This window comes from Peromyscus eremicus, chromosome 19, assembly GCF_949786415.1.
Source record: "Peromyscus eremicus chromosome 19, PerEre_H2_v1, whole genome shotgun sequence".
NCBI classification, from domain to species: Eukaryota; Metazoa; Chordata; class Mammalia; order Rodentia; family Cricetidae; genus Peromyscus; species Peromyscus eremicus.
This window is the reverse complement of record NC_081435.1, coordinates 67,994,279-68,137,368: the sequence shown is the minus strand read 5'-3', so window position 1 is coordinate 68,137,368 and position 143,090 is coordinate 67,994,279. Positions and strand designations below refer to the sequence as shown.

At 48.6% G+C, this 143,090-nt stretch overlaps 2 protein-coding genes across 2 annotated transcripts in view; both read left to right on the top strand.

Moving 5' to 3' along the window:
* The window catches only part of Atp9b (ATPase phospholipid transporting 9B (putative)), a 220,255-nt gene extending 168,327 nt beyond the window's left edge, over window positions 1-51,928 (top strand). The window contains 17 exon segments of the mRNA XM_059246365.1: window positions 7,122-7,370; window positions 20,888-21,049; window positions 21,742-21,834; window positions 23,833-23,916; window positions 24,532-24,702; window positions 28,683-28,781; window positions 30,485-30,574; window positions 32,704-32,848; window positions 33,081-33,145; window positions 34,002-34,157; window positions 34,317-34,381; window positions 37,551-37,659; window positions 46,437-46,494; window positions 47,406-47,609; window positions 49,233-49,265; window positions 50,003-50,156; window positions 51,782-51,928. Coding sequence (XP_059102348.1) covers window positions 7,122-7,370; window positions 20,888-21,049; window positions 21,742-21,834; window positions 23,833-23,916; window positions 24,532-24,702; window positions 28,683-28,781; window positions 30,485-30,574; window positions 32,704-32,848; window positions 33,081-33,145; window positions 34,002-34,157; window positions 34,317-34,381; window positions 37,551-37,659; window positions 46,437-46,494; window positions 47,406-47,609; window positions 49,233-49,265; window positions 50,003-50,139 — 1,920 coding nt within the window. The 3' untranslated portion in view covers window positions 50,140-50,156; window positions 51,782-51,928.
* A 23,033-nt stretch (window positions 51,929-74,961) lies between these two features.
* On the top strand, window positions 74,962-134,809 carry Nfatc1 (nuclear factor of activated T cells 1). The gene is made up of 8 exons (XM_059246526.1): window positions 74,962-75,063; window positions 84,474-85,575; window positions 101,744-101,903; window positions 116,466-116,668; window positions 118,421-118,593; window positions 120,359-120,499; window positions 130,263-130,318; window positions 134,066-134,809. The coding sequence occupies exons 1-8, from the start codon at window positions 74,979-74,981 to the stop codon at window positions 134,255-134,257; spliced, it is 2,112 nt and encodes a 703-aa protein (XP_059102509.1). The 5' UTR covers window positions 74,962-74,978; the 3' UTR covers window positions 134,258-134,809.
* The last annotated feature ends 8,281 nt before the right edge of the window (window positions 134,810-143,090 follow it).

Sequence of the window (143,090 nt, the reverse complement as noted above, 5' to 3'; positions counted from 1 at the left end):
GCTTTGCGCCTTTCCTGGAACTCGCTTTGGAGACCAGGCTGGCCTTGAACTCACAGAGATCCGCCTGCTTCTACCTCCCGAGTGCTGGGATTAAAGACATGCGACACCACTGCCCTGCTGTTTTTTTAACTCCTTATTGTTACCTTGCTATCAATTCTAGTATCTCAATAAGAAAATTATGACTAGCATTTCTATATCAGCAGAATCATGGCAAATACAACGAGCTCAAATCATTTACTTATATTATTTTTTTACTGAATTTTTCTTTTCTTTTCAAGATAGGGTTTCTCTGTATAACAGCCTTGATTGTCCTGGATCTTACTATGTAGACCAGACTGGCTTTGAACTCAGAGATCTGCCTGCCTCTGGAATTATGGCATGTGCCACCTCCACCTAGCTAGTGAATTATTTCTAAAAATAAACGCTTTAGTAAAACAGTGTTTTAAAGGGTAATTAATAGAATACTGGTATTATTATGTTTCCTAATAATCCCTTCGTTTTTCTTCATAATTAATAAAACTTTCTCAGGTTTTAAAAAATCTGTTTTTCGTCTTTTCCAATAACTAAGGTAGATAACTCAACATATGCCTTTCAGTGAACTCTAGCAGCATGAGGATTTGCTGTGTCAGCAGGAATTCTATCTCAACAGAACATTTTGAAATGAATTTCAAAAGTCCTGTTATTTTATCCAAGTAATTATCATATGACATTAAAAAAAGCTATTACTGGCCGGGCGGTGGTGGCGCACGCCTTTAATCCCAGCACTCAGGAGGCAGAGCCAGGCGGATCTCTGTGAGTTCGAGGCCAGCCTGGGCTTCCAAGTGAGTTCCAGGAGAGGCGCAAAGCTGCACAGAAAAACCCTGTCTCAAAAAACCAAAAAAAAAAAAAAGCTATTACTACTTCCTAAGAGCTGAGGTACAAGAATGGGAGTTGTCTGATTTCTCATGAGTTTAGAAGCCATGTCATCTACAGAAGCTTGCAGACAAGTGTGCCATGTAGAGTCCTCCCAGACCCTTCTAATTATCCATGTTCCTGACTTTAGAAATATCAGAAACCTTTTGTGTATAGAGAATATTCAGATCAAATAGAGGGCTTATGACCCTGGGTTCAAGGAGTTTTTATGTGTCAATGATTTTTACTTTTTTTTAAAAATCTAATGTAATTTCTCTATTGAATCTTTGGAAATTTTATATCATGTACCCTAATTCCACCCACCTCCCAGTCCTTCCAGATCCTCCCCTCACCCCTGCAGCACCCCTCAAAAGAAAATTTTTTAAAAATGAAAACTAAACAAAACAAAAAATCTGTCCTAAATTGAAGTTACCAATTCAGGACTATTAAGCTCGGCAGTTCCTGGAAATGTAAAATATCAGGTTCATGATGACACTCGATGCTAGGAGGAGTCTCACTTCTCAGGCTGCAGCTCTGCCTCTTGGTTGGTTTACTTAGACCATAATAATGTTTGTATTTCACACTCAGACTCAGACATCAGTGGATGGCTGTGTTAGATCTTGGAGCACCATACCTGTGACATCAGCTAAAAAACTGAGTGTTTTATGTACAGTAATTTGCTTCAAACGTGATTTCGCAGACAAAATTGGACTTTCTTTCCATAGAATTCAGTTGTCAACAGTGCATTCAAATTTTAGAAAACCTTGTTCTGTAATTACCACCAGCCTGACATACACCATGTTCTTGAAATGTTGCCAAATAGCAAAAGAATCTTACTTGTACAATATGCATTTATTTTATATGCTATATCTGCACAGATGCCAATGAGCATCTCACACATGCGGATGTAATTTGTTTAGATACAATTTATATGTGTACTATGTTTAAAAGTGTTTTGTGATTCAGAATATTTTATTATTATTTTTAAAGTTTCTATGAAAAGTTTAGTTTTAAAGGCTCTAAAATACAATTTTTAAAATTAGTTCTTTGTTTGAATTGCATCATTTATTTTCCTTTTCTCCGTCCAAACCCTTCTGTATACCCCTCCTTGCTCTCAAATTCATGGCCTCTTTCTTAGTTGGTGTCACATACATATTTGTATATATGTGTCTGTTTGTGTGTGTGTGTACACTCCTAAATACACAAATATAGCCTGCTCAGTCTATGATGTTATTTGCATATATATGTTTTCAGGGCTGACCATTTGGCATTAGATAACCTCTTGGTGTCCTCTTCCCTAGGGAATATTGTTTCTCCTCTCCACCTTCCTTAGTTACCTGCAGTTCTTTGTGTAGGCTGAGGCCTCCTGATCTTTCCCCATCTACTTTGGCCTGTCTATTACTGTTATCCTTCTTCAGCTGATACGGAAGCAGTCATGTTTGGTGAGCCTTTTGGGTGTAGCTTCTGACATTTCTAGGTGATACAGTCTCACAGCAAATTGTCTAATCCTCTGGCTCTTACAGTCTTTCCACCCCCTCTTCCACAGTGTTCCCTGAGCCTTACATGTTTAAGTTGTTTTTTGATGTATCCCTTTGATCGGGCTCCACAATTCTGCATTATGTTGGTTGTGGTTTTCTGTAATGGTCTCCCTCCATTGAAAAGAGAAGTTTCCTTCATGAGAGGTAAGGACTACACTTATCTGTGGGTCCAAAGACAAGTATTTAGAATGCAGTTAGGAATTATGCTGGTTTAGTAAAGTGATGTGCTGGCTAGTCCTGTGTCAACTTGACACACAAACTAGCATTATCTCATAGGAGGGAACGTCACTTGAGAGAATGCCTCCATAAAATTCAGCTGTAAGGTATTTTCTTAATTAAGAGTTGTTGGTTACATCAAGGTATGCATACCCCTAACTGTACCCTTAGAGTTATCTTGCTATGCTGGTCATTATTGTGGTTCATTGGCATCAACACTGGATAAGACTGTTGGTTTTTCCCTCCATTGGTGCCTTCTCATACCATGGAAGCTAGCCCTCCAAGAGGGGGCTTCTAAATCAGTTCCAGCCCAGGAGCTTGTAGGCCCTGTGTCTGAAATGCATAGTGTCTTCAGCAATAGGGACTTACCTTCTACACCAGTGGTGACCAAGTGCAATAGTAGTAATTGGTGGTATTTGGAAGTCTTTTGAACAACCCTGACCAACAACTCAAAAGAGGACTTCTCTTGCTGGGTGTTTGGTGTTTTGTTAGATGCCCTTTGATTCTTGGAGGGAGCACTGTCAGCCAAGATAAAAATTTCATTTAAACAATATGTATACCCTAACTTATATGTAGTTTAGGTATTTCCAAGTAGATATTTAATAGTGTGATCCCTTATGACTGGCTTGGATATTAGAGTGAAACTGGCTTGTAGGAGGAGTTGGGGAGTGTGTCTTCTGCTTCTTTCTTTCTTCCTTTCTTCCTTCCTTTCTTCCTCCCTCCCTCCCTCCATCCCTCCCCCCCCCTCTCTCTTTCAGAAGTTTAAAAAGGGCTGGCTGTAGATCTGTGAGAGTCTGATAGGACTTATTTTAGTTGGAAGGGTATTTATAACTCTTTCAATCTCCTCATTAGTTATGATTCTGTTTAGGTTGTTGGTTTCTTTTGATTTAATTTTGGTGGTTTGGCTGAATCTAGAAAGTTTAGATTTTAGATTTTTCAACTTAATGGAGTACAGATTTTAAAGTATTCTATTATCATTTTCTGAATTTCACTGGTGTCCACTGTAGTGTTTCTCTCTTCATTTCTGCTTCTGTTAATGTAGGTCCTCTGTTTGTCTCTTTGGTTAGGTAGGCCAGAGGTCTGTCAGTCTTGCTTATCAGCTCAAGGAACCAGCTCTTAGATTTGTTGAGTCTTTGTATTGTTTTCTTTGTTCCTCTTTCATTTCTGCACTGAGTTTTGTTACTTCTTGCCTTCCACTCTGTTTGGATTTGGTTTCTTCTTGTTTGTCCAGATTTTTGAGTTGCATCATCAAGTCCTTTATTTGTGCTCTTTCTGATTTGTTCAATGCAGGCACTTAGAGCTGTACATCTCCCTCACACGGCTGCTTTTAGTGTGTCCTAAGGGGCTTGGGTTTTCATCTTAATCTAGGTCCAGTACATTTTTTGAAATTTATTTCTTGATCTTTTTCTTTGCTGCATTAATCATTCAGTAATAAGGTTTTTTTTATTTCTGTGAGTTTGTGTATTTTTACTAGAAATGTGTTTTCTGCAAGTTTTTGCACTGAGGTCAAAGAGGATATGTGGCAGTGTTTCTACCTTTTTGAATTTGTAAAGATTTGTTTTATGTCCCAAAACATGGTCTGTTTTAGAGAAGCCTCTGTATGCTGCTGATAGAGTGTATATTCTTTGGTGTTTGGGTGGAATGTTCTATAGGTATCTGTTAAATCCATTTGAATATATTATGTCATTTAATTCTGGTTTATATATGCATACATATACTATGTATGCAAAGTATTTTGTATTCCAGAATATTTTATTTTAATATTTTGTGAAAGATTTTATTTTATTGTTTTAAATTTTTAAAAATACATTTTAATTAAAATATAATTATGTTACTTGTCACTTTCCAAGATTCCCCTACATACACTCTTAACTTTTCTTATTATTTTTACATATATGTGGGCCTGCGAGTATGTGTTTGTGTGTGTATGTACATAAATATATGCACAAATGTGTAAATATATTATGCTGGGTTCATTTTTGTTGTTTCTGTGTATATAGTTTTAAGGCTAACCTTTGTGTTGGATAAACACACTTATTAGTTGCAAGTAGTTCTTTGTCTAGGTGTGGGAACCTGGTGAGAGTTTTTTCCTTTCTTCATTAGCATGTCTGTTGATATTATCATTGTTTAGGTCTTGTTTATGCAGCATTTCTAAGAGAGACAGTCTCACAGCGGACCTTCGGTTTTCCGCCTCATGCAGTCTTTCAGCTCCCTTTATGTGATGTTCCTTGAGCCTTAGATGTAGGAGCTGTGCTGACAGTGTGTCCACTGGGGCTGGGTTCCCCACAATCCATCAGTCACTCCATTGTGTCCAGCTGTGGTTTTCTGTAGCGTCTCTGCTTGCTCTCGAGAGAAGCTCCTCTTACCAGGGTAGCTTCACTGGTTTGTGAGTGTAAGGCTAAGGTTGGAATGTAGTTCAGGAGTTACCCTGGTCTAGCAAACTGGAGGCTGCAGATTCTCTTCTAGAGAAGCCGGCACCTCACTAGCCCCAGGTAGCTGGCTGGGTTTCTAGTGGTCAGCATGGTTTCCTCGCTGTGGAGTGAGCCTTGAGTCTAATAGCACAATGGTTAGTTATCCCCAGCATGGGAAGGCCATGTCTGTTGTGCCTTTACTGTCATTCTTGTGATCCATAGGTGTCACAGCGGGGTAGGACTGTTAATTGTTCCCCTCCTTAGTAGCTCACAAAGTACTTTCTAGTACTGTGGAAGCTAGACTGTAGGAAGGAAGCTTTCAGATGAAATCCAGCTCAGAAAATACAAGTCTTGTCCTAAGTATGCAGTGTCCTCAGCAATAGGGATCTACCTTCAACCTCTGAGAGGCATCCAGGGGCAACAGCAATAGCTGTATTCTTAAGGAGCCATTTGAGCTACCCTGTATCCGTGTGTGTGTGTGTGTGTGTGTGTGTGTGTGTGTGTGTGTGTCCCCGCATGTGCACACGTGCACATGTGTGTGTGTTTGGCAAAAACTCATACTGCTAAGCTTTATACAACCTAAAGGAAAGAAGAGCTCAAGCTTCCTTTTTCCTAGGAGTCTTTGTTCTGAGTGAGATGGTACCAAGTAACCACGGCTTGTTAAAATGTTCATTTATCTGGGTTTTGTGGTACACACCTGTAATCCCAGCACCCAAGAGGCTGAAGCAAGAGGGTTGAAAGTTCCAGTCCAGCCTAGGATACATAGGGAGACCCTAAAACAAAATAAAGTTAACTTACATTACCCATTAATGTGAATATTATGGATTATGTATGATTATTATTATAATTATTTTACCAGAAACACATTAAAAGCAGAAGAATGAAGAGTCATTATATAACAGATATTTAATGTTTACTTACTGTATGTAGGAGCATTTGAAGATCTTTCACTAAAGGCCATGGGCTTTGCCAGTAAGACTCTGGAACTTGTTAGTTCCTGTTGACGTTCTGTTGTCTCTAGCCCACTCCAGCATAGCATAGATCTTCTTCAACTTGACTGTCTTTGCCCACTGGAAGCACTGGGTGGCTGAGAGCTTACTCTTCAGTGGAATTTGTGTGAAATTAAATTCGCACAAGCGTCAGTGAGCATTGCATAATTCAGAAGAGGGACTGAACTCCTCTTGCTGGAGCAGCTCAGTGTAGGATGGTGCAGATGGGGGCAGCTGTGGGGAGCACAACTGAGCACTGAGCAGATACCTGGGCAGAATGAACGGATACATACCCCTTGTGTAGCTTATGCCTGGTGGGAAGGGGCTCATACTCAGTGCCTCTCAGTTGCTCTGATCCCTAGTCCCTTCTCAGTACTGTCCTGAGTCTGAAGTTGACAGGAGAACGTGTGTCTGTCCTCTGGGATAGCAAGTGTCCTCTGTCACCCACCCTGGTAGGAGGTGAGTAACCAAAGTCCATCACCGGGTGGTGACAGCTCCCTGACTCATAGCCAGACGTGATGGGAGTGAGGCAGATACACACTTCTCAGTGGGCAGTTGCTTCGCATGAACAACAGGAGATCTGACAGGCTTGGTTTTCTTGACACACCCCATGACTGTATCTAATCCTCGTTAGCTACAGAGTAGACCACCAAAGTTCAGAGACCGGTGCACAGCCAGTTTACTTACGACATTCAAGGAAGTCTTAGAGTTCTGGCTGCTTTGGTTTGCTATTGTTGAATGCGCATGTGTGAGCACACCATTCTGCTTTGGTCTTTATCTTGCTGTTTTAAGAAGGAAAGTAACAGTTGATTGAACTTAGGAATGGGAAAGTGCCGGGCTTCAAGAATCATCGCAAATACTGTGGTGTGTTTGACAACCTTGAAATAGCCAAGCGTTTTGCACTGCTGAGACAAAAAGTGATTTATATTCATAGGTACAGTGTAAGAGAAAGTATCAAATCGCTGTTCTTATCTCAAGCAGCTAATTTTACCTCATAAAACATTCTAGCAATTTCTGGTCCACATGTGGACCACTTCATTCTGACTGCCCTCATTACATAGCATCCTGTTTTAAAGGTACACCCCCAAGCAAGTGGGCACAACCCAAGTGCTGCTCCACTGAGAAGAAGCCAGTCTTCAACCCCTAAAGTTAAAAAAAGCGTCAGCAGCAGAATCCACGAAGCAGTGAAAGCCATCGCCCTTTGTCACAACGTCACTCCTGTGTACGAAGCTCGCACTGGAGTCACTGGGGAGACGGAGTTTGCTGAAGCAGACCAAGACTTCAGTGACGAGAACCGCACCTACCAGGCATCCAGCCCTGATGAGGTCAGTCGCTTCCATAGAGCATCTTGTCTGGGGAGGGTGTCCTTCACCAGGCATGCCTGTGTGGCCAGTTTTACCTGGACTCTGCAGGCTTGAAGGTTGCTTCTCTGGAGCAAGGATGCAGGACTGTATCCTAGATTCGGAAATTAACCTTAGCTGAAGTACATGCAACCCTCTGGGCATAATTCAGGCCTTTCAGGGCTCACCTTTGACCCTAACATGTCAATACCTAAGAGTTAGTCCTTTCCATCCTTGTTAGCTACAAATAGACCTCTGTAGTTCAGACTGTTTCAGGCTGGATTGACTTAGGGTATTAGGGGAAGATCCTTAAAGATTCTGGTCTTTTAGCTTTATACCATTACATTCAACAGTGTTTACCCGGAATAACATGAGAAAATTCAGCTGGCTTTATCACAAGTTAGTTCCCTAAATAAACTTATTCCTGTGGCTGTACTTCATTGTCCAGTTGTTGTTCATGTTGCAGTGAGTCACTGGATCTGTATATCACATTTCCAGTCGTTCTGTAGAATTTAGAGACATCTGTTCTTTAAAAAGATTTGGAATATAAATAATTGAGAAACCTACAGAAATGATTAAGAAAAATCTTGGGTGTGTTAACTTAGTCACTTCTAACTTTACTCCATTGAGATTTTGTAAAAATCCATTATTATAATTTCCACTTTTTATGTAATCATTCTGAGTATGTTTATACAGTTTTATGTAGTCTGTCCTCTTGGAATACTTTAAACAATTATGTAAAAATAATCAAACCAATTCTGGAATCAGTGTTAACAAATTAGATCTTTCAAATACCCTGCAAAATTGGATCATATAAGTATATAATCAATATGTTTAGAGAAGCTGCTGAATTCTGGTTCTGAAAATAATAGAAAGGTAGACATAGAACCCCCAATGTTATTGATGAGCAGAGAACAGACCATCGGGGGGGGGGGGCGGTCAAGAAAACAGTAAGAGCAAGGATGGAGAGGGAGGTTAAGAGAGTGTGGTTCTCTGGCCGTACACTTGCCCAGAGTACAAAGCCCTGCCTGCGCCGGCAGGTTATCAAGTGGGGAGCACAGGAAGCAGCAGCAGGAAGAGGTGGCAGCCGGGGCTGTTAGAGCATGCACTGTGCAGTCCGGAGCACTGTACCCACTTTTATGTCAATCTTGCTGATTAAGGAGCCAGGAGTTGTGAGTTCGAGGCCAGCCTGGTCTACAGAGCAAGATCCAGGAAAGGCACAAAGCTACACAGAGAAACCGTGTCTCAAAAAAACCTAAAAAAAAAAGAAGAAGAAGCCAGGAGATAGATGCCTTGTAAGTTTTACATGTGAGGAAGGGAGCCTTGTAAGTCATTGCTAGAACCACTGTGTAGCCTTCAGGATGCAGAAAGTGGTAGAGAGTTGCATGCTGAGAGGAAAGAAGGACTCTGTTGTCTGCAGCTGCATGGAGGCCCCACCAAGAGTTGGAGGAAGCTTCTTCTTTCCAGCAGCTCTAGAGCAGGAGTCTCTTGGTATGTTGTATATGTTTGTCAAAGCAGAATATCGATACTTCTTGGTCACTAGGGAAACCCAGGACTGTGTTTCTTCCTCTTCATAGAAGTTCACTGTGGTGGTATTCTAACAGCCCAGGTGCAGTGATGAACAGTTGTGTCTTATGGGGATACTGGAACCACTTTCCTGGTGAAGGGTAGGTTTCCATGTCAGTGCTGGTCTTGACCCTATCATGCATCAGGTAGACTGTCCAGGGCTTTGAGGGTTTTTTTTGTTTTTGTTTTTGTTTTAAACTTTGATGTATACATGTCAGCCCCATGAATATTGAACTGCACATTACCATTGGGTTGGGTCTCCTGTATGCTGGCAGTTTTTCACTCTGAAAATCCAGAGCATTGCACTCTGGTGGAGAATCCCCAGGTCCATAAGTCTTTCCTTTAATTTCCCTTCAAGATTGAAGACTACTTAGCCAGGCTGGGTGTCAGAATGTGTTGAGTTGTCTACCTTTCTTCCAACCACTGTGAAAGGCACTCACTCTTTGTAGAGATTGGAGACACAGGACCCTAGTGACCTTTTTTCAACGTCATAATCATGAGCCATGAAAGGGAACTCCTAGTGCTCATGAAGATTTGTGTCCTTTCACAAGTGTAACTTGTGGCTATTTTTTTTTTTTTAAGTTTTGGATATAAACATTATTATGTTCAGTGAAAATATTAGCTTATTGTAGCCAGAATAAAATAGTTCAGACATCATGACGTCATTTAACACATTAGAACTTAAAAGCAGTGCAAAAACAGGACAAAATGAAAGTGTTTAATGTGGAAAGCTGGGGACATTTGGTTATTCACCCACCGTACAAGCACCACCACCTGGACTATTATAAATCAGCATCTTGTCTTTACCCAAGCTCACTGCCTTCTTGTTCTCCATGTATTACTGGATGGTCTCTCCGCCTCATCCAGGAACCTGCCTGCTTGCTTTTTCCTTCATCCTGACCAGCTGAGTTCCTGCAGCACTGATGCTCACTCTGGTACATGCCACACTCTGGGGCTGCTGGGACCTTCTCATTGCTAGAAACCTGCCTGTTCAGCTCAAATGCCTGCAGCTTCATTTCCGAGATTCCCAAATAAGCTCTGTTTTGATCTATCTGCCCTATCCAGCATGTTCTCCCTGACTCATAAGCATCCAGTAACAGTGGATGTGACTGCATTGTATGGTACTCCTGTGGACTGAAGCAACGCTGCTTTCATTTTTGTCTAGATCTTTTTATATTCCTCTCAGAATTCTCAGTAGTTTTACTGCTGTTGTAATTCACCTGAGGTAGTTTATCCCTAAAGGCTGAACAAAGCTGAGTTCAGGCAGTTGTAGTTCTGTGCCCCTTTAGTACTAACCTGCTCCGCAGGTCGTACTATGTTGCTATGTTCTAGGACAGTTCTGAACTTGTTACTGGCTCTGCATAGCTCTCCAGTTGAGTCTTCTGTGTGAGCCTCTCTCTCCACTCAGAAAAAGAGTGTTCTAGTTTGAGTATGGCATGTTTCCCACAAGCACTCGTATTGAACTCTTGGGCCATAGCTGTTGGTGGTAGTTTGAGCTATCTGAAGAGGAAGTAGGCTACTGGGAGTAAGTCCACTCAGGTGTCTTCTCCCTGTCTCTTTCCTGTCTACCATGGTAAAGAAGATCGTCTGGGACATGGTGCCATTGTCATTTTCTGCCCAAACTCATTGAGACCAAGCAGCCCATGGACTGAACCCTCAGAAACCCTGAGCTGAAATAAATCTTGGCTTTTAAGTTATCTGTCATGTTTTGTAGTTGTTATTGTCATTACAGCTACTCTAATAGAAAAGTGGTGCTAGAGAAGTAGGGCCATGTCTATAACTACCAGGTCATGTGGTTCCCAAGCCTTCCAGACTAGTTTAAAGAGGAGTATATATAATATACTGAGCGAGTATATATAATATATATAATCCAGCGAGTATATATAATAATTTTCTTTTTTATTGATAGGAGTTCATAGCTGAGGTTATCTTGAGTATTATTAGAGTTTCTGAAGTTGAACTTTTGAAAAATGTTGGAACTATTAAGATTTTGTGAACTCTTTGATACGGACTAAATGGATATAAGAGATGGCCGTGAGCTTTTGGGGTTAGGGGAAGAATGTTATGGTTTTAATTTAAAATGTTCCCCACAGCCTTGTGTATTAAATGCCTGGTCTTAGCTGATGGTATATTTTGAGAAGTTCTGGGAACTTTAGGGGGTAAGATCTTGGTGAAGGAACTAGGTTGTTGTGAGTAGCTTGTCCCTGTCATCTCCTTGCAGTCTCCTTCTCTTCCTGTCCCACCATGAAGTGAAACTACACACTCTCCCTCCACCATGATGTCCAGGCCAAGCTCGTGAGGTCAAACACCCATGGAGTAAACCTTCTGACACTGTGAGACAAATCTTCCATTTAAATAGTTCCTGTTACATATTTTGGCCATAGATACACAAACGTAACTAACACAGTTGGCCATGTCTACATCCAGCCAGTATGGTGACCTTATGGACTCAAGGCTGGATGAGAAACAGTTACTGGGTCTGGTGGAGGGAAGGAGGAAACTGTGTGGTTGTCTACAAGTGGGCATGTAGGACAGTTGGGCTGAAAACCCTTGAAGTTCAAGCAGACTCTTACTTCCTATGGATTGGCAAGGCTACATTCAGCATTCAGATACTTGCCTATTGGTACATAAAACTACAACAGGAAACTGAAGATTCTTCCTGGAAGTTATACCACATCTCTGATTTAGAAAATGCTGAAGTGTCCAGGCCAGTGGTACACACTTTTAATCCAGCACTCAAGAGACAGTGGCAGGGAGTTTGAGGCTAGCCTGGTCTACATAGTGAGTTCCAAGCCAGGGCTATGAAGTGAGACCCTATCTTCCCACAAAAAAAGAAAGTAAGTAGAAAATATTGACATGGTCTGTGAAGATCAGGATTAGTTGAACTGTTGGTGATATTCAAGAAGCTCCAGAATAGAATTCCATGTTGGTAAAGGGAGAAGCTAGAGAAATGTGCTCCACCCTTTGTCTCCCTGGCCTGCAGTATACATGTCAATGTCCCCTCGCCACTGTCCCACTGTGTCTTAGAGGCCATGCTGGCCAGCATTGAACTGAGTATCCTAGGAAACCAATACAGTGTGTCAAAGTAGGATTTGTGTGTGTGCACATGCCGTGAGTGTGCACGTGCATGCGTGTGTGTTGATAGGGAGTCTAGTCAGCACAGTTCAACAGTCCTAAGTCATTTGGAGATCTTGGGGTGACACAGTATGTAGTTAAGATCTGTGTGACTTATAAATTGCTGTCTTCTTAGCCCTCAAGAAGATTTTGAGACAGAAAGAGGGCACACATAACTGCTTTATGAAAGGAAAAAGGCTACTGTTCTTTTTCCCAGAAAGAGCTAACGCTGTTTTTGCTATTGCAGCATTCCGGAGCTCCTCCCCAATTCCATATGATCACATGTTGAGAAGGAATTTCCTGGTCATAAACATTGGAAGCCTAGACCAGAGGTTTCCAAAGCAATTCTCATTTGTAGTTCAAAAATATACTATTTTACATATTCACTTTATTGCCTTCCAAAAGAAATGTAAGTTTTGTTGAAGTACATAGAAAACTTTAAAATATTAGGAATTCACCATCAAAAGACATTTTATTGATTTGAAGACTTTTAAGAGCTTAAAGAAATTATAACAAAGAAACTGCTAACCTTATCCTTAACTCTTTTGACTTGTATGGAAATCTGACAGTGATTAAAGGTGGAATGTTAAGTAATATGTAAAAAGATATGTAACACATATTTTAAATCTGAACATGAAAACAATGAGCTTCATCGTGATTTTTAAAGTGTAGTATTGATGTGGAGTGCAGATCCCAGAGCCTCAGGAAAGGCATCCAAATAGCCTGTTGTTTGGCATATTGAACTTCGCTGCTGTTAGCTTGACAGATGATAGCGATGTTTCCCAGTCACCACGGCACTATTGTAAAAGCATTTCTTATTGGATAAAGTGCTCAGAATATTGCACCCCGGAGCTTTATTTAGGGAAATGATTCAATTGATGTTTTCTGTTTAACCCCAGTGTTGACCTACCACAACATTCATGTTAATAAGCAGTGTTAGCATTTAAGAGACTAGTTTTATACAGTCCTATCAACACTATATTCTTATAATCCTATTTATTCATGGCTCTCACAGTTATTCTACCTGATAACTTGTAAGACAGAGGGCCCTACATTTTGGGCATCACACTGTCATATGATAATCCCCATCAGTTCATGGAACTGTTTCATCTTATTCTGAGGACGAATGTGGTTGGAGTGACCCGTTTTGAGTTTGTAAGCCAGTTGCTGTTCTTTGTAATATAAGCCGCCATGGTTTTCATTTTCCTGAATGAAAGGAGGATCTTTTCTATACCAGCACTTTTACATAGATGAGCTTTTAATCTACACATCATGGAGTTCTTGAGGATTAATTTTGAATTCATAAAGGTCCTAATAGACACAATAAGTACTTGCAGTGATGTGTCATTGGTCTCATGCTTATGTCTACTTGAAGGCCTAAAAGTGATAGTGATGTCAGAGAATAAACAACTGACTTGTATGTATGAGGTAGGATCTATTTATGCCCTGGTCATTGTTTCCTGTGATAAGTGATCAATATTTCATTTTCTCTGAGAAGGAAGTTCTCCTTACCTGTCATTTGTGTCTACAGGCTCAGCATAGCAAACTAAAGCTGAACAAATGTTAAATATGTCATAGAAGTTCCTTTACAGAATGAAAATCTAGCTTTTTCATTGTTTAACTGCATGTCCACTGCAGTGCAGGAAGCCAGCACTGAACTCAAGTCACAGGAATCACAAGAGAACATAAGCTTGGGCTCAGTGCAGAAGTCATCAACAGAAGTGATCAAGGCATAGCATGACCTCTGCTGATTATGGACCAAAAGATTGATTGGCTGTGATTTTTAATGACTGCTTATTCCTGTAAACTAGCTGTTTATTAGTAGCATCCTTTCCATTATATAGTTACATCTCTCAATCAGTGAGCCCTATGTTTAATTATTATCTCAAGATACAGCTATCTTTGCCTTGCTCAACTATTTATGTGTAAGAATCAGCTAGAATTAATGACAAATCACAAGTAGAATATTTTAAAATAAGGAACAATATGTCCTTAATAGCATTGCATTTGGATTTACAGAAGAGCTAATGTATGTGGAGTGTTGGATTTTTTAATTCATTTTATTGTGTGTGCCTATTGAAGCAAGACTAATTGTGGTGTTTTGTCGATATATTTGTGAGGAGCAAATCATTGTCAGTGACACAAAGCCTTCACTCTGTGACCTTCAAGACCAATAGAGAATAAATACTGCATAGCCTGTCTGTGAATATTGATTAGCACTTTTTCTAGATGATCAAATTGCATTTTAAGTTAATAATTCTATTAAATTATAACAATGATTGTAATAATCACAATCAAAAATGATGAGATGTCAGTGATTAAATTATGATTTATAAAGTACATGGTAAAATATGTACTCTAAGGGTACAGCTGGCAGCTGTGTATGCATAATTGCTAATAGGATAGAGGAAATTTCTGTCAAGCGTTTCAAGAATAGCAGCACAGAAATTTCTGGATAATGGAATTATAGAGAAAGGGATTGATAAAATCTTGCCCTGTGTTTTATTTTCTTCCGTATGGTGTTTGTCTGGGACATACTCGCCTCTACTGGTTACTTTGCTTGGGAAATGTGACTGTGCAGATGAGGTGCCTGTGACAGCTGTTCAGTAGTTGCTAAGTGGCCTGTAGAGAAAATTCCACTCAGACTCTCACTGGTGGTGTTTTGTTTTGTTTTTTAACATTCTCATTTTAATTATTCTTGCCTCTGAGTTATTATCAATAGTCACATTATGTATTAGAAATTTCAGAAAGCTCAGTAGTCATAAAAATAGTCATTCGAAATATACGAAGCCTTTTTACTTCTAGATTATCATTTTACATCTCAGAGAAAAATATCCCAGAGGTTATTTCTTGTTATAATGCCAAGCAGCAATTAATTCCATTTAATATAGATACACACAAGGAGTATTTGATAACCTACCCCTAAGTTTTTATTTCATTACCTACAAAATTGCCTTATAAAATAGACTCAAATGATAGCATTGGATACATGGTATCATTAGAAAGTGCTGGTTGAGGAATGCATTCTTTGGTTGCCACTGCATCCATGACAACATCTAAAAGAAACAGGGAAAGAGGCTGCAGTTGCCACTCAATAGGAAAGCATTTGCCTAGCACAGACATGGTCTTCTGTTCCTTCCCAGCTAGGAGAGCAGTCGGTAGGAAGACATCCACCTTCCACTCCTCCCCTGAACCCAACAGGCTCACAAAGTAAGCAACCTTAGAGTAACGCTTCTCTGGTTTCTTGAGCAGCCTTCTCTTTTAATTCACATTTGGGTTAGCCATATAGATAAAGATATTCTAAATTTCTGTACATCTCTAAAAAGAGACATCAACACCACAGTGCTAAGGTTGGTCCTTTACTTTCTGGTCTCTGTGATAGATCACCAGCTCTTCTGCAAAGCAACCAGAAGGATTTCTTGCTTTCTTGTAGAGCTGTGAAGAGCATTCCAGGAAGCAGCTGGCCAGGCCTGGCAAAACAGGAGCTTAGGGCCTTAGCTCTTACCCCAGTACCTACAGCTACTCATGGTGAAACCTGCATCTCCAATGCACCTTTATTCCCCATTTCAGCCACACCTCAGTATCAAAGGGACTGAGTATTTGAGGACCATGCTCTCTGGGGCTTTCACCTAGTTCTGCAGGAAAGTATTATGGAAAAACCCACATGGAGGTCTAAATGTTGGTGATGGGCAGTGACCCTGGTGTCCTTTACATAGGAGAATTAGAAGTCAAACACCAGATATCAAATACTATGGAGAAGAGAGCCCCTTAAACCACTACTGTAAAGTGATTATAGAAAGGGACAAGGCACTTTGGAAACAGTCTGAACAGTCACTTGGTAGTTTGCACAAGTGGGCACACAGTGTGACTTCAAGTCACACTCAGGCAAATATGAGCAAACGACACACTACAGCCAGGCTTTTCCAGATGCCCTTTGTTTTTTACCTAAAGTCTTCTTCTTGTTTAATCTGAGCATCATTTTCTCTTAGACTCTTGTTGGTTGGGGCAGTTTCTCACTTCCCTTGTTTTAGTGACGCTTTTGGAGGTGATTGGCTGGGTGATTTGACTGTCTCTCAGTTTGGGTCTGTTGGTATTATTCTCCAGAGTAGATGGAGTTAGGAGCTTGGAAGGGAGAGCATGTTGCATCACATCACATCACATCACATCACATCACATCACATCACATCACATCACAGTCCACAGAAGCAGCACTTCTGACGCTGACTCTGATCACTTGGCCCAGGTGTGTTTCTCAGGTATCTCCACTGAGGGTTACCCTTTCGTTTCTTCATTTAACACTGTATTCTTGGTCAGCCAGGTGTGGTAGCATTCAGGAGGCAGAGGCAGGGGGATCTCTGTGAGTTTGAGGCCAGCTTAGTGAGCTCCAGGACAGTCAGGGTTATGTAGAGAGACACGGTCTCTAAAAATCACAACAAAAACTATTCTTGGTCAGGAAGCTCCCATGCACAACCTATATCAAAAGGGGTATTATATTCCCCTCCTTGAGGATGAAGTCCTGTATAAATTACACTTTTGCATGCCATTTACTTCTCACAATGAATTCATGCATACTTGTTTTATACTTGGGGTTTTAATCCCCTCTAGTATGCCTTTTTGTATTTAAGCATTGCCTTGTTTTCTGTGCATACAGAGATGCTACAGGCACATCTTATATATACTTCTGCATATATTTTTGCTCCATTCTTAGAAGCAGTCATTTCTCCAAGGATCCAAGTTGAAACCGGAAAAGGACAACAGCTCCTGAAACTTACATACGTAGCAATGCTACGTCATTATGATAATGTTATCTGTTAATGCTATGTTATTATGAGCATGCTGTTTTTTCAGAGCATGCTGACATGCTCTCTTAAAGCATCCTTTTCTGAAGGATGTGTATTTTGTTTTGTTTCATTTTATTTTGTTGGTGTGGGGCATATATTCTTTTACTGCGACTCATCCTCAGTCCCCAAAGTACATATCTTTAATTGTTTGAAGCTGTAGGAAGAAGAGAGACTCTAACTGCCAATGCCACTGAAAGTTTCTTTGCTTTTATTTCTATATGTAATGCCATCAGATACAAGTCCTAGAAAGAATACCTCAGATCTATTTCGAATGCACAGAGAGAATTCACCGAAGATCTCCTTCACAGTGCAGTTCTTCAGTAACTGTTCGTGGCTTCAAAGCTCAGGCTGGAGCTGGAGAGCTGCTGAGGGTGAGGTAGCTGCCCTGGGAGTTGGCACCTGAATTTACCCATTAGGAGTGACAGAGAACACCACAGTCTGAATTCACAGCAGTTCTCCTGCAAGGCTATTTCCCCCGTCACTTGTTTACCTTTGTGTTCTCAAGAGAATCTTGCCCAATACCAAGCAGGTTGCACTGGACAAGAATTGAAAGTATCTGTCTTGTGGAAAACTTAACTCTGATTTGCTTGGCTGGATGTAGGTATGTGATCCTCAGGGTGATTAAACCTTTTGCATAGAATGCTGGGCTAGGTAAACTGATTTTTGTTATAAGCTGCTAACTCAAAAGGAGCTGTGAAGCCAAGCATAAACTAAATAATAAACAGATGTGAGTCACCAAATATAGAAAGCCTGGTCCTGACTGCAGTGGGGCACTGTGAGATGATAGGGTATTCACGGAAAGATGCAATTTACGGGTCACAGTGTAATAGTAACCTTTCACAGTAAATTGAAAATTAACCTTGGCATATAAGATCATTTGCAACTTATGGAGTCATTGTCTTGGATAGGAAGAGGCACTGTGGTCAGGTGCCAGGCTCTCCTCTTAACATCTCCATGTCTTCTTCAGTACTATAGTTTGAGCAAGCTGCTGATGCTCAATTATAGTACTAGATCACTGGGAGCTGTTCTTCATTCCCTTCTCATAACCTGGAGACTTGGAGTAAGAGTTTTGATCCCAGCTTTCCTGTGACACACCATTGAACATTTTGTGCACCATCTTAACCAGTCAAGAACAGCCGATACTAAAAGGATGGGTACATGTTGCTGTTGCTTTATGGCAAACAGCCAAGACTAGGCATAGAAAGCCATTTGATTTTCATAGACACATCTTTCTGCAACCATGCAGGTCTTCATGCAGTGTTCTAACCCTTGTGTCCCTGCCCACAATAAAGATGACAAGGCTGCAAAGATACAGTGACTTGGTGGCCTTGTCAGAGGCACCTTTAGAAGATAAATCCTTTGCTGATTCGTCACAAACAGGGAATCACAAAGCAAAAGAATTTCTCAGTGGCGATTTCTCATAGTACTTGACAAGCACAGGTGTTCCGTTACAGTATGTATGATTTATCTTAAGGGCGAGGCACAGAGAGCTTACTAAGACTAGCAACGTCAACTGATCAGAGTGTACTGATCAGTTCCATGTTGAGAAGGGGACAGGAGGACTCGAGTCAATGAAGAAAATCTCAGCGTGTATCCAGAACAGAAGAGTTGAGTGCAGTACTTGAGATGGGGCCTGCCCAGTTCAGAGTGCAGGAGGACAAGGTCAAGGGCTCGGGTTTGCTCTGTTGATGTTCTGTCATCTCTTCTTTTACAGCCTAGCCTGCTGAGTGCATTTACAGTCTGGTCATAGTTCCACTCCGTTTGTCCTAGGCTAACCCCACTAGTTTTAAACCATCCAAACACTGTGAAGAGATAGTCACTTTCCCTAGTGCACTGCATATAATCTGTGACTGCTCACTTGCAACTGCCTGAGTGTGTGTGTCTGTCATCCTAAACAACCTCACACTTGTGCAGCTCACCGCTTTAGCAGATGTCATGTAAGAGCATGGAGAGCCCTGGAGAGACTGCGTGAAGAGTGCGGTGTGGCTGCAGCCTGCCTGTCCATGTCTGTCATACCCCAACTGGGCACTGCACCCCACATTCTCTTCTGTCTTAAGGAACACCCAAGTCGTTCTGCCATAGTGCCCCTGGCACTTATACATGTTCCTGCTGTGTGCCTTGGGAGGTCTTAGCATTAAAGGTAAAGAAACAGCTCTCCATCCTAGCCTCTGAAAAAAACATTTTTTTGAAAGTGTTCTGCCATTGGGTTTATGGGAAATGACCTAGAAGTCCTGCTTTTAAAGTGATTCCTGGTCTTCTCAAAGAAAAAAACAAAATGGCCTCTGTGCCAAAGGACCGAGGATCAAACCCCCATGTCTGGTAACCACATGTGCATCCTACTGGGGACCCTCCGACTGTGAAGGCTTCATCTTCACCAGATGCTGAGGGGTAGCCTCAAGCATTGCCATTGTACAAAGAAACAGATGTTGAGGCTGCCACCATTGCAGAAATTCTAGATCTCTGACTAGAAGTCTTATCGTGTTCTCTCTAAGGGGATGAGCATAGACAGGACACTACGACTGAATTCATGACACCTGGAACAAGACAAGAGTTAAGTGTTCTTGTTATTTCTTGAGTTCCCAAAGCCCAAGATAAAATCTAGATGTTCAAGCGGTATTCAAACTGAAAACACAGAGTCTCACTCTTCCCCAAGAGAGGCTCATGCTGGGCAAGAACTGTGTGTGCTTCCTGGCCTCTGGGAAAGCTGCATCTGGGGACAGAGCAAGGGAAGGCCCCACCTGGAACCCACTGAGGGAAGCTGTGGCCTTGCTGGGCTGGGCTGGCATTCCTTTAGGCTCTGAGAGGGTTGGGTGCTATTTTATGTAACTGTGATGAGATTGCTCTAAAGAGAACCTCTTTCCAGAAAAAGTCATAAAGACTTCATGTATTAACCTAAAATTGATTATGCCACTAATGATTTTTAAATTTTATAATAAATAACTGTAAATAAAAATAGCTCCTATGTTTGAGAACCTACATAAGCCAGGAATTTATTTACATCATTTCAGCCTTAGGGCAGTTTGCAAGTGTCCTTCTCACATTACAGAGGAAAGCAAACCTTGACAAAATAAAGAATTGGACACAGAGCTGCCGGGTGTCACAGCCATACTCAACTCAGAACCCAGGCTGGGCATCTGCTTTGTTATTGTCTCTGTCCTAGCTATCATTAATTGTCAACTTGACACAGACTGCAGTCACCCAAAATTGAGTCTCAAGTGAGTAATTTTCTTTTATCATATTAATGTAAGGGATGGTTGTAGGAAGGCCCAGCCCACGGTGTGAGTGCTGCCATCCTTAAACAGGTGGTCCTGGGCTGCATTAGAACGCTGTCACACATGAGGCTGGAAGTGAGCCAGAAAGTGAGCCAGCGAGCATGTTTCTCCATGGTTCCTGCCCTGACATCCCTCAGCCATGTGATCTGGAAGTCTGAACCGAGTAAACTCCTTCCCCATGAGGTTCCTTTGAGCCAAAATGTTTTCTCACAGCAACAAGATGAAACCAGGGCACTCTTCTTTACATCTGTAGCTGTTATGTAGGTACCCTGATGTTTATTATGAGTTCATTAATCAGGTATCAACTTATCCTTTCTACTAGGAAAAAAAAGATAAAGAGGGTGGAAAAGGCTGCAGAGCCGTTAGCAGTGAATCGGGACAAATCAGGAGACTCAAGTCCTAGATGGGTTCTTAGGGATTCTTTCCTGGAGTCTGAAGCCGTCTGCTCTGGGAATCCAAGCAGAACACACTGCAAAATAGTCTTTATGGTGCATAGTGGTCTTCTTTTAAACAAACAAACAAACAAACAAAAATATCTTGTTCACCTGTTAAAGAACTGTTCAAAAGTGTGTGGCAGAGAGATGAAAGTTACCCACTTGGTCTCTCTGCATCAGCTGTGTCTCAGTGGGCTCTGTGCACACCAGTGTGCTGTGTTTCTTCACACGGTTTTCCCCAGGGGTTGTCCTCACACACACTCTGATCTCCTCAGGTGGCACTGGTGCGGTGGACAGAGAGTGTCGGGCTCACTCTGGTCAGCAGGGACCTTGCTTCCATGCAGCTGAAGACCCCCGGTGGCCAGGTCTTGACTTACTGCATCCTGCAGATGTTCCCCTTCACCTCTGAGAGCAAGCGGATGGGCATCATTGTCAGAGTACGTCATGGCTTCCCAGCTGTGCTCACACACCAGTTTCTCCAGGCACTGTTTCCAGGCTTTAAATCTATACAGAACACCCCCCCCCCAGAAAATTTCAAGGTCAGATATTTACTCAGTACTTTGTGCTTTATTATTGTTTTGTTTAAAAAAAAGAAGAAGAAGAAAAGAAAAGAAAAAACTCAGTAATATCTGAACTGAGAAGCTTGTGTGGCTGCAGTTGATAAAGCCATTCTTCCTACAACCACTGAAGCAGAACAAGTAGAGGGCAGTAGTAATATTTTAATGAAAATTGCTTTGTTTTGTCCTCAACAGAAATCATATAACATGCCAAAGAATTTAATGATTTATGACCACAAAGTTACTAATACAAACCTTTTTTCTGGTTACCTTAACCAGTACCAAAATTATATTTTGTAATTTCATTTGCTAAATAGTGAAATTGTCACACTTGGGGAAGTGGAAAGCATCGATACTTAGACTACAGACCAGATCTGTGCCAAGAACTGAAGTGCAGCATCTTAGGTGTTTGCCTCTCACTGCGCTGGTGTTTAAGAATGGTTTCTGCAAAGAAAGCCCATGATACGTTCTCTAAGACCTGCTTCCTCCAGAGCATCTCTTTAAGCCAGTGGTGATTTACAGGGAGCAGTGCAGCCCAACTGTCTTCTGTGTCTGTTCTTACCCTACTCCAGGACGAATCCACAGCAGAAATCACATTCTACATGAAAGGTGCTGATGTCGCAATGTCCACCATTGTCCAGTACAATGACTGGCTGGAAGAGGAGGTAAGCAACCTGTTCTCAGCATTGTACAAAATGTCTTCATGAAATTTAGTAAGCCAGTGACAGAAAAGTGGTCCCTTTTCCACACTTGTACCATTGGAGTGAATCATGTCATCACCATTTAAGTCAGGCATAGACAGGTGGCCAGGGATGGTAATATTTTTCTACTAAATTTTCTAAATATTTATAGTTCCTTCCAGGTCCATATAAATAAAGGCTAAAACCCTGGTTAGTTACAAAAACTCTGCTTCCTACAGAAATAATTGCTATTTTGTTTAGTATATGAAGTGTGAAGTTATGTAAAAGTAGGTCTAAAATAGCTTTGGATACATAACCAATTAGGTGTGTATGAATATGTATTTTTTAACAATATTGCAAGGAGACTTTAATTTTTATTTTAATCTAATGCTAATTTGTTCTCTTAAAAAAAGAACAGAAAATAAGGTACAAACATAAGCAACCCTATATTGCTATTTCTAAACTATAGTTAGCCTCATGAGGTTATAATATTTATTGTTAAAGTTGAATATTGGTCAGTAATTAGATTTCAAAGTAAAACTAGGGTTGCTAGGATGTAGCCAGGTCTCTCTCTCTCTCTTGTGTACACATTACTGCAGGTGCCTTGGTCTCTTGTTCCACTGTCAGACAGCAGAGATGATCTGTCAGCACAACAGCCACACCCGATATTCAGATGGTCCTGGCAATATGAATCAATATCTCCTTCAGGGCACTTTGATTTAATCAGAGACATGAATAAATTAAACTCCCTGAAGACCTAGTAAAATGCCATAAAAATTACTTTTGGTCATAATGACGTGCAATTAATTGTAAAATACTTGTTTAATTTATTTAGCTTTATGAGGTCAAATCAATAAATGTCTTGCAACAGACAGATAATGTCAGATTGTTGTTCAGAAAGATAACTTCATTAAAAATCCTATGCACATTTGTTGTTGAAATTGTATTTTCTTGCCATAGATAAATCTTTTGCCTCTTCACCACCAGTATATTATGTACGTTCTGTTGTAGCCTGAGAAAGCCTTTCACTTTATCAGCAAAGTTCCTGGGTGTGTTCAGAAACATGCATGTTGATTCGGGTTCCTTAGAGCCTGACTCCTACCTGCAGTATAGCAAGGACCCCTTTGTTTGGAATCACTGTTTACAAGTATAGGTGACATGTCTAGCAGTGGGATTGATGCCACTGGAGCAAGTTAGATTTTGAAATGAATCACTGGCTACCTTCAAACAGATGTGCCTAGACCACAGCCAGCATTGGACCCCAAATCCTCTTTCTTTACCTTAGCCCCAGCTAAAACTTTTCTACTTTTAGTAGGGGAAAACAGTATTCTATCATAATTATTATGCACTATAAATGGGATTAGCATCTTTTCACACACCTATTGAATGTATTTCCATTTCCCATTTATTATATAAATAGGATGATGACTCGTCCAAGACCCTGTCTTTCCTTGTCCAGTTAGGACCTGAGCCCCAAGCTTGGTGCATAGGATGTTGACCCATGTGATCAGCCCTGTGCATGCTTGTGGTGCTCTATCTCTGCCAGACATTGGCATGCGACTTTACACCAGGGGATAATGTCCTTCCAGAATAGCCCTGTTGAAGCAATTTCTATGATGAAACTGAAACAGACAGCTTGATGCTTTGCCCAAGAACACAGGCAGCTGGGGCCACCCGTTTTAGATCTGTGTCATGTCTCTTCCTCACCGCCCCCCATGGGGCAGTTATGCTGGAGACCTCTTGTGGGGTGAGGTACAGTGACAGAGAGAACTTGAAGACACATTCTGCTTATTTCCTCTACTTTCCCTGGGCTTTGCCTGTACTTCTCACTCAGCTGTGCTGTGGTCTATGGCCCCTGAAGTTCCTGTGCTTCCATGTAGTAGACCTGCAGCACTGCCCAGGAGGGTCCTGAGGGGTCCCCAAGGACCAGTGCTGTCTGTCGGGACCTCCGGGAGCCACAGGTGAGAGCCACTTCTCTTGCAGTGTGGAAACATGGCACGTGAAGGACTGCGGACTCTTGTGGTGGCCAAGAGGACTCTGACAGAGGAGCAGTACCAGGACTTTGAAGTGAGTTACTCAGTCCTTGCCACTCAAGCCTCTTCCTTCTTCTGAGAACTTGGTTTTCTCACTGAAGTGCAACCTTCGGTGCGGTTATGAGGTCTGTGTTTCTGAAGTGGGGGGCACAGGCTGCCTTAGTGATCGGGGCCCTGCAGCGTCCACAAAGGCCAGCAGCTCCATGTTCTCAGCAGAGGCGGAGTGTGCCTCGCGGGTACTTCAGACCTTGGAGCTGTCTGGATTCTGGAATATTTGCACAGATGACAGGTTACATTATCCAAAGCCCCCTAAATCCAAAATGCTCCAGAAGCTGAAGCTTTCTTTAGCATGATGTCATTGCTCACAATGTATCTGACTTTTGATAATTCAGTTTCCATATTAGGGAAAGTTCAACTAGAGTTAATAGATTTTCACGTAGCAAATAATTACAAATAATCAGAGCACTTACACAGAGCATTTATACAGCGTATTACCTCTGACCCCAAGAGCCGATTCGCTCCACACTGAGAGAGCATTTACACACATGTTCTCCTGTCCCCTGTGCCCTCAGAGCTGATAGAGTGCAACTGTGTAAGTCATACACAGGAAGCATGCATGTACTTGTATGCCTGTTCCTTCTGTCTTCAGAGCCGATACAGTCAAGCCAAATTGAGCATCCATGACCGGACCCTGAAAGTAGCTGCAGTTGTGGAAAGCCTAGAGAGGGAGATGGAGCTATTGTGCCTCACTGGGGTGGAGGACCAACTGCAAGCTGATGTGAGGCCCACACTCGAGATGCTGCGGAATGCAGGAATCAAGGTACAGTCCGCAACCTCTGACTGCCAAAACTGCTTTCTAACTGAGTCAAACTAATGTTTTCTTTGAAATACTGTGCTCCATGGGAGGAGGAGGGTACAAAAGATAGCTTCTTCCTCATTATCTTAGTCATCTAGCTCCAGAAGTCTCCACAATGCCCTACTCCAGACTTCTCTCCGACTCTGTCTCTTTCCTCACTCAAGACAGCATAGCCCTTCTGAATCAGGGCTCTGACCCTGCCCCTCCCCATGACATATGGACTTCCTGGGGATAGTCTTAGGACCCACCAGCTTCTGGCCAGTATGTACAGCCTGGGGTTCACACTCGCCTTGCTGCACATCAGAATTGAACAGAAACCTTCCTGGAGTAGCCCATGTACTCCCCATACCCAGATCACCCAATAAGCATCTGTGGTCCTGGGTGCATTCAGGTGTCCAGACCACATTGTAAGTGGCACTAGTTAGGGAGGAAGTTAGTGTAGGAGAAGCCCAGCTTTGAGTAGGCTTCGAGTTGTTGCTGAATCCTTACATGTTGACTCATCACATGCTGCTCTAGAGCTGGGGTAGACAGAAACCAGTTGTTAGGTAAGGTCATTCAGAAGCTGTTCTCTGTTCAGCTGGCTATGCTTCTGAAGCAGTGTGTCTATTGCTGCAGAGTTAGGAGAGGCCTGCAGCGGTCAGCTGCTTCTGCAGTTCTGCCCAGCCACAAGTGCAGTGCTGGCACCCTTCCTGCAGGGACTGCAGATTCAGGTGCAGAAGTGCTGTTCTCCCTGTACTGCTTGACACCACAGGAGTTCTTCCCTGGCCCCTTGTGCCCACTACATTACTCTCAGGAAGCTGCCTTCTCTCCCAGGACCTCCCTTTGCCCACACAGTGTCCAGCTTCCCAGCTGCTCCATTGTGTAAATTGGCAGTAGGAACACAGTGTTTGCAGGAATCCAGCTGACGTCCCTGTCACGAGTTGTGAGGGTCAGTCCCTTTCCCAGTAGACCTGGCTTCCAGGGTGGCGTTTCTCTGGAGACCTCCTCCCCACCTGCTGTGCCGCAGTCCCCTTCCTCACTCATCTCTTCATGTCTAAATCCAGCCTTCACAGTAGAGTGTTAGTGTGGGGAGCTGCTTTCGTAAGGTTAGGGTTAGGGGTTAGAAGTGGCTGAGTGTTTTAAGGAACCTATGATCTAGTTTATGACTGTGCACGCTGGATTATCAATACTAAGGTAGTAAAGCTCCTTGGTACAGAACTTGAGGTATTTGTAGTAATTCTGTGCTGTAGTGCGTACGACCTGTGTCTGGAAGCCTTGCCCTCTCAGCTCCTCTCCATGTACCACCTGACTGGCCTGCTCTGAAGAAGGGAGTGTCGTGTCCTCAGCCACATCTCACTATGCTTCCTGAGTGACAGGTTGCTCAGCAGCGGCCGTGCACACTGTGGTCACTCGGTTTGTCACAGTGATAGTTCCTAATGAAAGGGTGCTGATGAAAGAGAACAGCCAGGGCTGGTTACACCCCTGGAGTAATCCTTAGGCCATGCAGGGTTTTCTGTCCCCTGCTCCCACAAATGTATCTTTCCACATGATAAAAATTCTTAGAGACTCTGACAATGACAGCATTAGTAATGCAAGGACTGTTTGCTGTGCTGCATAAATACCTGTTTCTTTACTCCTTTACAGTCGGGTCTTCTAAAGCTTTTCCACTCATGAGCCCTCTGCCTGAGAGATTTTGTTACATGACCCTAAGTATATACAGAATAATCTTACAAACCAAACGTTTACTGATTATAAACCATAAAGAAACATATTTTAAAACAGTTCTTTATATGATTTTACCATTCACTAAAGACAAAAGCCAATTTACATACTAATGAGATTAATGTCTTTTATTTTAGTATAAAAATTAGGTCTTAGCTGAATATTTGATACAGCAGTTTGTGTGGAGCATCATCTTCAACAGTTTTCAGAGTTGACCACTATTTTACTTTAAGGTGTGAATGCCATCTTGCATAAATACATAGTGAGGGGAAGGAGCAGAGGTTTGTTTAGGACCACTTCAGAAATTAGGAATTCTGTCCCAATTCCAAGCCAAAATGGGTTGAACTTTTTTTTTTTAATGAAACTCACATCAGCAACTCAAACAGAGATTTTTAAGGTTAAACATTGTAACACAATACAATCCAGACATTTACATACTGAGGAGTGACAGTATTGTTTTCACAATTAAACCATTATGTTTTGGGAACACAAAGAAAGTTTGTACAGTAAACCGCTGCAGTTCATAACATTCAGTAGTCTGGAGTCCTGAGCCCCAGTACTTCAGGCTGCTCCTAGGTGTTGCATGGCGGAGGGTGTGCACATGTTGTGCTCAGAACCCAGGCTGCAGTGCAGTCTTGTGGGGCATCCAGGCAAGTGCTGCCCAGAGCACTGTGGGCTCCTCAGACATTTGCTTTAAATTATGTTTTGGTCATTGCATATTCAGAAACCTTTTTATTGCCTTTTTTTTTTTTTTTTTTTTTTTTTTTTGGTTTTTCGAGACAGGGTTTCTCTGTGTAGCTTTGCGCCTTTCCTGGAACTCACTTGGTAGCCCAGGCTGGCCTCCAACTCACAGAGATCCGCCTGGCTCTGCCTCCCAAGTGCTGGGATTAAAGGCATGCGCCACCACCGCCCGGCCACTTTATTGCCATTTTTTAACAGCAATCCTCCCAAGTAGTTAGTTACGTGACCACGTACGAAATCCTGACCCTCAGTTTAAGCAGCAGGAGTCCGAGTATATGTTTTCACAGTGTGTTTCCATGTGTGTGCAGTTTGTTAATGCTGAAGTAACAGTTTGACACTTCATTTGATACAAGTACATGTTGGCTTGTCTGTGGTCCCTTGGCCTGTTTGAACGTCGCCTCCCAGCTGAAGAACTATAGTGATGTGAAGGTCTGTGTGGTCCTCTGGCTCTATGTACTGCCTCTTCATATCTTAAGGCTTCTGCACAGTCTCAGCTGTGTGTCTGTGCACCACTCTGACTTGTTCTTCCTAAACAAATCAGCACTTTTTTATTGTGGTGCAAAACACACAACCATAGTTGCCTTTTAGCACTTGTAGGTGTGGCAGGCTTTCTCAGACCACCAGCCCCCAAATCATGCCACAGAGACTCATTATTAGTTATGAGTGCTCAGCCTTAGCTTACACTTGTCCCACTAGCTCTTAGAACTTAATTTAACCTGTTTCTCTTCATCTACATTTTGCCTTGGAGCTTTTTACCTTTCTTTCTGTATGTCTTGCTTTTCCTCCTTCTTCTGTGTCTGGCTGGCAGCTGCCTGCCTGGCTGGCCCTGGACATCTCCCTCTCTTTCTCCCTCATTCTCTTCTCTCTGGAGCCTAGATTCCTCCTCCTACTCATTCTCTCTACCCACCAGCCCCGCCTATCCCTCCTCTGCATAGCTATTGGCTGTTCAGTTTTTTATTAGACCAATCAGATGGTGCTATAGGCAGACAAAGCAACATATCTTTACATCGTTAAACAAATGCAGCATAAACAAATGCACCACATCTTTAAATTGTTCAGGTAATATTCTACAGCAGTAGGTACACAGTTGAGTTCATGAAATAAACTCACAATTTTCCACAGCCATTGCTGTTCCCATCTCTATAACTCTGCATCTCCCCAGCCTGAAACTTCCCCACTGAAGTTCTCACTCCTCATCCTATGAATATGGCTTCTCTGGACTCCTCATATATGTGGGATTATGCAATATTTGTCCTTTGTATCTAGCTGATGTCATTCAGCAAAATGACCTTCAGGACCCTGTGTCAGAACTTTCTCTGTTTAAGGATCAGGGAAGTGACCACGTTTCATTTCTCCGTTTGACTCGGTATACTCTTGGCTTGCTTTACCTCAGCCTTATTGTGAAAATCCTGTGAGTGTGGTATACAGACATCTGTGCACAGAAATACTTTAAGGAAATGAAATCATGTTATTGAAGTTCACAAGCTTAAATTGTTTCATAGATTTGGATGCTAACAGGCGATAAACTGGAGACAGCTACCTGCATTGCCAAAAGCTCTCACTTGGTGTCCAGAACTCAAGACATTCATATTTTCAGGCCAGTAAGTACAGTTCTAAATCACTGTGAATTGTTCAATGGCTTTTGTTCATCTGTTTGGTTTTTGTTGTTGTTGTTGTTTTGAGGGGTTTGGGGTTTGGTTTGCTTTGGGGTTTTTCCAAGTTTCTCTATATAGCTCTGGCTGTCTTGGAATTCACTCTGTAGACTAGGCTGGCCTTGAACTCACAGAAATCCACCTGCCTCTGCTTCCCAAGTGCTACGATTAAATGTGTGTGCCACCATACCCAGCTAAATTGTTGAGTGTTTATCTTACCGTTAAAATGTAATTGCTAAATATCTTTTAAAAATCAATGTTGGAGATGTCTTTTTACTCCATAAACACATGCTGAATGGCTTTGAAATGCATCTTGATGGTAAACAAGCTGTAAGTTGTAAAGCATTTTTCTCCTATACATTTCATATTGCTGTTGCTACAGTCATGCTACTCAAAATTTCGGAAAACTGTATGCTGCTTTTTGAACATCCATCCCTATTAGCTGTACAGCAGTTCCTCCTGGAAGACAAGTGCAGACAGAAAGCAGAAGACCAGTCTGCCACCATTTCAGAGTAAAAGCTCTTCTGTAAATAGTGCAAAGAAGATGATAGAAGGATCCGAATTTATGACTTTACTGTACATACTAGTTACGATGAGTTTAATTCAAACAAGAAATAGATGTTCCTTGAGTCATGATTGATGGTGGGCAAGCAGACACCATGTGTCTGTGGCTGTCTGAATAAAGTGCTTGCACCTACAGAAATGGTTATTTCAGTATCATTTACATGTAAATGTATTTTATTTTGAAACATCAGAATCTCAAATTATGCCCTGCAGACTACTATTTGCAATTAAATTATTAATGTTTCTGATAAAACTTCCGATCAATTTTTGTTGACTTTTCAGAGTTATGGCACCACAAATTAAAAATTTCACAATAAAACCTACCTACTTAAAGCTGACTTGGAGATTAATTTGGAGTATGTGAAACTTCATTTATTTCACTCCTATATCATGTCTTTGATGCCCCCTAAAATCTTCACAGAAAGCACATGCAAAGCCAGTGCATTGATTTCTGGCATATTTTCATTCTAAAATTAGTACTTCAAGATTATGGCCAGATTTTACCCTTTTAGACTGCTTATTTCTTTAAACACTAAGCAAAAATGGATGAGATAAGTTGAATCTCATGGCAAAAAGGACAGAAGTGACTTCGTGAAATTACTTTGCATTATTCCACATATTATAAAGAAACGTGTTTAAAGAAACCCCAGTCTATATAATTAAGTTTCTTACCTGGTGTGTGAGAAAGGGAATTCTGACTTAAAATTCTCTAGGGCTATGTTTGTGATGCTATAAGCCAATGATCTTCAACACTGCTCACAATACTCACCTACCCCACCACCGGTTTAATATATCATCTTATAGAAAGTGCTGAAAATCCTTGGTCATTACATTCTTATAAGAATGTTTTTACATCAGCAATAGCCCTTGTATGCCATCATGACCACAAATCAGAAAACAGTCCCTGTTAGAGGTGTAGGTGCACAATTTGTAAGGACCTTGTTACAGGACTTCTGTTCATAGGTTAAGCACCTTTAGGTTCTAAATACAATATCTAAAGGATCCTACTGTGAGTCCCTGAAAATGTCTTACTGGTTTATTGCCTGCATTTTTAATTCATGGTGCTTTTTTTTTTTCCTCCAATGAAGGTCACCAATCGGGGAGAGGCCCATTTGGAGCTGAATGCATTTAGAAGGAAGCACGATTGTGCTCTAGTCATATCTGGGGACTCTCTGGAGGTGAGATGAGTGTGGGTATATATGTGTCTGTCTCCTGTACTAACCATGTACTGCCTGTGTATCTGTCTCTCTGTCTCCAGAGGTCAGACTAGTCTGTAACAGTGTATGTCTTGCTTCTGAGATAGGACTGTCAGTAATGTACCATGTTCTATCTGTCCATCTGTCTTTTAAGACTGATCTCTGAGTAAGTGTGTCTGTCTGTCCTCCCAGGCCATTGAGCCAGAATTTCCTGAATAACACATATTCCTCAGAAGCCCAGCCCCCCTCTCTTGTCATGGCAGTTGTGGGGTTTTTGTTTTGTTTCATTTTGTTTTTCCTGTGTAGCATCAAGACTTCTGAATGGTCAGTCCTAAGAGCATGCTGGCCATGTCTGCCTGATCCTCTGTCCTTTCCTGTTTAGACACTGCTTGAGTTCAGCAGATCAAGGCCCTGGCCTGATTTTTGGTCCCCTGCTCATTGTTAATAGCATCAGCCTCCAGTAGTCATGACAGTTCAGCCTACAGTATTTATTATGTGTTTGTCCAAACCAGTGTTTCCAGGGGTGTGTTTATGGGACACATGGCTACCTGTGTAGAGGTGGTAGGCCTCCAGTTAACCTCTGGCGTTCATCCTTCAGGACACTTCAGAGTGTAGGGGCCTAAAGCGAACTGCAGGAAAAACCCAGGTGGGAGAGGCTACTGGGCCAGTTGTTATTTGTACTTAACTATTATATGTGTGGTTTTTACCTTCCTGGACACATGGTTGAGGTAGCCACTTCCTCCTGTTCTCCCTACTTCTGGTTCTCCTGCCCTAACACACTTAGGATTATGGGCCTCACATTGTGACATCACACAACACTGGTGTGTTTCCAAATCCCAGTATCTGTAGAGCCACACTGCAGTTCTGTTAAGGTTTGGTAAGGTTTGATCCTTGCTGCAATAAGGATTTCAGTCAGTGCTTGCTGACAACTCCCAGCATAGCTGAATTGTGACTTGGGTTGTATCAATGTCTAATGATCATGAGATGATAGTCAGTTTGTTTGTTTGTTTTATTTTAATATGTTCCAAATAGTCTTTTCTATTTGTAAAAGTAGAAAAAAAATTATTTTCTTACTTTCTGATATGTTCCAAAACATCTTGTAAGCAGCTAACCAAAAGCACACCCTTTCTGTGAGATTAAGGTTATATAAACAAGAAATCCAAACCAAAAGAAAAATAAGACACAGAAGTTGAGACAGTTATAGTGTGTGAAAATGAGTGCTGGGAGGCTCCCAAGGCAATCCTCAACTTGACTTTAGACATCTTCTTCCCCTGAACAGAGTGCAGACAGAATGCAGTGGCACAGGCCCTTCTTAGGCAGGCAGGTAGAGGTGGGTTGACAAGAATCCTGGCTAAATTGGAAAAGGAAGTTTTCCACAGCTCCTAGCAGAGCATACACCTGCCACCCTCCATGAAGCTGGCAGTTAGGTCTTTGGTCTTTCGGGACATAAGCACCCTCCTTTTGTTGGTAGCCTTCTGGGCCATATAACTGAAGACCTGCTCTTCCAGTGCCTGTCCTTCATGATGGGAAAAATCTTAGAGTTCCTGGAGAGTGAAAAAGATTCCACCCCTTAGACAGTACTGTGAGATTTGGGGTTTCTCAAGCAAGGTAGGGAAATAAGAACTGGAACTGTCACTTTGGGAAGGCCTTGAATATCTGTTATCATGGATCAAAAACCAAGATCTCCATCAGCCACATGCCTGGGAAGCACTGAAACCAAAATAGGAGTATAGGCTAGAGGGAAGGTGTTTGTATACTGGCTCCAGAGAACACACATCTTTTGGACATATTAGCCTGGCAACTCTTCAGAATGTCCTGTGGCCCCTGACCCTTGCCTCTGCCTGCACCATTCTCCACCCACAATGCACTACCTTTAGGAGACCTTGCACTCTTCCTGCTAGGGACCTGGCCACCCCCGTCCATCTTCTCATCTTGCCCTCCTGCACAACTGAGCAGGTTATGATATAGTTTTGAGGGCATAGTCCCAGATGAGATCCAGAAATCCAAGTCTGCTTACTTGCAGAAGTCTTAGGCTTTCCCACAATTCTGCTTACCTGCTGCTTGAGCCCAGGGTTGTGTGGTGACAGTAGAGTCACAACACTGTCTCCCAGGTCTGCCTGAGGTACTACGAGCATGAACTTGTGGAGCTGGCCTGCCAATGCCCTGCTGTGGTCTGCTGCCGCTGCTCGCCCACCCAGAAGGCCCACATCGTGACCCTGTTGCGCCAGCATACCAGAAAGCGCACCTGTGCCATTGGTGAGCCCAGCACTTCAACCATGCCATAGGTGGGCGGTGGGGCAGTGTGCCGCCTCCCTGTCAACAGTGAAATGTGACAAGCGGCCAGCTTTTCAACATTTACAGGCAAAAGTGTGTTGTCTCTAAAACTGACTTCATCTACATTACAGGAATTTACAGTAGTATAAAAAAGAAAATGAAGCATATAATAGAAAGATGTTTTATTTAATCTCCAACTCTTGGTGCTTCTCAGGTGATGGAGGAAATGATGTGAGCATGATCCAGGCAGCGGACTGTGGGATTGGGATTGAAGGGAAGGTAGGTTTGTGCTTTGTCACACACAGACAGCACATATGCTCCTGTTCAATGCCAAGCCCCAACATAGGAGAGGTCAACAGTCAGTCTGTCCTTTTGGTCCTCAGGCCCAGCCATAGGTTGTTGGTAAACAGCAAGAAATTAGCATCTTTCAGCATCCTTCTTATGCTGGGAGTGTCCTTAGGAACTCTTTCAGGTCCTCTGTGCTTGTGACCCAGGTCCAGTGTCACTAATTCCCCTGCATACCTTTCTTGGGCCTCCGCTAACCCTCAGCTCCTCTCCCCTGCTGCATGTGCTCCCTTCTCTGTGTCGGTGACCCTTTTTCCTGCCAACTAAGCGAGGTTGAGGCTTGTGTTTGTGCCAACCTTGATTGCTCCTTGTATAGTCACCCAAATATAAATACACACAGTAAGACTAGAAAATTGCACAACTTGATTTGGGTTTTTTCTTTGGCTGCTCTGTTCTACTCTCCCTCATGGTAGCTTTGAAAAATCCGAGGTGGATTGTTTTTCCAGATGTGAGGTAACAAAGGTTTGGGGAATTGTCTCGGAGAGGCCTGGGACCATGTGATGAGGTAGGGTGTCCCCATAGCCAGTGCTGTCTCTCCCTTCTTATTTTCTGGGTTGCTGATAGACCAAAGCCTCTCCTTCTTCTGAGCAGAGCTGACATCTGTGCACACGCACAGGTTCTAGTACGGGCCCCTCTACCTCCCACCCTCTCTGGTGCAGATGGATGGAGGCATGCTGGGTGAAGCTGTCACTGCCCCTAGTACTCTTGAGTTCAGACGTACACTAAAACTCAGCTTTGGGTGCAGTCCTCAGTAGGTGGTGTTTCTCAGAGGTTCTTTGTGGTTCTTCAGGAGGGGAAGCAGGCTTCACTGGCAGCGGACTTCTCCATCACACAGTTCAGACACATCGGCAGGCTCCTCATGGTGCATGGGCGGAACAGCTACAAGCGGTCTGCAGCACTCGGCCAGTTTGTCATGCACAGGGGCCTCATCATCTCCACTATGCAGGTAGCAAACCAACACCAGCTTACCACACAGGCAATGGCTGTTCCACTGTCATGGGAGGTGACCACTGGACATATTGGGTATCATTCTATTGTAATGGAGATGGTGTGAATGTGAAGAGCAGCAGCTGTGTCTTTAACTTACGGTGTTCTGTCTTTTAAGGCTGTGTTTTCTTCAGTCTTCTACTTCGCATCTGTTCCGCTGTACCAGGGATTCCTTATGGTTGGGTAAGTGAAGCAGATGTTCTTGGTGCCTCTCAGCTTCAAGTACGTGAGAACTTTTATTTGGAAAAAGACGTATAGAATATTGAGTGATACTCAGGGTGTTCTGAGTAATTCTTGGCACATAAATATTTAAGATGACTAACTGCTGTAAAGTCTTACACTGAGTTTGAAGAAATTTGAAAAACACCTGGACACTTGAGCTTTTTAAGACTGTGCTAAGTTTCTCACTAGATTGTGTTTTCTTGGGGAAGCCATAATTTGTGTCAGGAACCACAGCAGAGCTGAGGCTTTATAAAAGGGCCCCGTAGCATAATGAGAGGGGCAGAACCAAGGGGCGGGCACATGCCAGCACTGCCGTCAGCAGGGGTTGAAGCCGGCAGGCCACAGCTGCAGGCCTCCTGAGCCTGCCCCTGTCCCAGTAGGGATACGACGACATCACCATGAAGGGAACAGGACCAGCCACTAACCGGGAAACGGGATAGAAAGCAGTGGGACGTCTTCTGAGCTTTGGGAAAGACATGGCTAGTCTGTCCCTAGTAGCAAAAAACCCTGCATTTAAAGACAGCCACTGAGAGATGGTAGGCAAGTGCTTCAAAGGTGTAATGTGCCACAATGATGTTGCCCACCAAGTCCGAAAAGAAAGACTCCAAGTAAACAAAGATGAGGATGGTCATCTGCCATCCTCATCCTCAGTTGTTACACGTAGAGATCATATAAATGTGACTGTTAGTGAGTGACCACAGAATAAAAGCTGTCCCCTGCCACTTTCTGTCTGTGCCCATCAAGGCTTGTCATTCACCTCAAACCAGGGCTCCGTCTTATAACCAGAAAGAACCTGGAAAGTGACAGTTGTAGCCCTGCCCTTGGTGTTGCCCTCACTGTTGAAGCATGGAGGTGGCTGTCCTCCTGACATCCATGTTTGGCATGTGAGGACAGAGAGAGGCACCTGGACCTCTGAGTCAGGACCACGCTGGCTCAGACTGAAAAGGATTGACTGGGTGCCGCCCTCCTCTGTGGTCACACAGCACCTTTCTCTGCTGTGGGATAATCCTCTTTACACTGTAAAGATTTGTCACTCAAATTGTTTTAATAAAATGCTGATTGGCCAGTAGCCAGGCCGGAAGTATCGGTGGGGCAACCAAACTAAGAATGCTGGGAAGAAAAAGGGCGGAGTCAGGAGTCACCAGCCAGACCCAGAGGAAGCAAGATGAGAATATTGTACTGAAAAAAGGTACCAAGCCACGTGGCTAAACATAGACAAGAATAATGGGTTAATTTAACTGTAAGAGCTAGTCAGTAATAAGCTTGAGCTACCAACCAAGCATTTATAATTAATATTAAGCCTCCAAGTAAACTATTTAGGAAGCGGCTGATGGGTATTTGGGAGTTGCTGGTGGAACAGAAACTTCTGCCTATATTTCTCCACAGTACTCAGCTGCCCTCCTGGCTGGTAGACAGCAGACAAAGCAAGTTCTTTCACCTGCAAGCTGATATTAGTACATCCTAAGTGCATGGGACAGCTCCCAGAATTGCTAATAACTTAGCCAGAAACAGGGAGGTTAAGGTCTTTGTTAAATGTCATGTCCCATGAGTCATCTGTCCTCTGTCAGTATCAGCTCTCTGCTGTGAATGCTGTGTCCTCTCTGGACTTCCTGCCTTCTTACACCTCACTGCATCATCAAAGCAGAAGGTGTATCTGTGGCTTTGCCTCCACAGCATCATGTCTTCCCACAGCACAGCCACCCTCTTTCAAGACTGTATATCCTGTTGGGCCCACCCAGAGAATCTATGATAATGTCTCGTGGATAAGTCCTTAGCTTAATTATGTGAACTGCCTATATACTAGTTCTGACAAGGAGAATGTGGGTCTCTGGGAAGCCAGTATGTTTCTGATCACGTTGTGGTATAATGAAGAAAAGGAAGGCCTCACATCTCAGAAACAGATGTGTTTGCTTCCCACCATCCTTGGCTATGGCCCTGGGAAATGTACATAATCTCCTGAGCCTGTTTGATCCAACGGGAAATTACAATGAGAAGCTCCAGGTAGTATTGTGGGCTACTTGTAAGTGCTTCGCACAGAGTGCAACAAATGATAGGTATGCAAAAGAAACTAAAGTAAATATGCCTCTGCTGTGTGACTAGAACCTGTCATGGTGACATTCCAGCCCAAAGAAGTGATAGGTAATCTGCACAAAAATTAGGACAAGCTGGGCATAGTGATGCATGTCTATAATAATCCCAGCACTTGTGAGGCTCAGGCAAGACAAGTTGAGGCCAGTTTGGGTATGTAGTGAGTTCCATTCCAGCCTTGGCTACAGAGTAAGACCCTATGTCAAGAAGAGGGCACTGGATGTTTTTACCAGTTTTATTTGTGATAAACCCAAATTGGGAATAACCAAGATGTATTCACACAAATAAGCAAATGGTTCAATGAGTATGGCTTATCCACCATAAGGCACCACTCAGTTGTAAGGAAGGCACTGTGCAGAGCCACAGCCTGGATCTCAGGGCATGGCACAGAGTCTGGAAAGCCATCCCCAAACTTGCCGTCTGCCTGTGTCTCCACAGTAGCCCTAACATAACAGAAAGAATGGGTTAGATATAGGCCTGAGGGCTCCTTGTAGTCAGGGAGACATGGGCATGCTGGTGGGCTGGGTGTTGAGTGTCAGGCAGGACTGCATCGGGCACTAGCGTGGAAAAGGTTAAGATAGCACTGTATTAGATGGCTGCATGTGAGTCTGCAAGGGTCAAAGTTCACTAAGGAAACTGGACCTGTGGTACAGTACTGTGTAATCCTAGCACGCAGGAGGCTGAGGCAGGAGGATCACAAGTTCAAGGCCTGCCTGGGCTTCCTAGGAAGTTTCAGTTTATCCTTGGCTGTGAGAACCCTGTCTCAAAAAATAAAAAGTTTAAAAAGAAAACTCTGGTTTTAAATAGGTGCCCATCTCTCTAAGAGTCTATGATTTATACGACAGACCTGTGCTGGGCTCGGTAGCCAGGCTCAGGGGGGATCTAAATAGGTGCCGCCATGGGAGTTACGTGTGTTTTATCAGATTGTGTTTTCTGGGTTTGGAGACTTGAACCTACCTCTTGAGTCTAGAAACATGGTCACAATTTGTGTCACAGACAACATTCATCAGGCTGATTGGACATGGCCTTCTTGCTTTCCTAGGTATGCCACTATCTACACCATGTTCCCAGTCTTCTCCTTAGTGTTGGACCAAGATGTGAAGCCGGAAATGGCAATTCTCTACCCAGAGTTGTACAAGGACCTCACCAAGGTAAGACCCCAGTGCCAGCCTCATGCAGTGAGAGCACACCAGCGCTGGCCTTTGTGCGTTCCAGCAAAACAGACCACCTCTTCCCTGGATAGCGTACAGCTATGTAGCAAGCATAATAAAACATGTTTTAAAGTACTGTTTTTAAAAAAAAAATCTCAACTCTTTGTAATAGGCATATGATGATACACATAAGATAAGAATTTAATGAGTGTTTTGAACCATCTGTGGAACTTTCATGAATTTAGCAAAGACATCCAAATCTGTGTCTTCAGTCTTACAAAGGACCCTCTCTGCCTGTGGCTCAGCCTGCCTAGCAATGTCACCATGTGAGAAGACCAGCCTCCTTTTACTCAATGCAGAATGTAGCACTCTCCAGCCTCAGATCTCTAAAGTCTGGGACTAAGGGTATCTGTGCATTCCTGGGTCTAGTTGTGAGTTTCAGAATTACACATTGGAAGTGGTTCACAGCATGTCTCTGTCCCGGAGACATGCTCTGTCCTGTGGAGATAGTGCAAAGTATAGTCTGCCTGCAAAGACTGAAGCTGCCACTGTGAAGAGGCCCCGCTCAGCCCAGAACTGCGCTCTTAAGAATAAGCCATTCCTAAGGAGGCTTGAAGTTGGCCATGTGTTACATCAAAGCATATTTTTAAAGCTAAATACCAAGAGGACAAGAGAAGAGGAGTAGCTGAGCCCTGCACATACAACTTGTTGTAACTTTGGAATTTCCTACATGGCTAGCTTTTCCTAAACCAGCACAGAAAACAAAACCCACTAGCCTTCAATTTAATTTAGGTTTTCAGTTGATAACCTGAAATTATCAACTCCAATTTAAAGAAGTATCAATATGATCTAGTGAAGAAATAATTAAATTGGGTGTTCAAGGAATTAGTTGCTAGCCCAGCTGACCATTAGCAGATTAGGATGTATCCTAGCCGACTGCTAACTAATGGACTAGACTGTAATCCAGCTGACTGCTTACTAACAGACAAGACTAGTTCAGCTGACTATTGACTCAACAGGTAAGTGTTAGGTAAAGTCACATTACTTTAGGGGTTTCATGGTATTAGTATAAGAACCAAAATTATAAAACTTAAGCCTCTTAAAAGAGCTATAAAGTATCCATATAATTTTTCAGGTTAAATAAATCTTCATTATTAGAGTATAAAATAGTAAGGTGTAAATGTCAGAAGAAATTATCCCAAATTTATACATAGTACAGCCAGAAGGAGCACTTTGAGTCTGAAATCCTAAAATGAGATGTGATAGGATCAGATAGGGTCATAGAAACAGAAACTATAGGAAGTTATTGCAAATGACTAGTTTAGTAGCTCATTCATTCCTTATCTCCAGATATTCTGCAAATGTTTGCTTAACAAAAGGGAGAAACCAGCTTTTGATACAAGTTTGCCCCCCCCCCTCCCCACCCTTCTGAGCTCTAGGCAGTCTGCATCCCGTTAGAGTTGGGACACTGGAAGTCGTGTTGCTTAGGTTACAGCACTCACTCAGGGGTTTAGAGGGATTCCCAGTAGCAACAGTGAGATGATAGGCAAGCCCAGTCTTCCACAGGCCTTAGAGGAAACATGGCTTTCACCACTTGTAACAATTTAGGCCTTGTAAGGATCCACCCAAAAGCTGTCATTCTTATCTTTATAGTATCTATTATGTTACATCTCTGGTATACTTCAAACCCTTCAAAATCAAAGTCATAGCAAGTGGATTAAGGTGAACTGTCTTGTCATAATCAGAAGGACCATTTTGAAGCTTTTCATTTTTTTCTGAACACTTTGGCAAGACATCCACATGGCTGCTCTTTCTGTCCTTTAATAATCACAGAACGAGAGATGGGCCACCATGTGCCCATGTAAGAGGCACCTGCCAGATCTGAAGGGCATGAGGTGTAGTCCTTGATCCCGATGAGCCTGCATTTTAGCAGCAGAAAAAAAACATGTTTTGTGGTAAATGCTAGGGTGGTAGCAGAGGACAGCAGCATGCAATAAGCCATAACTTGTAACAGTTGCCCACTGCTCATTTATCCAGCAGCCAAGGGGGTACTATGTTCTTCCCAACAAATACCCTGTGACTTGTCACTTTTCCATTGCTATGAAGAGACACCATGACCAAGGCAACTTATAAAAGACAGCACTTAATTGGAGGTTTGCGTACAGTTCAGAGGAACAGTCCATGACCAGCATGGCAGGGAGCATGGCAGCAGTGAGCAGACATGGCGCTGCAGCAGTAGCTGAGAGCCTACACTTGACCCACAAGTAGGAAGCAGAGAGTGAGGGTCTGGGCCTGGCATGGGCTTTTGAAATCTCAAAGGCTGCCCCAGGTGACACTTCATCCCCTCCAACAAGGCCACACCTCCTCCTCCTTCACAAAACTGGTCTACCAGCTAGGGACCAAGCATTCAAATTTGAGTCTTTGGGGACTGTTCTCTTTCAAACCACCACACACTGTTTCCTGCATATACTTGATAACCAGTCGTTCTAGTCAAGAGTGTAAACAGTACCAGCATTACAGATCCACTTTACTGTTGTGATCAGATTTGCCAGTGGTGGACCTAAACATCTGTTGGTCTGTTCTACAGCCCAAGCCATACCTGCCCCTTCTTAGATGTCACCAGGTGTGGTTTAGGCCTTGGAGACAGAGATGTCTGCTATCTGTCTGTTCACTGAGTAATTGATGAATGGATGAGGGAGTAAATCAGTCAACTACATGAAAAGGCAACATTTCCTTTTCCAAAAAATACCAGTTTGCTTTCTGTAGCTGAAGTTTTTCTCTCCAGCTCCCACTAAGCCCCCACAGTCCCACAGTCCACTTATAAAATAATCACTCAGACACTTATATTGCTTACAAACTGTATGGCTGTGGCAGGCTTCTTGCTAACTATTCTTATATCTTAAATCAACCCATTTCTATTCATCTATAAATTGCCATGTGGCTCATGGCTTACCGGTATCTTAACATCTTCTCATGGCGGCGGCTGGTAACGTCTCTCTGCCTCAGCCTTCCTATTCCCAGAATTCTCCTCTCTCCTTGTCCCGCCTATACTTCCTGCCTGGCTACTGGCCAATCAGTGTTTTATTTATTAACCAATCAGAGCAACACATTTAACATACAGAATATCCCACAGCAGCTTTCCATACAGAAAATAATGTATTTGTAACTGAAATACTTCTTGTTCTTTCTTTGGAACGCAGTTATGCTCTGAACTATTAACGTTGCTTCTCTTGAGTTCACTCACTCTCCACAGGGAATTGACGTGCTGGTACCTCCCAGCCCTGCACGTTTCTCCATGTCCTGGGTGGACACATTCTTAGAGAGCTGGTGAGTCTGAGAACAGGGCTAGTGAGGTGGTTCGAAGTCAGCTGAGACAGCGCACACCCTGAGGTACCCCTGGCTGGTTGTGAATTTGCCTCACAGGTCACAGGTTTACATCATTGGCTAATGGCAGAACTAGTTTGTTTTTTAACAAGTTGCCAAGATAGCCATTAAGTAATTGCAAATGGCCCTTCATAGGAACCATGCAACTGTCTAGCCTCTTCTTTTCTATAGAATAGTCTCAAAATGATTCTCTTTTAAAATGTGTCTATGTGCCCTTGTGTAATTTTTTAAAGTAATGCTGAATAAAACCAAAAATTAAAGGCACAGAAGTTTACAAAGAAAAAAATTTTAATTTCTTTTTTAAGTACCATAATTATATTGGAATCTCATAAAAGATAAAAGTATTTTATGTGATTTCTAATTCTAATATACTAGCAACAGTTAGACCCAAAAATAATACCATTTTTTAGCAGTATAAACAGGCAGAGCACTTTACTATAACTCTGATAAAATATACAAACACATGCCCAGGAACTAAGACACACCTTTGAAAGACTTTTAAAATGTGAAGGGTGTTTTTGATTTGGGGACTGAACTTAATGGTGATTAGTGACAAACTGGTTCTAAAATTTAGATGGAATGGCAGGGAAACTTGGCTTTGTGAAACAGCTTGGAAAAGAGCAAGGTTGATTGGCTCACTTTGATATTTCAAGACTTGCTATAAAATAACAGTAAAGGCAGTAGACAGGACAGACACAGGGAAGCGGAGAGGAATCCACACTTCACCTCTGACCATTGAATTCAAGTGGAGGAATGGGTAGTATCAAAAGATGCTGTCGGGACAGCTGGTCGTACTTACTTTCGACCTTTACTCCCCCACTCCACATGTGCACAGGCGCTCAAGTGACCATTGGTGTACATGTAAACTGAGGCCCTTCTGGAAGAAATACAGGACAGAGTAATTCATAACTTGACAAAGAGTTTTTAGACATAGATCAAAACCATTATCCAGAAAGGAAAAAATAAATTGGACTTCATCATAATTTTAAAGTTTTGTTTTATGAATTATATAGTTTGGGAAATGAGAATATGAAGCCACACCATGAACTGGGAGAAAGTATGTTCAAGTTACACTCTGACAAAGGACTTTTATTCATAATATATAAAGAACTCTCAAGATGCAGCAAGAAAAAAAAAAACGGTTTAAAGAGTGAACAAAAGATCTAAACTAACATCACAGTTGATGTACAGTTATCAAGGAAGCCTGTGAAGAATGCTCAGCACTACTTTTCATCTGAGTTACAAACTTAGACCAATCAACTAGCAGTACATGCCAATTAAGAATGGCTAAAATAACTACCCAGGGCTGGTGAAGTCATGGATCTTGGAGGACAACCTGTCACGGCCACTTTACTCCATCATAATGCCTAACTTTATTCTAAGGCCTGTGCACCCACAAATAAGTGTGGCTATCACCCAAAATCAAAGAGTCTTCTTTTTGCAGCACACGGAGACCATTACAGAAAGCTAAACAGGTCAGAATCAGAGATCAGCTGATCATGGAGACCCCAGCCCCAGCAGACACATCCACAACACTACTCCTGCACGTAAGGCTCAGGGACAGCTCAGAAGAGAAAGTAAAGACCAGGAAGTCCACTGTGAGATTGTCTTCTAGAAATGACAAGGAAGCTACCTCACGATACCTCAACAATATGACTGCTTAAACAAGACCTGAACAATAACAATACCAAACAAGGGAAAACCCATGCGGTCCCCCCTCTAAACTAAGAACGACAGGGAGCTAACAACTGCTGGGAGGGGAGGATTAGTCTCTCCCAAGGATGAGCTTTTAATTGGTCATCCAGTAGAAAGTGATCAGCTCTGAAATTATACACACACAAGCAACACCAAATGGACTCGGCAGTCTGTACTTCGTATTGATGCACACATATACAATGAATGTATTTTTATATATATTCAAAGAAAAAGAGGCCGTCAATTGAAGAGGAAGTAAGGGGGTTATGGTAGGGATTGGGAGAAGGAAAATAGACTTAAAAAAAAGAAATGCCAGAGTTCCCAATACTCGTAAACCTACAAGCTGGTGAGGATGTGCACCAACAGGAAGTTCATGGTGGCTTTGTCATAGTTGCCAAGAGCTCCCTGGACCATGGAAGAGATAAGCGTTCTAGTGACCACAAAACAGCAGCAGTGGCACTAATGTGTGGCGGGATGTTGTACAGAAGTGAGAAGGAAAACAGATCATTCACACAATGAGGGTCACAGATGAATCTCAACTGTGTTTTGCTAAGCAAAACTCAACTCCGAGTTACTTTGATTCCATTCCCCTGAGATCTGGAGATGACAGAACCTGAGGGCAAGAACAGATCAGTGGTTGACAAAACTTGAACTGTGGGGTGGCATGATGGGGGCTGCTGTATCTGCTGTTGTGTTGTGGGTACCTCACCATGCACGCCAGAACCTTCAGACTTGCAGAATGGACCTGCTGTGGCTCTGGTAGGAAGCAAAGTTAGTTGAGATGGCCTGGGAGAATACTGTAATGAAAGAGGGAGTCCTGGCACTTCTGAGAAGCCAGAAACATCCTCTGCTGGTACCCAAAGGACAGGTCTGCTCAAGTGTAGTCCTGTGTGCACATCAGTATGCACACCTGTAACCTGCATGTAACCACAGCATGATTCCAGTCCACGTGTGTGTCATAAACATGTCACTGTGAGCCACACATGCGTTCCACACCCAGTGGCACGTTATGCTTTCATGTTAATGATTTTGCTCATCTTGGGGTTGATTAACCCTTTTGCAGAATTCTTTTTTTATTATGTTTTTGGTTCATCTGCAATCAAAGTGTGTAATGTTTTATTGGAAATATATTAGTGGTAACTCCCATTAATGTGCTGTCATTAATAGTTTCTATATGTTGTATAGTTTATTTGGCTTGAGATACATGTATTTCATAGAAAAGGAAACTGAGGCATGCAAATTTAGTCAGAAGCTGAGGATAAAACAAGAGGTGTGTGCTGGGCAAGGCTGACTCTAGATGTCTGTCCAGAGCCTGTGTGCTCTTCACATGTTTACCACATGGACAGAGCCCCTGTTGGGTGGCCTGGTCTTTGATCCTTGAGTGACTGAGCCTGTCATTCAAAGGAGCAGACATTCCATATCAGGAAGAACAGTTTTATAAGCAGCTTGAAGTCCACAGTCAATGAGTTGCTTCCATGGCTAAAATATTGGTACCACAGAATGAGATTCTTTCCCTCACAGATCTGTTTATAAGCATCTGCATCAAGGAACATTTCCTCTGACTATTTAGTGATGGTTTTTAGACCCATTTTATTATGTAGAGACGTATTAATCTGTGGCCTGTATAGAGTCAGCAGTAGTCATACATGCAGATTAGATGTGTGGCCTTAACACCCTGATATGTTTGCAGCCTTAACAAGACACATGGCACAAATGTCCCCATTAACTTCCAGCGTTTAAATTGATCATTTTCTCTCAGTCTCAGTGCATTTCAGAAAATCTGGCTATTGAGTAAATCTCTTTACTTATACAAAACATTAAAGTTAAATTTCCTTTTACATTCCTGAAGTAAAATTAGTCACATGCTTAATTACAGATGAACTTTATGGCTAAAGAAACCTGCTAAAGTTCTTTGCTTTTAAAATGAGTATTAACTTTAATAAATTACAGTATGGTTGAATTCTTCTTGTGCTCATCTGTAGTAAGGATTAGGGCTCAGTCAGCATTTTCACTGATGGACACTTGTAACCAAGGAAACTGCTTAGATGAAAGTTTATTGTTTACAGTTAAAGTACAACTTGAATTACAGTCTGTACATGTACCTGCATGCATGAGTGTGCACCTCATGTGTGTAGATGCCCACAGAGGCCCAGGTATGTTCACATCCCCCGGAGCTGGGGCTCCAGGTGGTTCTGCACTGCCTTGTGTTGGAAGGACATGAAGCTCCCTGAGCTGCCACGCTCTCTCTCCAGCCCTGCAGCACACATCTTCCTACTCATGCACTTCCATCACTAGAAGTCCCCAACATACTTCAGGTCATCGTGGGATCTAGGCTTTGGTGTGTGATTGCTATCTGCATCCCAGAATTGTCTCCTGGGCCCCCATAACAGTCCGACTTTCATTGTGGGCACTTATGCCCACATCTCCTAAAGAAACTCTCTCCCAGGAAAAGGAATATATTAAAGGCAGAACTTTGGACTCTGATTCGCTGACATCACAGGATGCCAGAGGCATGCAAGTAGGAGCTGAAGGAGAGGGCCAGACTCCCCATTCTTGACCTATACATGCAGGCGTCTCCGTAAGGGAGCGGCTCACACCCATCCTACTCTGGGACCTTAGCACTGAGAGTAAGGACAGTGAGCCCTTGACCATGCTTCTTTGTATAGAAGTATCCCAAGCCTGTGAGATTCAGTGGAGGTGACTGAGCAACATCTCATCTCTATTCTATGCTGGGAGCCTGTGCTTAGTTTGAATGGTAAAGCAGAGTACACAGGAAACCATTCCATCTGTCTGTGCTGGACTTATTAATGTGGAAGATTTTCCTGAAAGGAAATTTTCATTCAGTTGGGACAAGTCATAACTGAAATGCCTTCACCATTTTTATTTGGGAGTGGGGAAGTCCAGAGAAAACTGAGAAGTAAATATTTATTTCCAAAAAGTAACAAAATAGAGGTAAAATACTTTCATTACGATCTTTATCTAGTGGTTCAGTTAAATGTTTGTATGTAGATACCAACTTCTGGGTTACTAGGAATCCAAGGACATGACATGGCTGTGGCTTAAGAACTCCACAGATGAGAGGAGAAGGCATATAAGACCCCAACCAACCACAGGCATTCACTACACACCCATGATGCCCACCCAGGCAGCTTCTTCAGGGGACAGCATCACCTGAGGTACCCTTTGTCAGGGTTAGGACAACATATGGGTGGGCCTAGGGCCCTTGAGATGCTCCCAATTGTAGTTGAAGTTTTCCTGTGTCCACCCAGCTCCTGCAGCTGCTCAGACCCAAGTAAACACACAGAGACTTGTATTACTTATAAACTGTATGGCCGTGGCAGGCTTCTTGCTGTCTAGTTCTTATATCTTCAATTAACCCATTTTTATTAATCTATAAGTTGCCATGTGGCTTGTGACTTACCGGTACCTTACATCTTGCTTCTCATGGTGGCGGCGGCTGGCAGTGTCTCCTGACTCAGCCTTCCACTTAGCAGAATTTTCCTGTCTGCTTATCCCACCTGTACTATACTTCCTGCCTGGCTACTGGCCAATCCGCATTTTTTTAATCAGTCAGTCAGAGCAACACATTCACAGCATACAGAAAGACATCCCCAGCACCCAATCCCCTGTCCCTTAGGAATATATAGTCAGGCATGCTTCTCTGCTCTCCTAACTAACTATTCTACTGTCCACCCTAGGGGAGATCCCTTTCCTTCAAGACCTTCCTCATTTGGGTTTTGATCAGTATTTACCAAGGTAAGACGGACCCTGATTTTGCCAGACCAAAAGTGTGTGTGTGTGTGTGTGTGTGTGTCTGTCTGTCTGTCTGTCTGTGTATGTGTGTAGGCAGTACTGTTTTCTATTTTCACCCGCAAATTAAATTTCAACAGTTTTAATTTCTTCAGCAGTGAAGTATTGGCCAGATTGGTATTCCAGCATGTGGATATGTGCAGTGATATTCTAGGGAGAGCTTTTGGTTTTGGAGGTTTTGAATTTAGAGATAGGGTGTCTTGTAGCCCAAGTGGGTTCGGTCAAACTCATTTGTAGCTGAGACTGGTCTTGAACTCCTGATCCTTCTATTTCCACCTTCCAAGTGCTGGGATTACAGGTCTGTGTCATGTGCCCAGTGTGTGTGGTACTAAGGGTCAGGCCCATGACCTCCTTTAGACAAAGCCGGTGCTCTGCCTACTTAGCTGCGTTCCCGAGCCCCAGACTGGTACTTTTTAACTATTGTATGTCAGCTAATCAGAAAACTCTAGTAAGCACTTTTATACTGTGCTGTACAATGGTTTTCTATGAGATAGTGAAAATAATAAGGCTTTGAGATAGATACCTGTTATGTAACTGGAAGCTGTTGCCCTCTGCTAGAGCTCCAGTGAAGGACGAATTACCCGAGCATAACTGGCTGGCAGATCAGAGATCTTGTGTAAGACATACTATGAAATCAACCAGAGGGGAAGTTGGCTTCCTGCAGCTCTTTAAAGTTTATGAACCTCCAGCATTTGGACTGGCCTGTGTGTCCTCACGAAGAGTGTCTCTGCTCCTGGTCCCTGTTGCGTGTGTAAGCCAGCTGGTCCTGTGCTGCCTTCTCTAGCTAGCTTATGCAGTCAGTTCCCAAGCCAGCAAAGAAGCTGCACTGAAAGGCTGCTCTACCCTCCTTCTCCCAGGTGGCATCCTCATGTACGGGGCTCTGGTGCTCTTCGAGGCGGAGTTCGTCCATGTCGTGGCCATCTCCTTCACAGCACTCATCCTGACTGAGCTGCTCATGGTAGCTCTGACTATCAGGACATGGCACTGGCTGATGGTTGTGGCAGAGTTCCTCAGTCTGGGCTGCTATGTTGCCTCACTTGCTTTTCTAAATGAGTATTTTGGTAAGTGCTTGAAGCAAATTAACCTTTTGTTGTTATCTCTTCAGTAGCTCATATTATAGACAAATCCCATAGCAGAAAGTTTCACAACACAGAAGCTGGTTTTTATGGAAAGATAAAAATCTTGCAGTGAAGACCTTCACAGTCTTACTTAGGTTTGTTCCCAATCATTTTCCCTACAAGACCTACAAGAGCTGTGCTATTTATGTTTTCATGGTGGAAGCCACTGACTGCCTCAAGGCAGGCGCTTTTAGAGAGGAGGTCTGGATGGGCATGTGCCACGTGTATTCTACTTCCTTCTGCTGTCTGCAGAAGTTACAGCAGCCCAGCAGCCAGCCAGTTTCCTCATGGTAGCCTTAGGCTCCTCACTGTGTGACGAGGAGTCTTCACCAGCACTCTCTGAGATGGAGTCCAATGCCTGTTGCTTCTAATGCATTCCTTATGCTAGCCCTAGCCCAGCTCACGATGACTTGCCAGATGACTTTGGGATATGGGGCCACTCTGAGCCCAGCTTTCTTAGAAAAAAGGTCCTAAGTGAAGCGTGCTGTGTTTCCTCAGGAGTTGTCCATCTGTGAACTTTGGGATATGGGGCCACTCTGAGCCCAGCTTTCTTAGAAAAAAGGTCCTAAGTGAAGCGTGCTGTGTTTCCTCAGGAGTTGTCCATCTGTGAATCTACACTGCTGTGTCCTCAACGTTCCCAGTACCTCCCATGTCCCTTGACACTGCTGCACCCTCACCTGGCCCACTCTGCTACACACTGATAGGTTTCGTCATTCTTCTTCCCCAGCCAGAGGTTGAGAATGGCAGGAGCCAGGTCACCCAGTGGGGTACCCACTTGCCAGGCTTCAAATAGAGGGTTTGGGCATGCTCCATGTACCCATGGTGTGCGTTCTTATAGCTGCCTGATAGGCAAGCAGTGTGCTTCCTATCCGAAAGGAAAGGCTCCAGGCTTCAGAAAGGAGAAAGCTTTCTGTGTCCCTCTGTGTTCTCCATGTTCACCCATGACAGCAGCAACAAGTGCCATCATGAGCAGTTGTCCTTACAAGTTAGTCACACACCTATGGCCCCTGCACTTAACATGGAGACACTGCGACTTTGGGGTGATGAGTGTGGAGTTTGCACACTGATGAGTAGCAAAACCTCTCTAGGTCGTGGATCAAAGCCACGGTGAGTAAATACAGTTGCTGTAGGCCATCACTCTTTAGACCAGGCAGGGGATGATGCAGATGGGAAGTGGAAAGAGTTAGCTATACATTAAGAGAAACATGAAATATACATATAAAATGCCTATGACTTGTAAGAAAGGGCTTTCAAATGAGAGTGTCAGGTGTGGCAGTGTTCTGAAGTGGACACTCTTAGACACTAGCACAGATTCAGGGAACGTGTCTGGGCATTTGCTTCCATGTTATAGTGACGTAACTTATATTGCGTTCTGTTTAAAAGATTATGTGGCAGCAGGCAATGAAATGAAAGTTTACAACCCCAACCCCAAGTGCATGCATTTCACACTAACATTCTACTGCTCTTGAATGCATTTCTCCAGTAAGTAGCTAACTAACCACTTAATGCCTGAGCCTCTTTCAAGCTTTCCTTCATCTGCTTTATTCATGTTTTCTCTTGGCACAGGTATAGGCAGAGTATCTTTTGGCGCTTTCTTAGGTAGGTAAAGTTATTATTCCCTTCCAGAGTACAGACATTTAGGAAAACAGTGTTGGTGGGCACACTAGGCTAATTCTTTAAAGTTCCAGTACAAACCAGTTTTCCTCTAACTCAGCACTTCTCACCTCACTGAGACCTCGGGAAACCGCCCTGAGCTACCTACCCACATAGTGTGCTCCTGGGTGTTTTCTGGCATCTGGCCCAGCTGTCCTTCCTAAAACAGACTTGCCTGTAAGTGCCAGCTAGAGGCTTTCTCCAGCTGTGCATGTAGGGCCTAGAGCCTAGGCCCTAATGTAAGTCTGTAACTCTAGTGAGCAGACCCTCATCCCAGCTTTAACAGCAGTCTAGGGGACTCTGCAGTTTCTAGACTCTTATGCACAGGTGAGACTTTTCACATGTGTGTTGCCATGAGGACTTTGATGACCTTGTTACCAGCAAAGTGAGCCTGTGTCCTATGTAAATCATGCTAAAGTGTTGTCTACCTGTTAGCCACGTACAATCCCTTCCCAGTGCCAAAAAATGTTCACTGTGTTGAGAGAAGCACAGATTGAACAGGTGTACAGATCAGACAGCTGGGCAGTCAGGACAGTCAAGGTCAAGGGCAGACCTGTGTACATGACCATGATGGAGCCCATGGCTCTGGGAATGCTGAGGGGTTCAGTCTGGGTGGGGTATGATCTTAGGTTCTAGAAGCTCCTGTAGTTGGCTCTCAATCTCTCCTCTACCTCCTCCTACAGATGTTGCCTTCATCACAACTGTGACCTTCTTGTGGAAAGTGTCAGCCATCACTGTGGTCAGCTGCCTTCCACTCTACGTGCTCAAGTACTTGAAGCGAAAGCTGTCCCCTCCCAGCTACTCCAAGCTGTCCTCCTGAGTATGACAAGAGGCCAGGTAGAGACACTCCTGCGCTGGGCAGCATGAGGGACTGGCACTGCTGGTGGGCTGAGGGCTGAGCTCCCCGGCCTTCCTCCCAGTGTCTGTACTGAAGCAGCGTGAACAGCTACTGAAAGGAAGTGATTGCTTCAGCACGGCTGGGCAGGCTTTAGTTCCTGAGCATCCGAAGCCTGATTTCTGCAGTGTCCCAGCACTCGGCTCCTTTCTTTGATGGTGTACTGTAGAAAGCCATTCCTGCTCAGACTGGAGATGCCATGCCTGCACATGCCACTGTGCCTCAGCAGACAGTGGGCCTGCTCGTCCACCCTCTGCCACGGGCACACTCCTCTTCAGATGCAGTTTCGCTTCTCAGTGGACAGTCCACACATAACAAGCCCAATGGCCAAGTGGTGACACTTCTGATATCCTAATTCCGTTGCAGCTATGAATGTAAACCATTCCTCAAGGCACTGCTGTTAGCTGATACATTTTTATATCTGTGAAACCATATCCAAACTGTTTACGTAGAACTCAGCTGTCCTGTGCCACTCACAGCACCACAGTGCTCTGCTTCCTGAGTAGGTGTCCCTATCCACCTGGTCATCATACTCTCAGCACTCGTCTGAGCTCGTGAGGGCAGATCCTCTGTCGAAGGCTGCACTGAGGGCTGATGGGAGTTCCTTGGAGGGATGCTGGGTTAGAGTTCGCCCCATGCATTGTGTGTGTGCAGCTCTGCCACACAGTGGGTCTCGTGACCTCAGCTCTTCACACTGTAAAGCAGGCTGTGGGAGTCTCCTTTGCACTAGTTTTTTGTATATGTTTATGCTCTTCAGCTTGGCTTCCCCTCAAATGCGGGCCCCTAAGACCCCGCGATCTTTGGGGAAGGACAAGCTGTGTGAGTGGAGTACTGAGGATGTCGCCCTAGCAGGCCACAGTCTGGGCAGGACCCTCCGCCTAGGCTCCTGTGAGCACTGCTTTTCAGAGGAGAAACTCTTGGCCTGCAAATAAAGCTTCACCCGTCCCTACAGTGCCTCGACTTGACCGCTTTTGTTAGTAGTAAGGAACCTGCTGGATGCTTAAGCATTCCCTTTCCCAACAGAAGTGCAGTCAGGGAAAGCTGTTTCTTACATCCCCCACAAGGTGTCACTGTTTGTTGTCAGTTCACAGGCGGTTTTCTTCTCCCTTTTGAAAGAGGGAGCCCAGAGGTCATTGACCAACATGTCTGACTGGACTTCATGATGTCCCCACCCCTTCATTGATGCAGCGTGAATTAAGGGTATCGGATTCACAGAAATGCCAAGAGGCCATGAGCTGAGGGCATATTGCTTGGGTCAGGGTGTAGACTGACTGCAGATCACTCACTCACCTGGGAACACACACACACACACACACACACACACACACACACACACACACACACACGGGAAACTAACCAGCGTGGTGGTAAAGAGTTTTGGGCAGCCTCAGAGAACAATATACCATGAGCCTCTGGGGTTCAGCAGCTTTCACACAGTAGTGGGATACAGAGCAGAAGTAGTCAGCCTTTACGTCTTCAGAGGTTGAGATGCATGAAATCCTAGTTAGAGGCTGTGGGAAGCCAATGTGGTTTCTCATCCATGAAGTGAACATAATCTCCCCCTCAGGGTGCCGCTGTCCGGGTCAAATGAGACGACGATGGGAGGAAGCCCTGAGCAGATGCCTGGCACACAGTGACTCAGAAGGTCTGTGTAGCACTGGTCCTTGGCCGGATTGAAGAAAAGGACTGTTTAATAAAGGATCATTAGACCTGATCTAGCTCAGGCCTACAAAATAGCTCTTCAAGTGTCAGGGGAAAAGAGCCACCTTGAGGGGCAGCGTGGTGTCCTGCTGGCTTCTGAGACAACCTTGTTGAGTGTAGTTTTAAATTCTGGAGCTGTGTGGGCACCAGAAATTCTCCTGGACAGGCTTGCCTGCTGTGAGCACTTTCCAGCCCTCACAGGGCGTCTGCAGGCCTGCTCCTCTGCCTTGTGCAAAGAAAGAACCTCTGCACTGTCTAAGGGCGCTGGTCTTGACCTCACTCCCCATTGGAAGCACCAAAGCAGGAAACTTTCACAAGTTCTTCTAGTACACAAAGGCATGTGACAGACATGGTCTTGCTTATTACACGTGAAAAATGGATGTAAGCAAGCTGGCTGGAGAGATAGCAAGTGGACAGACTCCCTGGAAAGATGAAAAGATTCACTCACTCCAAGAAGGAGACAGCATTGGGATCAGAGGATGGAGTGGAAAGAGTACAGAGCAGTAGAGCGGAGTGGAGGGTAGCGCAGGAAAGGCCAGGGAGGCAGACATGGCGGGTGAACAGAGGGAAGAGTGAGCTGTGGCCAAGTGGGAAGGTGCATGGGTAGGCAGCCCGATAGATAGTGGTTAAATGAGTGGATAGGTCAGTGTGGGGGCGGGGATGGATGGATGGGCGGGTGGGTGGGTGGGTGGTGTGCCCAGTTGGTGAATAAGTGAGGAAGCAGACAGCTGGATAATGTATTGATAAAGAAATGAGTATAGACGGGTGGGTGGGTGGATGCTGGTGATGAGTGGCCAGGTGGGCGGGTAAACTTAGATGGCCACATAACATTTCAGCCTAGGACCACCATGCTTTTTCTTCTAACAGTTGTGAAGCAGAGAGGGCCTCGCTGTGTTCCCACAGAACCATAACATTGTTAAAGTGGCCACTGGTTCTTTCCTGTGGTGCTCAGAGCCCAGCAAAGAGGCTATAGTAGAAAGACTCAAGAGTAGCCGAGCAAGCCAATTGCTGCCCTACCTCTGAGGGAGGCCTGGGAACCTGTTCTCATGGGCAGCTCCAAGCATGATAAGTGTACCAGAGGCCTTAGTCAAAAGACAGCTGACCCAGCTAGACAAAAAGCAAAACTCACTACATCCTAGACTGAGACACAGTGGGCTGAAAGCAAATGTACGGGACGGCCACAGTGTGCTAACAAGAGGTATCATGAAGCCAGGTGGCCATGGCAGTATCATTCCCAGTAGACTGCAAAATAAAAAATATCCCTTAGGCCAAAGAGAACATTTGATGGAAATTCTGCTGAGGTGAAGTGGATACATGAAAGAACACTCTGGTCTCAGTAGACCAGTTGCCTTCCTAAGCATAGCTAGCTTATTATTTTCATTTTTTTAAGATTCTTTTTCTCTGTGCATACATGTAGTGTGTGTGGTGTATGTACATGTATGTATAAGCAGGTATGCACGCCCATACATATGTGGAGACCAGAATGGGACGTCAGGTGGCCTGCTCTATCATTCCCTGCCTTACTCCCTTGAGACCAGATCTTTCCCTTAACCTGGGGCGAGGCTGGTACCCAGCATGCCCCAACGATCCCGCCATCTGCCTCACAGCACTGGGGTCGCAGGTGCAAACAGCCACACCTAGATCTGTATGTAGGTGTTACAGACGTGAACTAAGTTCGTGCTTACATAGCAAGTGTTGTTACCTACTAAAGCATCTCCTCACCTCTGTGATTGGCATCTGTACCACTGTCGGTAACAGCAAGCCTGGAAGGAGAGAAACCACGGTGATGCTGTCAGCCCATCGCGATAGCCGGGCACCCAACCACTGCAGAAAGCACCGCAGAGTGGCAGGTGCTGACTCGGGGACAGCCCCAAAGAAGCCCAAAGCCAGATTCAAGGAGGCATGATTCCAACACTTAGGAGGCTGAGGCAGGAGGATTGTAAATTTGAGGACATAACAAGGCCCTGTTTCACAAATCAAAGCAAAAATCAAACAGCCTGTTTATAAGAAGGCGGAAGAAGGGACTGGCTAGAGAAATTCTAAACTATTTTCAACGTAATGAAAATGTCAAGATTTGAGAGACACGGTCAGAGCCATGCTTGAGGGATGGATAGGTCCAAATGCTTACATGAGAGGGGAAGTCTAAAATCAAGACTTCATTTCTGGGAAACTAGGGGGAAATAGCAAAGCAGGAAGCAAAATAATATAATAATAATAATAATAATAATAATAATAATAATAATAATAATAATAACGTCAGCAAAGAAAGGTTCCTACTGGAGGCAATAATCCCAGAAGCCAGCTCTGAAGATCAGCTGGAGCCCCCACCCCACCCCACCCCATGTGCCATGCCCCCACATGCTGAGGAGAAAAGAGACTAAATCTCTGTGCTTTGGTTCCATGATGAGACAGAAGAGCAGGTTAGTGTAAAAACATACCTGAGAAAATCAGGAAAGTGAAAAGGCTCATTGGGTCCATGGTTTCTGGGTGTCAGCCCATAGTCCAGAGAAGCAGAGAATCACATCAGGGACTGTGCGCTGGATCAAAGCTGCACTCTTGGAATGGACAGGAAGCTGAGAGGTACAGGAAGGGACCAGGGCTCCCATGTCCCCTTCCTTCTGGGCACACCCCTAGTGGCCTAAGCCCCTCCCTTTAGGCCCCATCTCTGACTAGGTCGCATACTTCCCCACACACCATCTCCTGGAAACCAAACCTCAACACCTGAGTCTTTGGCGGGAACCCTGCAGTAACATTCTTGGGGCTTGGAGGGTGGGGAGCCGAACATTCTGTGGCAGGCAGTAGCAGCACTATAGCCCATCATTTCTGCTCCTCACTGTACATGGTAGACAGGGGAGGGGTCTTCCCCACAGCTTACAGTTTTTTACTTCCTATGAATGTATATTCAAAATACAAAGTTTTAAAAACAACAAAGATCTGCTGAAGCCTGAGAGACCTTCTGTGGAGTGGTCAAATCAGACACACCCTGGGCCGAGCGTGGGACGTGAGCTCAGGCCTGGGCAGCAGCCCTTCAGATTCCTCTGGTTTTTCTGGAAGGAAAGCCAGTTGGCAAGGCCAGTCAACTGCAAGCAGATCTGTGAGAGGCAGCGATGCGTGGCTTGTGGACAGCTCCCGTGTGGGCCAGTACCTGAGACCCAGCCCAGATGGGAAGGACCTGCGTGGGCCAGGGGTCAAGAGGCCACAGGTCCATGTCTTAGGAAATGCCTGCCTGCCAAAGTTTCTGGCCTTGTGTTGCCACGGAACAGGACTCCCCAGGGTTGCAGAGGGTGCAGTAGGTACCAGGAGGGAAGGCTGCCAACCTGTCACTCCCACTGCTCGGTGGTTACTTTTTCAGTCCCACCGCTCTCCTGCGGAATGTTCTTGGACCCTATGAGGATGTTGTCCTTACGCATCCTCTTGCCCCAGCACATCTGGAGTCTGGCACCTCCTGCTGCTGGCACCCTTGAGGGTGGGACTGGCCTTGCAAGCCTTCATGCCTCAGAACAGCAGCATGGTACCACAGGCATGCTCGGAGAGTGCAGTATCAATAACTAAGGCACAGAGAACTTTAAGGGTTGGGGGGGGGGGGGACTGAACTGACCTTGCAGGCAAGGGTGGTACATGTGTGGACCTGGCTGTGCCTAGCACACTGCTTCTCAAGCCACAGGGCCACATCCATGTAGGTCCCTAAATCATGCTTGCTAGTACATCTAGGCCCATATAGAACACCTAAAGGGAGTGGGATGGGACGAGGTCATAGAGCTGGACATAGACAAGCACCTTTGTCCCCAACGCTGGGTCTGCACCCTGCAGCCCCCAAGTTTTCCCAACCAGGGGCTCCACTGGGTACCAATCAACCCTGGCCTCTCCACCCTTCTCATGCAAGATTGGCTGGCTTCACATCCTCATATAAAAGCTGCCCACCTACAAATGTAACTGCACAACCATGCCAAGCCCTACATTCTCCCTTCAGCTTGTAAGTGTCCGCAGGATTTGGCTGAAGCCTCAATGGGATATGATCTGTTCAGCTCTGCCTACTCCCCTCTGCCCTGCGTTTGGGCATCGGTCAGTGACTTGACAGAGTGGAATATGAGTCTGGGAAGGACCCTGGAGGGACAGTGTCCAGCTCTAGATTCCAGTCAGGCACATGACACCAACCTGTGTCATCACACAGTGTCTTTCAGCGGTACGTAGATGTCAGGTTATAAAACGTTGCCTCCCACCAACCACTGTGCCTCCCTCAGTCTGCACTGGCACCTCTGAGTATGGATGTCATTCCAGATCATCCCAGGAGGGGGCAATAGAAACCAAGAAACGGTGCTTCCGAGTTGCTCCGGATGCCCAGGCTCTGGTCGGGTTAGTTAGCTGATGAACAGAATGAGCACTCCCTCGATGCCACGTCTTCATGGGGCCCAACAAGGGCTCCTGGCTTTGTTATGACAGAGAAGCATGCTGCTGCTCACAGACACTTGTTTGCGGATGGTGTCTGGTTTTGCCCAAGTGGGAAGCCTAGTTCCCTTTGCAATGGGGCCCCAGAGTCTGAGTTCCAAGTGCTTGGTCCTTGTGGGAAAAGTTTGAGGGATACAACCCAGGGCCTGGGCCTTGAGGATTCATCTGGGAGGTCCTGTATACCTGTGGAGCCAGGGGGTCTCGGGAGGGCGGGGAGGGCTGAGATCTCCCCTTCCATTATGCTGATCCTGAACACAGCATTATCGACAGAATCTTTCCGAATCCTGTCACTGTGGCTTGGACCCAGAAAAGAACTAGGCATCCTTCAGTTACACTTTGAGTATTCCAGAGTGTCTCTGCTGCCGGCTGCTTCCCACCCTGCATCTCAGACAGCACTGTGCCCAGCACATTTTAGCAGTTGGTATGCTCCCTACAGGCCCAGGGTGAACTGTGACCTTAACCTAGATGCGCATACAGATATGTGTGGGCAGCTTTGCAAGTATGGAGTTCAGCAGCAAGTGTCTGAGGTCTTCCAGAGCCCACCCTCAAGGGGAAAGATACCATGGGTACCACTTCCCTCTGGAGGGGGGAGAATGAGGCCTTAAGAATCGAACATTCATGCAAGTATCTGGGCTTTTATGTGAAAATGGAGTTGAAACATTGCCTATTGATGTGCCCATGATTTGAGAAGCCCAGTGGTGCTGGCATCCCAGCTAGGGTGTCGTCCATACCCAAGGGTCATCCAGCTGCTCCCAACCAGCAGCCCTTTCTTGACCTAAGGCTGAGTGACTGTGACTCAGTTTCTCCCTGAGAAGAACAGCCTGTTATTATTGAAGATATGGACTATGAACAGGGCTTTCTGAACATGTGGAGGGCTGTGTGTCAGAGCAACCTTGGGCTCTCCTGGAGAAGTGGCTGTACTTCTATGTCCTTAACCTGGAGGCACCGAGTTGCCCTGCCAGGACCTGCTGCCGTTGGTCTGCACTCAATTATTCTGCTAAGACCTGCTGATCCCAACATTCATTTTTTGAAGCCATTTTCTGGGTAAAGTGCCCACAACACTAGGAACTCTCCGCCTCGCCCCATGAGCCCTAGAGATGGGTGTGCCCCTCCCCCAAGTCTGGAAGTAAAGTACAAAGAATATTCAAACAGTAGGACCTGCCCTACCTGCCCTGACCCCTCTACCCGCCTGCAGCTCAGGCCCCTCACATGTAGGTCAAGTTCTGCACAGGAGATTAACCTGGGTCACGAAAAGGTTGTGGACCATTGCCTTTCAATTATGCATCTGACTCCCACATCCTCAGGGTGCTGTTAATTGTTGGTATTTCTCTTTCTGTAAAGAGTCCTTTGTAGTTCTTCAAGGTTGTGAAGCTAACATTACCTGCTGTAGGTCTGTGGGAGAAAGCGCTACTAGCTATCTTAATTTCGGTGACTAATGGTGTGTTCATATCCCTCATGCAGAGTTTCCCAGGGCCAGCCCCTTTCTATTCATACCATACATGTAGAGCTTCCCAGAGCCAGCCCCTTCATATTCCTGTCATACATAAAAACTTCCCAAGACAAACCCTTCATATTTATATCAGACATGCAGAACTTCCCAGGACCAGCCCCTTAATATTCATTTCATACATGTAAAGGTTCCCAGAATGAGCCCCTTCATACATCATGCATGCAAAACTTCCCAGGACATGTCCCTTTATAATCACATTATACATGCAGAGCTTCCTAGGACCAAGAGAACAAAATACTAGTGTGGAGATAGATGGTATGTTAGAGACAAGGAGCGAGAGGAAGATGTTCCAGAGATGGACTAGGGACTGATCTTCAGCTAGAATTGGGAGGCTGTGCCAAGGGCAAACTTATAAAGCTGTAAAATACCTAGGCACAATGGAACAGGCCACCAGGGAGCCTGGGAGGCAGAAATGGGGAGAGGGGTATCCTGGGAGGCATACTGGGTCTCCTGACACAGCACACTGAAACTGAGGAATGGCATGTCGAGAACCCCTTCTCAGGGCTGTCTGCTGACATCCTGCCTATGGACCACTTGAACACTCAGTAACACAGCTACTGCCTGTCATAACCCCAGGGCCAACTTAGCCTCTCTCGAGGATCTGCTCTCCGCCACTACCTTTGGGTTCTCCCTGCTCCTCATCCTCCTTCACAGACCACCTACAGGCTCTCAAACTCTCTCACCCTTGAGATGCACCAGCCTGAATGCCCTCAGCTCAGAAAAGAAACTCATGCCATTTTCAGAGCCTGCAGCTCAGATGCCCACACGAGTAGTCCTTGGGAGAAAGATGGGCATCATAACCACGAAGGAGACGCAGTCCCTACTGGGCAGCTTGCCCACTCAAGAGCCAGGATCTCTAAGGGGCTCTGGTCCCACCAGTTAGCAGGGCCCTCAGTGCTACCTGCTGCTGTCATTGGCCATGTTCTTATACCTGGCTTCACACCCCAGAACCCCAGGAGACCTGCCCCACCCCCCGACACCCCATTAGTACTGAAACTGTAGCGGAACACACTGCCTGCTCTCAGGCCCTCTGTGAAGACCAAATGTGAGAACACAATGGCATGAGGGCCAGAGCCCTCGCCAGGGGCTTAAGAGGTGACCAAGCACCACTCGTGGGGTACAGGGCATTGGTAGGCTGTATAGGAGAGGGAAGAAGAGAAAAATGAAACCAAGCATGTAACAAGGAGACACAGAGGGACTAGAAGGTTAGCGGGTCATTGTGGCATGTGTCTGTGGTTACCGCTGCTCGAGAGGCTGAGGCAGGAGGATCATTTGAGCCCAAGAGTTCAAGGACAGTCTGGGCAATGCAACCAGATACGGTCTGAGAAAGGACAAGAAAGATAAAGAGGAAAGGGAGGAGAAAGAGAAAAAAAGAAAAGAGGGGGGAAAGAGGGAGTCCAGGAATGAAGGGGAGGGGGAGGGAGAGGGAGGGAGAGGGAGGGAGAGGGAGGGAGGAGGGCGGGAGGGACTGGAAGCAAGCAAATGGACGTTCTATTTAGCCTTTGAAAAGGTGGGGCCACCCTGGCACATGCTGCAACATGGTGGAACTCAAGGGCATTTGCTAAGTGACACAAGCCTGACAGGACAGGTAAGGCAGGGTTCCGTTTCTTTACAAAAATATGCATTGTTTTTATTGTGTGTAAGAGTGTTTTACTTGCATGCATATGTGTGCTGCGTGTGTGCCTGGTGCCTGCAGAGGTCAGAAGAGGGCACTGGATCCCCTGCAACTGGAGTTAAGGGTGTTTGTAAGCCACTATGTAGATACTGAGAACAGAAACTGGGTCCTCTGGATGAGGTAATCCCCCATACCCAGTGTGGAGCCCTCTTTCCAGGCCTCCAGCCCCCAGGATTCCATTTCTCTGGAGCCCTAGAGTGCCAAGTCCTTGAGACAGCTGTAGAGTGCCAGGAGTCCAGCATGGACACAATGGGGAGGTCTCAGTTTGGAAAGACAAAAAGTCACACATCAATCATGGAGTACACACATGCTTAAAATGGGCTTCAGTGGGCCTGGGGAGATGGGTCAGTGGGGCAAGTCACTGTCATACAAACCTCAGGACCTGAGTTCAGCACCCCGGGATCCATAGCTGGGCACAGTGGTGCATCTGTGATCCTAATATTCCTACAGCAGGATGGGGGTGGACAGGAGAGTCCCCAGAGGCCTGAGGGCCAGCAAGCCAGGAGTATGCAGCGATGACAAAGGCCAGGATGGACACACCTGACGTTGTTCTGTGACCACACACACACACACACACACACACACACACACACACACACACCCATGGGCATGGGGATACCTGCATACATTCACACACAAAAAAACTTATTTTTAAATAGGTCAAAATAGTCAATTTCATGTTATGTTTATTTTTTAACAGTTTTGAAAAAAGTAAAACTCTGTTTAAAAAGACTTTCTGGAGAGAGATTAAGCCCCGGGGAAAGCCCCCAGGCTCAGAGGGGACGGCCTGGGCATGCTGTGTTGGTAACTCGAAGCCTTACTGTGGAGCGACTTATGTTCATTTACACTCTGGCAGGATGCCACTTCCTGTTTCCAAGAAGAAATAAAGAGCTGAGCAGACTTATAAAAAGCACCACATCTTCTTGGACATCAAACGGCCCCACACAACCTCTTGATGGGCTGGGTGTAAATGAAGCAGAGACACATGGATTAAATTCCCCTTGCAATTTACTCCAGTTTAAAAATTAATGGAAAAAGTGCCTGGCAAAACTTGTTTAGAGCTTTATTGAACCAAAACAGTTTAAAAATAGTTTGGGAAGCTGGGCCTGCACTGGGTGGATGGAGCTGCGTCTCGCCAGGCTGAGGGGCTCCCGGGGCAGCAGGAGCCACACGCTCTGCAGTGGAGAAAACTGCCACCCATGAGAAATGAAAGCAGTCATTTGATATCAGAAAAGGAGAAGAAAAAGTGCAGCCTCATTACCTAAGGCTGGGGGCAAAGTGGCTCACTGTGGGTTACAGCTTAATTAAAATATTCCAGAAAAGTGAACGTTTGAAGAAGGCCACAATGCTGCCATCAGAAAACTGTTGTTTCTCATTATAGACGTTTTGCCATTTAAAAAAAAAAAAACAAAAAACAAAAAACAAAAAACAAAAAACAAAAAACAAAAAAAAAAACGCTGTCAGTTTGAAAGGGACAGACCTGAAAACAAAGGGCGACACTGTGGGCTAGGAAGTGACTCCAGGAGACCCTGCCTGCCTAGAGGGAGAAACAGGCCTTCTCGTGCCGGTCTCTGCTTGTGGCCACTTCTTGTCCCCTACAGAGTGGAGCAAGCCAGACCAGGGTGACAGTGGCAGGTCAGACTGCTTACAGACCAAGCTGGGCACAGCGTGTGAGGTCATCTCCAACCTCTAGCTACCTTTGCTGACCTGGCCAGCAGGACCTTCAGGTGCAGACACCGCTCTGTCCGAAGCCTGCTAGGAAGCACGCACGAATTTAGCCAGCCTGCCCAGTGCACACTTGCACACCTGTTTTCCCAGAGACATCGTCTTGAAGGGAGTGTTTCTCCTGCTCGGCATGTCAGCAAGGCTGTACCGGTGTCTCACTCCATCACCATGTTCTTCCTTCCTGGTTGGAGGGGTGTGTGCTTTCGGATACCCCTCCGAAGCCATTCTTTTCATCCATGGGGAGGAAGAAGAGATACTGGCCAGCCACATCTAGTGGCCACTGTCACCCAAGCCATGGCCCTGGAGTTCTTGTAGGCTCCCAATAGATGTAAGAAGGAGGATCCCAAATCAGACTGGACTGAGTCCAAAAGGGAAGTGATTCTGCCACACAGGTGAGACGTTCTGGGGCAGGTTTCTATGGATGCTAGAGCCAGGGCTCAGCCTGGTCTCAGATTCTGACCCTGAACTGGGTCCCACATTGATTGAGTGACTTCCTCAGACTGGGGTGGACAATCTGGAGCTTGAGTCTCTGCAGCCTCTCTTAGGGAGGAACACTGAGTGGCTGGTTTCTCCCAGGCATCCATCCACCTTGGGCCAGGGCAGGTAGTGAGCATTGGGCAGGTAACGACCCACGTAGAACTGGGACCTTCCTCCAGCAAACATCATAGGATGGGTCATGCCGCACTGGGCAGGACTGGCCGGGCTGCTGTACCCGTTGGGGGCACTGTCCCAGAAGGAATGTCACCCATTCTCTCCACAGTAGATGTTTTGGAAGAGAGCTGAAGGGGATAGTCCCTCAGCCCCCAGGAGAAGGAAACTAGCATTCAAGGATATGAACATGTGGCATGATATGACACTGTGTTCAAATACCTGAGTGTGGTGGCTATTTTTGTTTGTTAACTTGACTACATCTGGAATTAACTAAAGCCTAAGCAGTTAGGTACACCTGTGATGGATTTTTTTTTTTCTTAATTAAATCATTTGAAGTGGGAACCCTGACTAATACAGAGTTGGGTAGGGTTCTACAGAACTTACAGAATAAAGAGGGTTTATTAGAATGGCTGGCAGGCAGTGGTCCAGCTAGTCCAACAATGGCTGTCTACCAATGGGAGTTCCAAGAACCCAGGAGTTGTTCAGTCCAAGAGGCTGGATATGTCAGTCGGTCTTCAGTATATGACAGAATCCTGAAGACAAAGGCTCTAATACCAGTGGAGGAAAGGATTTGCCAGTGAGAGCAAGCAGCAAAGAGAGCAAGTGTCCTTCTTCTGTGTCTTTTAATATAGGCTGCCAGCAGAAGGTGCGGCCCAGATTAAAGGTGGATCTTCCCACTTCAAAAGATCCAGATTAAAAGTGGGTCTTCCCTGCTGAGCATGGTGGTGCATACCTTTAATCCCAGCACTCGGGAGGCAGTGGCAGGCTGAGCTCTCTGTGGGTTCTGGGCTACAGCCAGAGCTACATAGTGAGACCCTGTCTTAAAAAATAAAAATAGCCGGGCGGTGGTGGTGCACGCCTTTAATCCCAGCACTCGGGAGGCAGAGCCAGGACGATCTCTGTGAGTTCAAGGCCAGCCTGGTCTACAGAGTGAGTTCCAGGAAAGGTGCAAAGCTACACAGAGAAACCTTGTCTCAAAAAAAACCAAAAAATCGAAATAATTTAAAAAAAAATAGAAATAAAAAGTGTGCCTTTCCACTTTAAATGATTTAATTAAGAAAAAAATCCCTCACAGGTGTGCCTAGCCCATTTGGGTTTTAGTTAATTCCAGAGATAGTCACGTTGACAACCAAGAATGGCCACCACACTGAGGCAGGCCACTTTAGAGAGGAAGGAAGATCACTTCTGCTCACAGTTCTAGAAAGTCCAGGGTCCTGTGTGATGGACCAAGGCACACAGGGCAATGCCTAAGGAGAGACACGGAGCAGATGTGTCGGTTCTGGGGTCTCACATAGTCACCAGAGTCCCGGTGTGGGTGTGGTTCCACCCAACAGTCTTAGCTGGCCCTAGTCACCACACAGAGGTCTCATCTCTAAACATCATGGCCAGATGTACTTTCTCCACCCTACTAATGCCACACCGCAGGATGAAGTTTCAACACTGAGCCCCTGGGGAGCACTCAGACCATGGCCAAGCTAAAGTACCTGACATTCTGAAGGGACAAATACCAGGGACCACAGTCTAGCCTTAAATGGGTAGAAAGTTATTTGCATAGGCCAGAAGTTAAAAAATCAAGGTGTCAGCGAGGCCAAGCTCCCTGAGGCCTGGGTGAGGAGGATGGGGGCGCCTGCCTCTTCCAGTCTGGATGGACTTCCTGTATCCTCTGCACCCCTTGGCTGGCAGAGTGTCTCCCCAGCTCTGCCTTTTTTCCTCACATGTTGTTTGCCTTATACGTGCCATGGTGTCCTCTTCTGAGAAGTTCTGGGTTGAGAACTCCCGTGACTTCAACTTAGCCGCCTCTGTATGACCTCTCATATCCAAATAAGCTCCCGTGCGCAGGTGCCAGGGGTCAGCCCTGCAAGGCACATTCAGAGGATGAAGTTGAACCCAGAGCTAAGATGTATCGAGTCCTCCAGAGTGTTGTGCCATGTGTCCTTCACAGTGCCCTGTGAGGCGGAGCCTGTTAGCCTGGCACTACAGGTAGATGGGGAACAAACCTCAAAGGCACCGGCTCCCAGCAGGAGGAGGATGAGCTGTGCTTACCCATCCCCAGGGAATTGGTGAAATTACTTTTAAACCCCTATTTAAAGTCTCTGGAAAGGAACTGACACCCCCAAAGTCTCTAAAACGGACCCAGGGGCAAACAGCAAATGAAGAAGCATCTGTGGAGAAAACCCTGTGGGGACTTTAATGAGAGAGTGGGCATCTGTGGCCTCCCAACAGCCCCTCCCCCACACACTTCATCCACAACTGCCGAAGACCCCCTGTCTCTTGGCTTTGGAAAAGTGGTGCATTGTCTCTGAATGGCTGCTCTGGTCTGCCAAGACGGGGGCCGCTTCTGCCCAAGCCAACGGCAGGCAGGCTGCTCCTCAGTGTGGAAAGCTGGGGAGGTAGAGGGTTTTGTCGCCTCAGCCCAGGATGCAGTGGACCCAGGAGAGGAGCAGCAACAGTGACAGGATGGGAGAAGGGTCATCACACGCCAAGCTCCTAGAGAGGGTGTGATTCTAGATGGAAGTCTGTCGCCATCCCCACCCTGGCTCTCCTCCCCGGCTCACCTCTGCCTTGGGAGAGATGGCTGCTGTCTTTTCCCAGAGCGACTGGCTTCCACAGGCAGCGCAACTTGGTGAAGCTCACACCTGAAGCTGCTCTGGAGAGAGCCAGGGAGCCTGGGAGCAGAAATGCATAGTCTGGAGTTCAGGATGGCTAGTTGTCAAGAGAGAACCAGAGAAAGCCGCTGCGGAGGAGGCCTCCCTGGGGTCAGCGTGGCAGCAAGTGCAGCTCCAGAAAGGAGGCACAGTGTAATGATAGCTCATTTGTGGAGCAGCTTACACCCCAGAACATAGCTGAAAAAAGACACCCCAATCCAATGCCTGTCGAAAGAATACAATGGGAATACAGTCTGAGAGAACGGGGTCTCGCTTCAGACCATGTCAGGCAGGTGAATAACCCCTGATTCTGAGGAGAAGCAACTGAGTCTTGAAGATGATGAAACAGCATGTCCGAAGGGAACTGAGGAAAACTTGTCATCTACCCCGGTACTCAACAAAGATTACTTCAAAGTCTAAGACGAATCCAATACTTTCCCAGAGAAACAAAAACCAAGAATACGCCACTAGCCAAAGGAACCTCCTTGCAAGAAATGCAAGGTGCTCTTCAGGCAACAGCAAGAATGCCTGGACAGCAACCTGCATCTGCACCAAGTGGCAGAGTGCAGGAGGCAATCCCATGATTTTACAAGCCAATATAAAGGCATGTTTCCTTTTATTATCACAACTCATTTAAAAAACAATCACATAAAATAACATGTATATAATGTAGTGTTCTGCCCATCACTTACAGAAATGTAACCCAGGTGTGATATATTTGCCAATAACAACACAAAGTGTCTTAAGTGACTGCAGATGGTAAAGGAACAATTCCCACAATGTACTACGAGGTTTGTCACTTCACGTGTCTGTAATGGTGTAGCACGTCACACCATCGGGGGCCATGGGAGGACCACAGAGAAGTGATGTTTCTGTGTGTCACCACAAGAGTCAGGAGAAACCCAAGGCCCCCACCCCCACCCCCGGGAGGTTACATGTAGGTGCGAACACAAGAGCGGCCTCTCAGGGATGCTGCAAACTAGGGAAGCACTTCGCACCAAGAGCATCCTGTAATGCGAAGAAAGCAGTGAAGGACAGAAGAGAGGGACGCGGAGAAAGCAGGAATCCAAAGTGAAACTCAGCCTTATCAGCTAAAACATGAAACGTGAGCAGATTAACACTCCAGTCAATCGGGACAGCCGCTGCCAGACTGGACAGCAAAACATACAACTTCGTGTTGTCCTCGGGAGAGACACTTTAGGTGGAGAAGTACACACTCACTACCAGGATGGAAAACACACAACATGCCAAAGCTGGAGTGGCTATACTATTGTTGAGTCAGAGACCTTCAGAGGTGGGGCAGGTTAACTCCAGTCTCAGGAAAGGGGTGAGTGGGACTCAGAACGGCTTCAGGGAGGAGGTCCCTTGTGGCCACTACAGGCAAAGGATGTGAAAAGTAAAGAACACTAGATATCAAGCGAAGCAGTCTGGCGTTGATCTTGATTTCTTGGGCACATGCCCTGGGAGGGGTTGCTGATTGATTGATTGATTGATTGATTGATCGATCATGGTTTTTTCCTTTGTTTTGTTTTGTTTTTAGGGCTGTGTCAATTTCTCACCAGAAACTGAAAGGAGAAAATGTTGATCTTAGCTCATGCCTTCACAGTCTCGTGGTTCCACTGCCTTTGGGCCTGTGGTAAAAAGCAGAACATCCAGGCAGCAGAGCTCACAGGGACAAAGCTGTTACCTTGGGTGACAGAGTGGAGTGTCTGGTCTCAATATGCACTTCAAGAGCATGGCATTTCACCCAGTGACCTTCCTTTTACTAGGTCCCATCTCCTAACGATCCCATCACATGCCCATGGTTCCACCAGCTGGACAACAAGCCATGGCCTTCTGGGCCTTTTTGACCCAAACCGTTAGGCCTCGTAATGAAATGGGTGATAGGCTGGTTATGGTAGGTCATAGAAGGAAGGCTTCTTTCTGCACTTGTCCAGGGAAAGGAGGGGTGGGGGAGAGTAAACAGATGTTCCACAAGTAAAACTCAAGTGTTAAGCTCTCTGAACCCCAAATTTATGGTCCCCCAAAATACCCCAAGGTCTGAGAGGGAATGCTGAAGGTGCAGGAACTAACTCAAGGCAACTGTGAGGATAACTGGACTGTTAAAAAAAAAATAGCACTTTAAAGGTAACCTGACTAGGCACCCATAAGTGGACAGCACATCCAGAGAGGCTGTTAGCACCCATCGTCAAACCAACCAACTAACACAACCAGCCAGGTGTGCTGCAAGCCTGTCACCTGAGAACCTGAGAGGTAGACAGATGCAAGAGCGCCAGGAGTTCAAGGCCAACTTGGGCTACATGAGACTATCTTAAAAAAAAAAAAAAATACCCTTCCTGAATTCTGGCTTGTTAATCTCACCCTTTACAGGTTTTGGAGGAAGGCCCAGTTCCCCCCACCTTCCCAACACCTCACAGCCCTAGGCCTCCTGCCTGTGCTGTGATATAAAGGAGACCACGGATCCAGCCGGAAGCCCCAGGTGCAGTTTTAAAGAAGCCAGTACTGTGGTTCCAAATGCAGATGCAGTGAGAAGATGTGTATTTGGCTACAGATGTTTTATGTAGCTTACACAAACAAGATGCATGTGGGTGAGTGGCTCTGGGGTACAAAGAAGCTCTCCCTAGCCTGGTGCGCTGTACCTGCCCACAGCGCAGTGTGTACAGCTCCTGGACAGGCCAAAGGAGGCTCCAGGTTGTAGAGTCCTGCCCGTGGCAACTCAGGCTCTTGATCTAGAAGCGCCCACCCTACCACACTGGGGTTTCCTGGGCACTTGCGTTTTCACACCAGGTTAGAATCAACAGCTGCCAGGCTCTTGGAAACTTTGAGCCCTGGGTGGATACCCAAGTGTGCCCCAGGAGGAAGGATTTAGCACCCAAAGACACTTTTTAGATGGTAAGCTTCTAGGGGTGTATTTGCCCCAATAATCCACAGAAGCAACAGTAATCTAAAAATAGTCTTGTTTTCTGTCCTAAGCTCCTTTTAACTTCGTTAGTCATCGCCAACCCTTAAAATAAAACCCGTGTAACGTCTCTCCTGGTAGCAGCTATAAACAAACCTCCTCTAGAGGAGGCCGAAGGAAGAGGAAAAGAGGCGGTAGGGACGCGCAGGGAGCGCGGCCACAGGACGAGGCTTGAGCCCGAGGTGGCCGCAGGGCCTGGCGGACAGCGTGGAGCTGGCCGAGCTCCTGCGCCACTGCCTCCGGAACTCCCTGCGCCTGGCGTGCGGCCACCGTGGTCCCGGCAACGGCATTAAACAGAGGGAAACAGGCCCGGGATTCCGTCACCCGCAGGGGATAAGGAGGGCATTGAGACAGACAGGAAAAGGCTTTTCTGGATGGGGTGAAAAGTTATTTATTGGAGAGGGAGGGGGAGGAGCAGACAGGAGGAAGAGGAGGAGCAGGAGGAAGAAGAAGGGGAGAGGAAATGAAGGGAGAGGAGATGAAGGGTGAGAGCAGAAAGGCGAGGAGATGAAGAGGAAGAGGGGAAGGAGGAAGAGGAAGGAGTGGAGATGAAAGAGGATCCTGGAAGAGTCCTGGCCCCTTCCTCCAAGCTTTGCACAGCCAGTCACGTCCGGAAAGTCCAAGAGTATGAGCAGGCCAGCGTTTCTGACACGACGTGTCGGAACTCCTCTGGCCTCCGGAGTCCACCCAAGTTCTCGGGTGGGCCTTAGTCTTCCCGCCACGCCCCACAGATGATGCCTCCGCCCTGCCCCGCCTGGTCGGGGTGGCACGGGGCGGGGCCGGGGGGGGGGACGGAAACTCTCAAGGCAAAATCTTGGCACCCTGGTCTGGCGACACCAGGACTCACTGAAGAGTGGATTTTTGGGGGTGGAGTGGGGTGGAGAAAAGGGTCTTGGGCAGTGGGGTCTTGGCACCCCCTAGCGGCGGCCTCTTCTGAGTAGCGCAGGGAGGCTTCCGCGCATCCCTGCAGGTTTTTGGGGTTCCGCTTTGGCATCCTCGCCCGACATCCCAGCATTCTCATTGAGCCCTCAGCTACTTCACAGGTCACTCTCCACATAATCGCGGAGCGCACCCTCAGCCTCGCTTCCTCCCTATCCTCTCCACCACCTATGCTAGTGCCCCCCTCCTCTCAACGCCAGAGGCAACTGGTGCGCTCTGTGCCCAGCTCTCCCCGGGAGCAGCAGGCCAGCAGGTAGTGCACCTGAGACGTGCTGGGCATCCGCTGCCCCGCCGCTGCGCTTCTCCTCGGTGGTAGGCGCTGAGGCCACTGGAAGGAGCGGATGGATGCTTCTGGTGGAGTGGATGGGTTTTAGGCAGGCACTTTGGTATCATTTAACATCGGGCCCAGTTGGCCAGCTCCACTTGCTGGTTGGAGCAGATTTCCCTAGGTTTAGGGGGTGTGGGGTCCTTTGGAGCACTCACTGGCTCAGTCCACGCCCCTCTCGAGCCCCGCAGTCTCGCCGCCCCACAGCAGACGTGCTTTTTTGCTTTGTGGGTTTATTTTAAAAGCACATGAGGTGTAGGCCAATAGACTTATGATTTCTATATACCAGACGTTCTAACTGCCCAACCCTCCAATGTCTCCCATCCAAAGCCAACAAGAAAATACGGTCGGGTTTTGGCCGCAGAGCCACGCCGCCTTAGGAGATGCGGGGAGATTTGAAAGAGAAAAAGTGTGAAGCGAAGCGGGACAGAATCCCGCAGAAGTTCCCAAGCACTAGCTTTCTCCAAAGCCAAAAATCTCACGGTTACGCCCACAAAAAAAAAAAAAAAAAAGTCACCCTGTGGTCCCCTTTCGGGTCCGCGGGCGCCGGGGCAAAGGCACAGAGAAGGAGCTGTGCTGGTGGGTGCTCTCTCCTCGACGCGCTGCCTCTCTCCTTCTCATACAGCAAGAAATCTAGTTCGCTCAGATATTTACCGAGTAAAAATGACAATATCTGGCTGTCCCGGGACGCCCATGCAATCTGTTAGTAATTTAGCGGGATGGGAATTTCCTTACTCCCGCCTGCCAGTGGAAGCGCTTTTCCAAATTTCCACAGCGGGGGAAGCCTGCGATTTTACATAATGACTTCAGCATGCAAGGCGTCTCGGCACCCCTCCCCCGCCGCTCGTACCCCCAGCTCCTCATTAAAGGGGAGAGTAGCTCTCTCAGGACACCCGCGAGAAGCCCTGCCGTCCGGGCTTGGCGCGTTCGCCCATCGCCCCCTGGCAAGCCCTTTCCTTCCCATTTCGTCCCCGCCAGTCCCGAAGTCCCCACTCTCCCCATGTCCCCTTTCCCTCTCAGTCTCCCCTCACCACCCTTCGCGCCCCATCTTCCCTCTTGAAAACCCTTGCCCACCTCTGGGTGCCTCTGCGCACCTCTGGGAGCCCCTTCCAGTCCCTTGAGTCCTCATTACCCCCTGCTGGGTCCCTTCCCTCCCTCTGCGCCCGGCTGGTCCACCCTGGGGTACCCCTATCCAAACCAGGGCGCCCCGCTTGCCCAGTGAACTGCAGCCGCTGCGCACGGAGGGCGGCGCTCCGCGACTTGTCCCCCGGGCCCCGCGCCGGCTCGGGAGGGCAGGGGCGTGATGTCACTGCAGGGAGGGGGCGCGGGAGCGGCCAGGCGGGCGGGAGCCGGGGGAGGTGTTTTCCAGCTTTAAAAAGGCAGAAGGCAGAGCCCGGCCCTGCGTCAGAGTGAGACCGAGAGGCTCCTAACTGGGCGGCAGAGTCGCCGCGCGGATCCGAGCGCCTGGGCACCGGCTCCCCAGCGCGGCACACACCTCCGACCCCGCGGCGAGTCCCCAGCCGCAGGCAGGCCTGCCACGCGTGCACACCCCCCGCATGCCACCTCCCCACGGCGCGCGGCGCTGAGCCCGGCCCCGCGCGTGTCGGCGAGGAAGAGGTCCGACTAGGGGAGCCGGCCCTGGGCTGCTCGCCCCGCCAGCTCCCGCTCCTCCTCCTGCTGCTCGCCGCTGCCGCGACCGCTGCGTGGATGCCAAGTACCAGCTTTCCAGTCTCTTCCAAGTTTCCACTCGGCCCTTCGGCCGCAGTCTGCGGGAGCGGAGAAACTTTGCGGCCCGCGCCGCCCGCCGGCGGCACCATGAAGGCGGCCGAGGAAGGTAAGCCCCGCACCCGGTCCTTCGCCTCCCGCGTGCCCTGGCCCTCCGCGCCCGCTCGCCGCACCCCGCGCCCATCTCTAGCCCTCCTCCGGGGCCAGGCTGCCGGGGCTGGTCTGCGCGTCCAGGGAGGGGCGCAGGCGTCCGGCCGGACAGCGTGGCACACACTGTGAAGGGTGTCCCCCTGGTGTTTCCCCGGCGCAGCCCAGATTTCTAGCGCGCTTTCTTGCCAATAGGTGTCTCCTCTTCTCTAGAGCCGAGTACTCAAACTTGGCTTTGGCTGGGGTCGCAGAGATCCCAGCTGGGGAAACTTGATTCACACTGGTGAGAGTTAAGGATGGGGCGGGGAAGGACCGTCAGAACTGGGCAAAGAAACCACCCTAGGATGAAGTGAGGCTACTACTTTGGAGAGCAGACATGGCCCTGCTTCTACCTCGGGAAGGCAAGACCACTCGTTAAGGTGAAGAGCAAACCTATGACATGAAGTTTGAGGGTCTTGCGCCCTCTCAAGTGGGTGGGGTCGTAGGTGCCGCTCACTAAGTAAGGGGTTAGCCGGCTGGCCGCAAGTGGTCCAGGCTTCTAGATGCTTCTCAAGCTTGTGGCCAAATGTTGCATTCTGACAAGAGTTCTACTTTAGAAAAATGCCTTGGGAAATCGAAGAAGATCTGCCAGATTTCAAGCTGCTTCTTCCAGGTGAAGAATATATGCTGGGATCTGCCCTGACCTGGTAGGGCCAGAAGGATGACATGCCCCAGACCCTCTGTCACGACCCTTTGTGTCCCTTCAAAGGAGCCAGTACAATAACTTTTAAAACATGTAGGCTCCTGCAGGTGTCTTTGGAACACCCTTTAAAGGGTGGCTGGCTTTTCAGCAGGGGATTAAGATAACCTGACCTGTGGACAATGGAACCTGGGAGTCATGTCTCCTCATTCCTTTTTGGCTCCGAAGTTGTTACTTAAAATTACTGAACGGAGCTGGACCCTTGCGGGGGCTGGGGCACTCCTATTTACAAGGGCAGCCATCCTTTCCACAGGCACTTGGAAGGAAACATTAGCTTCCTGTGAGACTCTGATGAGTGTCAGGCAGGGGCAGCAGTTCCCCGAGAGTCAGCCCTGGACACCTTGCTTATCTTCGAACTCAAGACTCATGAATTCAGCACAAATTGATTTGAATTTTCAGAGCTCAACGTCCTGGGTAGAGAGTATTGTGTGAACTTTGAACCAAAGGGGGCAGGCATTGCTTGTATCACGACATCGCCTTCAAGTTTAAAGAGGCCCAAATGTGGCCGAGGATGTCTCAGTGTTCACAGGAGGGGCTCTTGCTACAAGGAAAGTTAGCAGTGTGTTTGTTGTGGTTTGAGTTGTGAGTTTCCTGACGCTTATTTCCATACACATTCGTCACTTTTTTTTTTTTTTAAAGGCGTTTAAAGCCTACATTTCTTTAATTGTAGAGTTACTGTCCCATTGCTCGGTAAGAAATCTTCCCTTCGAAGCTGAAGTCCTAGGTGTAATCTCAGCATCTGAAAAACTAAAACAAGAGGATTGCCATGCGTTTGAAGCTAGCCTGGGCAACAAAGCAAGGACCAGGCGGGCCTTGGGCTATAGTATAAGACCTTGAGTCAACAAAGCAAAACACACAAAGGGAGGGTATACAAAAGGAAAAGCCACTGTGTGTGTGTGTGTGTGTGTGTGTGTGTGTGTGTGTGTGTGTGTGTAGGGGAGGGGGGTTCATTTCTTGTGTAACCTGCCTAGAGAAGGAAGTTTGAAAGTGTCCCTGCTGAATCAGTGGGTTGGAAGCAATGATGCCCTTTGATCAAATCATATTGGTCTATTGGTCGTCGTGTTGTGTAGAAAGAATGTGTATGTACCTGGGCTAACCAGAAACTGTGATCCAGTCCCGAGACAGGGAAACCCACACAGGCGAAGGGAACTGCACACAGCAGGTCAGTGTTGGCCATTGCTGAGGGCCATGGGGAAACACCCTGTTCTGGAGCAGGCCTTGACCTGGGCACTAGCTGCTCTCTAAGGTCTTCCCATTCCAGCTGGATGGAAGCTCACCAGGCCCAGCCATTTCTGAAGGCCTTGTTGCTCTGCTCTGAAGAACTCCAAGAAACACAAGCCTGTAGGTAGCCACCGCGTCAGAATTGCCTCACACAACGCCCCACGGGCTCTCCGGAGCTGAACAAAGCTTGCCCTGTTCTCCAGCCATTTAGCTTCATGGCATTGTTTCCTAATCCAGATTAGAAAATGCTGCAGCCTTGTACCCTGCTTCATCACACCCAGTACTAGGGCTGGCCCATTAACATCTTGCAGATTTGGGAGGAAGTGGTCCAAGCTAAACACTTCTATCAAAACTGGAGTATCTGCCGAACTGGCAAACCAAGCTTCATACCATATAGAGGATAGGCAAGGGGCCTGGCAGACGCACACAGGAGCATTTCATAAGTAGTTGTGTTGACTGACTCCTGTGTTAGTGAGCAGACAAGGAGGGAGCCAGACCAGCCCCTGAGAGAAAGGCCCAGTGGGCTTCCTCCCTAGGGTCCCAGCATCTGGGGGCATGTGGGCAGGAGAAGCCAGGTGCTTTGCAACTTTAGCAAAAAGCTTTATTCAAAATTGGACAAGAAGGGCTGTTAGGTGTGTGTAACTGGGGAAAAGGTGGCTAAAGGGAGATCGAGGTTTCTCCACAGAAAACAGAACTTCCATTTCCCCGGAGGTCAGCAGAAAAGCAAACTAAAACAAAACAATGCTCCAACGTGCATCTCAAAGTGAGAACTATTATTAGAAACTAAATCAGGCCAGACTGAACTATAGTTTATCACGGGAGAAAACCAGCTATTGGAACAGGGTCCTAGGAGAAGTGGCAGCCCACGTGAGGCCCAAGTTAGCCTCCGGAAAAAGCCATCCCCCAGGGCCCAGGGCTGCAGGGCAAGAAGACACAGAGGACACTTCCATCTGGAGGCAGATATGGAGGGACGCAGACCTCCCTCCTCCTTTCCTTCCTGCCTCGCTTTCGGGTTCTGAGACTGGCCTCTCCTGCCCTAGCCACCATTTTCCTGGTACTCCAGATGTTGGTTCATGTGGTGCCAAGACACCGGGAAAGTTCGAACAAAAAGCTGGGAGAAACAGGAAAAGATGGATGGGGCTCCACAGGCCCAGCCTTTTCCTTCTGATTGCGGTGTGCACCGCACTGTCTGAGTGGGTAACGCCCAGCACCCACTCAGCCTTTGGGAGCTTTGAAGTCACCCCCTACTAGAACATGAGTGTGTAGAGTGTCTTAGTGCTGAAAGACTGAGGTCGTTGGTGCACGAAAACACGCTCTGCTTTGAGTGAGGTGGCCACCATGGGTAAACTTGAATGGTGTGTAAGCAACTGTGTTCTGGGACTTGACCTGAATAGAGGAAAGCGCAACCCTCAGGAACCCCCACCCCCATTTTCCTGTCACTTTCAGGTAATTTCTTTAGTAAAAGCGGGGCCAGAAAATCTCAACACCCCCCACCCCCACCGCCCCGCGCGCAGCGTTTACTGTTAGAAGTTGCAAAGCTCTGAGGTGAGCTCTGGGATGCCTCCCTGCAGGTGGGTCTTCGCCAAGCATTCTGCTCAAGACCCAACCTGGAGGAAGCCCTAGACAGATCAGGAGAGGCCATGTTTTGAAACTCTATGTATATATTTTTTTCTTTTCCTTTCTTTTCGAACTTTTGAACTAATCCAGTAGCCTTGGTCTTTTTCCTGGTGCAGGGAAACAGCAAGACCCAGGGCACCTCCTTCGGCTGTGGACTGCGCACCACGCTGAACAGGAACCAGGGGACCAGCTGCGAGGCCCGGCGGCGGGTCCAGGACGCAGCTCCAGCCCCGCCGGCCCTGCGCTCGGGTCCGGAACAGCCGCGCAGCCGGGCCTAGGCTGTTGCGCTCGCCTTGCGGTGGCCGGCTGTGCCGAGGTTGGGGCGCAGACACCGGGGCTGCTTGCGGGGGGGGGGGGGGGTGCTGAGTTTCGGCGGGGAGAGGGTGTCCTACGGGAGACCGAGGTCCCAAGGGGAGGCGGGGACCCGCAGGAGCTGCACGGGATCCTGCTGGGACCAGGCATCCTGTTGAGGGGCGGGGATGTCCCTCGGACCGCGCGGTCCTGCGGGCGCGAGTGGAGCCCAGGCTGCGCTCGGGCTCGCGCGCCGAGTTTATTTAAAACTCGGAAGCCGGCGGCCGCGAGCAGCTTGTTTATGTAAACCCGGAAACACCCGGGGGGACAGGGGCGGGACCGGGGCGGGAGGCCGGGGAGGGGACAGGGGAGGGGACAGGAGGCGGGGGCCGCGTCACGCCGGGGACGCGCGCGAGCGCCGGGCGCACCAGTGCCGCGCGACCCCGACATGACCGGGCTGGAGCAGGACCCGGAGTTCGACTTCGATTTCCTCTTCGAGTTCGATCAGAGCGGCGGGGGCGCCGCGGCCGCAGGTGGGTCCGGCGGGGGGCGGCGGGCGCCTGCACCCCGCCGTGGGCCTGAGTTTGCTGAGGTCGCCAGTGCCCGCCCCAACCTGGCAGCAGCCGGGACCCCGGGCCGCCGCCCTGTGCGGCCAGGAGCGTCGCAGACCAAGTTGCTGCCGGCCGCGAGGAGGCGGGAGGCCACCTGTGGGGCGAGCTTGCCACGCTCACCCGCCGGGGCACTTCCTGGCATCGGAGCACCCGGCCCCGGGAGAGGGCTCACCCCTCCTTCCAGGAGGCCCTTACCCGAGGGGAGGCTGTGTCCGGCGCAGGAGTTGGACCTCGTAGTCCGGGGACAGATGGTCAGCGGCGCTGCCAGAGGGCGGTCGGAAGCCGCCCTTTCTGAGAGCCCGGCTGCTACCGCTGGGCCCCGGGGACCTGGAGCCAGGAGGCCCGGTCCTGTGCTGACCGCCACCGCAGCTTCCTCAGCAGGAAGGCTCCACCACTTGGGTTTTCAGTCCACACCTCAGCAACAGAACCTGTCTTTCATTTTCTCTTCTCTCTGTCGAAAGTAAAGCTTTCAGCTAGGCCAACAATCAATGTGCTGTTTCCCCAAACTTGATTCTCCTAAACGATGACCGCCCATGTCTTGTTCCAGCCCCCCTCCTAGTCGTTTGGCTCTTTTCTTCATCTGACTTTCTGTTCCAAGTTGCACACAGCCCCCAGACAGCGTCTGTGCTTTCCTTGGGATCTGCATCCCAGACATGTAAGGACAGAACAGACAGGACACTTGCAGCGCACCTCTGAAATGAGCGTGTCGTATTTCCGTAACATCCACTACCCTTTTTTAAAAAGTTCAACATCTTGTTCGCCTTTGAAGATGAGTGCTCCAACTCGGCTGTCACCACCCAGCAACTATCATCTGCCCCCACCCCCAACACACACCCCAAACCTTTTCTGATAGGTTTGTTTTCTTCTTCCAAGTCCCGGGTTACAGGCTTGTGGGGGTCAGTGGCATCCAAGGCAGGCAGAATCTGAAGAAAGGCAACGGCTGGGAAGAGATCCGGGGCTGGAAGTGGAAACCCTTGATCTCTCTTGGCCGTGTTGCTTTGGGGAAGTTAGATTTGGTGGCTGTGGCAGTGCATGGGGCATTCTTGAGCTCTCTCCAGAACTCTCAAGCTCCAGGCTAGAGCCTATTCCTGACCTTTTCTCAGGGTGTCCATGCTGGATTTGGATGAGTGGGGGTCACTATGGTTCTGGTTACCCTATGAAGCCCTTAGCTCCTGTCTCTTTAGGGATAAAGCCATGGGGTTGAGTGTAGCCTTTCTGGGCTCCCCAAGCTGCCTGCTATTTGGGTAAGGCTTCACTGCCTTCCAGTGACGCCCTTGTTGGCTCTGAATAGACAACTGGCTACAGACCCAACAATAGGAACAGGGACAAGGCTCCAGAACCTCATGGTGGCCTGTGGACTGCTTGGGGAAGAGTATCCTCTGGCTGTTGTCATACCTTTTTACCTCAAGGGAGGATGCAAAGTTGATAGTCATTTCCCCAGACCTAGGCTGAGAATCTTTGAGGGCAAGGGTGTGTGCGTTCTTGCTCGGGCAGACGGTTAGTGGATCTCAGCAAGATCAGCACCTCCCCCCACCAGGATCTTTGACTCCTAAGTGGACACAGCAGCTCTTCACTTGTGTCTTTCCATTTTGGGACACATAATGCCAAAGTTAAGATCCATCCAGGACCATTCAGGAAGGAACACAGGATGACAGTTTCGGCTGTTACTCATGAAGAAGACACTGAGTAGGGGCTCTGGAGAGCCCCAGGATCCCTTCTGGCCTGGGAAGCAGGTGGCTCCTTGAACTTTGAGTGGCAAGTGGGTTTAGGTCACATCCTCCCCTCATGCCTGTGAGGGAGCCTTGCTTTTGATGTTTTTTTTTTTTTTTTTTTTTCTCTGAAGTAGAGTAAAAAGGTGAAGTCTTGTGTCTCACTACAGCTCAGGCTAGATGTGGCCATGACAATACAGTGTCCCTGGAGCAGGGTGCTCCCTAGAGCTGCATGGAGGTGCAGGGATGTGCCTGGGGATGTCCCTGTGAATCGTGGGTCACCGCCTCAGTGAAGCTGAGGTGCTGCATCTAAGACCAGCACCTGCAGGCTGCAGGTCACAGGCCACTGGAGAGAGCTCTGGGCAAGGGAGGCCACCCTGGGAAGAACTCTCCCTTTTACAGTGTTGAGAGAAGGTACTGGAAGGCATTCTACATGTACAATATATGTTACATTTCTCTGTGTGTGTGCACACACACACACACACACACACACGTGCGCATGCGTGTGTAAGAAAGAGAGAGTGGGGAGAGAGAGAGACTGACTTGGACTTTTCTCTCTTATTACCAATATCATAATTGCATTTTATTAATTATCCAATTACATTATTTATATTACACAGTCATATGGAGTTACTAAACTCTCCAGTCCCTACTGGAAGGTAGAAAGAACTTTATATCACCTGGAATGGGTCTAAACGTAGGTTCAGTAATAAGTAAACAATTCTGAGATCAACTGCAAAGTAATGTTTGAGTTTTATATATCATACTGATCAACGAATTCACGTTTTTTTTTTTTGAAGGACATGGTTACCCCAGAACAAGGGGACACAGTCCCCCACACACACATTCACCTGTAGAGGTGGGCTGCAATGGGCCTAGGCATGTCCACATTGTTGCTCCCATCAAGTACCCATCCTATTAGTCCTTACCAGACTCTTCGGAGGGAATGATTGTGCCTGGTGCTTTATTTCCAAAGTGCTCAGCAGGGGCCAGAGGTAGACATACAATAGCCATTTGTGAGGAGAGGAGAGGAAAGAGTATTTTAAAGTAAGCAGCCTAGGGCAGAACGGGACTTTCAAGCAATACTCCCTTCCAGTATCGGGCACCTTCTGTCTCCACCCTGCCAACCAGTGGGCCAGCCTCAGCTTTTGGGGAGAAGGCAGGGCCATAGACTTGCTCTGGGGCTCAGGAAATAGCTGCTTTGCTTGTCAGCTGGGAGGCGGGTGTGCCGCTTCCCGCCCCAGGGCTCCTGTTTTGTAAGTTATTTTGGCCTGGTCGCTTAGCTCTGTCTCCGTGGCAACTCAAGAGGAAACTGGCCAAGGCCCTGGGCCCAGACAGCTCTGCCCACCGGCTTCAGGCTTAAAAAGTGTTCCAGTGGAAAGGGGGCTTTGCTGCCATGGGATTTGGAAGAGCTGTTATTCTCGAGTGTTTTCTGCTGAGGGGAGTAACTTCTCTTTTCCCACATGTAGGGGAGCCCATGTGGGTCTGTCAGTTCCCACCATAGGAATCCATGGGAGGAGTGGGCCTTGCCCCAGGAGAGCCCTGAGTATGCTAAGACTTGATGTTTTTGGAAAAGGACTTCAGTCTTTGCTGTGAGCAGCCTCACTGCGTTCAAGTTCTATGGATGTTTTTATCAACGACAAACTTGTCCGTGTGAGCAGGATATGTTAGCTCTGTATCAGGTTTTCAAAGGAAGCCCGTGGCTATGCAGGAGCACCTTGGAAAACAGAACAAGTGAAAGCAATGTTTTAGTACGCACCTGAGGGGATGTTGGAGGTCTTCGAGGAAAGATGTGGACCCAGGCTGGACACAGGCCCCTTAAGCATGCTGGGGTGAGCTTATTTGTGGATCATTGGGTGACATTTTCTGTTGCTTCAGCAAGTCCAGTTCTCTGCCCTGTAAATCTCCCTTCGGCACATCGTTGCAATGACAGTGCTCCAGAACCTGTTGCTGTCTGTCACTTCACAGGACTGATCCAGTCGTTGCCACGCGGTCCTCACTAGGTAGCACCATCCAACATGCTAAGTAAACAGCAGGGACTAGGCTGCCCCGTACTGTTGTGTTTTCCTTTGGCTCATCCCTAAGTGTGGAAACTTGCAGCCTCACCCGTCCCCTGCAGGCTCTCTTGCGTGTAGAAAGACCAGGGTGGGCAGGCATCTGGAGCACAGGACCTGGTTGGCAGGCTCTCGCCGGTTCTATTTCTAGCGTCAAGTCCTGCAGGGCATGCAGCCCTGGGCAAGGCTAAAGGGGTGTTCCTTAAAACGAAAGGTGAAAGTTGGCTGTGATGGGTCGTGCCCTGTGCTTGTGAGCCGTGAGTTCTGGGGGTGGCTGTGAGAGCCACGCTTATGGGACAGCATCACATACGTGTGGTGTGGCAGACACACAGCATTGCCTTCACTCGCTTCAGACAAAAATGCCACGTGCTCTGAACCGGAGTACCTACAGAGTGATTTCACAGCAGGTGCCATAGGTCGCCTGGTGGGAAGGAAACAGGCATTCTCCTGCAGCATGTCTTAAAAGGAGATAGGCCAAGTGCTGCCATGGAGTGCACTATTCAGAAGTAATGCTTGGGTACAGCTGAAGTAAATCCTACCACAGAATCAGAATGTTTTGGTCAATACTGGCTTGTTGATTTGCTGAGGCTGGTAGGAGGCGGCCAGCCCCAAGAACTCTGGATTTGCCCAGCGTTGCCTGGACCCCCATCACGTCCATGTGGAGTTCTGCATGCAGCAGCGTGACTGAGAGAAGTGAGCAAGGACCTGGCGATCTGTGGCACCTGCAGAGGATGGCCATGCCTTCATTACATTTTATTATGTAATAGAGAGGATGCTGTGAGAGGTCTTTGCTTTCGATTATGCTTTTCTTACTGGGGTGTCCTGCACCTCAGTTTAGTGACCCATTCAGCAAAAGCCAGGCTGCCAGGCACAACAGCGTCTGATGTTACATAATCGGTCCTGACATCTCAGGGTTGGTAAGGAAGTTACTGGGAAGCTTGGTGTCCTTATAGCCGCTCTAGAGCAACCCCTGTGCATAGGTGGAAGTTAGTGCAGGTGGAGGGCTAGCCCTGCCCCACAGGCCCAGGCTTTGTAGCAAGAGGAAGCTGAAGTCAGCCGCCCACCATGGAGCCAGTGGGCACGTTGACTCCAGAGGATTCAGAGAGGCAGACACACCTCTCACAGACAGGCGTTTAAGCTTTCATTCTGGAGACTGACCGAGGAAACCCGTGTGTAGGTTAGTTGGTTTTGTTTTAACATGGTTTTGAAAAAGGCGCTCGTGTAGCCCCAGGCTAGTTTCTAACTCACTATGTAGCCAAGAGAGCTTCTAATTCATGATCCTCCTGCCTCTACCTCCTGAGTGCTGGCCTCACAGGTGTGCCTGGTTTATGTGTTGCTAGGCATTGAACCCAAGGCTTCTCAAATGCCCGTCAAGTGCTTAGTTACTGAGCTATATTCTAACTCTGTTCTGTTTCTTAATTAGTGTTTTATGGATTTCTCTTTGCCCTGTTGAATCCTATTTTATTAAACATTTTGGTTTAAGTAAAGGCCCCTCCTGTAATGTCCTTGGGCCCATGTGCCATGTTCCACAACTTCCTCTTCCTCTGCATCTGAGCCCAGAATGAGAAAAGCTCCTTCTTCCTCCTTCTCCGGGCTTTAGAAAACCTATTGCTAAGTCAGCCCCAAGGAGACGAGCAGATTTGCCATATCATCTGCCCTCTGCCTGCTGCCCAGCCTTTTCTTCTGGAATCTTCCAGTTCCGCAGGCAGCTGGGGCCCTGGCCTCCACACTGCAGGGGTGTCAAGGGAGGACTGAGGAGAGCCCAGGACTTACTTGGCTTGTTGTTAGGAGTTTCTAGAGAACTCTTCAAATTTTCCTTCCCACCAAAAGAAGGTGGTCAGCTGCAGGGCCAGCCCTGGCCTGGAGTTCACAGGATTCTTTCATTTGGGAGACAGAGAACACAGGAGCCAGGTCCTGCCCAGTTGCAGGTAGGCCTCCTTCGGAGTCTGGCAGCTCAAGGCAGTGGAGGGCTGGCCTGGGCCTTCAGGCCACACCTCTGTGTGGAGACCTGGGCAGTCACTGGGCTCAGCTTCCCCAGGGTGTGCACAGCTGCTCTGATGTCAGTGTTTCCCATTAGCCTGAGTCTCACACTTCTTTGTCTTCCGGAGTTGGGTTCCGTTAAGATGAAAGATTTATTTATTTTATGTGTGAGTATTTTGCCTACATGTATAGATATGCACCACATGTGTGTTTGGCACCTATGGAGGTCAGAAGAGGGCATTAGATCCCCTGGAACTAGAGTTACAGGTGGTTGTGAACCACCATGTGAATGCTGGGAATTGAACCCAGGTCTTCTGTAGGAGCAACACGTATTCCTGACCACCAAGCCATCTCTCCAGTCTTGAAAGCCTATTCCTCTTGAGTGTTATGTTACTGGCAGGCTTCCCACAGTGCAGAGATCTCCAGACACATGTGGCAGCATAATGTTGGCAAGACTTGACTTCCCAAGCAGATTAGCTGGCTGCTCAGGGCTGGGGCCCGTGAAGCCATCTCACCTAGGTTCTGTCTGGGCAACCCATGGCACCCACATGGGTATGGTTGCCACCATTCTCAGGATGTGTATACCTCAAGCACCTTTGTTCAGAGGTGGTGCCTCTGGCAGAAGCTTGCCTTGCCACACTGCTCCACGCATCTGCTGCAGGCTGTGCGCTGGGATTTGGACCCTTCTGGACCCCTGGTGGTAGCAAGGCTCAGAAGGCTGGAGAGCAGAGCACAAATGACCTCATCCTCAAGGCCCTTTGAGTGATGAGCAGGTAGGGTTATGAAGGACCCACCCGTCTGTGGGTGGCAGGCAGTGAGTCTGTGATTTCTAAAGATGACCAGAAGGGGCCTGGCTGAATGTGAGCAAAGTGATGACTACTAGAGAAACTTCCAGAAGGGGGCATGTTTCAGAGGATGTAATACATCAGGGAGCACCTAGCCAGAAATCCAAGTTCAGAGGTGAAGCCGAGTCTTCTTTCAACTTGTAACTGACTGTAAGACCCCAACACTGGTAAAGGTGTTGTTGAAATCAGTTACTGAAACTCCTACCCTGTTAATCTACCATTTCCTCCTCCCTTTTACCAGTATTCTAATTAGCAATGACACGGTGACATTTTGGGGTTCCCCACCTTACACTCCTGGCTTTGGTTGACTAGTTAAGACCTGAATTCTTATCTGAAGATGGGCAGATCCTGGCCCCACCTCCTTAGCTGTTGAACATTGAGTGTGCTTTCCCCCAGAAAGTTCTAGATTGTAAAGTGCTGCACCAGCTGAGGGAGATCTCTATAGCAGCATCTTTCCTTGTGTCCACCACCTGTCTGGGACAACAAAGGACAGGATGCATAGAGAATCTCCCTCCTCCCTCAGCCTCCTCCTCTTCCTCCCTCCTTGCCTCCCTTCTCCTTTGGCCAGGATGAATCTTTAGACAGTCTCTGGCAGAGGCAGGAGAGGAGACAGCTTCTGGACATAGGCATCTATTAGTGCTGCTCCCACGTGGGGTCCCTGGTAACCTGCTCCAGACTTCTCTGCTGGTCACCTCGCAGAGGAGCCGGAACATCTGTTTCACTGACCAGCTTTTGGTCTTTAGGCTTGATTTTTCCCACTTGAACTTGTTCATACCTCTACCGACTGGGCCCTTCGGGGCTAGTGTTCTTTCTCATTATGTGCTATGGACAGTCTGTACATCCCCCCATCAGTCTTCCCCACGGCTGCACTTGGGGTACTGCGGGTGGCCGGCCTCTGTCCAAGGCTTCGAGGCACAGCTGGACATGGAGGCTTACTGACAGTGAACAGCTCTGCACTTTTGTCGAGTGCTCACGGAGACAGCGTGAGCTTAGGAACTCAGCAAAGGCCTTCTCTAAGACCCAGATGACACCAACCACCAGTCCTGTCTCCTCAGAAGCGTTGTCTTCTCTAGAAAGTGGCTTTGGAGCAATTTAGAACAGTATCATTTTCAGTGTTAGGCTCCAGCTTCTCGAGGCATGGCATTCAGACCGGGCAATGGTGCTTTCGTATGACAAGGACCCTCCAACCATGGTGTTGGCGGGAAGGTCCACCCCACACAAATACAGCTTCCTGCTTCGGGTTGCTCCTGATTCCTCTAGCTGTCCCTTGTTCCTCTTTGTCCCAGTTCTAGCCTTTCCAGAGGGCCACTGTGACTCAGGAATTAATCACTGTCCTCTCAGTGGATTCTGGACTGGGACCCTTGTCTGCCTCATAAAGAGGCGGCTGTGTTGCCGGAGGGATGGTGAACTACCTTGGTGGTAGAAGACTGGAGTAAGCAATAGTGGAAACTTTCTATCCTACCTGAGACCTGGCCCGCTCCTCCTTGAAAATTTCCTGAGGTTTGGCTGGTACTCTGAGACCCCAGCCTTCCTGGAGTTTTCCCTTCTTGGTTTCTGAGCCAGGGATCAACAGAGAATGTCCTTGAGCACACTGTCTCCCAGCGGGGCACGGGAGCTTGGTGTGGAGTGAGGATTTCCTTGGGCTGATTTCCATTATTCAGAGACCTGGAGATGCTTGTCTCCAGACACACGTGAATGGCTCTGGGATGCTGAGAACCATTTCTGACGAGAAATCCAGAAGCAGGGCTTTCCTGTTAATTGTAATAATGATTTTTTAAAAAGTGTTTATCAAGATATAAATAGCACATAATGATTCTGAGATCCAGTTGTGCCTTAGAATCATCTGTTTTGTTTTAGAAGTTCTGGAAGGTAGATTTCTAGGTACCAGCCAGGCTCAGGGAGCCATAAAAGCAACTTCAGAATTCACATTTTCATCCATTCTTCTGGGTGTGCTTTTTGCTTCCGAGCATAGAGGCTGCTTGATAGTTATTTGCCAATAAAAACCTAAATATAAACCTATTATTGCCTGGGTCCCTATGTCTAAAGCATATGCCTTCTTTGACCTATACATCTGTCATTATTCCTTCCTCCCTCCATAACCTATCCAGCCACTGTCCATCCTTCTGTCATTCATCTGCCACTCATGCATCTGTCTGTCCACCCATAAAATGAAATGAGCACCTGGCTTGGAACTCAAACTCCTCCTGCCTTGCTCAGCCTCTGAAATGCTGGAATTAACAGAAGTGCCTCGCTGTGTCTGGCTCTGCAGACAGCCATGAACCAGTAGGCTAGAGCATGGCTTCTACTGGTCAGAGGGATGGATAGATAAAAGTGCATGTTAGCTTGTGATGTGCCAGAGAGAGGGAACAGGACCTGGGAGGGGAGGCGAGGGAGGAGGTGGGGGACAAATTGGAGACAATAGCTCAGCTATTGGATTAGAATATGAAATCATTACAGTGGCTGGGGAATGCAGGGTTGACATAGAGAGGACAGTAAGAGACAGCTGTCTGGCATTTGGTGGGGGGACATCTGGCTGAGGAAGGCTGTTGTGCTGGAATCGAGTGAGGTCTGAAGTCAAGCAGGAGGCCTTGGAGGCCTTGGGGCAGCCTGACCTGGGGACACTTCTGGAGGCTACTCCTGGGGCCTGGAGTCCTCAGGGGATGGCTCCAGGTCTTGGCTTCACTGTCTTTGTGAGTATGTACTTGTGACTCACTGGCCTCACCTTTTCTCTTCTTTTCTTCCAGAACACTACAGTTATGCATCCCCTAGCATCGCCTCAACTCTGCCCCTTCCCACACCACACACCTCCTTACCAGCACCATGCCATGACCTCCAGACATCCACCCCGGGCATCTCAGCAGTTCCTTCAGCAAATCATCCCTCGAGTTATGGAGGGGCTGTGGACAGCGGGCCCTCAGGGTACTTTCTGTCCTCTGGAAACACCCGGCCCAATGGGGCCCCGACTCTGGAAAGTCCTCGAATTGAGATCACCTCCTACCTGGGCCTCCACCATGGCAGCGGCCAGTTTTTCCACGACGTGGAGGTAGAAGATGTTCTTCCCAGCTGCAAGCGGTCACCATCCACAGCTACCCTGCACCTGCCCAGCCTGGAAGCCTACAGAGACCCCTCCTGCCTGAGCCCAGCCAGCAGTCTGTCCTCAAGGAGCTGTAACTCTGAGGCCTCCTCTTATGAGTCCAACTACTCCTACCCATATGCATCACCCCAGACCTCTCCATGGCAGTCACCCTGCGTGTCTCCCAAGACCACGGACCCAGAGGAGGCCTTTCCCCGAGGCCTGGGTGCCTGTCACCTTCTGGGATCTCCAAGGCACTCCCCATCCACATCTCCCCGTGCAAGTGTCACCGAGGAGAGCTGGCTTGGAGCGCGTGGCTCCCGGCCCACGTCCCCTTGCAACAAGCGCAAGTACAGTCTCAATGGCCGGCAGCCCTCCTGCTCACCCCACCACTCGCCCACACCGTCCCCACATGGTTCCCCTCGGGTCAGTGTGACCGAAGACACCTGGCTTGGTAACACCACCCAGTACACCAGCTCCGCCATCGTGGCAGCCATCAACGCCCTGACCACTGACAGCACTCTGGACCTGGGTGATGGCGTCCCTATCAAGTCTCGGAAGACAGCTCTGGAGCATGCACCCTCAGTGGCCCTCAAGGTAGAGCCAGCTGGGGAAGACCTGGGCACCACTCCGCCCACCTCTGACTTCCCACCCGAGGAGTTCGCCTTCCAGCACCTTCGGAAGGGTGCCTTTTGCGAGCAGTATCTGTCGGTGCCGCAGGCCCCATACCAGTGGGCGAAGCCCAAGTCTCTGTCCCCTACGTCATACATGAGGTAAGCAGTCTGTGGCTGGGGTTGAGCTGTGTTTGGGGGGGCGTACAGTAGGGATGTTGCTGGGTTAGAGATGTACACTGCCCTGGCTTCTCTCTGGAGATAACGGTATGCTGGTACATGTGGCACTGTCACCACCCACTCTGTTTCTTCTGGTGGCAGTTTCCTACATGTTGTCTCTGTCTGACAGTTCCTTTTCTAAGGACGCCTCCAACCAGATTAGGGGACCCCAGCAGTATTGCTTCACAGATGCTAATTTTTTGGAGGTCGTGTTCACAGGTGCCAGGGGTCAGGGTTGCAGCCCATGGATCCTGGGGCTGTAGTTCTGCTCAGGGTGAGGTGCCTCACACATCACACTTGTGTTTTTTTAATAAGCCCGGTGAGGCAGCCATCCTCCTGTGTGTTCTGCCTGCTGCGTGCCCACTTCCTCTCTCTGCCTTAATTGCTATCGCCGTGCTGGGGCAGATGTGGAGCCCTCAGCCCCACAGTCCCCCAGAGCCGCCAGCTCATCAGTGTTCCAGCACAGCCATCGGCTCCCAGGAGACCAGTACATGCTTGCTGGCAGTCTGTGAACAGGGAGCTCGAGCGTGTTACAAAACTCCGGGCTTAAGTTGTTGGCTTTTCTTTTTAACAGGATGCAGGGCTGCTTGCGATTTCCCGGGCCCATTTCACGGGCTCAGTGCTTTTATCTGTCACTAAACAGCCTTCCTGACAGGTGTGCCACTTGTGACGCCTGGCAGGCTGCTTTCTGCTCCAGGGTTTTCACAGGAGGCGTGAAAACATCTCCTCGGGCTGCTGAAAGCACATGTGAAATCAGAGTCTGGTCTGCTTCCGTGAACTGAGACACCTCTGATCCAGGGACCCATCTCATAGCGTGGGCTGTCTAAGACCTGGCACTTCTCTTTTGCCTCCTTCCCATGCCCTTCTCCTCAGGGCAGACTCATGCCCACTTCGGGCATGACCACCTGATATTTGGTACCCTGCTCTCTAGTGACTGTGAGGCCACTAGCTCTAGAATTCAGCTGGAGTTTTTTTTTTGGGAGGGGGTCCTTTCCACACAATGCAACCTCATGGCCATGTGTTACTCCGGGAGATGGAGGGTCAGGCTGGGGGTCACTCCAGGAGATGGAGGGTCAGGCTGGGGGTCACTCCAGGAGGTGGAGGGGCAGGCTGGGAGTCACTCCAGGAGATGGAGGGGCAGGCTGGGAGTCACTCCAGGAGATGGAGGGGCAGGCTGGGAGTCACTCCAGGAGATGGAGGGTCAGGCTGGGGGTCACTCTGGGAGATGGAGGGTCAGGCTGGGAGTGGCACAGCTGAACCTTTCTGTAAGTTGTAGCAAAGGGCAGGTGCACAGGGTCTAAAGTGAGATGGGCCTGTCTTGGGCACAGAGTGTGAGCTGAGGGCAGAAGGGTGGAACAGAGCTATTTCCTGTCTCAGCGCATACAGGCCTCTGTCAGTCTGTCCTGTGTCCTTCCGTCTGTCCTGGGAACACAAAGGGCTGGCAGTTCAAGCCATATCCTCAGAGCATGTCAGGAACAAAATTTATCTAAAATGTGGGAACCTAAAATCCATAAAGAACTGGTGTGTCTACCATACTCTCCTTATGACTTTCATTTAACTGAAACCAAGAGTATTTCAACACTGGCTCTCTTAACTCTCTTGTCATCAGTGTGACAAGTTTGATTTGTGGTCCATGGCCAGGGAAGGTCATTGTCACTCATAGAGACTGAGTGGAACTCCTGAGACCAAGGGCAGGGAAATGTCCTGAAATATAACTGGAGCCATAGCAGTAGGTTAAGATTCAGGTAAGCATGTGGGCGGCCTGCGGGGGCTGCAGTGACAGGAACCACAGGCTGGTGCCTTTCCCACCAGGCACATGCTCTCCCCAGCTCGGGGGCTGGAAGCCGGAGATGAATGTGTGTATGGTCAGCTGGCCCCTTCTGTGACTCTTTCTTGGCTTGCATGTAGCACCATCTTCCACTGTGTTCCTCGGTCATTCCTGTCTTCCTTCCTTTAAGTACCCCAGACCTGGATCTGGGCTCATGCTGGTGACACCAACTTGGTCACCTTTAAAGTTCCTTTCTCCATATCAGTCACCCTCAGAGGTGCTGGGGGCTAAGAGTCCAAGTTGGAACTTTGGGGACACAGATCAACGCTGACTGCCCATCCTACTTTTTCAGGGAAATAGCACAATGTCTCCAAACATGAAATCTGTCCCCATTTTATATTTTTTTGGTTCTTCTCAGAGGTGCCCACAGCAAGTCGGGTATTTCTGGTAGCCCACAGCTGGCTGGCTGCCTGTCCCAGCCTGCTAGTGGCACAGGCCCTGGAAAGGTAGCTGTTTTTTCCTCTACTTAGGAGCATTGACAGGGGCCTGGTGGTCTGTGATCCTATGGTCTTTATCTTGCAGTCTCAGAGCCCCTGGGGTGGCTGTGATTCCATGACATTCCTGTGAGCTAACACAAACACACACCACCCCATCCTGGGGCTTGAAGTTCACCTTTTCCCACTGTTTTGGTTCACCTCGAAATATGTTTCCTGGTCCCTTTGAATGGATTTCCATAAACTCACTAATGGCTGCTCCAGGCAGCTGGAAGCTCTCATGGAGATGAAATGTGGAATGGCTTGACCATCACCATGAAGAAGCCAGACTCCCTCCCCACAGACACTCTTAGTGGACAAGCACAAGGCAGCAGGGACCTAGATGTGCCCCTGAAAGTCTCTGTCCCCACATGTCCCCTAGATTTGGTCCGGAGAGTCTCCCAGTGTGAATCCACCTCCTGCCCTATCCTGGGCATAGTGCCTCCTGAGTCCTTTCAATTCCATCTGGGGATCTTGTTTGTTCTTTTTGGGGTGTCCACTCCGTCTCCTGTTCAGGGTGCTCCAGCCAGTTCCATGGGACTAGGTCAAAGAACGACATGGAATTCTTGGTACCACTGAGGAAGTTACGTTTGTGAAGCTAATGATGATGGCTGGGCTTTCGTGGTTCTAGACGCAGGCTTTAAGTGGATTTTGCTGCGGGAGACTGGCACGGAAGCTGTGGTAACTTTCTAGAGCCTCACTGGTGGCGACAGCAGGGGCAGTTGCCTTCTGTGCAGGTGGAGTCCGTCACCTTTGATGTTGCTGCTAGCTGGGAGTGGGCCGGGAGTGGCCGCGTGGAACAGGTGGACACCAGGGTGCCTGTGTCTGGAGACGCCATTCTCCTTAGGTTGTTCCTCAATGTAGTTTTCAGATCGTGGCCCTTAGGGGATTGTGGGTAGTGAATGTACGTGTGCGTGCCCCCGTGTGCTCATGCATGCACATGTGGAGGTCATAGGGCAGCTTTGGACATCCTCTGTTGCTCTCCACACTTATCTATCTATCTATCTATCTATCTATCTATCTATCTATCTATCTATCTATCTATCTATCTATTTAGTCTTGAGGCAGTGTCTCTCATGAAATCTAAAGCACACCAACCCAGATGATGGGCAGACGAGCCTCAAGGATTTACTCGCTCCCCACCCCCCACCAGTGCTGTGGTTACCCAGCTTTTATGTGAGCACTGGAGATCCCAACTCAGGTTCTCACGTTTTCGTAAACAGCAGGCACCTCACTGACATGCTACCTCCACAGCCGTTTTAAAGGACTTTTGCGTTTGCCCAAAGGGACTAAAGTTTAAACGACTGTTCATCCACCCATTCCGTCCTGAGCCAAACTTCACAGCGTATCTGTGCTGTGTGTCACCACTGGGGTCAGCTCTGCATTGGAGCGTTTTCTTCCCTTCTAGGACAGGCTCCTGGGAAGCATCTTACTGTCCTGACATCCTCAGCCAGCATGATCTCTGGACTTGCCTATAGAAAGGCAAAGTTATGTGACTCATTCAGATAAGAAGGAACTGGTTTGGGGCCAGCGGAAACGTTCTAACTAAGTGTGTGGGCAACATCAGCGGCAGGCTTGCTGAGTTAGGTTGTGATGCACGAGGGCCATTGCTTTCTGAAGAACAGCATTCCCAAGGGGTGGGGCAGGCTTGGCAAGGCTTTGATTCAGGGAGCCGGCTTGGTTGAGATGATAAGAAATGGATACTATGTTCAAATCAGTTCGTGTCAGACCTTGTTTCTTTCAGGTTTTGGCTGTGATGTTGGACGCCTTGATGATAGTAGTGGCTTTGATGATATGCACAAGTGTTAGCTTCAAAAGGTCCAGCAAGTCCTCTTGCGTTTGAGGTTATCAGAGTAGCTCAGAGTTTATCCTAAGTGGGAATAAGATTAAATACGCCTGTAAATGTTCACAATAAATCCAGGTCTTATCTTTCTCCACACTTGCCCTACTGCTCTTCTCAGGGGATTTTCACTTTGGATAGCTGTTCTGTGAATCCAGTATCCTTGTAGCCCAGGGAAGGCACAATGTCTGTGACCATTGTTCTGGCTCCTGTGGGCCCTCAGGTCCTTGAGGGTGATGGCTCACCTCAGGGCTATGGTAGCCAAATTGGCCTGTTCATATCTGTGACATCTGCCAAGAACATCCAAGTCTCTGGGCTCTGAGAGGCTCTGAGAGGCTCGCTCGTTGGACCCATGATGATTGTAGATTGGTTGCAAGCTAGAGTCTAGGAAGGCCCTGGCCTTCTTTAGAGCACAGAAGGGTGAATGAATTGGTGGCCACAGGGAGCAGAATCTTCCCAGTGGACTTGGCTGTGCTGTGGACTTAGTGGCACTTGGGTCTCCTTGGGAGAGTGTTGTGCGAATAATAAGCAGTTTACAGCCATCCCCAATCCCGTGTCCATATACATCCCAGTACCCTATCTATATAAATTCCCGTATTAAGCTATAGGATTATCAATACTCTTTCTATACGATTCCTAGTACCTTGTCATAGGATTTGACATCCAATGCCTAGTACCGTGTCTCTTGAGTGCCACCCTTTTCTAGGGGGAACCTTAGTGCCGTATTGTTTCCAAGAGGTTCTTCCTGCATCCTGGTGGTGGTAGCATCTCAGCTCTTGTTTTAGGGCCACCCTCCTAGGTGCTGTGAGTGTTGACTCCCCGTGTCTCCCGATAGCTCTCACCAGTGGGCAGTGTTCACAGTTGGGTATTGAGTGAAACTGAGTCACTGGCTGGGAAGAGTTAGTGACTGGTGCTGGGCGCTCACAGAGGCTGCATTCCCCTGTGCTGGCAAGAGCATCGGAACAGCTCCAGCCAGCAGAACCAGCCTCACCTAGCAAGTGACACACGCAGACAAGGCATCCAGGCAGCGGCTCTGGTGGAGAAGGGCGAGGCTGCCACGGACTGTGGGTCCATGGACGTGCACTTTGTGTTCTCAAGAGCTATCTGCTGTTTGTTCTTGGTTTTGGAATTGGCCTTTGATATCCCTGCCCCAGTTCCAGGAGCACACCACCAGTCTCACGGGGGGAGGGGGGTGTCACACCCATCTTCCTACTATGCCACAGACCCTGGATGTCTCTGAGGACTTGGAGAATGAGGAGGGAGGGCTGGTTTGAGACTGGGAAGAAGTCTCTGTCACCCTGTCCACATCTTACGTGCCTTTGCAGATAGAGAAGCAGTGGCCTGTGTCAGGTCTCTGCACAGCCACCTCATCCCTGACAAAAAACCAACAAGGTCCCTTATTAATGTTCCCGGATGATAACTGATGAAGCCAGGACAGACACTCAAGATGAGCTGATCCTGAAGCCTGTACCCCAAATGCTACCTCTGTGATGTCCCTGACTCTAAGTTGTTCCATGGAGTCAGCCTTCCCATGAGCCCTATGTAATCCTGGGAGGGTGTAGGGACTCCAGGGCAGGAGTGAACCCAGGCCTCCTTGGGGAGAGCCAGAGCCCAAGAACTCACTGGCCCTAGAGAATGGGGCTGCCTTCTAGGACCTTGGGGTTACGGGCAGAGCACTTGAGGCCTGGGAGCTGTATGTGAAGTTCTCTGTTCGCTCCTCCAGTGCCTCTCCAGTGGCGTAGGGTGCCTGAGATGTCCGACTCCTCTTCCTGGTGTCGGTTCAGAGTTTGATACTTGGAGCACGGGCCTTGCCTCATTGACTTCTGCCTGGAAAGTTAGCCTGATGTTTCCGCTAGGACTTTCAAGGAGGCTGTGAACATGAAGCTCCGTCAGTATGGGGCATGTTGGCCTTTGATTTTCCTTTGAGCGTTCTGTGAAGAAAGGGGAACTCATGCACTTCCACATTCCTGAGGAAAATAAGATGACACTACTCTTTCAGGCCTTTTTTTTTTTGGTTTTTTTTGGTTTTTTTGTTTTTTGAGAGAAGGTTTCTCAGCTGTCCTGGAACTCACTTTGTAGGCCAAGCAGGTCTCAAACTCACAGAGGTCCACCTGTCTCTGCCTCTCAAATGCTGGGATTAAAGGTGTGTGCCACCACCGCACAGTTGAGCTCAAGCTTTTTAAGTGCGACCATCTGGATCTTAATTGTTACCGGTCTCAGAATAATAAAAATGTAACTTCATGTCCCTGGGAGGGAACATAGGCCATACCTGGTCTTGGTTGTCCCCACTCAGGTCTAGGAGTGTTCTGGTGCTGAAGGTGCTGAAGCCTTCACCAGTCTCGAATTTTAAGACTTCTCAAACTGCTAAAACACTGGCTGGGAGGAAGTGTCCAAGGCCACATGCATCAGTGACCACAGATGAAACAGTCCAATTTCTGCTCACATGTTTTCGCCTGAGAAAAGTTGTGGGCAGTCATTGTTAGTTCTAGTTGAGGCTGCCTGTGGAACAATGTCTCTGCCTAGGGATGAGACCCAGTTGGGGAATAAATGCTCACTTTTTTTTTTAAAGATTTATTTATTTATTATGTATACAGAAGAGGGTGCCAGCTCTCATTACAGATGGTTGTGAGCCACCATGTGGTTGCTGGGAATTGAACTCAGGACCTCTGGAAGAGCAGTCAGTGCTCTTAACCTCTGAGCCATCTCTCCAGCCCTAAATGCTCACTTCTAATATACAACTCTTAGCTGCAAAACAATGAGGCTTAGTGTGTGTGTGTGTGTGTGTGTGTGTGTGTGTGTGTGTGTGTGTCTGTGTATATGTGTGTGGTATGAGAGTGTGTGTGGTGTGTGTGTCTGTGTGTCTGTGTATTATGTGTGTGGTATGAGAGTGTGCAGTGTGTGTGTCTGTATGTGTGTGTATGGTGTGAGTGTCTGTGTATGTGTGTGTGTGGTATTAGAGTGTGTGTGTGTGTGTGTGTGTGTGTGTTTGGTGTGTGTGTGTGGTGTGAGTGTGTGTTTGTTGTGGGTGTGTGAGTCAGTGTGTGTGTGTTGTGTGAGTGAGTGCATGTGTTTATTGTGGGTATGTGAGTGTGTGTGTGTATGTGTGTGTTTGATGTGTGTGGTGTGAGTGAGTGCGTGTGTTTATTGTGGGTATGTGAGTCAGTGTGTGTGTGTGTTTGGTGTGTGTGTGTATGTGTTTGTGTGTGTGAGACCAGAGGACATCCTCAGCTATCACTCCTCGGACTCCAGCCACCACTACTATTTTCTTTTTTTTTTTCTCTCTTTTAGAGAGAGGGGGTCTCTTATTGGCCTGGAGCTTGCCAAGCAGGCTAGTCTAGCTGGCCACTGAGCCCCCGGGACCCACCTGTCTCTGCCTTCATAGTCATCATAGCCAGCACCTGGCTCCCCCGCCTCCAGAATGTGGGGTCTGGGGATTAAACTCAGGTCCTGTGCGTGCAAAGCACACACTTGACTGACGGCTAGCTCCACAGCCCTCTGTTTGTCTTTTTATAATCTATTCTGAAGTCTCTCCTGGTGACAGGACTGTGACATGTCGGGAGTCATGCAGCCTAGTCTCGGATCGGCATTGTTGTACTTGGAAGAGTAGCCAGGGAAGCTCCATCTGCTGCAGGATTCTCAGAACACTTTACCACATCCCCTGAAGTCCCATCTACAAGGGACTATTATAGCCCTTTGCCAGGTGAGGCACCTATAAGGAGAAGGGAGGACTCGCCTGCCATGATAGCGTAGGCATGGTGTGTAGACACCACACCTGGTCAGTGTTGCAGGTGCAAGTGTCCCAGCCCCATTGGAAGGTGTCCGTTGGGACGTGACGATTGTATGCACGTGTTCTTCAGATGCAAACATTGCCAGAAGGTTTGGCATAGGAGTGGCCATGCACCTTTGGCCCTGCCATTGGCAGCCCTGCATAGGCTGGCTGCCCAGCTCGGCCCCTGCTATATGGGCTGCTGCTTCCAGAAAATCCACTCAGGTCACCAGGATGAGCAGGGTATAAATGCCTAGCTCACTCATACAGGTGAAGAATATGGCAATGTGTGTCCAAAGCCCCAGGTAGTAACTTGCTATGATAACCTTGTTTTTGCTGGAACCAGAACTCTAGAACCAAGGAGCCCTGGGCAGCTGGTGGTACTAATGGCCTAGGATCTCTAAGTTAGGGACAGAGTTGTGACACTTTGTGTGGGTGTCTGACTACAGGTGTTGATTCTGCAGGAGGCAGAAGTTCTGTGGTATGTCTAGGTTCTACAGCCTTGGGCCCAGACTGTTCCGTGTCTCGTGATGACTGGAGAATTCAGCCTTGTGACAGCTCAGAGTGTCGTGACTGAAGTGACAGTGGCACTTGCTTTAACTGACCATAAATGACAGTGGCTTCCCTGCGGGTTGGTGCCATGTTGAACAGACTGAGCCAGCTTTCAGAATTTGACCAGCCACCATTTCAGCATCACTTGGAAACCACGTTGTAGGAAGTAGCAGAAGTGTCCCGTGACCTGCCTGTCCTCCATCCTGTGTTCTGACGTCCTGCTCGAGTTACTGTGTTAGTTTGTTTTGATTTTCATTTTTCATAAGTAACTCCTGGCAGGTGTGGTCTAAAGCATTCTCATTATTAAAACATCAGGGATGTGAGTGCGGGTCAGCTGCAGCTGCTAGGAGCCGCTCGGCGGCTAGAGAAAGGCACGGTGTGGAAGAGGAAGGAGGATGCCCAAGAGAAATGCAGGGTGTGCAGAAGTTGGGCCTGCTCCAGGCAGAGGGAGCAGGAAAGGCCGCACAGTTCCTTTCCCACAGAAATCCTCCTGGGAAATATTCTCCATCTGTCCTTCCTTCTTTCTTTGTTCTCTGTTTTCTAGTTTGAAACAGGTGGACAGGGCAGAGACCCTTCCAGAGTCTGGCCAGAAACCCAGAAGCCCAGGTCTCATGGTGCCTGGAAATTCAGCCTGGCTCATGAGTTCTGCCCTCCACCCACCCAGTTCCCGGGTGGCAAGAGTTATGTGGACAATGATGGGATACCAAGCCTTAGAGGGCAATTCTTGAGCTTCTGATGCACAGGAGGAGGCTCATGGGATGTCCTGGGGTCAGGGAGGTCTGGGGTTAAAGGGCAGGGTGTCCAAAAAAAAAAGAAAACTGGAGGAAGTATTTCTTTGGAGACACTCCACACTCTCATTGGTGAGATCTCAGGAAGCAGCCAACGTATAGAGTCTGTGAATCTGCAGTTTTAACACACACCTGCATGCATATACTCACATGCCTACTGTCTGTATCCTGCAAGATCCAGATCTGTGACTCTGACTTGGTCTCCTCAGCCAGGCATGTATTTGCTTTCTGTTACAGGGCCTACCTGTCTACCGGGCTCTGCCCACGTCCTAGGCAAGAGGCCCTAGGATTTCCTGCCCCGTGCCCCAACTACTGGACCAGCACAGGGACTAGGGTGGGTGGAGCACAGAATGAGTGGAACACTCATCCTGGGTTATTGCTCTTAGGCTGTGTTAAGTCCCAGAGAGCAGGGAGAGCTTTGTACCACACAGCCATCCTGGTAGACGCTGGACCATAAATGGTGGAGGCAGGTAGAGGGCAGCTCCTTTATTCCGAGCCCAGCTCTTGGCGGGGAAGTCGGGGATTGGGCCATTTTCCTTCCCTATTCCTGCTTACACCCGGGGTTGGGGCCCATGCTGAGTACCTGTCCCCCCTTGGGTGTAGAGAGGAGCCACTTTTTAGCGGCATGCCCAGGACACTAGTCCAATAATAATAGGATGGCTGGTCAGCAGTCTCCAGCCAGGACAGTGGTGTTCCAGAGCCCTTAGACTATTTCAAGGTGTCCTGGCTAATAAGGTCTCACTCCCACCTTCACCCTTTCCAATTTAAGAGGAAACATTTTGCTAAGGGTCTGGCTGTTGGGGCTTGGGGTCCCTGAGGCCGTTCCAGCTTGTTTTGGGAAAAGTAGGAGCCCGGAAACCTGTTCAGACAGCCAGGAACCCTGTCAGCGACGACACTCACGTTCAGGTAGAGTGAGGAAGGTCTAACCCATACACCTGCTCCCCATCAGACCATCCTTAGGCCGTCCATTTTGTCTGAGGTGGCCACCGGGGCTTTTCTGTCCAGGCACTGGGTTAACCTCTAGGAAGGCCAGCCCCTCTTGGGTGAGGCAAGTTTTCCCAGGCCAAGAGTCCTGTGGTCAGGGGGCCGTGGCCCAGATGTGTGATCTCAACAGTGTTGCTGGGTGGTCCTGGGCTTGGCCTTGGATGGACGGACAGATGGAGCCCTTGAGGCCCAACCTTTGCAGAGACAGCCAATAAGTGCATTGATAGCCTTCAGCTGCCCTTTCCCCTCCCCCTCCCTCCCTCCCTCCCTCCCCCATTCTCTCCCTCCTTCACCATTTTCTCCTTCCCTCTCTTCCCACTCACTTCCCACCCCTTTCCTTTCGACTCTCTCTCTCTCTTTTTCTTCTTAATTAGAGGAAGGTGAAATTCTTATTTCCCTTTAACTCGCTTCCATTTTCCTTCCCGTGGGCAGACTTTAGGCTTAGATCAGCTTCATGGATTTTAGGATGACGGAAGCATAGACAGCCTTCACATTTTCCCTCTAAGACGTGTACACGTGGCGCTTTTAACTATGGAAGATTCAGAATTGAAAGGATTTTTTTTTTACCCAAACTATTTAAGCAAAACTGTGCCCCCTCTGGGTTCTGATACCCAGGAATTATTCTGAAGTTCTTTTGCTCTTGTACCTGTAGCTGGGATGACTTTCCTTGACAGACAGCCTGAGGACCTGACGTGGGCTCTCAGTGGGCACGTAAAGCTGGACGTAGTGTGAACCCATCCTCTCCACACTACTAGAGTAAAGTGAGGTAGAGACTGGCTGCTCTTGAGAAGGCCGTGGGCTGCCATATGCAGCCGAGAACCGCCAGTGAGACCCTGTCTCAAGGAAGGAGGAAGTCGATGACCAGCCCCTGAGGCTGTCTTCACACGTGAGCGCATACACAAAACTAGGTTCATTACTGTGTGATCTGTTTTCTGTTTTGTTTGTTTTGTTTTGTTTTGTTTTTCCAAAACAGGGTCTCTCTGTGTAGCCCTGGCTGTCCTGGAACTCACTCTGTAGACCAGACTGGCCTCAAACTCAGAGATCCTCCTGCCTCTACCTCCCGCATGCTGAGATTAAAGGCGTGCACCACTACCACCCAGCTGCCATTACTGTGTAATTAAAACAAAAATATGCATAATAAAAAGAACCACTTATCACTTATCATGTAACTTAGTCTGCCATGCTGATCGTTTTCAGCTCCAGCTCTCCAAATCTGCCCCTCACACGTCTCAAGTCTTTCGCTTTCCAATGCAAGACATTTTAAGTCTAGAGCCTGGCGTGGAGGTTCCTGGCTCTGTCTTTCACCCCGCCATGCCTGGCCCTGTCATTCCGAACACCTCTGGGCTTCTCAAAGCTTCATCTGTACATGTTTTAATGTGTGCGAGACAGGAATTCAACCTTCAAAACTGATGACACCATTGACTCACCTAGAAACTCACATAAAGTAAGCCGTGATCTCAGGCCAGTGTTCACAGCTCCCTAATTTGGAATTTTCTTAGCAGCTGTCGGTTTGGGGTGGATCCTTTCTCCATTCAGCGTTCCCTCCCTCCCTCGCATCTACACATTTTGCTTTCCTCTCCTTTTTCTTCCTGACAGAAGTTGTTCTGGACACACACACCCCCATATGGATCTTGCTGAAGGTGTCACTTGGCTCTTGTGTCTGTCAGATTGGTGTGGCCCCTAGGGCCCTTTGGATTTGGATTCTATGGTAGCCCAGTGGCCTTTGCATGTCTGTGGGTGCAGATGCCTACGTCCCTCTGTGGTAGCCCAGGCATTCAGTGACTGTTTTAACCCACTTATCCTTTCCACCACCTCCCACACAAGGTGGCCATGCGGCCATGCCCTGGTCCCCTTCTCAGAGGTAGCTTAGGCATTTGAAAGGGAGAGGAGACCACGTGACACTCTGAGTCATTAGCTGTCATCTGCCCAGCCTTGGCTTTGAGCTCTGGTTCGAGTCACATCTGTGCTTCCTGAGCAGCACTTCTGAGTCCCCTGGAACGTTGTGTTAGGAGAAATGGAAAAGGTAGAACTCAGAACAAACACAAAGCAAAGCTTTGTCTTGGAAAATTCTTTCAAAAAACCTGTACCCACAGGTACTTTCTGAGTGCTCAGATGAGGCCCATGTTGGTTCCAGTCAAGGGATGTTGTGCTGTGGAATTTGAGAGAGACTTGTGTGCCACCGAGCAGTCTAGCTGAGCTGGATGAGGTGTTGATGAGGGTGTGTAGAAGGTCTGCACGCAGGGGAGATGATACTGGAACCCCCAGTGGCCAGTTGGAGAGATGAGCGCCCCAAAGAGCCTAATGGTCCTTATGTACCAGCCTCCGATGCTCAGAGACAGTGGAGCTGGGAACTGTGGGCCTCGTACAGACAGGAGCCAGGGAATGTGAGCCCATTTGGGCCTCAGGTTTGTGATCTCGGATGGAGTTGGTCTCTGTGCTGTGACCTGTGTGCCAACAGCACTTTCATGCTTCCTGTCAGTGGGAGGCGGAGCCCTTTCTCATGGGAACAGTGATTCAAAACAGGAGAGCCGTGGCTTCTCCCTGCGCTCCGCCCACATACCAAGCACTGTGGAAGATCTGACTCGCCCCGTTATCAGGGGAAGCTGCCCATCATTCCCACGCGGCCTATCACTCCATCCCTCCTCCCCCAGCATGGAGGCTACATTAGCCATTGTCCCTTCAGACCCTACAGCCGGAGGCCATACGGCTTTGTGACCCAAGGCCCTCGGTACCCCACAACCAAGGAAAAGCTACACACACACACACACACACACACACACACACACACACACACAATTTCTTGCAAGCATTCAGAAAAAAATCTAAATTTGTTCAAAGCCACTGAATGTTTGCTTTGAACAGGCTGCAAGGAGCAATGGATGCTTGATGTGGGGTCTGTGGGAAAAAGAGGGTGAGCGCCAGCTCTGTGAGCCTAGCATAGTCTAGCCAGCAACATGGCCCAGCCACAGGCTGCTCACCCCCGAGCTGCTCATGCTTTATCCTGTGATGTGTTTCTTTTCATTATCATTGCATATTTATTTAGTTATTTTGTGGGTGTGTCATAGTGCACACGTGGAGGACAGAGGACACCTTGCAGGAGTACATTTTCATCTTCCACCATGTGGGTCCCAGGGATCAAACTCGGGTCTTCAGACTTGGCAGCAAGTGCCCTCAGTCACCGTGGCATCTCTCCGCTGCTTAATTTGATTTTTTTGAAGATTTATTTTATTACTTGTGTGTGTGTGTGTGTGTGTGTGTGTGTGTGTGCGCGCGCGCGTGCACATGCATATGAGTGCTAATGCCTGTAAAAGCTAGAGGTGGTCATGAGCAGTCTGACATGGAAACTGGAAATCGAACTCGGATCCTTCAGGAGAGCAGCCAGTACTCTTAACCACTGAACCATCTCTTCAGCCCTGGCACTGTGTCTCAGGATGTTTGTCTGTCCTGTGGAGTTAGCAGGGCCCGGCCTTCCCTCTGTGGCATCATGAGATTGTTCACCACAGATGGCAGTTTTAGAACGGAGGAGGAGCCAGGGACACCAGGCACATGGTAACTGACAGTGGATGGCCCAGCGTGGCCAGCCTCTGTTGGGCTGGAGGTTAAGCCGTGGGAAGTGTCCCGAGGCCCCAGAAGATCTTCAGTAAGACGCAAGGCCAAAAAGGAAGCAGATGGTCAGGGGCCAGGTATTCCCAGGAGTTTTACTTCCGGTGGGTCAGAAGTATGTTCTCACTCAAATTTACTCTTTACATACCGCCCACCGCTTTCTGCTTTGGAGTCAAGGGCTGTATGGAGGGGCAGACAGCAGCACCTCAAACCGTTCTTGGGGGACAGTTTTGAAAACGAGTGAAATATGTCAGGATGATGTTACAACGAGTGGGGGCTGGGGTGGGAGGCTCCCCATATCTCAGGGGAGTGTGAGGCTAATGCCTCAGGGACCCCCAAAATGCTGACCCTGTGTTCAGGATGGGGCAAAGATACAGTCCTTGATTTAATTGTGTGGACATCACGTCTATGGCATTTGTGTTAGCCATAGACTGGGTAGTAACCAAAGTCCAGCCGCACAGTAATATCTGTGTAATAAAATGTGGTGTGGCGATTAAACCACTTTTTATCAATGCAGTCAGATGCTCAAAAATTTGATTTTTCTTTAAAAAAAAAGTCAGGATACAAAATTATATGTTTTGTGAAGACAGACCCCTTTTATGTAAAATGCTTGCATATCCACACCCATTTATTTAGACAGTGTCTCTGGATCAGTGGTGTATGATACAAGATTTTCAAGTGTGCAAGTAACTTCGGATGACTTCATTTGTACAAGTAGAGGGCTCTCGGGGCCCTGCCTAGACGGCTGTTCCCAGGGTGGCATTGAGTGTGATTTTCAAAGGGGGTAGAACTGAATTGAAGATGTGTACAGAATTTTGGCTCAGTCCCGAGTGCACATCTTTAGCAGGCAGTCGCAGCCCCCCCCCATCTGATGTCAGAGACCCTGTGGGCAGCAGAATCACGGTGACATCTGCAGTTCAGACCCCAGGAGGGCAGCCGTGGACACATGGTGTTCAGTCAGCTTCCTCCTCCAGCCTGGTCCCCATCTCTGATTCGTGATGCAGTCCTGTGGGGTTTGAGAGATGTCTGATTTACGGTGAAAATTTCCAACCGGAGTTGATGATCTTAAATGTGTAAGTCACCCTTCGTCCTGCCCCTTTTCACAATTCTCGTCTGTCTGTCTGTCACTCTCTTTTTAAGAATTTCCTAGGGGTGGAAAGTAGTTCTTTTCGTTGTGAAGCTTTCTTTTTCTGTTCACAGCGAAGTGTAGTCTTTCTGTGTGGACATACGCAACGTCTATGCACACGTGTGACACACGATGAAGAGCTGCAGGTGTGGGTGGCTTTGCAGTGCCTCCCCCGCACACACACCTGGGTACCCATGCCGCTTCTGGCTCTGAGGACTGTGGCCCCACAGCCCTGGAAACGCACCCCTCCTGGAAGCAGGAGGCTGCCCAGCTCCCATGGGGCGCCTTCCCCAGGATGCCGGCCTCCCTCCCAGCCCAGCCCTCTGCTCGCTGCTCTTCCTTCCGCCCGCCCCGACAGCTGCTGGAAACGGGGTGTGTGACATACACAGGAAACGGCCCTGACAGGCATAGTGTGAGCTGCGAGTGCATGGCAGCACTTCCAGAATCAGGAAGTCTGTCCCTTTTGTCATGCTGTTCTGAAGCCACAGCCAGCCAAGCTCAGCCATCAGCATTCCTCTGTGCTAGGCAAATGCAGGTGCTCTGGGCACTCACTGCTGTGTGTTTGTGAGTCAAATTCCTGCAGGGATGGCCCAGCTTGTACCTGCAAGGTGACAAACTCAGGTGCGGCTTGTTAGAATTGGAATGGAAACAAAGCACATGTCAGTCAGATGGAGGGAGTGGTCCAGCAGCTCTCTCTTTCTCCAGGGTCTGCTGTAACTTAGCATTGCAGGGCAGGTTATTCCCGGAGCCCCATTTGGCCAAGGGTGCCTCTCAGGGTTTTCCGTAGAGGAGGGAGACCTTTATTGTTCCTAGCAAAGGGTATCCAGAACCCTGTAATCCCATTGGTAACTCTCCTGGCTACAAGCAGGCTATCTCTACACCTCTTCCATTGCTCTGGGCAGTCGATTTGGTTAGCATTTTAAAGACTGGCTGATTTCTTTTATTCATGAAGCACTGGCAAGCTGTGACTACATATGGTAACATAATAACCATGGCCTTATGGAGACTTTCCTCCGCCATCAGGATGACGCTGAGGGTATTCTGTCTGACGGCAGCCGTGAGGGCTGATCCGCTGACAGTGTCTCAGGTACAGCACAGACAACTGTGTCTTGGTGTCTACCTGCACTTAAAGCTCCTCTGTTCCTTTGCAGCCCGTCTTTACCTGCCCTCGACTGGCAGCTGCCATCCCACTCTGGTCCGTATGAGCTTCGGATCGAGGTGCAGCCCAAGTCACACCACAGGGCTCACTATGAGACAGAAGGCAGCCGGGGGGCTGTGAAGGCCTCAGCTGGAGGACACCCCGTCGTGCAGGTATGATGTCTTCTGTGACCTGCCAATAGCCCATACCTTGGCATTTCTCAGTCTAAAACAGTTTTGCATCCGCAGCTGGGGACCTTCCTCAAGCTTTAAACACAGTCTCCTCAGAGCCAGTTAGTTAGACATTGGCTACTTGCATATCCCATTTCCTTCTGCATAGGGATGCTCCTTATCTTCAGTAAGGCTATGTCCCAATGAACCCTTGGTAAACTGAAAAATGTCAAAAGTCAAAATGCATTCCCTCTACCTCACTGACCATGCATCTTCGCACAGGTCCCGCATAGACAGAATGTCAGCCACTCCTCTCTTCACAGAGGGGCCGGCTGAGCACTACACGAAATTCAAAGTGTAGTTTTTCTGATTGGGTATCACTTTCACACTAGCATAGAGCTGAAGGGAAGACGGTAAGCAGGACCGTGGTGAGTCAGGGGCTGTCCGTGGGTGCCGTACAGTGCTTTTCATCACATCTGCAGTGGTTCTGAAGGCTCACCCCAAACAGACTTACATGCAGGTCTGGCTGCATTGCACCAGCTGTTCTGCAGCTCCATTCTTCTCTTTCCAAACTCTGCCCCCCTGGAGCAGATGCACACTCTCCACCCACACCACACACGTGGGATTGGTGGGCAGCCTACACTTGTGAGCCTGCCTGGAGGTGTTAGGGGTAGGGTCTGAGAGAGCAGGTGATGAGCCGGAGTTCTGAGGGGAAGGTGGCTGAGATGGGCACAGTCATGCCTATAGACCTTCGGGGAAGGAAAAATCGTCGCTTAGAGGGGAGATACAGTGCTCATCCATGCTGGCCAGGAGTCACATTGGAAACTAGGGGGCCCAGCAACATCACAGATCCAGCTTGCCACTCCTCCAACTGTTCATCAGTGTGACATCCCAATGGGCTGTATGAGGTTGTCCTTGCTTCCCTGTGCCACACCTGTCCCCTTGTGTGCGTTAGACCCCAAGACATGACTGTTTTAAGTGGCACCAAGAAATGCTTGTTCTCTGCCTGGCTCTGGTCACATGGTGACATAGAGAGCTCTTTACCCCAGTACCCCAACATCATAAACCCAGGTGCCCAACCCTGTTATTTTCAGGACTGATGCAAACTGGAAGGGGTACTCAGCAGGGAACCAGGTACTTTTCTTTTATTCCATTTAGGTAAATAAAAAGCTGGCAAAGGCAGGAGGCGCTGGAGACAATGGCTGTTTGCCAACGCAGCAATCAGCCCCATGGAATGGGCCAGGCGAGGTGCAGAAATGAAGCACTTTAGCGGGCCTTGTGGGTGATATTAAGGCGATATTTGTGGCCCGCGTGCCTGATGCCAATTAATACCTACTTTGTTAGCGGCTTGATGTGATAAAATGCAGGAGACATCGGTACGCAGCAGCCAGCTTGACATTTTAAGTTTCTACCTTCCCAGGTGGAAGTCAGGTAGAGCTGGCCCTCAGCTGTGCAGGGTAACTACAGGTATTTACCTCTCCTTTCCTGCTGCGGTCTTCACTGAATGAAAGTGCATTATTGCTGAATGGAACAGGTTTTAATAAGGGAGAAAATAAGTCCGTTAAAGAAAGGCAGGAAGGTAAGTGGAGAGATAATGGCCAAGCTCCTCCACTTACTTGGATCATACAGGCAAGGGGCTCTGGGTGAGAGCCGGGGGAGGGGGGTGCAAATACTGTGCCTTCATCAGAATGATGAAGCTGTGGATACGATATGAATCTGCACCTTTTTGGGTTTGGGCTGATGGTGGTTGTAAGAATCTCAGCTGCTTTGGGGAGATAAAGCCAGGAGTGTGGGGAGCCCTTGTGTTTGGGGGAATTCGTTGTCTGTCAGCCTCTGATACTCGTTACCTGTGTGTCAGGTGCCAAGTTGACATGCTGCCCCTGGAGAACCAGGCTCTAGGCATCTTGGGCACGGGGCAACATTTTTCTCTCAGTGCAGATGATATCCAGGAAATTGAGGCATTTCTGAGGAATGGTGAAATTTAAAACAGCGTTTAAGAAGCACCCTCTGAATTATTTAAAGTGGTGTTAAGGGAAGGTGGTAAAACCAGGTCAGGCTGGCTCTGCTTCCACAGAACAGCCACCCCCTTCCTCAACAGCGTTGAAAGGCAAAGAAAAACAACCCCTAACCAAAAATGTTAGGTTCTGTCTCACGTCTCATTGTGAGAAATTAGGAACCCAAGGAGTTTTCTGGAATATTCTCACCAAGTAAGCTCACACCTATGCCAGTGTGTGAGGTAAACAGCTAAAAAGAGGGTATTTTAGGGTATTTGTTTTCTTTTTTTGGCTGGTGGACCACAAATTAGGTAAAAATAGAATTTGCACGTAATTATGAAACACACAAAAATAGAAGATTCTCTTGGTTGCCATGAAAGCGCCGTAACCACAAGGTTCTACCCCAGGCTTCTGGGTTGTGTTGACACGCCCTTCAGTGCCACCAGCCCTGCCGTCTGACCTTCCGGCTCTCAGAGGTGGGCACATTACACAGCAGTCTGGGTGAGGCCACGGACCAGCCCACATATCCGCTGTGCAGCCACTGCGCAAGCCATTTTGTGGCCAGTAGTGTCTACTGCGTCCCTGACTGTTCAGGCCTTCTACCTCACTCATGAGCTCCTAGAAGCTCCCATTTCCTCAGCACGGTCCCTGTAGTGGATCCGGCACCATGGTTTCCTCTATGTCTCAAGAAGTCTGTCCATAAAGACAGCAGCAATCTGCAGGACAGAAAACCCTAGTGGTGCTCAGGAGGGAACTGTAAAAGGAAGGAAGACATGCCCCTCAGACCCGGGGTCCAGAAAGAGGCGTCGGGTCAGTGATCCTCTTCCTTGGATGTGTTGTCCGGGGACCACGCAGACCAGACTCAGGCGTACTGGTGGAGTCAAAGGTCATGCATTTCAGAAAAGGCAGCTGCATCCGGCCTAACTTTGCTTTCAGTGGAGAGGCCAGTGTCTGTGAAGGACCTGCCTGAACAATCGGCGCTCCGGTGGGAGGCTTAGGACTCTCCCTCTGACACAGACTTGCATTTTGGTCGCTGCTCTCTTCTCGGGGCTCATTGTCCCCCACCAGGAGGGTGTCACGTCTGCTTTTGTCCATGGACGTCTTTCTTCACACCACGATCTAAGTATCCAAAAGGGCCGCAGGCTCCCACTAGCCATTCAGTGATCACCAAGCTACCCAGTCTTCAAAAACACTGGCTTCATAATCTGACGTTATCTAAAAAAAACATCATGCCGAGTCAGAATGGGCAGCCACAGGTTATTCTGGACTCAAGGAGGGCCTGGTAAGGACTTACCTATCGGCTTTCCTGGCAGCTCCCAGGACCAGTTCAAGGGCCACCTTGCAGTGGACATGTTCTGTGCAAAGTCTGTGGGGGATGTCCTTGGTGACATGGTGGCTCCCTTCCCCTCCCCCCAGTTACCACTGTCTTCCACTAGTTATCAAGACAGGAGCTCCTACATCTGCCTACAGTGTGCTGTGGTCTTGTTTCCAATGCCACACTGTAACCAGTGAGAAAAGGCCGAAATTTTCCTTGACTATGAAACTTGCCTTGGTAGAACAGATGTCTCAAATACTCTAAGGTAGAGGCATCTGCCTCTCCAGTTCTCCAAAGTAAGACGTCATTATTGAGCATCATCCTATCCAGCAAGGGCCCTCCTGACCTTGATCTGGCCTGTGGCTTTCAGGTCTCCATGTCTGTTGGGTCTTGGCCACCACTGACAGAAGTGGCTGAGGATCCAAATTCTCCAGAAGTGAAGCAGGGGATGTCTAGGTTGGCCTAGAGTGAACTATGGCCTTGTGGGCTCCTACCTTTAGGGGCCCCCACTGCGGTGCATCACGGGGTCTGAAGATCATCTCCCACCCCAGTGGTCACATCATCCAGCTCTGTTTACCAATCACCAGATGACTTGCCTGATAGCATCTGCACATCACACACAAGCCCGCTCTGCTTGAATAATTAATAGGCCACTGAAATATGAACACTCAGAAGCTGGTCAGTTCCTAACATTTAGGTTTGCAGCACGGGACTTGCCATTTAGGACAGTGACCAGCGTGGCCCCTGACTGGCCATGAAGGATTCAGATCAAAGAGACGCGCAGACTGTGGCCCAGACAGGTGACGCTGGACTCAGTGTGGATATAAGTCATATACTCTCAGGATACAGACAACAGGGACTTGAGAATCTAAAGGAACTGGGGCAGAGTCGTAGAGGAAGCCATGATAAGCATTGGCTTGTGCTCAGACACAGGGGCCAAGCAGAGGCCAGTGGGGTCTCATGGCCTCAGGGACCCTTCAGAAGTCACTTAGCTTGTCCCCTCCCCCATATAGATTCATGGCAGATGCTTTTTCTATCATACAAGACATTTGACAGCTAAGGACATCCACTAGGAGATGACTTGCATTTCTCCGGTTGTTAAAATTGTCTTCTCGCCAGGCTGTTGTTATAATTACTTTTCTTTCTTGGTGGTGTCTTTCCTCAAGTCCCAGGGGAGGTTTAGAGTGGTAAAAATATTATGAGAAGTGGGTTTGTGAGGGGTGTCTGACCTGTGGTCACAAGGTACCTTATCATTTGGTTTAGCGGCCTGGGATGCTCTGTCATGTGTGAGCCTGCTTCCCCCGGTCTCCTAGGCCTCTCCTCTGGAATACACACATCCGGAGGCTAACAGAGAGCCAGGGTCCTTCAAGGGCCAGTGAGGGGTTTGCTAGGTATTCTGATCAGAGCAGCAGGGGGGTGGGCACAGGGGAAATAATGCAGCACTTCACTCTGCCTGGAGCAGCAAGCTGTTAAAACATGCATATCACAGAGGTCTAACTGCAGCCCTGACCCCAGAGCAGAAACACGCTGGCCCTGGTCTACACAGAGCCAGCCAACCTGCGTGGTCTGGATTAATTTTTTATGGATCAGCCTGGACAGTGCATGGAGTCCTCTCTCCTTTCAGGACATTTCAATGCAAACACTCTCTTATCCCTGCCCACCATGCACAGGCTGACTCTCCCGTCCCTGCCCACCATGCACAGGCTGACTCTCCTGCCCCTGCTCACCATGCACAGGCTGACTCCCGTCCCTGCTCAGCATGCACAGGCTGACTCTCACGTCCCTGCTCACCATGCACAGGCTGACTCTCCTGCCCCTGCTCACCATGCACAGGCTGACTCTCCCGTCCCTGCTCACCATGCACAGGCAGACTCTCCTGTCCCTGCCCACCATGCACAGGCTGACTCTCCCGTCCCTGCCCACCATGCACAGGCTGACTCTCCTGTCCATGTTGACCACGCACAGGCTGACTCTCCCATCCATGCTCACCATGCACAGGCTGACTCCCGTCCCTGCCCACCACGGACAGGCTGACTCTCCTGGTCACCTAGATAGTGTCTCCCTTCCGCACATATACTCAGCACCATGTCCATTGTTCAGCAAACACAGGGATTTCATGAGAATCCCTCCTGAGCACACTGCAGCTTTGCTTACTGTACGAGCTCCCAGTGGCAAAGCTAAGAGTGGACAGACAATTGGTGGTGAGAGATGAGTTGTTGTACTGGGAAGACATCTGGGGACAGCTCTCATCCCAGTGTGACAGTGGAGTGGAGGTGGCCCTGTCTGCTTGCTCAGTCTACAGTAGTGGACTTGAAAAAAACTGTCTGGCCTCGGTTTAGTTCCACCGATGTACTCAAGGCGGAGGCTTCACATGGGCTCTCAGCATCCGCTTGTGAGCTCACTTCAGACCCTTACCATCCAGCAGAATGGGAAGCAGTGAGGGCACCATGTGAGCCCGGGAGCAAAGGCAAGGCGGGGCTACAAGCAGAACCCTCCCCCCGAAACAAGGAGCCTCCAAGCCTGCCACCAAGTCCCCAAAGCTGACTTGAGAGCCGTGGCTTCTTTGATCCAGGCTAGGGAAGAGTTTAAATGATGATGTCTTGGGCACATAGCCTGCAGATGGTCCTCTAGTTACATGCCAGCAGAGGTCATTCTGAGTTAGGGTCCAGATGAGACAGGTCTAGTCAAGCCCCTCCTCTCCCCTAGGGTCTCAGACACCATCCTTGGGTGCAGGTGAGATGAGGACTGTGGGAATGGAGACAAAACAGGAACTAACACCTCTAGCAACAGTGACAGCAGGAAGGGGCACATCTTGAGCTGGCTCCTGGCCACACATGGACCTTCTTCCTGGTGACTCTGTGGCTTTCCTTGGCCCCGAGGACCCAGAGGCACCACAAATGTCACGGTCTACCCACGGGCAGCTGTTCAGATGTGAAGAAGATACAAATAGTGATGAGAAGCTGCAGCTGTAGCCAGTGTTCTCTCGGGAGTCTGGGAAGGACTGGCACTTTCTCTCTGAGTCTGTCCTTTGACAGTCCCAACTCAGGCCACCATGGGAGGTGGGGGTGGAGAGGGACTATTGTTGAATGCCTGCCCTGGCCTGGTGGCCTTGTTTTTGCCACTCAGAAGAACACTGGATTCCTTCCTATGTGGATGGAGGTAGTTTGCTCTGCATCGGCACAGATGGCCGCAGGCCTTGCCTAGGCAGACACACAGTCAGGACCTCACTGGTCATGTGGGTAGATGTCCTCAGCATGGACCCCAGGGATGAGAGAAGGAACAGACTGAGAGCCAGTATCCCCCTAGTGTTAACACGTGGGATCTGGGATGGCATCATGGTATCAGTGCCCTGAGAAGCCTTGATGAATTTTGAGTATCTTCAGTCCTTCATATCACATTTCCAGCCCTGCATCCTCCCTCAGCATTCTCGAGGCTCTAATAGTTTAATGGAAAGGGTTAGAGTCTCTTACATGTGCCCCATGGATGCTTAATGCATGGCCACTGAGTCATGCTATCCACACTGTAAACAGCAAAACTCACCAGGATGCTGGCTGCCACAGGCTGGATTCTGCAAGGTAGAGGGATTGGGGTTCAGGGCAGCAGCCATATTTTCTGGGATTTCCTTGCATGTCTGGGCCTGGTATCACCATGGTAGCATGTTGTAACACACTGCATGGCATGGTATAGGTGACTTCTCCTGAGGGGCCTCTGCCCTGTATACAAGGTAAGCACTAGCCTAGCATGTCATTGTGGAGCCTGGGTGATTCCCAGGAGGGTGTACAGGTGGCTGCTTCCTGAGTCTATTGTGGCCTCTGAGGTGCTGAAGGAAGAGCCTGTGTTGGGAGTTTCTGTACCTGCTTGCCAGCTTTGCAAAAGGAATCTGCTGGCTTTTGGTGCCTCTTTCCTTGGATTTGGGTGGACAGAGAGTAGGTGAAGGCTGCCATCTGCAGGGCCGGCCTCAGGGATGCTAGGTGCCATGCTTAACACAGAGACGATCCAGGCTGATGTGCATGGGGCTGATTGGGCTGTGATTCCTGGCCATGATGACAGTTCCTGGGGACACTGGGGCCCTGTGGGCCCTTATAAACCTTCTTTGCAGGAGCTGAGAGGAGGGTGGTGAGGTCTCTCCCACCGGCACGTTGCCTGAGTTGGTGCCCGTCTTTGTCCCTGGCCCCTTTCAACCCCTCAGGCTAGCCGGGAATCAGCCCTGCACAGGAGTTCCAATTGGTCTTGTGCAGCACAGATGGACCCTGATTCAGTCACATGGCCTTGGTTTAAAATTCCCACAATATCTGCTTGATACCCAGATCTTGAAGGAGGATCCCACCCACTTCTATCCAAGGAACCTTCAAGTAAGGGAGATTTCCAGTAAGGGGGTGGGGTGGGGCTCCTGCTCTCCCGAGTCAGCATGCAAGGCAGGAAGGTGGCCATTGGGGGAAGAGCAGAGAAGCTGAGCTGGAGGCCTCCCCAAGGAGCAGGCCTAAGATCCACACCCAGGTGCATCCTGGCTGTGGTTGTGAACGGCATGCTTCAGATGTCCACTCTGAGCTGTTCTGTGGGTCCTGCCTCACGGGTCATAGAATTCACATCTGATGGAGGTCTGAGACTCAGGGAAAAAGTCAGGAAACTGGGTTTTCCTTGACCTGCCACAATCCCATACCCCACCTCCTGTCTGCCCCCAGTCTTCTTCAGCACAGGAGAGGAAACACGAAATTTGTGAGTGAATTAATTCCTAGGGTGGAGCCAAAGCTCACTTTGCAGGACCCTATAAGAAAGTGACCTCAGGACTGAGGGCACTTCGAGCATCTGCACACACACAGGGGTACGCAAGACCAGGAGCCTGGGCTCTAAAACCTGACAGGCCAAACACCTGCTCAGTTCAGGCTGCAGGAGAGCCATGAAGCCCACTGTTGGTTTCTGAAAGCCGTGGAGTGTGGCTTCCTCCTTGAGAACCTACACCAGGACCTTTTGTGGGAGAAACTGTACCCGGTGCTGGGGAGGGGCCAGGCCCTGGGAAGTGGGAGGCTGGATTCACAGGCCTCTGTAAGGAAGGGAAGGCATGCTTGAGCAGCCCACTGCTCCTGTTGAAAGCACGCACTTCTTCATGGGTGCTTAGGGACACCAGGCTTCTCCACACGGAGATGGTTCGCTGTATTGGAGACGAAGCTTGGGTCCTTGGGTATTCTAGACAGGCATGCTACCACTTGGCTACACCCACAGCCCTGAGACATTTTTAAGTAAATTAGACAACTGATTATTAGAGGCCTGGAACAGCCTCAGGCCCTCAGCAAGGTGGGGAGACTTCGCCAATGGAAATCAAGGCCCCATGAAGGTGTGGCATGCATGGTTCTCAGTGAGGGCCCAGCAGGCATTATCCGTGTGTGTGGTCTCTGGCATTCATGCCCTTGAAATATTTACATGGATACACCCATTTTGGTTCTTATTTTGTTTTTAAATTTTTTGCCTTCTCAGAAAGGTAGAGAAAGTTTGTACATGAAAAGACCTGAAGGAGCTACGTGCAGCCTCTCACGGCTTCCCCGTGCTGCTCTCAGCTGTGGGCTGCTTCTGGAAGAGGCCATGTGTACACTGGCCACTATCCCCAGGATCTGGGGAACGACTGTAGACCTCACTTTGTCTGTGTTTGTAAATACGGTTTTGATCTTTAGTGTGATCATTGTCCTCATAGGAGGAGTCCTCAGAATTACATGGTATAGATTGAGTACCGCTGTGGGCTCATGACACATACGTGCACACGTAAAACCAAGTGCACACGTTTCCATAAACCCGTGCTTGCTCACCCAGGCATACATTCATGAAGTAAATGCACAGGCTTTGAAACACATGTGTGCTCATACAATTCAGGGTCAAATGCACACCACACACACACACACACACACACACACACACACACACACTCATAACAAACACATGTACACAATCCCATTTAGGTCATATTCACACCTGCTTATATGTTCATACATGTATAAACACATGCACAGACATACACAAACAGGTGCACACATATCACATATATCAGTGCACACACACACACACACACACACACACACACACACACGCATACTTGTAACACCCTGAAAGCCAGGGGATATTTTCTTTGCAGACAGAGCTGGTCACTAGCACAGATTCTTTGGGTGCCACACACGTGACCTTCTGTGCTAGGGGGCTGTGCCCAGAAGCTCTGCCCTGTGCCTGCCTCTGGGGAAGCCCTGGGGACTGATGTCCCGAAGCCCATTTGCTGGGACACAGGAGCTCAGGCAGCGAGTGCCTAATAGTGTCAAGGGCCTCACCTAGTTACACAGAACAGACAACAGTGTCTGTTTGGCATCCGTCCAGGTACTGCTGAGTGGGTGAAGTTGTTTTTGGTTTTGTTTTGTTTTTGCAGTATTTGCTAGGCAGACTCTTTTACCACCGACCTACACTCCTAATCTCCCTTTTAACTTTTAATTTTGAAATAGCCATCTCATTGAGTTGCCCAAGCTGGCTTTGAATGTGTGATCCTTCTGCCTCAGCTTCCCGAGGGCTGGCTGGGGTGATAGGCCTATGGCACACAGCCTGGCTTGGAAGTTGAGCTTTAATTCTCCTACTGGGTGTCTGTGAGGGGTCCTGCCCTCGCTGGTCATTTCTTTCCTCCCAGTCAGGCACGTGGTGGCATCTGGAGTGACAAACAGCTGGAGATGTCCCCATGCTGGTTGTTCTGTAGGGGGATCACCCATGCTAAAGAGCAGCAGCTCTCCAGGGTCTGTGACTCTAGCTAAAGCTGGTGGGGTAGCCTCCACCTCACTGGAGTGACATTTAGCTCCTACCCTCTCAAGTTGTAGGGCAGGAAGATGGGTCAGACCCGGCTCCTGTGTGTACATCGAGGCCTCCAGGGCAGTGGTGAATTCCCAGGATGCCTCTGTGCCCTGCTAGGAGACCAGTGCTCTGCAGTCTCCAGGAGAGGGAAATAGAACTTCCAATAACAGAAACTTCCCGTCTCCTGGCAGTGGCGTTTGTAATGAGGAATTGGGGCTGAAAACAATCTGAGATAATGTGACTACAACACGAACTCTTAATTAACCAAGTAGAGGGAATTGGGTTTAAAAAATAGTGAAACCCACCCTGGGTGAGAGCCCCAGCACCAGAAGGAGGGAAAGTGAGACCAATTTGTGAAATGATTTCTCTCGTCTTCTGGGACATGGTGGCATGCTAATGTTACTCGGGGTCTTAAATGCAAATTTCCCTTGAAGTTGATTGTTTCAAGCGCACATTATGTCTTTGGTGGAAGAATGTCACATGACGGTGTCCTTTGCTTAGTAACCAAGTCGGAGTGATTGGCTGAAAGGCAGACCATTTTCATCAGTTAATTGGCGCTGTTAATTCAGATCGTCCACCAGGTATAAAGGTGTGCATGCTGGCCCAGCTCCAGCACTGAATAAATTTGTCCTCCATCAGTCTGTTGGCCTGTCACTCCCCTGGGTAAGTGCTGAGGTAGCACACAGGCTAAAAACAAACATTTTAATGTGCAGGAAACTGAGGAGTGCTTACGCCTTGCAAATGGAATAATGCATTTTGTTTCGTTTAGAGGGGAACCGAGGAGGCTTCGGTTTGACAGGTAACTTTATAAATGTTGTTCTGACAGACACTGTGAGAAGCCAGAGGCAGAAGGTCCATGCAGAGGGATGTGTGAAGTAGCTTAGATTTTCTTTTCTTAAAGTGAACTTCGTGCTTTAAATAATAGATATTTACCTCCCAGGTTAAGCCTTAAATATTCCTATTTTCACTGAAATGGCATGTTTCTAAAGGATAAAATTATACCGTGTTCACTGCCTTACATCCCTTAAGAAGCTTGGCGTAGCAGGGATCTTGGGGGAATTTTCAGTTGTCATTTTAAAGTCATCTGACCCAAGCCAGGCTGGGCTAGAGCCTTGGGCCACTCTGAGGATGGCCCACCAAGAAGGTTTTGGTCATAGATTCCTTTGTGTGTGTGTGTGTGTGTGTGTGTGTGTGTGTGTGTGTGTGTGTGTGTGTGTGTGTTGTATTTCACGAGATAGAATACTAACTGGCACAACTTGTCTCTGGATTTCTTCTTTTTATTTATTTATTTTTCAATGTGTCATATTGCAAAACTACTCTAGTCCAACATAGAGTAATGGTTTCTTAGTTGATTCATCACACTGCAAGAGGCGAGGGCCTGGCTCCCGGGTGTTGAGGGGCCTGGACCAACCAACCTGGTTTGCCAACCCTTCTGGGCACCGTTTGTAGGGACTGATTTCTGTGCTCCACACTCTGTTCCTGCAGATCTAGACAGTGCTAGGCGTGACCACTCTGGCCCAAGGGTGGCAGAGGTAGCTTTCTGTGCTGATGACCTTGGATGGGAGATTCTATGTAGTATTCATTCAGTCAGCCAGGCCCACAGCAAATTGGGGGAGTCTGGGGGGGAAATTCCCTGTACTCTTTGGCTCCACCAGACTTCGTCAAAGATTTCCACTGTGTTGTTATCCCAGAATGACTGAGGAGCTGTGGTTGGCAGGCACCCTTCACACTCACATGTATGTGCCCTTGGTTCATAGCCTGCCTGAAAATATCCGCACAGGTAGTCAGTGAATTTGTCAGAAGTGATTGAGTTCATGGATACTGTGACTCCATGACAAAATAGAAACAGATGCCTGGCCCATAGCTCCTGAGCCAAGCCCAAAGAGAAATCTTTCCAACCTGACCCAGTGTATAAAATACATGTCTGTGAGTATGTGTGTGCAGACAGAAACACCACCACCACACAGACTGTCTCATACACGGTTGACACTCATAACCCCCACCCCCCAGGTGATGGTCAGAGTCTCTGTTCACTGTGCCAAATACATCCAGGGCTTGTCACAGGACCAGCATTAATTTTAAACATTAATCAGAGGTGCTCGTAATTCTGCCCAGAGGTCCGGGGAGACAGAGGTTCCCTTGGAGTCACCTACTGGTGTCAGGGGGTGGCTGGTCAAGTACATACCACAACCATCCTCACCATCTTCGCAGCAAAGATTCCTGTCCCCACAGTCGTGGTATCTGCATGGTGTCAGCCACAGGGACAGGTGGGCTGTTTCGATCCGCCTCTCCACCACACAGTCTGCGGTGAGCTCTTTATCCTGCGCTGTCCTGCGTGGTGATTTGTCATAGAGGACTGATGTTCTCAGCCCCCAGACTTCCTTATGTCTCCAGAGGTAAACTGGGGTAAGCCCCATCCCTGGCCCTCAGCTTGCTGTTCAGACCTCTGTCCTGAACACTGGTCAGCAATGGGCCTTCTGACAGGGTTCTTTTCTGGGAACTCAAATTCAGAAATCGTTCCTTCCCCTTTAGGGGAATCAGAGGAGGGTCTGCATGTTTTGCTAACATGGTGTGGAGGGATGGTTCCTGCGGACTGAGCTGTGCTGTGGACACAGAAATGGGATTGGCACAGAGCTCTCCGGACCCTTTCTTACTCTCATCTAATTCTTAGATGTCGGTACTGAGAAGTCTCTTGGGCTGGGGGAGTTTGTAGGCTCACATAAAGTTGTCCCCATTTGCCTCACAAGGCTTTGATTTGGGAAAGCAGAAGGATTTGCTGAAGAAAAATGATGGGGTGCAGGGTCAGCCCTGAGATGAGTTCCTCTCACTTTTGCCTTCTCAAAGTGGGCAATGGCTATGACCTTGTGTCAGTTCAGCTGGAGAAGGACAGGGGTCCCCCCAAGCCCATGTGCAGGTCTGCCAGCCTCCACGTGGAAGCAGTACGCTCTCCCTCCAGGCGTCAGAGGTAAGCCCTTTGTGGGCTCCTACTCCACCTGCCTCCTCTGCTTATTGAGGCAACAAAGCCTCGGGCCTCTGCCCCATTAGCCTCTGGTGAGTGGGGAACACATTTTTCTTGCTGCGGCTGCTGCTGCTGGTGGCTGTGGGCTGATAATTGAACTTAAGGGTCTGGGTTGTACCTGTTTGAAGTACAGTCTTAGTCCCCGGGGCCTTTCATCTTGGGGTAGGGCTGGCACTGGCCGTGTGCCACATGCTGGTGGATCACAGGACCTAATGAAAGTCATGGTGCCTGTGCCTCTCCTAATGAACCACCGGCATGCATCAGGCCAGAGGCAGTGGCTGAGGCCTTTGTGGGAGGGACATGTGAGAGGTCCACTGCCTTGTAAAAACCCAATACCCAAGGCCCACATCAAAATCCAGCAGCAGCTAATTGCACTGTCCGATTTTCTGGTTCCCATTTCTAGGTTTCATTGTTTTTTTCCCCCAATGTTTTAAAATGAAAGGCATAATCCTCTACCAGCCCGTAAGGCTGGAATTCCACTGGAAAGGCAAGAAATGGGTAGAGCATGGGATCCTCTGTAGCCCCTCTCTTCCCTGTTACCTCCCTTTCCCCTGCCAAGAATCTGTGGCTCCATTTCTTGTGGCTGAGGTTTTTCTCCAGTAGGGTCTGTTCCTCCATCATTGCTTCAGGATCCTCAAAGACGGCTTGGTGCTTTCTGGAGGATGATGTTCATCACCCTCCTGCTTGGGGTTGCTAAAACCAAACTCTAGTACCCCGGCAGCTCATCTCAGGTTTCCACCTACATGTCACTCTTGGCTCTGAGTTACAGCGCTCACCCCTTCTGCCCCACTTGTGGCCAGGCCATTCTTTTGGGGCCTGCATGAGGGGCTGTGGGCTTAGCCACTGGTAAAGTGGATGACAGTGGCCAGAGGATGCCATACCTAGTCATAGACTGAGTCTATGCACATTGCCTCTAGGAGTGCATGTGAGCCCATGTGCACACTACCTATCTGGTTATACATGTGCAAGGGCATGTATGAGGTGTGCATTTGGTGCATGTATGTGAACATGTGTTGTGTTTGTTTGAAAAGAGGGCCAGGAGTGTTCAAATTCTAATCTATATTCCCAGGGCCTTTAGGATAGTGAGGCTCTGTTTTATTTTATTTTTTGAGATAGGATCTCACTGTGTAGCTCTGGCTGTCCACACACTCTCTATGTAGACTCTGGCTAGCTTTGAACTGAGAGATCGGCCTGCCTCTGCCTTGTAAGTGTTGGGATTAAAGGTGTGCACCACTATGCCCAGCTGCATTATGCATTTATAATTTTAGGAAGGAAGGACTAGCATTACATCACAGTAAGCTGAGGAACTGGGCGCTGGGCGCTGGGCACAGCTTTCCTCTTGAGCTCTCCTCTGCTGACAAATGGCCATTTCCCTGCAGTTTACGTGCGCAGTGCTTACTGGGAGTTCTTTTTTTCTTCGCCAGCTACATGGTTACTTGGAAAACGAGCCGCTCACGCTACAGCTCTTCATTGGGACAGCAGACGACCGCCTGCTCCGGCCCCACGCCTTCTACCAGGTCCACCGGATCACGGGCAAGACTGTCTCCACCACCAGCCACGAAGCCATCCTGTCCAACACCAAAGTCCTGGAGATCCCTCTGCTCCCAGAAAATAACATGCGAGCCATGTAAGCTGGGGAGGGGGGGCTGTGCCCGAGGGGATAGGCTTCCGGCTCTGCCCCAGCACCCAGCGCTCTGCTCCTGGCTCCCAGGCCCCAGCCCTGTGGCTCAGGCCTGAAGGAACTTTACAGATAGTTACGACAACAGATTTGCTTAGTTCTGGGTTCTCAGTTGCTATGTATTGTGCCACCTACAAGCACTGCCTCAATCACGGAGCTGTAAGTGCTGCTCCCAGTGCCCGCATTTAGCTCCTATTTACTGCTGAATGCAGCAGTGCTCATTCAAGGAATGGTTGAGATAAACACTGAAAAGGGAGGGAAGGCAAGGCCTCTGGGCTGTGTTTTCACTCAGAGCTGCCGACGTGGCTGATGTGGCCAGGTGCGGTGTGCAAAGCCCATACGGCACACAGTCAGCTTAGAAAGGAATTTATTAATAAGCGGAGAACACATCACGTGATATTAGGTGGGGGCTCTACTCAGTTTTGAGAGCCCTGAACTGTTAGTGGAGCAGAGAGAACATGGGTTCTGGTAGTTCCCGTGGAAGTCACACCGTACTGGAACCCCAGGCTGGGAACAGATAACGGCACACATAAGCAGGGATCCAGGCGGCCATAATGAAAAAATGCAGATAAGTGAGATTGGGCACAGACTGGAGGGCTTGATGGTATTGCTCTCAGGGATCTGAGGTGACATTCCAGCTAAGAGATGTCTGTGGAAGGGCTGTATGAAAGCCTGGGCTCCACATGCAAAGGCTGCTGGGTGTGAGTGAGTTTGCAGTGTGTGTTCACTCGTGAAGAGGCCAGCGTGGTGAGGAGAGTGTAGATGAGTGGTGGGGCTGTATCACGTAACGCTTTGTGTGTACTCTGATAAGTTCTTCATAACGTTAAGCCTTCTAAGACAAGGACAAAGGGAAGGCTTTCCATGTGCGTCAGCTTCTCGCCAACCCAAGGGATTTACTCACTGGGACTTCATTGTCGATCCTTGGGCTCTCTTCTCTGGCTGTATAATCCAAATTTCCCAAGGACAGGACAGAGCCAGAACATCTCGGAGGAGCCAGGGTCAGCCACAACTTCTGTGCCCATTGTACCACAGCATGCTCCAGCAGGAGACAGGGGGACAACCATCCGCAAGCACAGCCATATAGCCTAAGACATGCTCCGAAGGCTACATTTGTGTGTGTGCTGACCTACAGGTCCCCACACCACTGCTTGATGTGGGAGACACATGCTTGTTCTCTTCTTATATGGGGAAAGAAAAGGTATTGGTTTTGATACATCAAGACTTTTGTAATGTTTGGAACATTTTACTGGACTCTAGGTTTGAATGAAATTATGAAGTAAAGTTATGGGAACTCTTAGAAGAAAAGTTTCACAAACCATAGAATATATCAAAGTGAGCAAAAGGAATAATGTCCCAGGCCTTGAATATGTTTGCTGGAGCACTACAGGACACACGGGAAGGCACATCCTTCCAGGCTTTTCCTCTCAGAGCTGTTCTGCAGGGTCTGAGATGTCTGGGACGGCGAGTGTCTGGTCTCCGGGGCCCCAGGTGGAGACTACAGTCTACATAGCTGCTCAGTTCCCACCCTGCTGGCATACATAGACGCTGTAATCCTCCCCATAAGCTTCTCCTCAGGGAGGCGGGTGTTCAGCAGGAACGGGCTAGGAGGGCTAAGTCCTTTGGGCTGGCAGTCAGATGGTTGGTGCTCCTCATATCCGGTGCTGGGCCCTAAATCCAAGCCATGGCCTTTGTTTCCGGCAGCATCGACTGTGCTGGGATCCTGAAGCTCAGAAACTCAGACATCGAGCTGAGGAAAGGGGAGACAGACATCGGGAGGAAGAATACCAGGGTGCGGCTGGTCTTCCGAGTTCACATCCCACAGCCCAATGGCCGGACGCTGTCTCTCCAGGTTGCCTCAAACCCCATCGAGTGCTGTAAGTGGTAACTTGGGAACTGAACCATGCCATCAAAGGTCTGTTTCAGTATGCTTCCTGGGAAATACAAACACCCCGCAGGAGACCCAACTTCTGTGTCTCCGTAAGAGGGTGCATCTGGGTTACATATTCCCACACAAAGCTGGTTAGGACCTGACCAGAGCACACAGCATTCCTGCCCCTGGGAGCTTCAGACATTAAAAAAGCAACGTTTGTCATGAAGCAAAGTTGTGTTGACTGTGTCTACACTTACTCCCTCTTTATTTGGGGGAAATGGAGAAAAGGAAGTTTGGCTTGGCAGCCACCAGACTGGGCAAACTGAAACAATTCCTCTTCATCCCTCTCCTCTTCCAAGTTCTGCCCCTCTTCTCTCTTTCCTACTCAGCTCCTCTTCTCTCTCCTTCTCTTCTTCCCTTTGCTACACTCATCTCCCTTACTCTCCTCCACAGTCCGTGTGTGTGTGTGTGTGTGTGGGGTGATGGGGTGTGTGTGTGTGTACATGCTCGCACAAGCATACACTCCTGGGGATGGAACTCACAGCCCCACACATAGTAAACGAAAGCTCTGCCACGGGCCATCCACCACGTCCCAAACCTGAATTTTGTAAACTCTGTGTGACTATTTATCTTCCCTGGTGGTACCAAGTTTTTGCCTTCAGTATGTGCAGTGGCCCCCAGAACGTGGCAAAGGGCTCCTTGGCCTCGGAAAGGAACAGGGGTGGGTGCTGCCGTCCTCTCTTCTGCTTGGCTGGCCCCTGGTTCGAAAGCCATGTCCCTGGAAACCTGTCCGTTCCCATCCTGTCAACTTCACTGCCTTCTGAAGCCCTTCCCCATCCTGAGACCTGGGTTCCGGTGGGACCAGCAGACCTGTGAGGAGACACAGTTTCCACCAGCTGTTGCTGCTTGTCTTCAGTGCCCTCAGACTGTTTTGTCCCTCTCCGGCTCTTCTGGCTTTGTCTCCTAGGAGACCCCCACCATGCTGGGGTCTTTAGTCCCATGCTGAACATCCTAGTTCTGCACAGTCCTCTGTCCGTGGCCCCTGGACTGTGGAGCAGGTCCACCTGTGTACCCAGCTAATCCCCACTTCCCTGGGAACAAGTGAGGTCTTCCTTAGTCACACTCACTGAAGCCATGTGGCTCTGCCCCCTGTCCCCTTCTCTCTCAAGCCACTGGAGACCTGAATTTCTAAGGCTGGATCCTCTTCCCTATGAGGTGAACTCTTCCCTGGCCTGGATTGTCTGATTCAAGGGAGTCTGAGGTCACCCATCTGACACAGGTGTTGAGAGTGTCACCCCCCCCCCCAGGCCTCTACAGCCTCCTTTTCATCCACCACCCTCATGAAGTTGCTGATCCCGACCTGGACTTAGCTACCTCTCAAGCTTTCCACTTTGCCCTTGTCCCCAGGCTCAGGGCTAACACTAGGACTAGCTTTCCTATCCAGCTCTTCCGAGGGTCTCACTGCCCTTCCACTCCAGCAGCCGGCAGTAGGAGTCAGATTTCCTGCAGCTACAGAAGACAGTGTTCCATTCTTACCGTGGGCCACGTCCTGATGGGTTTGCCACATTCCTGACCTAGTTGGAGCAGCACGCCTATGGTCTTCTACATAACATGGTTTGAGGCCCCCCACAAAGTTCAGGGCTTGGTCAGTCCCCAGAGAATCTGAACAGTTATGTCAAATGGCAGCACCTGGGGCCAAGCATGCCAGCTAGGGTTCCTCCAGGCAGCAAAGACAAAGCTTTACTCAACTCTCGCCTCTTCTGATACAGCCCAGCGGTCGGCCCAGGAGCTGCCCCTTGTGGAGAAGCAGAGCACGGACAGCTACCCAGTCATTGGCGGGAAGAAGATGGTGCTGTCTGGCCATAACTTTCTGCAAGACTCGAAGGTCATCTTTGTGGAAAAGGCTCCAGGTATGTTCTCCAGGGTGGCTGGATGAGCTCCTGCTCTTGGTGCGGGTGGGAACTGGCTCCTGGGTTGGCAAGATGTGGACGCTGCACCTGCACGATCCATCTGCGTGAGGGTGTTTGGTCATAGCATGGGCAATCACCAGGCAGAGGTAGCCCCCAGCTCACAGAGCTCTGTATCGCTTGTGATTTGATCCCTTTGGAGTCTTTGTGTTGCTGAGAGTCAGGTGGAAGTCCACCTTGGCATCTCCAGGCCCAGACTTTCGAGAGCCACTGCCTCTGTTAAGGAAGCCTGCAGGCTGGGCATCTGAAAACTACTTGCTAGGGTCGTCTGGTTGCCCAGAGTGGTCACCAGGCTTGCCACCTGTTTTGTGCCCTGCCAGCTCTTTCTCTTAGATTTCTCCCTTCCCCCTTTCCTACCTGAGGGAGAGCTCACTTGGCTTCTCTAGGAAGTCAGTCCCCTGAACAAGTGCCGGTTAGTACCATAGTGGATAGAAGTATGGGCCTGCTGACCTTCTGGGTGTCCATATCATGGACATCACATCCCAAGATGGTGTTCACTCTGTCATTGGGACCTTCAGTACCATAGCCATGTGTGTGAGTGTGATCCCCATCTCCGTGGAACCCACAGACCCTACGAAGATCTCCATGAGAAGACAGGCATGCCACTATCACTGCCTCAGCTGTAGCCTTCTGCTCACACTGGCCCCGATGGAAATGTCTTATGAGTCCCAGACACCAGTGGGGAGGGAGCTCAGAAGGGGTGTGGCCCAATGCAAGCTGTGTTTGCATTTTCTTTACATCGGGAGCCATTGTGTCTGTGTGACCTGTGGGGACCGGGAGTGTAGCCAAGGTCACTTCAGTTAGACACTGACCCGAGTTGCTCATCATTTCCGGGAACCTTTCTGGCTCCAGATGGAGGCAGCCACTCGGTAGAGCTGTGCTGACCAAAGAAGCTGCTGGGCACAAGAGAAAGACCCTAGTCCACTGATACTTAGTTTCAGAGAAGAAGAGGTGAGCTGGGCATGAGCCTCTTGAGTGGCACTCGGCCGCAATTATCCTCCTCTACAAAGACTGTATGGAGCTTGGAATTTTGGACCCCAGTCTTCTAGATGGCATTTCTCAGGGATACCATACCCTACCCACATGGGCAGCCAGGGCAGCATCTACTCAAGGCTGGTGTGTTGAAGGCTTTTCCTCCTTTTCTTTCTTACCAACTGGAGTTTTCTTGGAGGTGGTCAGTCCGGTACTTAACCTAATCACCGGAAAGCACTGAGGCATTCAATAGCCTCCATAATGGAATCTTGATTTTGTACCATTCACAGGAAACTTAAGCACTTCAATCAACATAGGCTTTCACAGTTAACCTAGCTCGCCTCTGTAATCATGCATATAATTGGAAAATATGTTTTAAATTATAAAGAAAACCCAACTAAGTACAATGATAAAGAGAATTAGCAGTGTCCACACCCTTCTCTGGGGAGGTTGATTCTGAAATCATTTGACCTTCGGAGCCTCAGGCATGCCTCCCTGTCGGACAGGAAGCACAGACTTAACGCTTTGCACTCTGCACAGTAAGATCTCTGTGCTCAAACTGAGGAGGGCCACAGCCCCTGTGGCTTTGTCACAAGGCAGGGGCCAGCCAGCTTTCCTGCCTGTTTATGGTTCTTCAGGCTGGGGAGGCCCTGGGGAGGTGCCTTCCGCACAGGAGAATTGAGCACGGCTGTAGACTGGGCAGCTTTCAGCTGTGGCCAATAGTAGGCAGCCGGGTCTGAGCCTGGCATGGTGCAGCAATAAGATACAGTGGAAAGATTCATCTTCTGCCTGCTAAGTGAGCAGCCCTCCACTAACACGAGCCCCCACTGCATCCCGCCTGAAGTCCCATCTCCCCTTCGCTGGATTATTCCTACCTTAAAGCTAAGCCCATGAGGTTGTATGCTGAGTCCCTGACCTACCCTCACTGGTTACAGTTGATGTCTAGTCTACATAAGGCGTTCAATAACTAAGTAGCTGTCACAAATGCACATAGTGCTGTGAGCTTTTAAATGTGAGAACACTGCAGTTCTGTGTCCTGATAGTGTTTGTTGTTTCATTTTTTTATAATTAGATTATTTGCGTATCCACTCAGGTGTGTATATGCAAATGGTATTTTTCTGAAGGCAGGAAACCAACATCTGCATAATTCTCTTCTTTTACATTTGGTTTTCTAAGCAAATGCCATCATTAACCTACCATCCCATGTGAGGTCTGTGGAGACAAGCTTTATCTAGTTGTTTCTTTCTGAGAAACCACTGAGCTTCATTTGAATTAATAGCAGAGCTGGACGCTGGTCTTCTGATAGTATGTCTGGTCCATTTTAAAGTTCTGTTTTTAAACTGCTGCTTGCAGGAGGAACCACACTTGGATGTGAGGAGCGACAGTTGTGTGGAAGCTGTGAGTTGGGCAGGTGGGGCTGGCCGCTTTGGAAGGAGCCACCCCGTGGCTGTGACTCTTGTGGACATCACTGAGTCAGGCAATCAGGACCATAGCCAGGGGTTGGGTTCCAATGTTTCTTCCCTGTGTGATGTGGGATGCCTGAGTCACAGGTACCTTGCTCTTCTGTGGGCCACCATCCAGTGCTCCGGGTCACAATGTTCAGTGACTCAACGGTTCTATGGATTCATCAGAGTGGTCCCCCTGCCAGGAGGACTGTGGGGGTGGGTGTTGTTCTGCTGCGGTGACCTGGGTAGGGGTGGCAGAGCCTGGCAGCTAGCTCCTGCACTATGTATGCACTCAGCAGCTAAAGGAAGTTACCCTATGGCCTCTGGGGCTGGCCCCTTCCTGGGTCGTCTGTTGATGCTCTCCGGGAGGGATGGGGACCACAGGGCATCAAGCACATGGTTCCGGCTTATCCATAATGGAGAGGTTGTGCCTCTTCTCAGGCTTCCTCATCATGTCAGGCAATTGGTTACTGGTTGAAATGAGACTTTCTTTTGAGGGTGGAGGTCAAAAGTTCATACCGGAGTATCAGGAAACACTGTCTGATGGTGGAAATCCTTGGAGGATATTTGTCCAGGAAGCTGAGGTGGTAGGTGAGGTTTGTGGGCCTTCGCCACATGGGGCCACATGTCCTGTCAGATGTCCGGGCAGCTTTTGACCCATCCACTCCAAATGCTGCAGGAGTCTGGCATGGGAGATGACAGGCCAGCTGTCCCCCCAAGTATGGCTGGGTCTTCAGATATACAGGCTGGGTGGCACGTTTGTATGTGAGTGAGAGCGTCTGATGCCTGAGCAGTGAAAACCAAAGATGTCTTCCTGAGGTAGGCTCACTCTTCTTTGGAGACTGGCCCATGGTGAACAGAAGGTGCTGATTTCTAAGGGCACTACCCAGCTCTGGATGTTGGCATTACGTCTAGCTTTATAAACTCACTTTCTGCTCTGTTTAAAAGCCTTATTGAAGTCTGTTTGGGCTTCTGTTACTGCATTGAAACTGTGCCAAAACCTAGATGTCTGCACAACCAAACCCCAACACAGACAGATGACACCTGACCCTCCTCATTCCGTCTTCTGTACTTGCTCCTCAGCGGCACTGCCCTCTGATGTCCCGAGATAAGTCTATCCCCAAAGCACGGACCCAGTATCCTCTGCGGCCCACAGGTCTGCCTTCACAAACTGACCCTTCCTCTCTTCCTTGGGAAGGTTTTGGTGCAAGGACACAGGCGTGGGTAGGCTGGTAGTGGAGCAGGCAAACAGAAGGTCGAGTTTGGGAAGCGACACCAAGTGGCAAGTGGGTACATTCGTTCCCTCTGACGTAAGGCAGGTGCTTAGATGGCGATTCCACTTCCTTGCTGGCTGGTTTTCCTTGTCCTTGCAGAGCAGGGCAGCTTGAACACCCATGGGAATGTGCTGTGATGTCAGCCAGAGAGAAGGTGAACCACAGGAGTGGAAGGGCTCAGGGTAGAAGGGCCGATGTGGATCCTCCTGAATCTAGAAGAATGTGTGTAGAAGGAAGTGCCGTCACCACCCAGCCAAGGGGTCCAAGAGGATGGAGCAGAGACAGTTCATCACGGTGTGTCTCTCTGGGAACAGAGTTGGTCCTAGGGCTTGCCAGAGGAGAAGGTGCTAAGCTGAGGAAGAGAAATCTGAGGGCAGCTGAAGACAGCGGGTCCTGAGAGGGTTGGGGACTTTAGACTCTGCATATGCCATGCACTGTGACTCCCCCCAGACTCTGTGGGTAGCACCCACTCCTGGCCAGAACACATAGCTGGGAACCCTCAGTCTCCAGCCAAGTGCATATAGCTGACAGTCTCTGCTCATTTCTGGTTTTTTAAAGTATGAACCTGTTCATGACCACAGGCTTCAGGGTACACTATCCCATGACTAGGAAGCAGCCTCCAGGGAAATCTAGGGCTTCAAGACAGTGTTCGGGGGAATAGAGAGCATCAGTATGGAGGTGTGTCCCCGACATGAGGTATGTGTGTCAGTATATACATGATATGTGTATATGACAGTGTTTAATGTTTAACTGAGTGTGGGTGAATGTGTACACATGTCAGTGCATCATGAGGTGTGTGTCTGTGTGTGTAGTGATGTTAGTATGCGCATGTGTGACGTGACCAAGTACTCCACTGGCCCCTTGTGGAATGTCCCTGTCACCTGAAGTGCTGAGCAGGGGCATCTCAAATTCTCTGACATTTTCCACCACGTGCCTGTTACAGTCAGAGACAACCAGCCATGTTTCATCCACCACGGGGATGGAAGTGAAGTTCCCATAGTGGTCCTATGGGCAGCCAGTCATCTCCTGTCCATAATCTCCACGCCTCAGGCCATGTGACCACAGAGGCCTCTTCTCTTCTGCTTCCCCAAGAACTTCTCAAAGTCCCCCAGATGCAGCTGCTGAGGGCTTTTTTACTCACTGGGTGTCTGTCTCGGGGTCAGCTGTAGGAGTTACACATACCCTGAAGCCATGACCAGCTGGAAAGTGCTTGCCTTTTTCCAATTCCCTGGCCATGGTGCTGGGGTGGGCCAGGCCAGAGGACAGTGTCTGCTCTCAGGCTCTGTACATCATCAGTCCTGTACACATGTGCTAGTTTTCATCATGGGCATAAAAATACCACTGTGCTGATCTGGTCAGGCAAGGTTCCATGTGGCTGCCTTGCATACTCAGTCAGCAAGATTTGGGGATAGAACACCCTTGAAGTTCTGCCTTACAGACATGCCCAGGTCTACATGGTTCCAGAAATCACTGACCCAGTGAAGGAAGGAATCTGGGGGACTGGATCTATAATCCTTCACACAGACAGCATTTCTAAGAGTCTCAGGAGGAAACAAATTTAGAAAGGCAGTGATAGACTCACCCTGGGCATTCAGAAAGTAGACTCATCTGCCCAGAGGCCTCCATGGTAGGAGAGGTCTGCCCAAGGGTCTCCATGGTAGGAGAGGTCCGCCCAAGGGTCTCCATGGTAGGAGAGGTCCGCCCAAGGGTCTCCATGGTAGGAGAGGTCCGCCCAAGGGTCTCCATGGTACGAGAGGTCTGCCCAGAGGCCTCCATAGTAAGAGAGGTCTGCCCAAGGGTCTCCATGGTAGGAGAGGTCTGCCCAGAGGCCTCCATAGTAGGAGAAGTCTGCTTTATATCCTGATGATGGCAATCTGGGCATTGCTAGTGGGCTTCATGGGCAGTGTGAACCCACCATCTCAAGATGGAAGCCACATAGGGTCCCTACACATGAGCAGCTGGTCCTTGGCCATCTAGTTCTTCTTCTGCCTTGAGTATTGTAGGATCACATATGGTAGTTGCACTCAGAATCCTACTGGGTGACACTTTTCTGCCAAGTGCCTGTAGCCTACACACATACAGATCTCTCCCTGGGTACAGTTCCAGTGGTCCTGTGGCTATCTGCTCTGTGCCCAGGATACTTCAGTCTCAACGAAAGAAGTCCCTTTTCCATGAGCAGTGGCACAGGTGTGGCTGGGTGTGTCTCTGAAGTTCCAGTACTGGAAGTACTTATCAGAGTGGCCATGTGGGAGATCCTGGGCTTCTCGGGGTGGAGTCTAGCGAGAAGGATGACGTGTGCGTGTGCGTGGTGCGTGGTGCGTGGTGTGTGTGTGTGTGTGTGTGTGTGTGTGTGTGTGTGTGTGTGTAAGAAGGGGGGTTCACCCTGCAAGTGAACAGAGTGCTAGTTAGCCAAACAACCCCTTGTGAAGGGCAAGCCTGGCCCTTATCCCTCTGGCATCCTGCCTAGCCGTGGAACCTCTTCCACACAGACTCCCACATGGCACCATTGCTACCAGCCCCCCTCCTCCCCTGGGACAGAGTGGTTGCTGAATCACACCAAGCTTCGGGTGTTCTATGTTAGCCACCAAGAGCTAGAGAAGCGGTCAGCTCTTCCCCTCTCCATCCCCTCCTGGCACCTTGTGGATTTGCCTTGGGGATACTTTCTGTCAGTAATCGTCAGACTGTCTGTGCCTTGCCATCTGGTTTCTTTCACAGAATAGCATTTTTATCCCCCTAGTATTAGATCCCAGTGCTCTGTTCATGTCTCTGACTGACCGGTATCCCCATGTGGCCAGGCCACATAGATAGGTTGTCCAGGAGATAGACATGATCATTCCACTCTCTGTGAGCATCGTGAATGACGTTGTTGTGAACATTCATAAACCAGGTTCTGTGCGTGTCTGTGCCTTCCTCCTGGTGCGTACCTGGGCGTACTCTGTTCTCAGCTCCCCGGTGCCACCAGGCTGTTTTACAAAAGGCTGGGCAGTCTTGTTCACCTTGGGGTTCCGCTGAGGAGTGCAAAGCTACCCTCCTAACCTGGGAAAGACAGCCCTCTGGGGAGCCGAGGGCCTCATATCCATGTCCACTAGCTTGCATGGTCCACAGGTTAGAGGACCCATGTGCATACCAGGCTGTCTATGCTCAGAGCCCCTCTGTGGTCCAGCTCTGCACAACCTTTGTGTGTTCACCCAGCCTCATAACACATCCATCCTAGTACTTGGCAATGCTGGAGTGTTTGGACATGCCCCTGCCTCGAGGCTGGTGGGATGCAGATGCAGAGTAAGAAGGACGAGGCCTCCTGCCCCACCCCAAGGAGGAGGCAAAACATATCTCAGGAAGCTCCTCCACTCCTGAGGAAACTTCAGCTGGAAACAGTGGCTCAGTCCCTACCCTGGCGTGTGACTGGCCTGTGGGCCTGTGGTGGCAGCAGCATTCTGTAGCCAGTGAAGCCGCTTCAGACCTGCAGGCTGGCTGTGTGGAAACCTTGGGTGGGTGTGGTGGGGAAGCCTTTCCGATGACTCACGCTGCAGGGAATTCCCTAATGATTTGGAATATTTTTACTTCTGAACTGGAGCACAGTTTCCTACTGGGAGCCTAGGGAGCTCCTGATAAGATGGACACAAAGGCCCTTTTAGGATGGCCGGCTGGCTCCCTGCCTGGTAGAGGCTAAACTCTGAACAGTGCTATGTTAATGTGCCTCTGAGCTTGGGCTCTTAGTTGGGGATGCCATGGGCTCATCTGATGGTCCAGTTGACACTGATGACTTCCTCGGGAGTATAAAGGGCCATCTCCACATCACTGGGCCCCTCGTCTCCTGTTAGAAGCAACCTGCCACGTGTGCATTCAAAAGTCCAATCAGCTGTGTCAAAGCAGGAAGGACCACCACTCAGTTTCCTCACCTGTGACAACTGCAGATGGACCTGGGTCCAGAAGTGTGGGACCACTGCTTTGAACACACTGGCCTGGGGAAGGGTGATTGACTAGCACATACATCTTGGTGGCTGCAAGGAACCATATCTCAATGGGAAACGGAATCTGATGGGTGATCTGACTCTGGTGTGATTTAGAAGACAGGAATGGAGCTCTGCCTTGTCTGATGGTGGTAGGCATGGAGCTGGCCGGTCATGTCACGGCAACTCACAATGGCCCCCTTCTCAGCTACTCTGATGGAGGGAGCCTCCCTCACAGGCAACTGTGATAGAGAGGGGAAAAGACCTTCCTTCTTTTGAGTGCCCAGTCCACCTGTATGCCTACATCTCATTAACTTCTTGCCACATGATTTGAACTTACAAAACACCCTCCTCGGGAATTTGAGCTGAGTTGAGCTTCTCTGCATTCTCAGAGGTGACAGGGCTACTGTACAAACTCTTGAAGGATGTGCGATGTAATTTCCCTCCAGAGAGTGCCTCAGTTTCCTCCTTCCTTCTCCAGGCTTAACTGCTGTCTCTTCTACTTGGACAAGAAGGCTGCGCCTTCTGCACATGGTTCTCAGTCTGGGTAGGAGCTTCCAGGCTGAGGCGGGCCCACACTATAGCCAGTGTGCCTGTGTACAGGCAGAGGTGCTGCGGGGCCAGAGGGTAGCCTTGCCCTGGGAGATTTCAGAAGCACAGATATGCTGCCTCTCCCTGATGAAGGGCAAGCCTAGCCTTCACCAACAGAGCATGCCGCTGGGCCCCACAGCCGGAGCATGTTCAGAGAACTGCATGTGGGTAATTCCTATTTGGCCCTCGTGACTACGTGTCGGCATGTGTGGCTGAAGACCCTGAGCTGCCATGGCCAGGGGGGTTCACTGCTCGCGACATTCCAAGGCTCTAGGGACGGCCAGATATATTTTTAGTGTCCTGTTGTTTTTCCCTGAGGGATGTGGCTTGGGATCCAGTCCTGGGCTCATCTGATAGGTGACTTGCTCAGGGCCTGGGGCGTCTTGGAAGCTGATGTGGCCTGGCGAGGCTGGGTGGCTTTTGGAGCCTCTGATGACTCACGTTTCCACCCTGTGCCTCCACCCTCCACCCACCACTGTCCAGCACTGAAGGAAGGAGCTGGTGTTTGATTTATCAGTAATGCGGGGTTAGTGACAGACAAATGGAGTGTAAGCAAAAACTCGGCGTGTGCCTGAAATGGCTCATCTCAGGAACTGACTTCATTTTGGAGAAGATAAAAGCTGGGATGGATACCTGTCAACTTGGTAGCCAGCCAGCTGTCCCCAGGTCGTGGGCCTGTCGGCAGGACTGGGGACTCAGAGTCTGTGAGTGGCAGACACCCTTCCTCTAAGCATTGGGTCCACACCTCATCGCCAGCTGAGAACAATAAGTTCTTTCACTGTGCCTATGGGAGCCTTTCAATATTTTTTTTTTAAACATGCAAACGGCCACTGGGCTAAGGTTAAAAATACCACGTGTTTTGCATTTCTAGGTCCTGATGTGGCACAAAATAGCCAAAGAAAAGCTTTTCTTATCTCCTCAGCATTTCCTCTGAGCAGAGGCTAGGGCATTGCTCCGAGTTCTCCCAAAACAGATGGGAAGCTGGGTGGCACCAAGTGGCAGAGCCAGGTTGTGCTCTGCACATGTCATGTCTTGCTGGGATCAGGGGTCTCCCTGCCTCTGCCTCTCTTCTGCATTTCCCTCCCTTGGAAGAGGCTGAAGTGTAGGAATCCTTCCTTGATGTGTGCCGGAGCCAATAAGATGCATGTGAACATGGACACAGGGATGGACCATTAGAAACACCCTCGACTGTGTGGGTCCCTCCTACGCCAAAGGCACACTGAGCATAGTCTTTGGACTTTACTAAGTACACAGGGCCAAGACACTGCTTGTCATTGGAAAGGCCAAATGTCTAGGGGACCCAGAGCACTGCCCTGACCCACACCCTAAGCATTTAGGCAGTGTGGACTCACTGACAACACCATTCCTTCCCATTCTCCCCTCCCTGAGCCTCAGTTTCTGGGTCACCTGGAAGGTTCTAAAGACAGACTATCCCCACACAAAGTGACAGATTTCTTCCTGCCCTTTGTTCCAGATGGCCACCATGTCTGGGAGATGGAAGCAAAAACTGACCGAGACCTGTGCAAGCCAGTAAGTACTAGAATCCTGAAGCAGGGACTGGAGGCCAGCCTGGGGCTCCTGTTTGCTAAAATGAAGAAATGTTAAAAAGTAGACAGAGGTGGTGAGAAAATATGCCACGTATCCCTCGCCCAAACAAATGCTCTTAGGATGGCGTTGGGACGATTAACAGTGACCAGGAGGACAGAGGCTGGACGGAGCTTGAGTTCTCTTTGTGCTGTGTGTGTTTTCCCTTTTAGAGTGCCAGGTTCTATCTCCTCTTGCTAATGGTCTACCCCCAGGAGATCTTGGTATTCTAAGCCTCATTCATGGACACCCAGCACCTGCCTGGACATGCCACCCAGCCTGTGTGACTTGCCACCACCCTCTCCAGAGAATGCCTCAACTACCTTGCACTCTTGTTTTGAACTTGACATGGATGAAAGGGTAGACCTAACCGGATAGCTTAGATCTGCTGGTTGGGTCTGCTGATGAGCGATGGTGTGGCATGACCTGTGGGTGACATAATTAGTCTCTCTCCTGCCTGCTCATAGACACCTACCTGTGCTCCCTCTTCACCTCCACATCGGGCCATCGTTGTTTGTGATTGGCTAATTCTGTCTGCAGCACTTTTTGCGACTCCAGCATGTTTCTGACGGTTGGTTTCTGTCCTTCCAGCCATTGGTCTCCATCTGAAATGGCCACTGGAGACCAAGTGGAGTCGGGTCTTGTTTGCTGACTCCAGTCTGTCTCCACCGTTCTCACAGTCTTCTCTCTTGTTGGCTTGGCTTTTGCAGTGGCGGAAGTTGAACTAAAGGGCACACACGCTGGGCCAGTGCCCTGCCGCTGACCTGTATTCCCAACCCCAACAGTGTCATTGAACTGGACGTTAGGCCAAGGATGCTTAAAGCGATTATCAGCTCACACAAGTCAGAAAACCATCTCTGAGTCCTGTGTGTTCTGTCCAGTCTCTGAAGAACATAACACACTATAGCCAGGCAGTAGGATTTTTAAAGACATCCAAAATCCTCCCAAATTCTCTAGCCCATTCCACTGACTGCTTTGCAATCGTCTGGGCAGTGTCCTTGTGAATACAGGAGACAGGGAGCCTTTGCTGTGTCCTGAGTGTGTGGAAGTAGGGTTTAAATGACTCAGAAGCCCTGGGTAAATGTGAGTAAAGGGCTTTTTCTCTTGGGCCACCTGTGAACATTGGCCAGCAAGAGTCACATACATAGGAGATGCTGGTAATTAGGCTCACAGAGTGGACAGGTGGTCAAGGCTCCCCTTAGCATGGCAGTCAGAGGGCATTGGCTTCACCTGCAGCAGGCACAGGCTGCCTGCCTGTCCTCTAGGTGACTCCATCAGATGAACCATCTTTGCTTTGCTACCGCAGTACTCTTCCAGATACTGATGCACTCTCAAAAAACCTTTCAAAGGATTTGCCAGATGGAAAAGTCCTCCCTGGCCAGGGTGATGCTTGTTCATTAAGGTGAAACATTAGACCTTCATCTGAGGTGCCTGGTTTCCTCCCTCCCACTGGGTGGGTACCCTTAAGGGAATATTGAAGATAGTGGCACACACACACACACACACACACACACACACACACACACACACACACACTACGTAGAGGCACACACAGAAACATACATGCACTGCACACACATTGCTTTTGCAGATATTCTAAAATGGGTTTCTGCTGTGTATGTGGTTATACATTGCATCCAACTCAGAATACGAACTCTTCCTAAAGCCCACGCTAGCGGCAGCCCTTATCGTCTCTGACAATGTTGACAAGCTCCCACCATTTGATTTCAGGTCCCACTTCCTCCAGCTTCCTTCCCTGTATTTTAGAGCAGAGCTCCTGTGGAAGTGGTCTGTGTATAGGGTTGAAGTGCGTTGACCTGCCAGGGACAGCCTGCCCCTCTGGGCCTTTCTGCATTCCTTCCACGGGGTCCCAGAGGTTCCTTCCTTCCTTCCTTCCTTCCTTCCTTCCTTCCTTCCTTCCTTCCTTCCTTCCTTTATTCCTTCCTTCTTTCTTTCTTCCTTCCTCCTTTCTTTCTTTCTTTTTCTTTCTTCCTTTCTTTTTTACTTCCTTCCTTCCTTTCTTTCTCTTTTTGCCTTCCTTCCTTCCTCCCTCCGTCCCTCCCTCCCTCCCTCCCTTCTTCTCTCCCTTCCTTCCTTCTTTCTGTCTTCAGTCTTTCTTTCTCTCTCTCTCTTTCTTTCTTTCTTTCTTTCTTTTTCTTTCTTCTTTAGCTTGAGCATCAACAAGATCTATCTTTCTGCGTCTTTTCCTTCCTTCCTTCTGAGGAGTCATTGCTTTTGTAGACTCAGTAGTAGCTGCCGACATCGAATCCCAGCAGTACCTGCAGCTTCCTTCAATGTAGCAAGTCCTAAAAACCACCCAGTGACAGTCTATTCACTGTCATTCACCTGACTGAACTCAAGCTTCACAGCAAGACCGCTAAAAGCCGGACACGGGCCAGACCTGAGTCGCCGCAGTTTGGGGCAGCCTCCTACAAAGGTGACCATGTAGCATGGGCACGCACAGGGCAGGCTCCCTCCTCCAGCTCTTACTTGCCCCTCCCCCAGCCTCATTTCTTCCATATGAAGTGAAGGCAGTGCTGGAGTGAGTGTGTCCTGGGGGATGGATCCCGGAGGACAGAGCCCAGAGAGCACCCCAGCCAGCCCTGCCCTGGTGCTGGTGTCTAAAGGCTCTTGGCTCCAGGCTCCCTCTGTACTAAAGGAGGCTGGATCTGAAGTTCTTCCGATTTCTGTTTCCAGTACCGAGGTTATATTATTAACATAACTCAATAAAGTTGGCTGCAATTGATTTGGTACCATTAAAACAAGCTATAGTTAATTACCTCAACAAAAGAAATGATACCATGGATTTTTCCGATATATTTTTTTTCCTGGCCTGTTAAACTAAAATCACATGAAAGAAACAAATTGAAGAAACTTCATGGATTTGAAACTCCCAGCAGAAATCTGGTATAGACTCGGCAGCACTGAGACCCTCCTCAGGGTAGCTGTGCCATGCTTGGGGTTCACCAGGCAACCCCGGGACGCACCAGCTCACAGTCTTCATTTGGGTGTCTCCACTCAGTGCCAATGACTCATGGCTTGCATTTTTGTTTGCCCTTGAAAGAGCGTGAAAAAGCTTGTAGTTTTCTGTTTAAAAACAGGAAAGAAAGCACCAGCCACCACAAAGATGTACAGTTTTATCTTCTGTGTTCTTAACTGCTCCACTGCCCCAGACTGAGAGCTGTTTGTCTTCGTTTTGAGGAAACTGGGGATCCTGGCGGGACATCATGGCCATTGTTACAACTCCACTCTAGACAGTGTCCACAAGGAATGCCCCCTCTCATGTCTCCAAGAAGCGCCTCCTATAAGTAGGAGTAGTTCTTTTCATCTAAAGGGCACTGGGCCTTGGATGCTGGGGGCAGGAGCAGTCCTTGGAGTCTGCTGTCCCAATCAGCAGTGAGGCGACTCCACTCTCTGAGAGATGCTCAGGCTCTCTCTCTTCTTGGGCTCAGTTCCAGGATAAAGGTCTTCCAGCCTCTATCCATGTGGGAACTCAGGGCTCCTCTTCCCTGTGAGTACACACTATGGCCAATTTGTGATCAAACATGAACAGGTCACACACAGAAGTCACCGTTAGAGGCCCTCTGGATGGTCAGAGACAGACAGCTGTTTGAGTTGACAGTGGTACCTCAGTACAAAGCATTCCTGGTCTGTGAGGTCCTGACTGGTTCCTCTTTGCTGTTTTCCTCCCAGAATTCCCTGGTGGTGGAGATACCACCTTTCCGCAACCAGAGAATAACCAGCCCTGTCCAAGTCAGTTTCTACGTCTGCAACGGGAAGCGGAAGAGAAGCCAGTACCAGCATTTCACCTACCTTCCTGCCAATGGTAACGCTGTCTTTCTAACCTTAAGCTCTGAAAGTGAGCGTCGAGGAGGCTTTTACTAAGCCACAGAGGCTGGGAGAGGATGTTGTTATAAAAACAGTGTGGCTGTGTTGCTGGTTCACACCACGTGATAGCCTATTCACAAGACCAAGTCGCCCACCTACTCAAAGAGAATCGAAGCCTGGGTGTGTTTTCCTGTGACTGGTGCATGCTGGGGTGATCATTTGCTAGCCTTTTGCAAATACGCAGCGGCCAAGCAGCTCTGCTACGCTCAGGAGCTGATGAGGTCTGGGTATATAGCTAACCTCTGTGAGTCTATGGGGTAGAAAAAATATTTGTTAGAGCAATTTTGTAGGTAGCTTCAAAAATAAGCCTGCCACAGTCATTGGGGGACATACATGATTTTGTTCTCATGGTGATGGTTCCACACAGCATGCAGTGTGTCCCCACTTAATAATGCCATCCCCTGGTGATGTGACAATTTCAGGTGGAAGGCCTTCTGCGTGAGTTTACTCATTTTGGGAATGGCTTCTTTTCATTCAGAAATGATCAGTTCACCTTTTCAACTTTCTAGGGTGTTTTATTTAAGAAAATACCAGTTTTGTTTTTTGGGTTTTTTTTGTGGGCTTTTTTTTTTGTTTAAAAAAAAAAAAACAACTCCCTAAGCTTGTAGAAAGGTGTGTCCCAGGCATCCAGGGTTTCCTGTGTGGTGCAGGCCATTCTCCTGTGGCAGGATGTGTGTGCAGAGAACAGAGTGGGTTGTTATCCCGAGTTCTATTGTGTTTTGAGTTAGCTCAGCTATGTCAACAACCTTTTTATATTGTTGCTTTCCCCCCTAAAAACTTCAGATATTCATATCATTTAAGAGGGAAATTATACAGCAGCCGCATTGCTATCTTAGTAAAATCAAGATTTTTTTTTTTAAGGTTTTGGGTTTTTTGTTTTTGTTTTCGAAGTGTAAAGGCGTTTGGAATAGTTTAGACAGTAAGAAAAACTGGTATTGACATGCTGAAATCAACTGTCTTATCAGGCAAGCCCTAGGGATGCCCTTCAAAACTAGAACAATAACTGTTAAGTTTTCATACAAGGGCATCCGTGTAAGCAGTGTGAGAGGGCCATGGGTGAACCCCTGCACAGCTGCCCACACCCCATCCTGCCCCCGCTCGGGAGTTCATTCCGCAAGTCTCTTCCTTTCGTGAAATAATGTACAGTCTTTCTTACAAAAACAAATATTTCATCTTTTTTTTTTTTTTTTTGAGAGTGCCATGATTGTGTCCTGATTATACTTCCAGTATGGTTGATCTAAAATTTACAAAGGTCTAAACCTTATAGAGAAAAAAAAATCATTTTCTGAAACGCTGTGGAAACATCATGAAGATTAATTTTCCCCGTTTGATGGCATCTCTGAGCCCTTGGCGGGAGTTGTGTCGGGCACTCAGTGTAGTAAAGAGCACTGTGTCAGAGGACAGTGAGGCCCCAGGGCTGGGTGGCCGAGTTCCTCGCCGCCTCCCACACTGCCGTCCCACACTGCCGTCCCACACTGGTGGGCACTTGGTTTGCTGTGCACCGGTCTGCCTCCCGCAGGCCACGCAGCCTCTTGCTGGAACCTCCCAGCCACCCATCAGCCTCCTGTGCCGCGCAGGCCTTCCTCAACCCTTCAGGGTTCAGCCCTATGGTCCCGACTTCTCTCCAGCCTTTTCATCTGCTGCCCTGACTCTTGCCTCCAACCCCAAGATGGCTGCCCACCACCAGCATGGACCCAGGGACTGACCATGTTTCGACACCGTTACTAGACTGTGAGCTCCTTCAGAGACACCTTGGTCACCGTAGGGTTGAATCCCCAGCATTACTCATTGCCTGGTGCCTGGCTGGCTATCAACATGTGTTTTTGTGTTGTTTTTTTTTTTTTTTAAATAAATAAACACACAGATGGAGAACCCCAGCTCCCGTGTCCCGTGTTCTGTCTGGCGCTCACCCTCCATGCTCTGTGCCATCTGTTGCTCTGGGATATATATCTCTGAGAAGGCTGATGCTGACAAATGGCTATATTCATAGCACCCATGTTCTCGGATCGATGCGGTTGAGTCCTGGAGACCCTCCAGGACACATGAGAGGCTCTTAATTAACCTGGCACCGTAGCGCTTATACTTTGCTCCCTAGACACTGGCTGTGAAGTTACAAGTCTTCCCCCTTGCCCCGTCTTTCTGTATTATTAAGTGGGCTTCATGTACATTTGTATTTTACATATCTGTGACCACTGTGGACACAGGTTCTTAAGGTCATAAAATATGCTGTTAGGTATTTGAGAAAACAGGAATAAATCCTTTTAAACCCTACCTGTGAAATTCATTTTCATCCATAGGTATTTAAAATCAAAGCTCATTTTTTAGTTTTCCTTCAGACTTAAGTGTGAGGATGCTTCAAGGGGCTGCATCAGACACCTTGGTCCTGTTCTTGCACAAAACTGCCCCTTGTACAGGCTCCTTTGAGTTTCAGGGTGCTGGAAATCAAGGTGCCCAAGGTATTCTGCTCCTTATGAAGCAGGAGGGACACCTCTTGGCCACTAGCTTTCTTCATGATACGCTCACCTGGTTGACGCCTGCCTTGCACCATCCTCCTTCCTTAGTTTCAGAGTAAACTGTGGCGGTGACTCAGTGGCAGGAGAAAAGGATGAGTGTCTAGGACCTCTGGGTTCTGGGGGCTGATGTCTTTGGTGCATGGTCTGTGGTGGCTCTGGAAGGGCAGCTTGGCCTCCCCCCATCCCCATTTGGGGTGTGTCTAAGAGGAAAAGTTTCCACTTGAACGTGAGGCACCGTTTGCAGAATGGGAACATCCCGTTGGAAATCCTGCACCAGGCGCTGTGGTGTCTCTGGGATAGTCATCAGGTGCAGATGGTAAAAGCACCTGCAACCTGAGAGGAGGCTTCCCAGTGCCCAGACCCAGCCGGAGAGGGCCTCTGGGCTCCCTGAGTCACTTGTCTGCCGCTGGTTTTGCTTTACTCCCTGAAAGGGAGATGGACTGTCTTCCTCCCTGAGCCGTGCGGTCTGAGATGGACACCGCCATGAGATGGGGGCTGTGCTAGGAATGTCTAGGTCTGAGCCCTTAGTCTAATATGTCAGAATTACAGAGTGCCGAGTGGGGATGGGGATGTCTCCTGCTTGAGTTCCAGGGTGAGCATCTCTGCCAGTCTGAGCCCCTAGAACAGCTTTCTCCCAGCCACACATGGCAAAAACTGGTATCTATCCACAGGGTACCTTAAAAAGAGAAGAGAATCGGTTTATCTTAAAAAGCACACCCCCAAAGTCAGTGTTTCTGTACAATGAGAAAATAAATCAAGTTAAGCTGTGGGATTTTGAAATTCTGTGACTTCATCTGAAACTATTTTAGCTAGTTAGGAGTCCCCTGGTCTTCCCAGGCAGGGGAGGGTTGTGCAGATGAGAGTGAATGGTGTCTGTCCTGACCCTGGGATACCTACCCCCACCCCCAGCCCTGGGACCTGTGTGAGGACAGAGACTCACCTGGTGTCAGAGACAGTACATGACTGTAGGACAGGAAAAACACTTCAGTGGGACCAGTGTCATCAAGCAACCCCAGAGCAGGTGACACCCACCAGGACAGAACTCCTAGGATCAGGAGTCCTTGAATCTCTAAGCTCCCCCCCCAAACACACACCACACACACACACACACACACACACACACACACACACACACACACACACACATACTTCTTTGCATGGACTCTGGGGTGGAGCCATGTGTGATCTGGAGAATAAAATACCATAAGGAACTTTCTTGAACCCTTCCTGGTTATTAATAAGTGCATCTTTCTGGTCTATACCAGATGCCAAGATATGTTTCCATCTCTGAGAAATCAGGGAAACTATTTCTGCCAGATTCTTGGTTGTATCGTTAGTTTCTGGAATCATGGAGACTTGGGTACACTTGAGCAGAGAGGACCTGAACCTAACCATGAAGCACAGCCCCTGCATTATGATGGGTTTCTGGCTTCATGGGCCCTGTAGTTCAGTCACTGCCGTGACCAGGACTCCAATGAAAACGTCAGGCCTCAACTTGTGACTGCCCAGGCCTGGGTGCAGAGACCATGATGACATGGCAGTACTGTGCACAGCCTATGGCTGTCTGCCTGTGTACCCACTGCCTTTCACGGAGTGGCTCTCCTGTTAGAAGCCTGGGGCTGGAGAAGGGGGCTGAGGACTGCCATGCTCCAAGGGTTTCTTATGGAGAGATCACAGAACACAATAGACTATTGGGATGAAGGGCAGGACAGTTTCCCTCACTCGCCATCATTCAGCTTGAACCTTCCTTCTTTAAAGAGCCAGAAGACTTCAAACAACAGGAATCACAGTGTGATGTGTGATGTGTAAAGCGATGTTAGTTCTAGGAACTCTGCTTCCTGATTTCTTTCCTACAAGCTAAATGAGGTCTTCATGGAGAGAGCAGAGGTCAGGTTGGGCAAGGGAGAGCCGTCTCTGGTTCCTGGAGCTGCAGGTGGTAACTACTCTCAACTTCCTAATGACCTCAATAACCAACTGGCCGTTGTAACTGTGGTAGGTGTGTGCCTCGATGTTCAAGTGACACACTGGTCAGTAGACATTTGGGAGAATGGCCAAGGGCTGACTAGACCTCTGGATTAAGGAGTACTGACCCCTTACACTCTCAAATCCATCTCCAGTGAGGAGGGACTCCGTTTCTCATTCTGACGCCAATGTGGTGAGGATAAAGACAATGGACTCTTGCACTGTACGAGCCTTCTGCATCCATGAGGAATGGCAGGCACTAGAAGAAGCTATGTCTGCACCTTGTGGTCTCTCAGGTCTCCCCAGATGTTAGAAGGCCTCACACTGGAGGGAGAGCTGGCGGCACCCTGGCCTAGATGCTAACATGATGGTCCTGAGAGATGCAGACCTCTTAACCGTGTGGCACATCCGTGTGCACGCACGCTTCCGTGGACCTTCAGGTTTCTCATAGGGATGGAGCTGAAGGGTGGAAGGTGGCCCTGAAGATAACAGGACAAGAGAGAGAGCACACCACGGAGCACACGGGACACCTGCACTGCTGGGGAAGGAAGGCTGCGACGTTTGTGCCCCCACCGAGGAACCACAAGGATAGAAACCCTGCGACTACTGGGGTTGGAGAGGGAGGCCCAGGGAGCCCTGCCCTATGGCCTCTCATGGAGAGATAACAGGACACAATAGACCATTAGGATGGAGGGCAGGAAGGTAGCTTTGTTTAGAAATCTAAGGGCCATGTGCCACCAAAAACAAACAAAAGTGTGAGTCAGAGTGAGCTGAACACCCAAGGAGACTGAGCACCGAGGCGTGCATGGGCAGAAGGTAGCTCCGCCTGTGATCTGCCAACAGAGATGCCTGCCAGATGCTGCCTGTGAAGTACTTTCAGGTCCTTGGCTGCCCCACCCAGCTCTGTCCTGTGTAGTATCGCATACCCTGAGCCCCAGCTGCTGGAGGGGGAGTCACTGCCACCAAGAGCAGCTTCGGCAGTATGGGATAGAATGGCATTGATGAATGTTTTTGGTGTGCATGGCCTTTTGTGACCACTGCTGCCATCAAGCATAAATGGTCCTTATCCCTCCCCACCTGGCTGTGTCCCAGCTGATCCACTTGGGCTGTGGGAAATCAAGAACTGCTCCATTGCTAGGAGCTAGGACCTGGTGACACGTCTGACCTCCATGTTCTCTTTGATGCTTCTGTAAAGGGGATATTCCCAACCATCACAGGACAGATGAAAAGACCTAATGAGGTGGTGTACAAAAGGCTGAGCCAGCCAGTCTTGGCATATGCTTGGGGATACCTTCCATTTCCAGCCCCCTAGGGGGCAGAGCTTCTGTCCTCCAGTTTGGTGCATTCTGCTGGAACACAAACTTCCTTGAGCACAACCCCCCACAAACACCAATACATCCCTCTGTCTAAGCTCCAGGTCTAAGCTCTCCTGGAGACTGGCTCCCATGTTCCCAGGAAGCTGGAAGCCACACACCTGCACAGCCAGTTTGCATGGTGAATGGCAGGTGTGCCTTTCCATCTGCCGGCTCTCGGGTCCTTGACCTGCAGGATCTATGGACACTCGGTGGCAAGATGTGTGAAGCCGTTTGGCCTGGACTTGGACAGCTCTATGTGTTCTTTACTCCTGAAATCTTACCCCCAGGTTGTCTTTGCTGGGCTGTTTATGTTGATGGTGAGACGAGGCTTTAATGTCACTCTGCCATGAAGACAATCTGACTTTTGTTTTCTAGGAGTTTTAGACTTTGAACAAAACCTCTTTTGTCCAGCCCTGGAAATATAGCTGGTAAAGTAATTCAAGACAAAACACTTGAGTTTGCTTGAAAATGTAGGCGCACAGTAAGGGGACGTGGATGGAAGAAGTCCTCGCTTGTACCGAGCATGCTTACTGTGAAGGCCATGGGAAGGCATCAGGTCACTTGGTGCCTGTTTCTGCCTATAGTCAGGTTTCACTGTAGACAAGAAAGAGGATCTACAAGGGTGCCTGACTGCCTGCTCCACTACAGTGACAAGATGCCTCCAGCTGGTCAAACATCAGTCGCTAACCCCAGGGAGGCCTAAAAGCCCCATTTCCTAATAGTCCTATTGGGGATTGGTACTTCAACATGAGTTTTGGGGCATCCAAGTTCTCCCAACTTCTCTAGATGCAGAGCTTAGGAAGTAAGGTATGGTCTGTTGCGGGGCGTTTACCCACCAACCCCACAGTTCCCCAGACTTTTCTTGAGTGCGAGCAGCAGGAAATATTAGATAGAAGGATTTAGAGGGTGGAGATAAACAGATAGAAAATACAAGAAAGCCTCGAGAGGGCCTGGAACTTATTCCAATGGGCCCTGACTGTCTCTGCCCTAAGGCATTTATAGAAATGCCAAGGGGTAGAGCAAAAGACCTCCCTCCCCCCCAGCACAGCCAAGTTCAGACCATCTCAGACGCCTGCACTCAGGCCCATGGTCCAATTATCCTCTCTATGTGGACCTGCTGGGTAAAAGCCTCGAGGAACCTGAAAATGGGCTCCCACAGTCTGTGATTGACAGATGTCCAGAATGCCTGGTGAAGCAGGCTGTGTACCCACAGCTCTTCCTCAGAATTTTTAGACAGATCCTACTGTCTCATAGCCGATGAACCCTAGGCTGTAGGAATGCATTAATCCATCGATCACACATTGGTCATGGTAGTTTCCATCCTGTATCATGTGCTATGACTGCATTTGTGAGTAGCAGCTGCCCATTTGATATGCAGAAGCACTTTGAACACTGAGGCCCAAGCTGGGCAAGAATACTTCAACAGAAACCCAACAAAAGCACCATCTACACAATTGTGTCATTTCTCTTTGTGAACACACACCTCTTGTCTCAGGTGCTGGGTCCTCTGCAAGGGAATTGGGGGTACAAGGGTCAGATGCCAGTGAAACTTGGCTGGCAAGCTTGCTCCATTAATTATCCGTATTTTCTTAGCAAGCTGTCATCTTTTCCCAAATAAAATGGTTGGATTTGTGAGGTGCCGATAGCTGCTGGAGCCGATACCCCAGAGTGCTGCATTTAAAATAGGAACCATTCTGTCTGTCTGTCTGTCTGCACAAAGGCCTGTGTGATGTTTGACTGATCCCAGGCAAAAAAGACCAGGGCCTGTCTACATAGCTCTGGTCCACAGTAGATACATTCGGGTTCTCTCAAGCACAGATACATAGTCTTTGTATCCTCAGGCCCATTTTGTGGGCATCCCAAGAGGGGACAAAAGACATACCCACATCACTCCAGGAAGGAGCCACCTTGTTCCACTTGCCTGTTTTGGAGAAAGGTCATACTTTACCCTGCTCCCTGTTCTGGCAGTCAAACCTAGGGTGTCCTGCACCCTGGGCAAGCACTCTTAACCACTGAGCCACATTACAGTCCAGCTGGAGGTTATTGAAGCCAACGAAACGGTGTGGCTGAGATTCCCCAGACTCCTCTCAGGAAGATATACACTATGTTAATCTGCAGGTGAGCTGGCCTCACCCATGTCCCTCATCTAGGTGGTCAGTCTTCAGGTTCAAGGCCACTCTGTGAATCAGGAGCCTCCATCTTCTCCTGAGTCCTGTTGAGGACCCTTTGGCTGCCTCTTCTCTATTCACCTAAGTGAGTCAATGGGTGTTTGTGAAATATACACTCCAATTCCGGAATAAGATGTGGGTGGTGGGAATCAGCTGCCCACTAGCAAGCTTGGACATAGGGCAGCAGAGGGAGCTAGGACAGCTGGGCAGAACTGCCTATTTCTGGACTCCCGTTGTAGATGGCTTCAGAAGGGCCTGTGGCCAGCAAGCAGAGATGGACCTCCTGGGAGCCTTCTCTGTGCATACAGCCCCGTCCTAGTTAGGGGCTCAGCCTGGACATTCATTAGCCACTGTAGAGTGCCTCAGATCCAAGCCACAGAGACTCTGTGCCTTGACCTTGTATGCAGCAGGTAGCCTTTAGAGAGTGCCTGTAAGACGTTTTAGAAGCATAGCTTCCCAGAGAGAGCCTCCCAGCCTGATCTGGAAGGACATGTCAAGAGGTGAAATTCTGCAAGGCCTAGCTAGGAGTAGAATGTTGGTAGAACATGACCTGCCCAGTGGCACCCAGCTGAAGCCTGATGGCCTCATTGGAAGGCGTCCTCTACCTGCTAGTGCCATGTAGGAACAGGAAACCATTTGCTAGGCTGAAGTATCAAGTCTAGAGGCCAGGGATGCTGTTTAGTGCTCTTTGGTCCACAGAGCATCATTGCAGGAGCTGCAGGAGATGGGGCCAGGAATGAGCCTTCCCCATCCACACGACTGAGCATCTATCTGTCCCTGGTGGTGTCACCTATATGTGCCTAGAGGAATCCTGGAGGCCAGTGAATCCCAG

Coding starts and splice junctions, on each gene's coding strand:
- Nfatc1 (XM_059246526.1), top strand. CDS start 74,979: ATGACCGGGCTGGAGCAGGACCCGGAGTTCGACTTCGATTTCCTCTTC. Junction 85,576..101,743: donor TCCCCTACGTCATACATGAG/GTAAGCAGTCTG, acceptor GTTCCTTTGCAG/CCCGTCTTTACCTGCCCTCG. Junction 130,319..134,065: donor ACCGAGACCTGTGCAAGCCA/GTAAGTACTAGA, acceptor TTTTCCTCCCAG/AATTCCCTGGTGGTGGAGAT.